The sequence below is a fragment of the Gobius niger genome (genome assembly GCF_951799975.1).
Source record: "Gobius niger genome assembly, chromosome: 9".
In the NCBI taxonomy this organism is placed as follows: Eukaryota; Metazoa; Chordata; class Actinopteri; order Gobiiformes; family Gobiidae; genus Gobius; species Gobius niger.
This window is the reverse complement of record NC_136860.1, coordinates 8600125-8722020: the sequence shown is the minus strand read 5'-3', so window position 1 is coordinate 8722020 and position 121896 is coordinate 8600125. Positions and strand designations below refer to the sequence as shown.

General features: G+C 43.3%; 1 protein-coding gene across 1 annotated transcript; it reads right to left on the bottom strand.

The window, feature by feature from the left end:
- Positions 1-2939: 2939 nt before the first annotated feature.
- Positions 2940-75713, bottom strand: LOC306968272 (matrix-remodeling-associated protein 5-like; the record flags this gene model as incomplete). The annotated part of the gene is made up of 15 exons (XM_079563614.1): positions 2940-3946; positions 4268-4664; positions 9722-9943; positions 16371-16614; positions 19951-20922; positions 26434-26569; positions 31705-31846; positions 39014-39176; positions 39322-39459; positions 39559-39611; positions 40622-42456; positions 47483-47634; positions 53633-53874; positions 68313-68442; positions 75529-75713. 15 exons carry the CDS (start codon positions 75711-75713, stop codon positions 2940-2942), a joined length of 6018 nt encoding a protein of 2005 aa, XP_079419740.1.
- Positions 75714-121896: the final 46183 nt, after the last annotated feature.

The window sequence follows — 121896 nt, the reverse complement described above, 5'->3', positions numbered from 1 at the left end:
GTGCTTGTGTATCAGTGTGACGCTCTGAGAGGGTATTGATCCCTTTCCTGTGGAAGCATAAACAGACTTGAATGGTAGGACTAGCGTAATGTCTCGAGTTCATGTCTCCGGGTCCCGCACCGATGGTAAATAAACTTCTCCTGTAGAAAACTATTCTTCATCTATCCTCTCGAAAACCAATGTCACTTCTCTAACAGATAGCTTCCCCTCTCAGGCCAAAAGGCAAAAATCCAAGCCGTTTTCTTCTTCTTATGTCAAATCCATGAGAGGTAAAACATCTAATATAAATCAATATTCCACTGTCTCTTGAATTTGGTCTCTTGAGTTTTGGTCTTAATCGCAGAAATACATTATTCCTGGAGTTTAGCAAACTCACTACACACAGCAAGGAGAAAGTAGTGGGCTTCTCGTCTGAAATGACTCAGGTGGACATTCGGACACAGCCACAAACTTTTATAGGGCAGAAAGAATGTTACCCGACAAAAAGGGAAAAATGTCTTTTCTGTAACTAAACTAGCAAAACAACGACCCATTTTCAGGCTCCTATTCGGCCCATTAGCCTGTATTAGCAACAAAAAATATAAAAATCTCAGACAAATAGGGGATCTAAGTCATTATGCAACATTCATTGCAGTTACTAGTGACAGACATTGACATTGTTGAGAATTTTATCCGCACGAAGACCTTGCCCTAGTTCACCCAGTGCGAAGTCCCCCCTCGACGCAGGAGGCCAGATTGAGTTAATATCTTTGAACATATTGCACAAATATACGAGAGCATGTGCAGAGCTTCCATATGCTGCTTATTATGGGAGCTGATCTGTACAAACAGGCGCTCTGCATCTTCACAATGTGTTTCCAATGAGCAGAAACGCACACTCTCTCCCCTTTACTGTACGCAGGGTTTCTAAAGCGCGCCTCTTTTCGACGTGCTCTGGGCCAAAACGGATTTTAAAATAACATTCTATTGTGCTCGGATGAAAAAACAAAACTGGGTCACAGGCAACGTCTTAACTAGCCTTGTGGAGGGAAAAGGAAGTTTGAGAGTTACTGACGGACAGACACGTCTGAAGAATATGACTTTTAATGCAGGATACTTCTGTGCACATAAAGGTAGGAGTGTTTGTCTTGAGGCTAATGGCTAATGCTAAACAGTATTTTAAATAACATGAAGATTTGAATGATCCACAAAAATAATTTGCATTTCGTTGTCGAATTTTTATTTAGCTAGCTTAATTAGCCATTAGCTTTGAGTTCAAATCTCTCAAAGAAATAACAAGGAGAAAGGATGTTTGTGCAGACAGTTAGCAAACCAGCTACCCCCGGCAACTTTCCAGAAATTGTTAGCCTGTTCACTATCATTTCCCTATAGCCGTTAGCACTTAGCCCGGTCACATTGTAGTTATGAATAATCCAGATGTTTCAGCTGTTATCAACCCAATTAACAACATTTTCAAAGCCGTGAGAAATCATAATGAAAGAACAGACCTTTTGAGATTTTACTCTCGATGAGACTTAGCGTGTAACAGTAGCATCTGTTTCTTTCTAGTAGAACTCCTCTTTTAATGCGTTAATGATGGGGAAACTACAGTTGTTATATAATAATTCCTCACCATACTTTAACTCAGGGACTGGATTCACCATTCATTTGTACAGAGATAGAACGTCCAAAAACACTAGCGGGCAACCAAGTCCGTGAAGCATGTTTGCTAGCCAGGGTACGCATTTGTCTCAACAGGCTCAGATGGCTAACGGCATTTCTATGGTTGCTGTGAAAACCCCTACCTTAATTAGCATTGGCCAATAGCGCTAAGATAAAAACACCTACCTCATTAGCATTAGCCATTAGCTCTAAGAAAAAACACCTACCTCATTAGCATTAGCCAATAGCGCTAAGATAAAAACACCTACCTCATTAGCATTACTCACTAGCTCTAAGATAAAACAACTTAGTGAACTTAATACCTTAATGAGCACAAAAGGTAATGTATTTAACATGTTACAATTGACTGTCCGTCAATAACTCACTGTATACCGTTGATTTTTAAAATGTCTATTTATTTGTGCGAGACATTACCAAACCCTCATAGGAAAATGACATGAGGCAACTAGCTACTATCGGAAAGTAGAGTCGGAAGTTACATGTCACGTCTGTGCATTAGCTACAGGCCATTGCGAAAACCTACAAACTATTTAGTTTAAATAAAGTCCTCTGAAGAAGAGAAAATATCTTACAAGTATTAAACTTGTAGTTTAGACCTCTACAAACTGTGCACTGTGAACAGACTGTAAAACTAATCACAATAGGCACCTTGTCAGAAAAATTGCAATTCCATATTTTTCCCAAAATACCAGACAGGCTCTATAAAATAAGATTAAATTTATAAAGGCTGTTAAGAGGAGGCTACAGTTGGCTGCACAGCTGTGCTTCAGACCACAGGCGTTGATCCCATGGGTGCCATGGGGCTGCAGCACCCATCCAAATCTTTTCGCACTCGGGCAAATTTGCCCTGATTATAAAATGATTAAAGAGATAAAACCTATGAATCACGAGCGCTCTCGCTTTTCTTCTCACATGCAGGAGTGAATCAGTCCATGACATAACTATAGGTGTGGCAGCGGCTTGACGTTCCTTACATTTAGCTCCATAAGGAGATAACACCAACTGACACTTGTCTATTTTGCCTTTGCTTCAGACTGTAAAAATACAGTATGTCCATAACAAACAGAGTTTATGACATGAACACAGTCTTTCAGAGTCAGATCTAGAAAGATCCTGATTTTGTCATGTAAAAATGTCATCATTGTATAAAAGAGAAGTTTCTGACACAGTACAGGTTCAGTAATGACAGTCTTTTCTGTTGGGGATGTGCAGTTGTCTGGGCATGAGGACAGCAGTTCATCTCATGTCTACTTGCTCATTTTAAATTAGGAAATCGCTCATATGACATGCAGGTACGTGGCCTTGTTGTCCGCCCCGATCACGTTTTTAGCCGTGCACCGGTAGAACCCTGTGTCCCTGCTGCTTGGGTTCTGGATCACCAGGGACCCCTGGGGACTCAGGTAGCGGTTGCCGTAGACACGCGCCTGTCCCAGCGCACTCAGTTGTGACATGTCGGGCATTTCCCAGGAGATGGTGGCGCGGGGCGTGGCTATGGCCAGGCAGGGCAGCTCGACGGCTACTCCGGGGCGTGTGTAGGTGACTGAGGCGGGTCCGGAAGTGATGCGCGGGGGGTAGGCGATTACTATGACGGGTACGGTGACTTCGAACACGCCAGAGGAGTCATGAGCACCAAACCTGCACGTGTAAGTCCCTCTGTCAAACACCGAAGCTTGCTGCACTGTCAGCGTCCCGTCACTCTGGACAGAATGCAGGCCATGTCGCTCATCTCTGCTCAGCTTTTTCCCGTTGGGTAAGATCCAAGAGAGCGGGCCTTGGGAGAGCCTGGGCGAGTGTGGAGCGGAACACGGCAGGCGCAAGGTTTCCCCGTTGATAATGCTAACCAGACCTGCAGTTCTTGAGCTCAACACCTTCTCAGACGAGACGACCCGCGACGGTGGGCTGAGGAGACTCGAAGTTCCTCTTGGCACGGGTCTGGGAGCGAGCTGGATTCTGTGACGCTCCAAGTTTCGACCATTTGACAGTGTCTGTGGCTCTTCCGCTATTTCCAGTTCGACTTGCAATCTCGACTCGCCCCTATCCCCCCGCACCACGCACACTAGCCTCCCCCCGTCCGCCTGGCTAACTTGCCGGATCTCCAGCGTTCCATTGCGGTGCACGGTGAATCGACTTCCGTGGTAAGGCGCGTTCAGGGCAGCGTTACCGGGCAGAAGCCAGGTCAGCCGAGACAGCGGACTCCCGAGCGCCGGACAATGTACGAACACGCTTTGCCCTTTGGTTACTCGTTGCTTCACAGTTAGCTGGATGCCTAGACTTCGGTTATTCGCTACGGTATTCCTAGTCCGTTCATAGTTTCCGATGGTACTAGAACCGCTACTAAAACCGCTTTGTAGATTGCCGTCGCTACCTCGGTTTCCGACGACAACTTCGTTATTGCTAGCTTCCCTGTTCGATACCGCATTTCGCCTGTTAGCATCCCCATTTAAAACAGCACTTTGCCTGTTAGCATCGCCATTTAAAACTGCACTTTCCCCATTAGCTAGCGCGCCACTATTAGCGCCAATGTTATTCCTCTGTATTCCCAAACTTTCTGCCCTAAAACCAACATTGCCAGCCCCACTAACACCCGCGCTAACAACGCTCCTACCTAATGGCGTGGTAATCCCCGCGATAGGCCTATTCAAAGCGCCGCTCTGCACCGTATTCCGAATAGCGTTTGGGACGTCCACTTCCAGCCGCACCACCTTGCTCCTGGTCCCGGCTGAATTGGAGGCGCGGCAGGTGTAGTCGCCGGTGTCTTGCTTTTGGGCGAGCCGGACCTCCAGCGTGCCGCCCGACACCACGACCACCCGCTCGGTGTAGAAGCCGGAGCCCGAGGACCAGGGGATGATGCGGTTCATGGGGGAGAGCCAGGTCACCGATGGGGTGGGGTCTCCGGTGGCCTGGCAGGGCAGCTTGGCGGTGGTTCCCAGTTGGACTTTGATTATTCGATAGGCAGTGTTGTCGATGAATGTAGGAGGTGAGGACATGAGCCTGACTTTGACCTGGGAAATGGAGAAACACTAATTAGTTACAATTGATACCAAGCCAGCTCCTAACACCGACCAAGCTCATTTTGCAGAACCTAATGCCTTTGGCTAGCGTTAAGAAGCCAGAAGTAAAAGTGTCAAGATCAAGAAAATATATGGCATTATACCATGGTCTGGGTGAATACTTGATTCTGATTGGCTGGTGGGCGGCTAACAAGCGTGCATTATTTTGGTATAACCGCACACGTAGTCCGGTAGTTAAATCACTGGGATATCACTCCGCTGTGGGCATCGCCATAGCAACGCATGACACAGCTGAATCAGATAAACGCGTATGAGATGGATTTTGTGTTAATTTCAACGTTTTTGGCCAAAACAAAACTTGATAAATGGGAAGTAGAGGAGAGTGAGCAGCTAGGTTAGCTACTGTTCATAAAATACAAGCTCTCCATTTCTATTGAAAACGGTTAAGGCACTATTCATAATTTTCAGGCGTACATAAAATGATCCTGCATTTAAACATATTTGTCTGGATTAGTAAAGTCAAACATAAAAGTTTCAGTTCGTGGGGCCCAGGTGTGAGCGACTCCACCGCAGCTGTTTCCATAAACAGTTGAGCTCGTTGAGCTAGCTAGCTAGCTTCAGGTTAAACAGCGTAAACGTAAAATAACTCCTGCCCACGAGTGCCACATATCGTGTTTACTTCCACGGAAAAGTGCCTGGTTAGTCCTGTTGTGTTGTGATTCTGTGCTGATGTTGTTTGGTTGAGCCTGACTGAGATCCTCGTAATAGCTGCGGAGAATGACTCGCTCTGAGACGAGCCTTCAGTGACCGGCTAATAACCCACACAAAATAGTCCCGTAGTCTGGCATATTTAGTGAGTTTAGTAAATGAAAAAAATATTTAAAATAAATGTTACGTTTGTGGGACCATGGTATATAAGAGGGATTAACAACTCGGAGCCGTGCATTAGACGGTTATAATGCACTTCGCTGAGTAACACCACTCAGCTGCACGTTGTGCATTATAACCATCTAATGCACGGCTCTGAGTTGTTTAATCCTTACTTATCTAATTGTTTGCACCAAAGATTTGAGAGTTAAGCAATTTCAGTTCTCTGTGTGGCACAAATGACACAAAAGCTTAACTTTCCCAGAATTTCCTTGATCTGAATGAAGGAAACAGTGAGTACATCCCTTCAGCCCGGACTCACCCTGCAGTTTTCCCAGTTTTGGCCCTAACACCTCTGTTCGCTCACACCGTGCGTAACCTGGTTGTTATTTTTGACAACAGTATGCATTACGAAAAGCAGTTAAGTGCAGCTGTGAAGGTGAGCTTTTACCAGCTCAGGCCCCTCAGTCAGGTAAAGCCAGCCTTGTCCTGAGCTGAACTTGAAAAGGCCGTTCATGCCTTGATCAGCTCTAGGATAGATTACTGCAATGCCCTTTACACTGGACTTAACCACCCACTCCTCACTCTTCAACTGTTTTACTGGACATTTCAGTTATGTGATTCTTGTTTTTATACTGAAAAACGCCTTGTGCTGCTTCTGGCTGTTGTTATAGTTGATTGATTGATTTATTGACTGATAATTTATTGTTGTATCAAAATATTCTAGAAAGGCTAGCTCTTTATAATGTTCTGTTCAATGTAAGGATGTCAAGATGAACCAGTTTTACAATTACAGCGGTTATAATCTTTATTTGAATTGGGACAGTGCTAGGGCTGAAACAACTAATCGATTAATCGACAACTAATCGATTACTAAAATAGTTGTCAACTATTTCAGTGATCGATTAATCGTTTTCTAGTGAACACAGACTAAAGTAGAGCAAAAAAGACATGACAGTTATGTATTTTGGATGAAAACCTACTTGTTTTTAAGTTAGGGTCTGCAGTGTTTTGTACATTATAAATTTTTATAAATATCTGTCTTTGTCTCGTCCAATCAGAAAGCAGAATTAGCACAAAGAGCCTCCTACAAACGTTTACTTTAAGTTTACTCCATCAACATGTCCACTTTAGCTTTATGTGATAAAAAAATTGAAAAAATACAATTTCCATGCACCTTTCACAGCCAAGCGATTAATCTATTAATCGCAAAAATGATCGGTAGATTAATCGATTACCAAAATAATCGTTAGTTGCAGCCCTAGACAGTGCACATTAATCAACATGTGTTTTTTCAACAAGCAAATGTGCCGGAGTTAGCCATATAGGCTAATTTTCATCCGTAGTCCCGTGGCAGGATGATGTCATGACAGATAGGACAAACAACAGGCACAAACCTACAGCAAAAACACCATCACAGAGACATAAAAAGACAGTGAATGATGAATGACAACATTAAATATGTAAAAAAAAAAAAGGTAAATTACCACAGATAAAAGATCAGAAAGGGACAATACAGTGAGGTCAGGTTCCTCAGTTCAGTTGGGATCAAGTTCCAGGAGTGAGCTGCACGTACTGAGAAGGCAGATTGTCCAAAAGAAGTCTTTCTAAGTGGGATTTCACAGTCTCCTCTGCTTGATGAGCGAGTGTTTGTATTTACATTCAGCTGTATGAACTCCTGTAATGGGGGCGGTCAAGTCCATTTAGGGTTTTATGGACCATAATTACATCTGAATACATTAACACATTTTCCCACTTTAAAAAATTATGTTTGGTAAAGACTTTGCAATAGTGATAGGAATTGTTCTTTTTGTCTAATGTTTTTACTGTCTGCTTATAAAGTCTTTCTACAGGCAACAATGTGGTCTTGTTGGCCTGAGACCAGCTCGTCAAACAGAAGCTCACTGTTGGTTAATTGTACATTTTAAGAGCCACGGTTAATCTCTATCACGTCTCCTCAGCCGCAGTGCATGGGTATCTGTGGAGGGATGGGACGATAAACAATAATATCGTTAATCGCGATAAAAATGAGGCAATTAATCGATCTCCACATTTTTTTCATGATCGTGATTATCGTGCTAGAAGATAATCGCTTAATCCATCAGACAACCAGTGCCGGTAACTTTACCGGGAGTGGGTACGTCTCCATGGAGAGGTGACTAAAGTCTGTTAGTTCTTTGATCACCCACTGCAGAAAGAGCATTTTCTGTGTGGAGCTGCTCATTAGCTGCATGTTTTGTATTGGCAGTGTATATGACAGTGTAGTCCAAAATATACTTACTTTATGTCTCACTCAATATGACATTTGCAGACAGACAATGAAGAGGAATATTTAATTATTGCCCAATCCCCATCATTTCTGCAGTTTAAAGGAATAGGCCACCGTTTTTACATACTGAGATATGTTCTTACCTTAGCTTTGACGAGTTCTTTAGGATCTGTCTGGTCTTCCCCCGTGCCTTCAATCACGTAAACACAGCGCAGACGGCGTTAGCATTTAGCCTCTCCCTCTCTCCACTATAGCTCCAAAACTGGTCAAGATAGAAGCTACCAAGCTCTTCCACATTTTCCCTATTTAAATATGGTTACGTGAAGTCTTACTACAAAGTATAATTACACAAAATAAAACAATGTGGATTTTCTAAGCGGATAAAAGGGGGAACTATATTGTAAGGCGTAATAATACCAGGAGTAGTTTGAAATCCGCGCAGTAATCTTCACTTTACTGTGCGGATGCCAAATTATTCCTGGTATTATTACGCCTTACAATATAGTTCCCCCTTTTATCCGCTTAGAAAATCCATATTGCTCAATTTTGTGTAATTATACTTTGTAGTGTAACACTTCACGTAACCATGTTTAAATAGGGAAGACGTGGAAGAGCTTGGTAGCTTCTATCTTGATCTGTTTTGGAGCTATAGAGGAGAGAGGGAGAGGCTAAATGCTAACGCCGTCTGCGCTGTGTTTACGTGACTGAAGGCACGGGTGAAGATCAGACAGGTCCTAAAGAACTCGTCAAAGCTAAGGTAAGAACATATCTCAGTATGTAAAAACGGTGGCCTATTTCTTTAAACCATAGGCAAATATCGTGATAATATCATTAATCGCGATTATATTGGCGAAGATAATCGTGACCCCATAATTTCATTATCGTCCCATCCCTCTCTGTTTGTCACTCACTGGTAAAAGCTGAAGAAACAGCGTCCAGTCACCGGCAGGTTCAGTAATCCAAAGTGCAGAGAGCAAATCTTATCCAAAGGAAGAGTCCCAAAGAACCATGTGCAGCGCATGGAAATCAGCTGGTAGGTTCATATGTTTAGAAACTCTTTTGTATTTATAGTGAATTCATGAGACACAGATCAGAGGGAATATACATTTTCCTCCTATAGATGGGGCTCATATTAATATTCTTTTGCCTGTTAATTATTCTAAAATCGTTATATAATTTATGTTCTTTTTTTGCCAGAGTAGAGGACAATGAAAGATAAACACAGGCTGAATGTTAAAAAGGTTTTCAGTGAAAACAACCATTACATAAATGTGAACATTTAGACACTTCTGGAAAGGTTTGGAGAAATTGTCTGTATTTTCTTCCTTAATTATGATAATCGTGAATAATCATAAAATCACACTATATTTACTCAAAATAATCGTGACTTAAAAATGTAGAATCATGACATCCCTATACTCCCCTCAGCCAATTCCTTCCTCTACAACGATTGTAATTTGTCATATGAGATCCATTTCTAAGCATTGTATAGTACATCTGTAAATGTGTTGAAAATGTATGTTTGTGCATCTTGGATTTTGAATTTCAGATAAAGATGTGTATTTCTGGAGGCTGCTACTGCTTACCCTAAACTATTTGTATTTATGCATCCTTGGCTGGCAGTGTTAGGTAAAAAATACACTCTTGTCTTATTGCACACCAGAGAAGATTCTGCGTTTGATTATTAGGGGAACTGACATAAACTCCTTTTCTTCCATTTTGACTGGGCTGGACTTGACAATAGACTAATATTAGTTTTCTGTGCCGTGCCTCTGCAACAAAACAATGCATGTTCGACCTGGGTGTTCTCACAATTTGATTTAATAAAAACGTAATATGATATTGTGAGACTTTTGATATTGCGCTGCCACGTTATTGCCGGCACCGTTCCATCTCTTCTAAAAATAGCTACCTTCATGGTGTCCCGGCCGGCGTTGTTCTCGGCGTAGCAGGTGTACTCGCCCTCCTCTGCCCTCCCCACCGCGGGCACCAGCAGCGTGCCATTGTCGAACACGGTCAGCCTTCTGGTGCGCCCCGCCTTATCGGCCCCCTGCAACACGCTGTTCACCATGGTTCCATCTGGAAGGCTCCAGCGCACGGAGGGGTCAGGGTGTCCCGAGGCCAGACAGTCCACCTGGTGAACAGCAGGAGGGGGGGTCAGGGTGAGAACAGCCTGCTGGAATGTTAATGCAACAACAAGTACAACAACAGGCTGAGAGGGAGAAAGAGCCGATGTCACAGAGCAGTGTAAGCGAGGGCGGAATGATAATACTGCATCAGTGTCAACTTATACAGCGCTTTACTACCTTCATTAGGCCCAAAGCACGTTACAGTGAGGAACCACTCACCCATTCACTCTCATCCATACACCGGTGTACACAGACACTGGAGGCGAGGAGGGTGAAGTGTCTTGCCCAAGGACACAACAACAGCATCTTGGATTCGAACCCCTGACCTTCCGATCATGGGACGACCTGCTTAACATCAGTGCCACTCTCGCCCATATCACATTTTTTATAATCCTCATAGACGCTTTAGACTGGGCCTATTCAACAGGCGGCCTGGGGGCAGTTCTGGCCCGCCAAACAATTATATCTGGCCCACGCCTCATTTTCCATGAAAATACTGTATATATACACAGGTAAAACTTCATTTATTTCTGTAATACAACTTAAAATGTGAAACTAATACGCGATATAGACTCATGACATGCAAAGTGACATATGTCAAGCCATTATTTGTTTTAATTTTTGAAAATTACAGCTTGTAAAAACCCCGGAGAGGAAGGTCTGGAGAGGATTGTCAGGAAAAGGCCATTCAAAAGTGTGGGGGACCTGAGGCTGGAGTCAGTACATCAAGAGCCTCCACACACAGACGGATCCTGGACAAGGGCTTCAGATGTCAGATTCCTCTGGTTGAAGCATCCTGGTCTTCTATATCACCTCAGCAAAGCCACAGGCTTAGAGCATCCATGCCACGCAACTGCATCAAGGCAGTCATTCAAGTAAAAGGTGCCCAAACCAAGTACTAAGTACATTATGCATAATTATAGTTGTTTGAGGGCCAATTTTCCATCTAAAATATTTTTTTCATTGATAGTTCATATAGTTAATATTCTATTCTAGTTTTCTGAAATTTAGATTTTGGGGATTTTACAAGCTGTAAGCCCTAATTTTCAAAATTAAAACAAGTCTATGTAATATATTAGTTTCACATTTTATTACTGTAATACAATACAGTAATAAATGAACTTTTTCCATGATATTCAAATTTTATATATATTGTGTGTCTGCGGCTCTGAGACCATCACCTGCCACAGTGGGCTCAAATGAAAACACAGCTCTATCTGACGGACTTTTAACTAAGAAAACAGGAGGTGTATCAGTGGACTGACAGACTTCACCAAGGACAGTGTGCATCGTGTTTTGGGAGTTTTGCTCGGATTATCACATGCAGAAGCAGGACTCCTTGTGGTCTGTGGCCGATGGACAGTGTGTTTTACCTGTTTTCATCGTTACAAAGAGCCTGACCAGTGACTTCCAGGTATGGAACAGGTGTGGATGTACTGGTCACACGAGTGATGAAGCTGATGGTGCGTGAGTTTTGGACAATGACAACGGTCAACACACTTGTTACACGTCGCTATCTGGGCTCTAACGTAGCCAAATCATGTCAGAGAGCCTTGAAAGTCAGCGCTACATGAGGTTAAAATCAGCAAAATCCCATTATAGTGAATAGGGCTAAAGTTCTGTTGGACCTGGAAGTAGAGCAATGACATCATCACTTAACAAACATAATAGCGTTATTCTGTAAAGCTACACCACAACTCCCGTGAGCACTGCCTGGAGAGCGCGTTGTCTGATTGGTCTTCCTTCAGAGCCCGCCGTAAAAAACCCAGAGCCCACTCGGCTGTAAACAGTTTAAGTTTTAACAAAGTTGTTATTTCTGCCCCTGCTGAGTAAACATACACGCCCCCTGACCGTCAAAACAAAGTTACTTTTGCGCCGAAGCTGCTCTTTTCTAACCTACGCTGTAAAGGGACACCACCTGATCTTGTTTTTCTTACCAATGTGAAAATGCGTGTTTGGCTGCGAGATGTACAGTTCTTTATTCAACCTTCCTAAAGAAGCGTCCACGCTCTCTCTGCCGGATTCAGCGACTATCAGACAGAATATGTTTGTCTGTGACCGTCACTTCACCGATGGCTGCTTGGTGAACCTGGGCCAGAGCCAAAGTGGACTGTCCAAGAGATTAACTCTCATAACAAGAAAAACGGCCGATGGAGAGGCCAGAGCAGTAAGTAAATCAAAACGCCTGCTAAACGGTAATGATAATGTGTGTTCGAATAGAATAGAAAAACTTTATTGTCTACCATGCACAATGATGGCAGAAATTTGCCTTTGGCTTGCTCACACATTCAAATAAAAAAAACATAATACATTAAAGTCCATTTTAAAATCAGTTCATTGCAGACACAGCAGCAGCAGATTCACTTCATCAAGAGAAAAGGAACAGAACAGACCGAGCGACATTGGAGGTTACAACTTATTCAGCTCCCTGATGGCACTGGGCACAAAAGAATTCCTCTACACATTTTTTCTTCGCACAAAGAAATCTGTTTCTCTGCCGTGATAGAAGCAGCTTGGATGGCTATCGTCATCTGTGAACTTATGGCTGAGATGCTGAGACAAATTGGTTTGTTGTTGACCTGTGGTTTAACTGCAAAGTTTATATTTGTTTTTGACAGGTATGAAGCTGAGTTTCACATGTCAACTCCTTATAACTGCATTGTGAAGTCACTTGCTGTGATATTTATATAATTCTACTACTGCTAATGTTGCATCTCAGAATAATACATAAGTTCGAAAAGGCCAGCTGTACAACAACTCGGACAGAGGGGGCGGAGTTCACTGAATCCAAGCGTCTTGTCTTCTGGGTTGGTAAAATACCCCCAGAAAATACTTAGCTACTCCATAGTGGTAGAGGTACAATATATCATATAAATGCCTATACATGTCTTTCAGTCATGTGACTTTTTTTGTTATGGTGGCCATTTTGAATACCGTAATACAATTATGCAGTACTACAACATGTAACAATATCTCTACTCAGGATATAAAAGAAAGACAACTGAATGTGGCATTTTTATGTCCCCAGAGACGAACGTTTATGTGAAGAAACCAGTGGGTCAGTGTTTAAGATGTTAGCATGCTACCGGTTAGCATTTAGCTTCAACAGCTCAGCTCTGACCTCTCCAAGAGAAAGCCCTGAACCACACTTCAAACCTTGAATACAACATGTGACAGAGGTCAGAGCTGAGCTGTTACTGTAGTATTTCTTCAGTGTTTATAGTAGATGTGAGCCACACGTGTGTTTATTGTGTTGAAGCCATTGACAGTTGATTGATGACAGTTGCTAACCGGTAGCATGCTAACGTCTTGAGCAGCTTAAACACTGACTCAGACTGAAACTCTGCTGACATGACAAACTGTAAAAATCACAGAGAAAGCTTTTCTGTTTCCTCTTTGATGTGTTCATTTAGTCTTCAGAGTGAAGCAGATTTTTAGTAAATCCTGCTGTAGCTCGACAGACAGAGCTGCTACGTCTGTGCCACATTTTCTGGTTATATCACATAAACGTGCGTCTCTGGGGACGTGTTTTTACTGTTTACTTCTTCAGCAATGACTACAAGTACACAAAAATGCCACCGTCAACCAGTTGTCTTTCATTTTCATCCTGAGCACAGATATTGTTACCTGCTGTAGCACTGCACGGTATTCAAAATGGCCGCCGGAACTAAAAAAATAGCATGATATAAGCCCTTGAAATATAAGCAGACAGAAAATACTTCACTTGTTCAAAGTTATAAATGGTTCAAATCAAAAGCTGATTACATTTGGTCTATAGTAGGATATTTTGTTATATATTGGGGTCGGTCTAATAAGTACATTTCTTCATTTCAGAGTAGGGTCGGAGTTTATTCACCTTATTCCGGAGGCTCGCGTGGGCGCCGGAATAAGGTGAATAAGCAGTGCTCTTATCCTACTCCTGTTCTTCTTATCATGGATTATTGCCACTGATGTGTTTGATGGATTGTGTTGTGGCTTTTCTTGTTGCATTAAAAGAGAACAAATAAATGAAATGAAGAAAAAAAAGTTCCAGCTCACCGTGCACGTTTTAAACACGACCAGGGGCATCAATAAAGAAGCTGCCATATTGATTGTTGCTTTTATTTTTTCCAGCATTCTTCAAAGTTATTCCAATATGAAGAGCGTATTTTTCGTCTGCCCAAAGATTTTGAAGTGAATGATTCAACGCAGAACATGACCAGAAGGCTGTGACTCAGTCTGGGCTCCGTCCAAAACAACTCTTCCTCCGAAAATAACTCTGGCTCCTTCATAGGTCATGCTTTAAAAAAAAAAAAAAAGTAGTCTTGTTCATTTCCCCTTTTTATGCTTCCGCTGCTGCCGTGTACGAAAGCACAGCACACAGACACGGCCTCTTCTGTAACGTTTTATATGCAAATGTGCGACAGTCAAAACTATTTACCGCTGCAGCTGCTTCCAACTGTTACAGGTATCGTCAATAACCCGGAAAATGCTTTTAGTATTCGCCAATTTATTTCGCCGATTCACAGAGCGCCGAGGCTAACCCCGGGCCACAGGTGTTGTGCGCTGATCAAACAATTCATATGCACAAGCGTGACATTGGAGAGGGAATGTTTCAACCTTGGAGCCGTCTGCGCCGTAATGGGCCCTCACCTGTCTGTGTGCGGGACCGTTTTTCTTCAATTGAGAAGAAACACGGAAGGACAAATTTATCAAGGCCCGGCGCCACTGTTCTGGAATCTGCTGCAATTCTCTTCTGATTTCATTGGCCAATTCAATGTAGTATTGTGGCTCCAGACCAGATATGTAAATATGTGAGACATTTTAATGCGTAAAAATGGCCAAAATTGCAGATGTTTTCAGTGACAAAATCTATATAGAAGAAGAAGGTCTTTATTTATATAGTGTATAGTCACAAAGCGCTTTACATGAGACAATTGTACATTCACTCTGACCACCACCATACACTCACTCACACACATCATTTGTACATCATTTGTACACATTTTAGCATTTTAGCAGTAGCGGACACGGTGAGGGAATCGAACCCTGAATCTCCTAGCTGTGAAGCCGCCCAATATAATGGACCGATGCAGGTTTTAATGTGTGCTCTAAAGGGTTATCAGTCACCTTGAATCTCTCTCACTAAACACCCAAAATATATTGTCTATCTATCTATCTATCTATCTATCTATCTATCTATCTATCTATCTATCTATCTATCTATCTATCTATCTATCTATCTATCTGTCTATCTGTCTGTCTGTCTGTCTGTCTGTCTGTCTGTCTGTCTGTCTGTCTGTCTGTGTCTGTCTGTCTATCTGTCATCTATCTGTCTATCTATCTATCTGTTATCTATCTATCTATCTATCTATCTATCTACTGTATCTATCTATCTATCTATCTATCTATCTACCTACATCTATCTATCTATCTATCTACAATATCTATCTATCTATCTATCTATCTATCTATCTATCTACCTACATCTATCTATCTATCTATCTACAATATCTATCTATCTATCTATCTATTTATCTATCTATCTATCTATCTATCTATCTATCTATATATCTACAATATCTATCTATCTATCTATCTATTTATCTCTATCTATCTATCTATCTATCTATCTATCTACCTACATCTATCTATCTATCTATCTATCTATCTATCTATCTATCTATCTATCTACAATATCTATCTATCTATCTATCTATCTATCTATCTATATATCTATATATCTACAATATCTATCTATCTATCTATCTATCTATCTATCTATCTATCTATCTATCTACCTACATCTATCTATCTATCTATCTATCTATCTATCTATCTATCTATCTATCTATCTATCTATCTATCTATCTATCTATCTATTTATCTCTGTCTATCTATCTATCTATCTACCAACATCTATCTATCTATCTATCTATCTATCTATCTATCTATCTATCTATCTATCTATCTATCTATCTATCTATTTATCTATCTATCTATCTATCTATCTATCTATATATCTACAATATCTATCTGTCTATCTATCTATCTATCTATCTATCTATCTATCTATCTATCTATCTATCTATCTATCTATCTATCTATCTATCTATCTATCTATCTATCTATCTATCTATCTATCTATCTATCTATCTATCTATCTATCTGTCTATCAAAGTGCTGCTTGGATTCAAACCACTGCTCTCGGGTCGAGGGCCCCTTTAGGTTGACCTAACCAGAGTCAGTGTGAACACGCCCTTAAAGTGCACTTTAATGTGAACTGTATGTTTAACTGTAGTCATTTCCCCAAACATCTTTTTAGTCTAAACCTTGAACATAACTCAGGGTTTGCACTCAGTTCCCCTCACTCTCAGTCTCCTGGTCAAAGCCCTGCCCACATTGCTTCGTGACCTTGATCCCATTAAAGAGAGTGACGATGATGACCCTCACCTGCAGCGGTTTGCCCAGGGGCACCATGTGGTTGCCGGGCTGCTTGTGCTGGATGGTGGCGGGTCGGGGGGCAGGCTTGGGGAGCTGTCGGATGGAGGGTTTTGGCAGCGCCGACACACGCACCAGCCGGTAGTCGTCAGACACCTTGTTGCGGGCGATGCACAGGTAGTCGCCTCCGTCCTTCTCTGTGACGCCCCCCACGGACAGGGTGCCGTTCGGGTGCACCCGCAAACGCCGGTCAAAGCTGAGGAGCGGACAAACCAACAGAATAAATGCAAAATACAAGCTTCAGTTTTTACTAACGGCATGAAAACAAATCAATGGCACCGTGATACATGCACAAAAACCAGTGCTGAAGTGATAAAAACTGTGGCAATAATGTTTGTTGGTTGAAATACAGATCGGAGCACTGTGGCATAAGAAGAAGAAAAACAGCACAGGATTACTAATAATTGCCTTAATGTAGGAAATACTACTTGAGATGTGGTTCTGATGAGGGAACAACATTGTCATCCGGTTTAGAAGGTTTAAAAAGTCGCTGCAATCTATCTCAAGAAACGAGATGTTGAATAAAACATTGACCTGAAGAGTTGAGGAAACAAAGACATCTTATCGATATCTTTTGGTTGATGTTGTGCCGGCACTCTTGCATGAATATCTCAAACACAAAGTTCTGTTGCAGAGTTAAGGATTCACACCAACCTGACCCTGTCGCTGTTTGGGAGGGGGGGGGCAGGGCGACTGTCTACTCAGGTCTCCTCTCGTCTGCCCCGTCTCACCTGCTCAGAGCATCTACACTGAAGCGACCTGAACCCCCAGACCGAGCCTGATAGCTGCACAGTGTGTGTGCTTAGTGTTTGTAGCTCCGTTTAGTAGCAAGTTGTAATAAAACGCCTCGGTCCTCGTTCAAACGGCGTGTGGCGGCGTCTGTGGTGAGTGAATCGTTTTCTGAGAGAGTCCTTCGCCTGTTTATTTCTGTTTATGTCACGAATCATTTAAAGAGTAAATGGGAGGAGGAACTAGGTGAACAATTTACTGATTATACCTGGCAGGCTGCAGTTACAAGTATTCATTCATCTTCCATTTGCATTCGGCACAGTCTAATACAGTTCAAAGTACTGCACAGGTTGCACTTCTCCCCAAGTAAAATTGCTAAATTGTATCCAGGTGCTGATTGGTCTTGCACAAGGTGTGGCTATGGCCCAGCTAACTTAAAGGGACTATACAGAGTTTAAAAATATTAAAACTAAGTATATTCCTCCCCCTACATGTTCCAGCAATGTCCTAATGTGTAGAATGAGCTCAGACCTGTTCACCACAACTGCCTCTAAAATTCTGCTCTGTCACTTAAAAAGGACATAAGACCTTACACATAAGACCTGAGGTGGCAGTAGTGAGCATAAAATGACAAACTTGTATATAGTCTCTTTAAGTCATATGTTTTGGGGTTGTCCCACACTTTATTCTTTTTGGGGTGGAATATTTGTAGCAATTTCATTTGTATGTAAGACAAATATTGCACCAAATTGTGTTACAGCTTTGTTTGGGGTTGTTCCACCAATTATTTTTGTAAAAGGGCATCAGGCCTGTGCAACTGCTTTTATAACATTACTGGCAAGACGCTTGATTCTACTCAATTGGGGGGAAAAAATGCTCCACCTTCTTTAAAGGGCCTAATGGAGGAAGTCACGTCTCATTTAAAACTAGAACATTTACGACATACCGTGAATGGCTCCCTCCAAACATACTACAAGATCTGGCAACCCTTCCTCAATTTTTTTTAAGTCTGATTTCAGAGTATAGCCCATATCTTTTTACTTACTTTCTGTCTACCTATTGTATCATGTATGTAACCATTTTATTTTGTTGATAACGATCATCACTAACAATATCACTTATGCTTTTAATTTAACTTTTTTTTCAATTAGATGTTTCCCTTTTGTTTCATTTGTCTTTGTCCTTATTTGTGAGCACCGGCTGCTGCTGTTTTATTGTTATTGTTATTTGTGTTTGTTGTTCTTAAATTTAAAAACAATAAAAAGATTTGAATAATAATAATTTCTGTTTATGTCACAAAGAAGTTTTGATATTTTGATAAAACACAGCATGTGTGGCAAAATTAGCGTGAGGGAGACACATTTAGAGAGTTCAATAACTCAAAATCTCAGTAGAAAAGCTCTTTTCTAATATCCAGCCGGTACCACTTGGCCAATCACAGCGCTCCTAGTGCGGTGACGAGAGATGGTATCAGCCAAAACTGGCTTCACCGACCTCTACATGACCGACGGTGCTGTTTTCACCAAACACATGTGTCCTAACGTGGGCCATAACCTGCCTGACCAGAGCCGACTACAGACCTCATGTTGGTGTGAAAGGGGTTTACAAGGCAGCACTGTTTTGAGCGGAGTCAAAATAAAACTGTTGGACTCAAGATAAGGGAGCTTGAGTCCAACAATTTTATTTTGACTCCGCAGTCTTCGCCTTCCACATTATCAACTAAACAAGACAAACATGACTGAACATTGGCTGATATGGCTTAACTTGACTGACACTGGCCCTGAAAACAAAGTCCGATAGAACAACCAATCTTTTTGTTTTAAAGGGGGTATTGTGCAAAATCAACTTTTAGACCATGTTACAAAGTTACAATATCGTTCCCTCAACAAAGACAGTTGTGTTTCAAGCTGCTTACACATCTTTATCTACTCTTTAGGCCAGATCTTCCAGCTGGCGCAACGTGGTACACGTGCGATCTTACATGTGGCGCAGGTTTTGCACTAAAGGCTGCGCCACTAGGGAGAGGGGGCGTTATTTCGGAAAAAGAGGCCGACTGAGGCGTGGTTCATTACAAGCAGCACATGGAACCGCTCTTCTGTGGCAACCTTCACATTATGTTCGTCTGTATCGTGTCAAATTGAAAACAAAAGCAAAATTACCTTGAAAAGTCTGTTTGAGCGTAGGTTACGCACAGGTTTACTTTGATACAGTAGATCAACGCGCACACCCCAAACACCAAAACAACAATAGTTTTCCATAAATAAACCACACATGCCTTCTAGTGCCACAAGAGCATCAGCGCTGGTCGTTATAATAATAATAGGCCTCATGTTTTTACATTGTTGCTCCTTGTGTACAGCTCAGTCCAAAAGAAAGAAGCACATTTCACAAACCTTTTTTTTTTCCAATTCAGCCGCTCCAAGAATCCTGCAGCTGTCGCTCAAATGTTCCAATAAGCTACAGTTTTCTTGCAACTACTACATAACTCTGCAACTCCTCCGCAGCCGATATGACAGTTTCTGATCAATTAAATCCTTTGCTAACTTGGCGCATTCTAACTCTGTCCACCCCCGTCCACCCCACTTTTTGCGCCAGGTATGACACTGAAGATTGCAAGGAGCGCCACTCGTCTGCGCACTCGTCTGCTCCACATCACCGGTGCCTATTCTTAGGATCAGGACGTGAAATAGTCAGTTTCTGATGAATATTGCATTTTCTAACAGAGAGTAAGATAGTGATAAAGTTGTGTTTGACATATTTACTAAACACCTGCGAAACTCATATGATCAACAGGAGCTCTCACCTGAAATGCACGTCCACCAGTTTGCGGTTGGGCGTCCTCCACACCACGCTGGGCGGTGGGTTCCCGGTGGCGTTGCAGTGAAGCTGCAGGAGGTCTCCGAGCTGCGCCGTGGCGACGGAGGGGGAGGTGGACACGATCCGGGATTTGCTGAACGGAGACGTGGGAGGAACCTGAGAGGAAAACTCCACTTTCCTACCGTCCTTTTTGGGCAGTGCGGTGAAAACCTTGGGAGAAGCAGTGATTGGGCCGTTGATTTTAGGCGCAGAGGTCGACTGTGGGACTGTCCTCGGCCTCTCCATTGGAAACGCCGGAGACGCTTTAGTGGAATTCATCCTGCCGACAACGCCGCTCGTGGCTCTCCCGCCGACCTCTATCCGGACGACCCGCCGGTCCGCCCCCACAGCGTTGCTCGCCGCGCACTCGTAACTTCCCGCGTCCTTGGCTCCGAAGCTACTGATGTGCAGAGTCCCGTTGGGAAGCACAAACAAGTTGCCGTGCAGAAACTGCGAAGGGCGCACGTAGATGCCGGAGGGGATTTTCCAACGCAGGGCCGGCGTGGGCGCTCCGCGGGCCGAGCAGTGGGCGTAGACCGGCATCCCCACGGGAAGAGCGACGGTCTCGTCCTTGAGCTGCTGGATCACGGGAGGCAAGGAAGACACGTGGATTCGAACGGAGGAACTGGCGGCTCCGGCGGAGTTGGAAGCCACGCAGCGGTACACCCCCCGGTCAGTGGGGAGCGCTGCGGCCAGGTGGAGGGTGCCGTTTGGGGCCATGGTGACGCGGGGGTTGGGGGGCGAGGAGGAGGGGGTGAGGACGGAGCGGTCGGGGAGGACCCAGGACAGCAGCGGGGCCGGCGTCCCCAGGGCCTGGCAGGACACGCTGAGGTTCCCGCCCTGGTGGGTGGTCAGCTCGCGGTAACCGGGCGACTGCATGCGGGGAGCGCGGGTCCAGACGTCCAGAGTGGTGAGCAGCCTGGGGGAGGACGGGAGATGCATCAGAGAACCAGAACAATGAACAACAGTGTATGAGAGGCCACATTTGTATTAGCATTAATGAGTATACGTCTAAGCTACCGTTAAACGACACCAGTCTGGAACTGGAAAAAAGGTTAAGGTTCTGCTGGTAATGAAAAAATGAAAGTATCGAAAGCTGGTACAGAAAAATAATCTTATATGTTTAGATCCAAGCTTTGTTTCTGTTGGTCCAGGGACAGCATTAAAGGAAGTGACTTGGTTGTTTCAGCTCAAATATATATACATATATATTCCCAATTTTTGCCCTTTTCCCCCCCTGTTTTACCAAATGTTTAGCCCATTTTTTTTCCGGATTTTTGTCCCAAGTTTTTCTCATTTTCCCCTTTTTTTTTACACAGTTTTTCCTTCTTTTTTTTTGCCACAATTTCTCTCAATTTCCCCCTGAAATTAATCTAAACTTTTCACAAATTTCTTGACATTGGAGATGAACCCGATATTGTAAATCTGCAGATCTTCCACACATTATTGTTTTGTTTTCTAGTTCTACATGACAAATACTTTAGTTTCGGTAAAGGAATCGGTATCGAAAACCAAGTATCGTTAAAGTACTGATATCGAAAAACATGTAATGGTACCCAGCCCTTGTGTGTCACATGTTATACCAATACTATTTTTGATTGATTGATTGTTTATTCCGAGTTCAATGTACATTTAATTCTATATTCTCTATTCTCATTCACTCAACTTAACACAGGGTTGATACAGGCAGGAGAAGTCATCTTGATGCCCAAATACTATATTTGAATGCCTCAAACGCAGAAAACAATTCTAGATGTGCAAACATTTCATAAAACAGATAACTTATAGAGAAAAACAATGTCAAACTTTTTCAAAATGCGTTTTAATTACATTTGAGGCCTTGATTTTGACACAATTGATTGAATGACTTTAAATGCTTTTAATAAGATAGTACTTTATTGATCTCACAATGCCCTGCGGTAACCGTTGAAAATAATGCTGAATTTTTGTCATCCTTTTTTCACACAGAGAATGCTAATTTTAATGAGTAGCACTATAAATCTTTTTTTTTTTTATTACGAAAATGGAGTAATTTTATTCTGTTAGGAATTGGGCTAGACACCAGGCTTTCCATCCACAGTCTGAAACACACAGAATTGTGGCTCTAAAGCAAACACCAGCAGATAACCTTGATAACTTGTCACGAACATTTCAGACGATAGCAGCAATCCAACCAGTGAACGCAGCATAACAGTTTTCTTGCAATAATGAATTTAGTCTCTGGACGAGTAATCCCAAAAGTTTGAGGGAGCGAGCAGGAGCGTGTGCCCCGCCTCGTTCCTCGCCCTCTCTGCAGCCCCATGGCTGTTGAGGCGTAGTCTGTGCATAGTAATGTGACACACTTTTGGATTACACAGGAGCACACGCTGGCACAGGCCATGTTTAAGTGAATCACAGTCTGAAAGTATCATAAAGTAGAAGTGAAAAACCTAATTGAATCAGCATAAAAGAGAAACATGGAGCTGGAGCCTGAGGAACACTCGCACAGAGAAGAGAAGAAAGAGTTATGCTTGTTTGTTGGTTAGCATAAGTCACTGTGACTGTCAGCATCGCTCTTTTAAATCACTATTGATCACACTGTATAACATTGGTTCTTTATTAGATAAACTAGCTGTGACCAGGCCAATGGCTGGGCCTCCGCTAGTCTCGACATGTGATGTTCTAAGATTATTATTACAAAAAAATGTCCACCCAAGTCCCTATAACCCGTCACTCAGTATAGCTGTAGACCCGCACTGAGTAGACCAGTGGTTCCCAACTATTTTACTTGAAGCCCCCCCTGCACTGCAAAAACTATGGTTGTTGAAAAATGTAGAAAAAAATGAATGCTAAAAATAATTTGAAAACAAACTGCAATTGGAGTTTGTTATGCACCCGTATAAAACACTCCATCAGTATAAGTCATGTTTGATGATTTTTACTCATGCCCTGACCCTTTGACAAAAGGCGTCCTGCAGGTTAGGAACCACTCTCTGCAGTGTGCAGAAAGGAGTGAGCCTGATGTCCAGAGCACCAGCAGAATGAGCGACTACATCTACAATATGTTCGCTAAACTCAGGGAATAGAGCTCTCACGGTTCGGTTCACTGTGTAGGACGTGCGGTCTGGTGCATCACGGTGCAAGTACAATATATATATTTTAAAAAGTTGGTTTGGAAATATATATAAATAGCTTAAATGTTCATCATTAGACAGTATTTATAATCTTAGAATAAAAATGGCAATGCTTTCAAAGCCGCTTTTAAATAAAAATGTACCTCACAATTGGGCTCACAATACAAAGCAAAACAGAAAACAAATTGTAGTGCACTTAACTTGAAAAAAAAAAAAAGGGGGGGGGGGGGGGGGGGGGGTGTTTCCTCTGATGGTAGCATCGCAATGCATTGTGGTCTATATTGACCCGTGGCCAATGCCGGTGGCTGGTGGGACGGTCACGTGGGGCCCCCCCGCAGAGTTCTGGGAAATAAAAATGGCGGCGCCCTATGGACCTTAAGCCCTGCCCACCCCGCGATTGCGATTTATGATATAGATAGGTTGATAAAAACACACATACTGTAGCTGCCGATTTATCTTTTTCCCTGTGGGTGCCCTGTCAGGAATATAAACATTTGTTTTAAAGGCATGTTAGAATCGATCTCACAAACTCGTGACTATGAGCCGGGCGCTTTACCTGTAGATCTAAATGAGCAGAGTTGCTCTGCTGCCGCATTGGAAACATGTAATGAAGCGACCCACGCCAGCATTAAGGGAGTGACGGCTTTCAGGATTTACAGCTTATGTATTAAATCATTTTGTAATTCAATCCAATCCACCTTTATTTGTATCACACATTTTATCGACACTAAGTCTCCACAGTGCTGCACAGAGCACAAATTAGCGCTAATTACAAAATATAATACAAGCAAATGTAATCAAATGAATGAAAGACAGTCAGGAGCACACAATCCCTATGCCGGTTAAACGCCAGCGTCAACAGAGGGCGCTGTTCTACTGTGAGGAGGAGGAGCGTTCCAAAGTCTGGGACCGCCAACTGGAAATCACCTCCACTTTCAGCCTGGCTTTGGGGACAATGAGCTGGAGCTGGTTCTCAGACCTCCGTGGGAGTGTGGGGAACAATGAGGTCCGAGATGTGCGCGTTAACACAATAAGAATACCAAAATCAACTCTAAAATGAATGGGGAGCCAGTGCAGTGAGGATAAAATAGGTGTAATGTGTTCGCTACGTCTTGTGCCAGTTAAAAGACGTAATTAAGGAGAATTGGCCGGGGTGGGTGCCCAAAGGTTTGGGTGGGTCCTGGAGTCCTGCAGCTAGTAAATACTCTCACCGAGGAGGCTCTGCTCCTGCTAAAAACATCATTTTTGCAAAGAAAGACTTACATTGGCAGTGCTTCTAAGGAACATCCTTTTGTGTTCATAAATTAAGTGTATTAAAGTAATACAATAGAACTGGGAGGGTCTTTAGACGCCACTAGGAATTAACTAACATGAATCTGTCACAGTGAGGGTTATAATAGTGAGGGTTATAATCTGCTGCTGTGGTGTTTGAAGAGGATTATTATACGGCTCTTCACAATGCAAGTAGAAGCTCCACTGATTTGAATGGGATTTTCCAACGTTCTATCGGTCATTATTTTTTGATAGAGGATCTCTGAGAAAAATAATGACCGCTGCCAATGGCAACGGAGTTCGTGCTTGAAATACAGGTCTTTCATATCACTCCGCACGTACGTAGTAGCGGACACTGTCTCTGTCCCGTCACTGTGAGAGAATTTGGGGGAATCGCTCGTGAAGTTAACGTGAGTCCGACTTTCAACTTACCCAGAGATTCACCACCATTCCTCCTCTCCAACTGCACCTTCATCTAAGTAGCTTGGCTGGCTACTAGCCTTGCTGCTACTTGCCTAGCCAAAAGTTCCAAGCAACGCGCAAACTTTTGGTAACTATTTGCCGCGGAAGTCATTAAATAAACCTTTTGGCCTTCATCAAAGTGTATGAAGTTTATGTTGTGTGTGTTCAGTTGGCAAATGGCCGTATAAAAGGCGGGATAATGTATAGAACGCTGGTCATTATCGGGAAAATAAGCTTCAGGGTACTTATTTTCCCAATAGTGACCAGCGTTTTATACATTATGTAAGGATTAAACAACTCGGAGCCGTGCATTCGATGGTTATAATGCACGACGCGGAGTCAAGAACACCACGACGCGCAGCGGAGTGGTGTTACTCCGCGAAGTGTCTCCGAGTTGTTTAATCCGCTTATACCATGGTCCCACAAACGTAACATTTATAATAAATATTTGTTTCATTTACTAAACTCACTAAATATGCCAGACCACCGGGACTATTTTCTGTTGGTTATTAGCCGGTCACTGAAGGCTGGTCTCAGAGCGAGTCTTTCTCCGCAGCTACGAGGATCTCAGTCAGACTCAACCAAACAACATAAGCACACGCTGCATCGCCAGAATCACAACACAACAGGACTAACCCGGCACTTTTCCGTGGAAGTAAACACCGATGTGCGGCACTCGTGGGCAGGAGTTATTTCACTTTTACGCTGTTTAACCTGAAGCTAGCTAGCTAGCTCAACGAGCTCAACTGTTTATGGAAACAGCTGCGGTGGAGTCGCTCACACCTGGGCCCCACGAACTGAAACTTTTATGTTTGACTTTACTAATCCAGCCAAATATGTTTAAATGCAGGATCATTTTATGTACGCCTGAAAATCATGAATAGTGCCTTAACCGTTTTCAATAGAAATGTAAAGCTCATATTTTATTAACAGTAGCTAACCTAGCTGCTCACTCGTCTACTTCCCATTTATCAAACATTTTGTTTTGGCCAAAAACGTTGAAATTAAACAAAATCCATCTCATACGTTCCTGTCAGTCGCTAATTACGCCTTTATCTGATTCAGCTGTGTCATGCGTTGCTATAGCGATGCCCACAGCGGAGTGATATCCCAGTGATTTAACTACTGGACGTGTGCGGTTATACCAAAATAATGCACCAGCCAATCAGAATCGAGTATTCACCCAGACCATGGTATAACACGTACTTAAAATACTTGTGTTTCAGTTATGTCATGTTTATAGCCTCTCTGCTGTGTTAGCTGGACTCAACATTGACCTAGAACGTGACTCGGAAGTGAGGAATTACTGGTAGTCAGTCAGTGTGAATAAAAATGTATATAATGGAAGTTCACCAGTTGAAACATTTATACATAAAGTCATAAAACTGGCCATTTCTTCAAGTTTGATTTCACCTTCTTGAAGTATTCTGTATAATTTATAGAAACTATTGACACCGTGTCTAAATGCTCCTATGGTCAAACCCTGACCTGTGTTTAAATTCTATGATTCTCTGTATGATCACGTAAACACATTTGCTTGGTGTAATAATGCTTAAACCGTCGTGTATTTCGTATTCTCTGACCTGTCCCTGCCCATGAAGCTGCTGGCGCTGCAGATGTAGGAGCCTCTGTCTTGCAGCTGGAGCCTCTGGATGACCAGGGTCCCGTTGGGCAGCACCTCCAAGCGCTGGGCCGGCGAGTGCACGGACACGGCTGCTCCTGAAGGGGGCGCACACACACACACACGCACACACACACACACACGCACACACACACACATAGAGGACGAGAACTGTTAGAAGGGGTTTGATTAAAATACATGCTTTTCTTGGACTTTATTCATCCACATGGCTGAACTTAAGCTCCTCCCTCTCCCTCGATCTCCCTCCATCTCATTGGTCAACAATATGGCACCAGGGATTCTGATTGGTGTCTGAGATTGGCAAAGGGAGGGGGTTTAGAAAAACAAAAAAACATCATTATTTATGATTAAAACTTATTATTTATTGATCATTGTTTCTTGTGTTACATCTAATTGCAGTTCCAGACGCTCAATTAAAGGCAAACTATTAAATCTACAACATTCAAATTTACAGATTATCACTTAAAGTTTTCTTTTTTCAGAGGATTTTTTTTTTACTGCTCATTTAATTGGTTTATTTTAGTCTAGTTTTAGTCGACTAAAATTGCAAGTAAATTTAGTCGACTAAATTTAAGACAAATTTAGTCTAATTTGCATTAATAATATTCATTATAATCATATTTATGATATTTATCTTGTTCCTCTGCTTCATGTTTCTGCTCCACATGAACAAAGCTCAGAGCTGATCCTTTGGCAGTGAATTTACATGATCTGAGGCTCTTTCGGTCAACAGAAGTTTGGATGATTTTAGTCTCTCCCTTTCATTTTTATTTAGTCTTATTTTAGTCGACTAAAATATCTGGACATTTTAGTCAGAGTTTTAATCTCATGAAAAACTTTTAATTTAGTTTTAGTCCAATTTTAGTCGTCAAAAATATCACTTTGACTTAAATTAAGACTAAATATTTTAGTCGACGAAATTAACATTGTGCTGGACACGTGTGGAATTCTTCTTCTTCTTTTTTTGGCTTATCCTAGTGGCTGGAGGGAGCATTCATGTTCTTTTTTTTTTTTTAAACTGCACAGGAATGGGCTAGAGCAGGGGTTTTCAACCAGGTGTGCCGCAGCAAAGTCCAGGTCTGCCATAGGGATATGTATGATTTATATGACAAATCCAAATAGGGCTAAATTATCCAAAATCACGCCATTTAATTGTTGAAATGTATCTAATCCAAGTTAAAATGGGGCAATTGGTGCTTCAACAGTCTGAGCTAAAATAAGGATCCTAGGGTGCCTCAGACATACTAAGAAAATATGAAAAATCATCTTACGGAAAAAGAGAGCCCTTTGCATTTTGAACGAGCTGTAGACAAGTCATCAATGTGTGGCCGATCCCGATACAGAGTGCATTACAATAGTCACGCCGATTAGTTTGAGAAGCTTTCGTTCAAATCTCTAAGTCATGTTGGGAGCGGACGGGGTTGACTTTGGCAGGTTGACATGACTGAAAAAAGCTTAAGTTGGACGACTGAACTCATTTGTGTGGAAGTTTTGAAGTCCCTGTCCAACCTCCCGCCCAGGTCTGTGTCGGAGTCCTGAGAGTATTGTGTCACTGTTGACAGATGTAGACTCTCAGGGGCCGCAATGACTTCATTTAAACCTGGCTCCATCAATCCTTTAGATTTCATGGCTGAAAATAAAATGTTATTTGGGCCATTTGTGTGCATAGAACGTCTTATTTCTTTATGCGAAAAGGGAAAATTTAAGCTAAAACTGCAGCTAAATTTCTATTAGTCCATCATGTTGGTGTTTTCCATGACCTTATGCAGTAAAACTTATTAAGTGATGTAACGATTTTCCACAAAATTTAGATTTACAACAATTTAACGCTTTTTAATGGTATGACATGGACAGGATTTCTAGGCACAGCCAGGGGTCAGAGGGCATCCTGTTTGGGAGCTTCAGGATCTCATCTCTGCTGTTTGCGGATGATGTTGTTCTGTTGGCTTCAGCAAACCAGGACCTTCAGCTGCTCTGGGGCGGTTTGCAGCCGAGTGTGTAGCGCCCGGGATGAGGATCAGCATCTCGAAATCTGAGGCCATGGTTCTCCACCGGAAAAAGGTGGCTTCCCCTCTACAGGTCGGTGGGGAGTCCTTGCCTCAAGTGGAGGAGTTTAAGTATCTCGGGGTCTTGTTCACGAGTGAGGGGCGGATGGAGCGTGAGATCGACAGACGAATCGGTGCGGCGTCAGCAGTGATGCGGTCGCTGTATCGGTCTGTCGTGGTGAAGAGGGAGCTGAGTCGGAGGCAAAGCTCTCGATTTACCGATTGATCTACGTTCCCACCCTCACCTATGGTCATGAGATTTGGGTCCTGACCGAAAGGACAAGATCGCGAATACAAGCGGCCAAAATGAGTTTCCTTCGCAGGGTGGCTGGGCGCACCCTCCGAGATCGGGTGAGGAGCTCAGTTACCCGGGAGGAGCTCGGAGTAGAGTCGCTGCTCCTTCACATCGAAAGGAGCAGCTGAGGTGGCTCGGGCATCTGTTCCGGATGCCTCCTGGTTGCCTCCCTCGGGAGGTGTTCCAGGCATGTCCTAATGGGACAAGGCCTCGTGGAAGGCCCAGGACACGGTGGTGGGACTATGTCTCCGAGCTGGCCTGGTGTCGCCTCGGGGTCCCCCCAGAACAGCTGGAGGAGGTGTGTGTGGATCGGGAAGTCTGGGCATCTCTGCAGAGACTGCTGCCCCCGCGACCCGGCCCCGGATAAAGCGGAAGAAAATGGATGGATGGCATTTAAGGCCTTGATTTTGGACGATTCATTGAATGACTTAAAGAGACTAGATGCAAGTTAGCCATTTTACACTCACTACTGCCACCTCAGGTCATACGTGTAACTGCACCTTCTATATTAAGCTCATGCATGACGGCACTTCAGACCCAAATTAACACCTTTTTGAGTGACAGTGCAGGATATTAGAGGCAGTTGTGGTGAACAGGTCTGAGCTCATTCTACACATTAGGACATGGAGGAACATGTAGGGGGAGGACAATACATAATTTTGGCATTTTTAAACTCTGTATAGTCCCTTTAATGTTTTTTAATTCCCTGCGGAAACCCTGACATACAACAACACCTATTTCCAGTCTTTCCTTATTTCTTATTGAGCTGATATATTGTTTTTAGCAGAAAAAATTAGCAACTTTTCATCACAACTTTTGGAATAATGGCTCGCAAAATCAGGCATTTCAACAATAATCACACAGAAATGCCCGTGAAATCCTGGAGGGAACGACTTTAGGTTCCAAACACAAAAGGCCTCTCCCAAACACGTCTCTTTCTTTCTCTCCAAATGGCAGCTCATGAAGCGAAGTCTGCAGCTCTCCGCTCTGTCCCGTGCTTACCGGGAGGACAGAGAAGGGCCATTGTGCAGGTTCCGTGGCCTTAATGGGTTCGTTCATCATCGTGGGCATTCTCTCTCACAGACACAGGGCCTGACGGGGCTGAGGCTGAGGAAACTTCTGGCAGCAGAACAGTCCACAGCAGTGACCCGCACTCTCCTGAGCGCACAGATGGATTTAGGTGTGTCATGAGAACAAGGCCAGTCTTTCACGGTGAGCGCGATGACTCAATAACGTCCAACTGCAGCGTTCGCAACAGGGATTCGTATCAAGGACTCCTTCGCTACGCTGCGAAGTCGCAAAGCCAAAGTGTCCGACTCCGTCCAAAACAGCTGCATCGCTAACAAGAGGAGGCAACGTGTCCAGGAGAAGGTGCACAGGGAGGAAGGATACATTCAGAGATATCTATTTGAAACTTTTGCTGCAGACCAGGGGTTCTCAAGCTTTGAATCAAAAGGTCAGAAGAAAAAATGACAGAAGTCGAACGTCCGCATTTAAATAGTAAAAATGTAAAATGCACTTGTAAATATAATCATAAGAGTGCATTTTAACATGGGCAAAAAAGACATAATAGTGGATTTTTTTGTACATATAAAAATATAAAGACATTCTTGCCAATTTAAAAGTTTTACCCAAACTAAGCCTCTTGCTGAGCTTTATGTCAGTAAAGCAGGATTATTTGCCCATTTCTTGTTTTACATCACCAATGTTTCAAAAGAGAGCTATTCATTTTCCATGCCGTCAACACCAGGACAAATAGTTTATCAACAGTTAGAGCTCTATGATCTGTCCAGGGCGTCGAAAGAATATCCATTTGAATACTATCTCTATTCAATGATTTTGACTCAAGTCAATAATCTCGACTGGATCTAGAGAGCTTATTATTAGCACCATTCCAACAGCCGCTTCATTTGCTGCCCCTACAGGCCAAAGCTGCAACTGCACTTATGGGAATGCAGCAAAAGCTCTGCTAACTTCTCTGGCAATCAAATTCACAGCACAGAGGCACCACCGGAGTGTGAGGAAAACATGTATTGCAAGTTCTGTCATTTTATGCCTAAATATGTTGTCTCTAAAAGATATTATATATATAATCATATCAATATTTATGGTTTTATTATATCAACATACAGATTTTGGATCTTGTTTTGTTACAGAAGAAATTATTTATGAGTGAAAATTTCTGTGAAAATTCAAATTTGTCCTGTTTTTTTTGCGGTCCAAAGCTCTATACAACAGGCAGGAATTGGATATTAAATAATCCATCTGAAGGAACTCTTGTTAAGTCCAAGCCTGTGATGTTTGGAGTCTGCAGGATCTACTTAAGTGGAGAAAAGTGGAATGAAAACCTCATTTGGAGAAAACGGCCTAAAGTTTAGTCACTTGTTGCCCTGTGTATATTTCTCCTGTCTTTAGCTGCTGCTGTCTCCCACAAAGGAAACAACTATATGTGGATCACATCATTGGTCGCCTTTCATGCTACACGCGGATACTAAACATGTCAGTACTTGAATGAATAAGCGTGGGCGCCATGTTGCAGTTACTTTTAGAAAAAGACACATCTCTGTCCATCCACAAAATTCCCTTCTTCGTACAGATCTGAAAAAGTGATGTTGACCAGGTCTTCTCTCAGAGCCCGAAGCTAAATTTCGCAAAGTGGCCCGACTGTACCAACGCCAGGGCGAATCGAGCAGTGCAGCAGTGGAACATCATGACCTCATGTTCTCTGTGAGCCGCCCGCTCAGTCTGCTCCCGTTTACAAGGACAATTTACACCTCATTATTTTGTCTACAGACTCAGTGGCCAAAGCTAAATGTCCAGCCTCAGCTAACACACCACAGAGTCCCCCAATGAAAGAAGTGTTCCCCGTTACCTGTAGAGACTTTGGTCCAGGTGATGGTGGGGCGGGGCTCCCCCTGGGCCTCACAGTGCAGCCAGGCGGTGCTCTCCGCGGGGAGCGAGAGTGTCCGGATGTGGGGGTCCGAGATGGTGGGCCGTGAGCGAGGGACAGGGATCTGACAACACAATCCAGCAACACAAAGACACGTTAGGTGTGCCATATTCCATGAGTCTCCAACACGTTCAAATCAAATATTGGTTTTGCTGAGAACAATTGCAATTTATTCACAATTACAAAATAACCCTCCTTTAAACAAGGATTTTGGAAAATAGTGGGTCATTTTCCTTACAGTGTGTTTGGTTATGTTTAAAGGGTATTTTACAATATCAGCAATCGGCCGATCTAATGCAGACAAAAGGCTGATATCTGCGGAACTGAAAGTGATAGAGACCTCCTGTTTTATACAAGAGCTCTGTCTCTTGGTGACTTTAAAATAGGCATTAAAATGCTATTTTACAAAAAATTGCTATATGATGTCTCAGTGGCCCACGGGCCTGAACATAAAACTTAAGGGCTTCAGTCAGATTCAGTCTCACCATATGAAGCCGATACCTTTAAGTGTATTGTCAGTAAATTGTTGTTGTAAAAAGTTAAGCTGGAATAGGCTAAATGGCACGAGCTCCACCTTTCACTAGAACCAGGTTGACTCGTCTCCAAAGCTGTGCATTTATAATGCATGAATCCAAATGCGCGCGGCTAATTAGCATAATTAATTTGGCGAATATAGTGTTCACAACCTGTGGCTTTTGTCTCTGTATTGACCTGATGGCTCAATTATAATAAACATGAGGAAAGAGAAACTTTAGAGGTTAAAACGAGGAGAGAAGGAGCTCTGTCTCTGACTCTGCACCATCCTCACAGGCAGAGGCAGGACTCACCTCACCTCCTGTTTAACTGTCATTTATGACAAGAAAGTTTCCTCTCAGGTCCGCTTGAACAGGCTAGTGTTAAATAAAAGCACATTAGAGCGAGGCCAGACTAATATCTGTCATAGCTCTGTGTCATTACATTACAGAGTCCACCTCATCAAAGTCACTGCTGAGCTGAAGCGCGCGGTGCTGAACACCGGTGTGTGCTGAACCATTTGGCACATTTTTAAAGGGGTGTCAGGGCCCTGAGATATTATCAATCATTATTGTTTGTGCACAATTCTGTGTAGCAACCATTGTATTTCAGCCTGATTGTTCAGTTCTTACAGCATCAATTATGAGGAAACTTAGAAAGTACAATACAGAACGCTTTTTGCAGCACTTTTGAGGGCCCTTACCCTGCTCTGGGCCCTGGGTACTCAGTACCCTTTACCCCCCCAGTCCGACGCCCCTGCCTCCAACGTCCTCGACCTCAGGGGAACTGAGGAACATTGTGGTGCAAATCGGTCACAACTTTGTTGCAGACTTTTGTCTATCATTTCTGAACTATAAGACACCACAGAGACTTAGGGCGTTTTCACACAGGCTCGAGTTCGGTCCATCTAAAGTGGCCCTCGACCCGATAGCAGCACTTTTGGGTCAGTGTGAACTCAATCGCAGTATTTTGTGTATCAGAGCGGGTGTGATGTGAATGCGGCTGAACTACTCTCGCTTTCATGCCTCTTTTTTGCGCGAAGAAAGAATGAATATACGCGCTGTGTGAGGACGTTTGGAAGGCTGCTCTGATGAGGCAAAATGGACCAATTTTAAACCATGGCTTTATATCAGGCTGTGTCTCTTCTGCCGCTCTCTCCTGTTCTGCTGCAGTGAAACTTTCCTCTCCACGATTAAGTGCAGTTCTCCTCGCTTCACCTATCAGCCTCCCTGTATTAACCACAAGAGAGGGAGGAGTGACCATAGAGTAACATCAGGAAGTGTGCACGTACGTCTTATGGACTGAAGTAACTTTGACGCAAATACAGTTGGAACTAGGGCGGTCTCGGGTCGACCGACTCGGCGCTCCAACATGTGTGAAAAACGACCTAACTCAGCCCTATGCCTCTAATGAAGCGCCCCCTGCTGTCACAGTTCAACACTGACACATTTTACAGTTTAGCGACATCACACACAGGACTATAGACCAGACATTTGGAAAAATCAGCCAATAAAAATCCCCCAAAATTTTCATCGGCCTATAGATAAAACCCACATCGGTCGACTTCGGTCTTTTAGTTTGTTTCTGTTTTTTGTTGGAAGAAAGATTAAATTGACAGAGAACATTTTGGGCATCTCGGCCCGGAAGAAAATGGATGGATGGACATTTTAAACTTAGCTGCAAATATGGACGGCTGAACTAATACAAGAATCACACAGACTTCAGCAGTGTTATTTTGACAACATATTTTATTTTAGTCTTAGTCTTATGACTAAAATGTAATTTAATTTTAGTCGAGATTTAGTAAAAAAAAAAAAGTTTCCATTTTAGTCTAGTTTTAGAAAAAATTACAAAAATTGCATGTCAATCTAAATTTAAGACTAATTTAGTCGACTTATATGTTTAATATTCATTATAATCATATTTAATCGTGGTCCTCGACTTCATGGAGCTGCTCCACATGAACAAAGCTCAGAGCTGTTCATTTGGCAGTGAATTTACATGATCTGAGGCTCTTTCAGACGGTCAACAGAAGTTTGGATGATTTTAGTCTCTCCTTTTCATTTTTATTTAGTCTTATTTTAGTCGACTAAAATATCTGGACATTTTAGTCATAGTTTTAGTCTCATGAGAAACTTTTAATTTAGTTTTAGTCCTATTTTAGTCGTCAAAAATAACACTTTGACTAAAATTAAGACTAAATATTTTAGTGGACAAAATTAACACTGGGCTTCAGGACATGTTTGTGTATTTATATGTTATTCTACTGATTGGGTGAAATGTTGCGCGGTGTAGCTTTAAGTTTGCTGCTTGGAGTGAAAAGTTTGCGACCCTGGACTTTAAAGTACAGAGTTAGCAGCTTCTACAGAGGGTCTCCATGGAGACAGAGTATCGTTGTCTGCAGAGGTCACTGTATTCCTTCAACCTTCGCAGTCTTTGCGACGTGCCAGTACTTTGTTGCCCTGTAATAAACATGTTTAGCCCCTGGGGTTCCCTCGGATGTTTCGGGTTACCACTGTGACTAATCAGCAGTAAGTGTTATTAAGTTCTGAACCAAAAAGCAAAGGAAATGCGGTGCTTGAAAGAGACGTTTTTAGTGGAGCTGATATAATTAGGCGCCGGCGTAGTTCCCTGAGCATCCGCGCAGACTAACACTTGTTAATGATTCATTTGTTAGGAGCACAGCGGTGCGCTCCACAGAGCTCTGGCAGCGCTGCACCCAGAATTAATTAAGAATTGATCATTTCAAATCCCTCTGGAGTGGGCTCTCCGAAGACACGGCGCTGATGAAACATATGCTTTACAGCTCAGGCCAAGGACGCACGGCGGTTTAAGAAGCATTTCTTTGGTTTGGCCAAAGGGTAACAGAGAGTGAGGCTATAACATTAAACACTGAATCTGCAACCAGAACAGTGGTGGTTAGCATTAGTACAGCTACAAGAAGCAAAGCGGGACTGAGAGAGCCGCAAGTTATAGTTTTATTGTGATGGAGTTTAACAGTAACGGCCATTTTCAACCCTGTTCACGGTACAAGTACAATTCCTAATAATTGAGTTAGAAAACAGTTTGTGAACCACGTAAAAGTGGAGAATGAATGGAAACTTGCTGTTTTGCTCATGTCGGGATGATATTTGGGTATTTTACAATATCGGATATCGGCCGATATCAGGGTGCGAAAAGGCAAATATCTCCGGAACTGAAACTGATAGACTTTCTGTTTTTTACATTGGAAGCAGCTCAGTCAGTGTCTTAGAATAAACACCTATTGTATATATTTTATGTTGCAGACTTTTGTTTATAATTTTGGGACCAAGAGATATAGGGCCAGATCTTGTGCCTGATGCACAGGGTGTGCAGGCGGATGCACTATGTGGCTCGGCCACTTGTGAGAGGAGGAGCCGGCTCTGATGGAGCACCACTGACATTTCCTCGTTCACATCGCACTACCTCGTCTTCTTCAGCCTGACAGGCTCTCACAGGTCAAACTAAAGTCTTTATTTACCCCATCGTGAGCTCAACGAGAAAGAGCTACAGCCTCCGCTGTGGCGTGGATCGGCCCTCGCTTGGCCGTAAACACAAAACAAATGCACATGTTTCTCAACCCTCTCCGCGGAGTCCATCTGGTTGGAGGAAACAGAGGTTCCCACTGAAGTGTGCTCTGTCTGGAGTTGTAAGATCACAAAGTGCGCTCCTACTGAGACAATGCTATTGCTCATGAAATATTTACTCAAAGTATCACTTACTTTGTCCTTAATAATAATATTAAATATAATTCTGAATAGCCCACATTTATATAATTGTCATTGACATAGTCAGTGCTTATGAGGTAAGTTCTATCTTTATCCCAAACATATCCAAAAATAAGCCTCCTTATAGGTTCTAAAAGGTCCCAACTGAGCTGCAAACGATAGTTGAAAAGCAGCACAGGCTCCCCTTCATCTCTGTGGAGCAGAGACATGTGGATGCAGACGGAGGTGAGGTGTGATCATCAGAGCGTGTAGCAGCGAGCGACCAGCGCTGCGGCTAACGCAATGCTAACAGAGAACAAAGCAACAGACCTTTGTCCACATTACAAACGCAGATACTTTCACTTTACATCCACAATCTACTGCACACCTTAACTAGACTGAGAAGTAAACGAAAGCAGATAATACAGAGCACGTCGCTAAAACTGCAAATGCAATAAATCGTTCAGCCCCAACAGTGTGAAACACGCGACATAAATGCGACACATATTTTTGGAAAGTTAGGACTGAATTTGGACAAATGGAAGTGTAGGGCCTTAAGTCATCCAGGTACATTTATAAAACAGGGCCATTTTTGATGAAGCAACTTGCCTGTGTTGATAAAAATGCAAATCTAATCGCAATTGCTACTTGGTCAGAAAAATAAATAATTCAACAAAAGCTATTAGACACTTTCCCTCATCATTATCCTCACCAAAGACAGTGCCGGGCACGCGCAGATACAGTAAGAGTGCTTTTACATAATGCTTCTCTCAGGGTTAGCGGCAGGTCATGAAAACACTGATCAAAGAGCATTCAGAGATATTGTGCGTTCTGTTTAGCTTCAGCCCAGGGCCTTTTCTGTGTGAGGAAAAGAAACTTCAGCTTCCACATAAAAATGCTAATCGACATAAGTGTGGGTATAAATAATTGATTTTATGAATAATGGAAGAGCGGGAGATTTTGGTGCAAAAGTACAAGTGAAAACCATCCCCAGAGTGTTATCCTTAGTGTGAGTGTAGAACTGTAAAAATCATTCCATATTTGGAGTAGCAGGGAAGCAGGAAGTATGTTTGTGTATGCTCTCAGTTGTCCAGGAATCTACCATTACAATAGAGGTTTTTCAGATATGGTTGACTGAATCGGTTGGTACTTTAATTAGATTAAATAAGGTGATGAAACTAAATACTATGTGAATATTAATCTGACTTTGTACTTTGTTCTACTTTTAATGGTGCTACTATAGAGGGTATTTTCTTAAAAACCTTATTCAACCAGGAATGTCCTTCAGACATTTCCGAATCTCATTTTCAGGGGAGTCCTGGCCCCAGAGGAACACCTATTGTACATGTTTTTAGTTGTAGGAGAAAACAGGAGCAAGCAGAGGAAACTTAATCAGACACGTGGAGAACATGCCAACATCCACACACAAAAGCCCGGCCCGGGAATCGAAGGGTTGGTCACAATACAACCTTAGGACAAACAGGATCGGGACATGGCTCCCCTGACCTTTGCCCTTTGCTTTGGTGTTGACATGTTGGTGTGAAAAACCTGGTTTTGTTTCATTCCTACATGTTTGCGGAGGCAGGTGGTACTCGATTACATTTATCCAAGTACAGGTACTTCAGTCACTTTTTAAACACACTTCTTAGAGTAGTTCTATCAAACTGTACTTTTTACTTGTACTTGAGTGAAAATAATTGTTACTTTTTCCACTGTGAGTAAATATTTAAGCTTCATTTTGATCTGTAAAATAGACGCAGTTCATCTCGTGCTCCTTGTGCTTTAGAATGATTTAGTTTTCTGTAATTTGTTGGAATTTTCTTGCAAATGTTGCGAATTCCACATGATTTTATGTTTTGTTTCACACAATTTAAAATCAGACTTTTTCGCTCAAAGCACTTTTTTACTTTTACTTGAGTAAGTATTTTGGTCACTACTTTTTACTTAGTTATTATTATTTTGCTTAGTAGTTATTACAAAGTGACGTTACTCTTACTTGAGCAAATATATTGGCTACTCCGCCCACATCTGCATGTTTGTGTAATCTGGCATAGTCAGGTTTTCGCGATAAATGTCATTGTCAGTTCACAAACTAGGAACTTGCTACATGACACGTAAAGTAGTGATAAAAACAATATAAGATAAAGCTATAGAGGCATGCAATGAAATAAAGATAAAACAGGTAAACATGTTGCTAAATGAATATAAAAAGTATACATGTACTGACGAAACAACAATTTTGCACACCCAACAAGTAGCGAATGATTGGAATAACCACGTAGTGCAAATACACCAATGATGGGATGCTCCTTTCACTGTATTCAGTCACTTCACTATATTGCAACTAGAACAGTCGTGGTTAGCATTAGAAATGTTACAATTAGCAAAGTGTGACTTACGAGAGCCGCAAGTTGCAGATTTATTGTGATTGAGTTCAACCGTGACCGCCATTTTGAAACCTTACCGAAGTACAATCCCTAAATATTTCTTCCATTGATTTTTTGCTAGAAAACAGTTTGTGAACCACGTAAAAGTAGAGAATGAATGGAGACTTGCCGCCCGTTTCGCTCATGCCAGGAGGATGTTTGGGTATTTTACCATCGGCCGAAATCATGTTGCTAAAAGGAGGATATCGCTGGAGCAGATATTCAGTACACTATATTCAGTCTGATCTTTTACTTAGCATCTCTTGCTATTTGAATTTAGAAAGTCGCACTGACATTTCATACGTTTTTTATGTTTTTCACTGTAGTCCCAGAAGGGGCCCTTTTGTACATGTTTTTAAGTTTACCCAGAGGAAACCTACACCGACATTTCCTTCATGGGCTTTTGTAAGAAACTATAATTACTATATTATAATTTTACTCATTTTCCAGGTATTTAACAAAACATTTCTAAGCCAATATTACCAAAAACACTAATAAATGACCCAGAATGCTACTATAAACAATAAATTAGCATTAGCAAGGACACCAGCAAACTGAACTCACCCTGGGGGAGGGTGGGAGCGGCGCGGGGGGAGCCAAGTGCGTCCTGCTGCCTTGAGAATCGGGAATCGCGTTTGCAGATCCTGGTTTCCTCCAGTCGATATGGGGTCGGCTCTGCCCAGGGGTCCCGGGAACGGCTCTCTGCCTGGGGTCCACACTTGGAATCCTGGGCCATCCCCTGGTACTTGAAGTCATCGTAGTAGCGGGTGCAGTCGCCGGGTTTGCCTTAGAAGTTTTTGTCGAAATCACTTTAGCAGTTGTAGTACCAGCAGCGGTTGTAGTAGCTCTCGTTTTGTCGGCAAATACTTTACTGGCTAAGGGAGTAGTCGTTGAGGGTGGACTCGAAGTAGAAGTTGTTGTAGTCGAGGGAGTAGTTGTTAAGGGTGGACTGGAAGTAGAAGTCGTTGAAGTTGTAGTAGTCACTGGAGTAGTCGTAGAAGTAGTAGTCGCTGGAGTAGAAGTCGTTGTACTAGTAGCAAGTGGTGTAGTAGCTGTAGTAGTAGTTGTAGTACTGGTAGCTAGTTCAGTAGTGGACGTAGTAGCTCTACGTGTAGAACTTGAAGTTGTAGTAATCGCTGGAGCAGTCGTAGAAGTCGCGGTACTGGTAGCGAGTTCAGGAGGGGAAGCAGTAGTTGTACTAGTAGCAAGTGTTGAAGGAGGTAGAGTTGTAGTAGTAGTTTTGGTACTGGGAGGAAGCAAAATAGTAGTCGTTGTAGTTCTAGTTACACGTGGGATTGCAGTCGTAGTACTAATAGAAAGTGGAGAAGCCGTAGTACTAGAAGCAAGTGAAGGAACATAATCAACCGTACTCGGAGTAACCACTATTTCACTCAAAGTAGTTGAAGTAGCAGTTGACGGAGCTCCATGGGCAGTACTCGGAAAAGTACTTTCCGCAGCGCCAGACGGGATAAATATTTCAGCCTCAGCCACCGCGGCTTTTGTTGTCACAGGACTAATTAATGCGACATTCAGAAGTGCGTCTATGCTAGCCACCTCACTAGCACTTGTACCGCTCCCAGCTAAACTCTCGGCGCGCGCCCCCGCGGGAGTGCCGGCAGTTATTTTTGCACTCGGAGTATCTGCTGCCGAGGAGACAGCGACGCTGCCAGGAGGAGGAGAAGGCGGGATAGGCAAGCCAAACAAATTCCTTTCCGTGTCCTCGCCGTGCTCGCCCGAGGCTCTGTTATCGGCGTATTTCCCCCCGGGCCCGCTTGGTGTCCTTGTATCCAGAGTGCGCCGAGCGGTTGACATTGACGGGAAAGACGAAGTAGGAACTGGGCTAGAAACTTTACTTGAAGCAAAAGCAGAAGTTCTGTAGCGGTGGGTGGGAGCGGTAGTGGTTGGCAATGCTACTTTTTTAGTATGCGTGGTTGTGGAGGTCGTCAAAAGCCGCCCCCGTGTCCGGTTAAAGAAGCGTCGTCGTTGGCCAATACGTCTCCGAGTGTTCCAAGGATTTGCAGGACGAGAGCTTGGTTTTTCTATATTGTCTGCTGCTTTTTGTGCATTTTGTTTGGGGGTTGATAGTGTTTTGGACGTTGTCGTTACGTCTTGAGTTCTTGTAGAAGTCGTTGTTGTCATTGAAGTACGGATTTGTTCAGTGGTGGTCGATACGTGCGCGAATGTGGTGAGTTTTTCCTGTGCTTCGTAAGCTGTAGTTGGGTGGGAGCTAGTAGTGGTTTCACTAACAGAGGAACTTTGGCTCTTTTGGCCAGTTTCCTCGCTTGTTTGAGATTTAGTCAGCGTATTGTCGGGGTAAACAGGCAGGGGACTTTCTTCTAACAAATTAGTGCCATCTCCAGATGACGTTTCCACATCCTGGCTAACTTTGCCTGCACTTTTCTCTGTTGGTTCAGCTGGTTGGCTACCATTTCCTGCAATAGCCTTTTCGCGTATTTTCGCCAATAGATCGGCCCACTTTTTGGGGTCAATCTGTTGCCGGCTGGTGACCCTGTGCCTGCTCCCCACTCCATTCCCCCTTTCAGCGGGTGGATTATGTCTCCCAGGCCCTCTCCTCCTTTGATTGTTTTGCCTGTTCAAGATTGGCCGTCTATTTCTGAGCGCATTCCCTTCCTCCTCCGCTCCGTCTCCTGATCCCTCGTCGAGACTTAACAGCGGCGCTCGTATCTTGGTTGACCTGCCTGCCGCGAACTGTGGCCTCCTGGGAAATGCCGTCTTGAGTGGCGGTGTTTGCCGCGGCTTTAGCTCTAGCTGGGTTGATAGCGAGTCTCCACCGTATTGGTTTACCACAATGCATTGGTAATGACCAGCGTCCCTTAGGGAAGGTCTGGAAAGGGTCAGACTCCCATTAGCTTCGAATGCAATGCCACCAGAAAGCACTGGATCTTGGCGGACTAGCTTTCCATTTGGTAAAAGCCAACTTGTAGAGGGTGGAGGTGATCCGGAAGCATTGCAAGATAGGCTGACTGATTGCCCAATAATTCCATTAATTTCTATTTGCTCTCTTGTCGTTGATGCAGCAGATTCTATCACAACTAAATACAAGGGCAAGATGTCAGTATCTTTTCCACTCGAGGCTTTGCAGTAGTACAAACCAGCATCAGAGAGCTCAAGTTTTTCTAAAGCCAACCCAGAGGACAATACTTTCCCCCTTCTATCTGAGCTTCCAGAAGATGAAATTGTTTTAGATCCATCTGGGAATATCCACTCAACTTTGTGCTCACCAGAACTAACAATCGGGCAGGGAAGCTCTATTGAACTCCCGACTAGACCCGACAGGCCTGTAACGGTGCGATTCGTCGAAATGAGCACCCATGGGCGACTGCCTGCAGGCTGTGAAGCTTGATCAGAGTGCGCGGACACTCTTGTCGACAACATGAGGCGGATTGCCTTTCTGTTGGACATGGCGCGGTTGAGCTGAATGCTAATCGCGGGCTGTAGCAGCCACTGCGGCGAGGCCCTGACGGAGGCTTTGACCGCCGTGTGATAGTAGCCCTCTGTTTCGTCGGCTTGCCTGTAGCGGTACGCGAGGTGTGGGGCTTTGCTTAGCATGAGTCCCCTTTCAAGCTGCGCTGCTGTTTCGCTGTAGTACGCCATGATCCTCCACAGTTTTTCATAGTCTTGCCTTTCCGCGTAGCACTCCAGGGAGAGGGAGAGCGCGAGAGACAGAGGAGAGGATGAAGGGAAAGTCTCAAGCTCTGATGCTATGTCCGGGGAGTTTTCCGAGTCTGTGATGTTGCAATTGACGTCCACACTAAAGCCTTGCTGGTCGGACAGAGAAAGAGAGACGGACCCGAAGGGTTCGGTGAAAGAGCGGCGCGGCTGGATGTCAGGGAGATCGGGGAGTTCCGAAGGCGGGTTTCGACCGGGAGCAGAGATCAGAGGAGGGGAGCAGGGGAGGCTGGGCTGGTCTAGAAGCCCCTGGCCTTTGAGGGAGAGAGGGGAGGCACACATGGGGCACTGGGGACCTCCTGGGCACTTCATTATACCTGTGAACACAAGCACAGATGGTAGTTAGTTATCAGCACCATTTGACATGTTCGGATTTTCAATGAATTCAAATCTAAATGGATCCTTCTACATAAGTTATCCATCCAGCATTAAAACCTGTCATATGCACTTAAAATGTTTAAGGCGAAACACTGCAGGTGAATAGGGAATAAACTTGTAGATTACCGATATTGATATGAGAAAAAGCTAAAAAAAAATCTGTCTGGGAATCGTATTAAAAATACATCTGAACAGCTTTAAAAAAAATCTTGTCTCCTTTTCTTTCTTTAGCTGCTGCTGTCCCGCAAGAAGGAAATGACCATATTTGGATTTCAGTGTCACCTCGGTCGCCATTCCTTCTACAGGCAGCAGTGTGTGTATCAGTAAATAATGAAGCATCTCCCTTACGAGCATGCACTATGGGTGTGCCGCAGGGCTCTATATTAGGGCCCTTGCTGTTTTCTCGATATATTGATGATTTTCCATCTGTATGTATTAATGCTAAAATGATCATTTACGCTGATGACACTGTGGTGTATATTTATGGTAAAACTGTTAAGGATGTTGCCCAAAAGTTAACTGAGGAAATGAAAAACATTTCCATTTGGTTGAAAAACTCTCATTTAACTTTGAATGTTGACGGTTTCTATTTTTTTACAAACCGTTTTATGTTCCCGCTATATGAAACTGGACCAAAAATCATCATTGAAGGTCAGGAAATTTCAAATGTAGACAAAATTAAATATTTAGGAGTCATACTTGACCCAAATTTAAATTTCAAAAAACATATTAAAAAATTAACCAATACTTTGAAATTTATCATAGCACATTTTATGCATGACGAGATGGTCGCAGGCATGTAAAACAGCATTAAGGCCCCTGGAATCATTGTACAAAAGTTATCTTATGGTTCATGACAAGAAATCTTGGCTTTATCACCACTGTCATGTTCTTAAAAAACATAGTATATTTTTTAAATAATAATCATATATTCAAATCTCTGTCTGTTATTCAAGATAATTAATGGTACTGCAGCTCCTCCGTTAAAAAAGTTTATTTCACTGAGCTCAGAAATTTCATCTGGAGCCACTCGGTCGACTGTTGGGGGCGAGTATAGGATTCCCCAGTGTAAAACAGCACTCGGCAGCTCAGCTTTCTGCAGTGTGATCATCAGACAGTGGAACATGTTGCCAACAGAGCTGGCCACATGTGCATTTTACCACTTTTTCAAACCAGGCCAAAACATGACTTATTTTAAAACAAACGTGTTCCCATAATGTACTATATTGGTGTGTATGCAAGAGTGTGCAAGTGAAAGCTTTGGAATGAATGAAGAGTGTGTTAATTTTAATGCTGTTTTGGGGAAATGTATTATTAACATGTGCATTTTTTTAAGACTTTGTTGGTTGACATCAGCCTGCCCAGGGCCTGCAGGTGGAAAGTAGCACAAGTGCTACAACCTGGTACAATACACCTCTCCTCTATGAGGTTAATGTATATTGTACATTGCCCCTGTTCAAATAAATGAAGTAAACTAAACTAAACACGTGGATACCAAATCAGTCAATATTTGTATTTATGAATAAGCCGAATGCCCATCTCGGGCGCCCGTTGCATTATGGGTATTGGAATTTCTTTTGGCTACCAAACAATATTGATAGTTAGCGTAAAGCAACGAAGAAACTCTGATTTGGACCGTTTTAACAGCTGCAAAGTTGATTATTTCAAGTGTTTTTGTCGTCGCCGTGGAGCTTGTTACAATGTTAGCATAAAGTCTATTTTTACACCAGGGCTGCGTACAGAGATATACAGAAACTGAACGAACTGAACGGCCGTTCATGTAGAGATGCTTCAAACGTGACGACCAGTCCTTGTTCACATAGTTGGAAAAGCTATGTGAGAAAAACATTTCTGACCCTCGAAAGCGACTGTTGGACAAAGTCCAGGGTCTGAAACTGTGGCCTCATGTGACCGACATTCAGAACATTTAAACTGGAATGAGAAATAAAAACAAAGAATCCTTCTTTTGTTTTTTGTCAATAAGGAAGTGGACAGTAAACGAAATCTTTGTTTTATTTTCCGTTATTTCCATCTTAATGAAGATGTTAAGGGAGAAAACTAGCTAACCGCACGGATAGTTTACAGATCGGACATACAGTAAACTGCCGTCCCACAGCTCACTTCCCCCCAAACTCTTATCTCCGTCACACTTGTGGGTTCTGTTTGCGAGCTGGACTTGGCCTCTCCGTTTGAACGATATGCGCGGCACATCGCAGCGGCTCACAAACACATTAGTGTAGGTTTCATCGGCCGGCGCGGATTACTGCTGGCGTATATTAGTCACGGGCCGCTCTTCCAAAGCCGACATTAGCCTCTCTATCGCATGGTAATTAGGTTACTCCATCTCCTCATCAATCACACATGTGCATAAGTTCATTATTAGCCTATATTTCAGGCCTGTGCAAACACTGGGGCTGTCATGGCGGATTAGTCGTGGTCGGTTAAGTCTGGCTGGCACATTAGAGTGAGTCGGGGTTTATAGCCCGGGCGATCACACGTGTGGGCCAACGCGAGCAGAGCCAACGGGAGGGGAGGGATGCGCAGTCGGGGTCATCACACCGGGACCGCGGCCGTGGTTTCAAATGCTTCGTCGTGATTGACTCATCTGTCCTGAAGATGGACAAGTGGATGAGCTATATCGAGAAAAGCAAACTGTGACATGGACATGAAGGTGAGACGCTGCAGGTGAATAGAAATGATAATTTAGTGATATCAATTTGAAACTTCTGCTGTTGGCTACTCATATAAATACGAGGAAAAATCTATTTTTCTTTTTTTTTTCTGTTGTTTCCGCGGGATGGGAAAGGCCACATTTGCATATCGACTCACTGATTGGTCAGATTCGTACTCAGGCCTGCATGAGGTTGAGGTTAGGGTTAGTTTGGATTAGTTAAGCTAATGTCCTGTGGAGGTGACGTCATTTCTAGGGCTGGGACAAATTATCGTATTGTATCATATCGTATCGTATCACAATATTAAGTATCAATATTTTATCAAATATTGCAATACTTTCAATACCTGTGTTTGGAGGCACCTGCACTCCTTTGTTTTCCAGGAACAGCACTTTTGGCACACTACACTTGGCGTATTTTTTTTTTTTTATGGTTTATTTGGTAGGGACAGTGCAAGTTAATGAACAAGCCACACCAGATTGTAGCCTTAGGCTAATTTTCATCCGTCGTCCCCCATGCGCACTCTCAAACACACTCTCATACATCCTGGCCTATTGTACATGTTTTTAGTGGTAGGGGAAACCGGAGTACCCGGAGGAAACCTACGCAGACACGGGGAGAACATGCAAACTCCACACAGAAATGCCCCGTCCTTGGTGGGAATCAAACCCGGACCTTCTAGCTGTGAAGCACGAGCGCCAACCGCTGTGCTACCGTGCCGCCCTGTTAATGCACTTTTCAGTCTTAACACGTCAATAATGTCAATGGCATTTGGTTCAGAAACGTTGGACATGTGACAGTTTCTTTATGCACATTTTAAGGTCAATATTTTACTTATTATAATTGCTGAGTGTATCGCAATATGCATCAGATCGGCCCTGAGTATCGTGACAAAAGTGTATCGTCCCAGACCTAGTCACTTCCTGTGGAGGTGTGGAGCTCCACTTATCATTGGCTGCTTTTATGTGTGACTTGATTGTTCAGCTGATTAACTGAATTTCCTTTGGGATTAAAAAAGTATATCGTATCGTATCATATCGTATCATATCGTATCATATCGTATCGTATCGCATCATATCGTATCGTATCGCATCATATCGTATCGTATCGCATCATATCGTATCGTATCGCATCATATCGTATCGTATCGCATCATATCGTATTGTATCGTAGCATAATGTCGATGACTGGCCAATCAGGGCGTCGATATGAAAATGTGGGAAGCTAATAATCACGGTGTGGAGTATGCATGTTCTCCCCATTGTTTCCTCCGGGTACTCCGGTTTCCTCTACCTCTAAAAACATGTACAATAGGACAGACTTAATGATGTGTGTGAGTGAGTGGTTGGTGATGGTCAGATCAGATGTGTGCAGACCATAGACAGTTAAATAGTGATGGACAGAGGCTGCCCCATAGCGTTCATTGCGGCTGACGTAGCTCAGCTGTGTTTTTGGAGCCAGCTCCACTATATAGACTTTTTTTTTTAAATAACAAAAGGAAAAATATAGGACGCTGTTGCACATGTTCAGACAAGCACGTGGAGGTCAGACTGACAAGCATGTGTGACAAGTCCATAGGAGCTGGGAATTTCCTAAACCAGCCGCCACTTCCTTGTGGTTACAGGTAGAAGTCGGCCACAATAAGTCCATTCTTAATTGTACTGTCTACGGTGCAGGCACGCTTCTGTCAGTCTGCCCCAGGGGAAACTGTGGCTACATGTGTAGCTTGCCACCACTGAGTATGTAGTGAATGAAGAACAAATCCCCTACACAACCCTTTTCCCTGTAACACCAATCATATTTTTCAAGTCAAATTTATAGATGTATTTTTTTAACATATTGAACCAAAATTGAACCACAATCTGCAATGCAAAAATATAGCAAAATTCCAATAAAACTTGATAAGTAATTATTGTGTCCAAGATAATCGTGAGATAAAATTTCAGTATCGTCCCACGGCTGGTCTACGTTACCGTGTTTTCCAACCAACAAACGGTAAGGTGGTCTGGATGTGTCAAAGGAGCCGTTAAAACTCCGGAGTAAAAGCATAATAGGTCTGCTTTAATGGAGACTTTTAATAGCCGAGCTTAAACTGTCAAATTAATGCGCAGCTAATGGATGCTACGTCATTAAAAATATTATGAGCGATAATCCTTAAGCGTGTAAATTGTCCCGCTGAGGACGTTCTCAGCAGCTCCAGATCCACATTCATGTGTTCGGCTCGTTCCACCGGCTCCAGCTCTGAAGAGGAGCTGCTCTTCCATGTGTGACCCCCCCTCTACCTCCGCCTCACCTGGATGAGCCACGGTCCACGACAGCAGCCAGTCCATGCCGCACTCGCAGCTCCACGGGTTGGCGTGCAGGGCCAGCGTCTCCAGCAGGGGCGCCGTCTCCAGGAGCTCCCCGGGGACGCGGGACAGGCTGTTGTTGGACAGGTCCAAGTGTCTGCGGGACGGAGGAAACGAGGAGTTTAAGGTGAGAGGAAAGGTCACGATTTCACATTGTTTGAGTCCCAATTATTCGGAGTGAAAATATTGCGATTTTGCTGTTATTAGCGATGATCGACCTTGTCTTTAAAGGTGCATTATGCAACTTTTGTGCGTATTTGACCTTGTATTGACCCAGCGGTTGTGTGAGTGGTCAGCATGGCAACTTTGCTTTCCATCACAGTGGTCTGGACGCTCCTGGTTCAATTGTTTTGTAGGTTTTCACAGCTGAACGAGCCTCTTATAAGAAAACCTACAAGACAATTGATCCTGGAGCGTTGTAGAGACCACTGTGATAGAAAATTAAAGGGACACTGCGTAACATTTTGGACTAGCGTGTTGACATCAATACAAAACATGCTCCTAATAACCAGCTCTACACAGAAAAGTCTATTACTGCAGTGGGTAATCAAAGGATGGATTTGGATGAGGACCTAACCTGTTCAAATCTTAGATTCTGCTGACTTTAATCAACATCGCAATGGAGACGAGCTGGAGACGCACCCACTCCCAATAAAGTTACAGTCATGTCTGAGCCGCTCACAGCAAAAGCTCATGTTTGTTTGTACATTTATGAGGTATTTTTCAATGATGAAAATATCTGTCATGAAATAAATGCTTGTACTTCTATTTTATTTTTTGGGTAAAATTCTACGCGGTGTGGCTTTAAGGTACCATGCTGACCACTCATACAGCCACTGGGTCACTACAAGGTCAAATGCGCATAAATATCTACTTTTTTCCCCTCAAAAAAAGTTGCATAATGCTTCTTTAAGGCGAGACAGTTGAATAGGGGAAAATATACATGTATAGATACCATATTGAAACTTTTGCTTAACATTATTGATATAAATATGAGAAAAAAATGTATTGTAAGTTTTCTGCCATTTTATGTTTTCATATAGAAATAAAATGAAAACATAAAAAATGGACAATATTGTCAGTGTCGAAAATGAAAAACTGGATAGGCCCAGATTTAGATTTTATTTTGTTGACATGTTAGTGAAAAGGAAATAAAAAATCTGTCAACAACAACACACGACTGAAGCCTGTGGAAAAAACAACAAAAAAAGTGACCATAAAAAACAGTGACGTAAATGTGACTGAAACACAGCACAAAGAGAAACAAAAATACGCTGGAAAAGCAACAAAAAACCCTACTAAAACACAACGAAAAAGCAATTAAAAACACAAGAAACATGCTTCCAAAATGTGACAAAAACGTGCTGGAAAAGCAACAATAACACAAGAAAAAAAGCAACAAAAACACGACTGAAGAGTGATGAAAAAAAGCAACAAAGAAACAACAAGAAAGAGCTGCAAAAAAGTGACAAAACGCTCAAAAATTTGCCAAAAGAGCGACAACAATATGACAAAAAAGTTACGATCCGTTTTGTTGGTCTTAGCTTTCAAAAGAGGTGCTACGGCCTATAGGCTGAAAGCTTTAAGATTTGAGTAAAGCAGAACTGGTGAAAATGTGGTCGGTTCAGGTGGAGGTTCAGAGGTTTAAGTCCAAGGCTCGCTTGAACAGCAGCTTTCTTTAATTTTCTCGTATCTTTGTTATGATGAAACATAAAAGAGCAAATTGTTTTTTTTATTTACATCCTGAGCCAGTCTGGACTTCTGACCATTTGGACGACTTTATTGGGAATTCTGCAATTTGTTTCCTCGACTTAGACTTTCCGAGATGTTGTTTCATATTCAATGTCATTTCTGCAATTTTCTGTGGACAAGCTTTGCATGTAGGATTTCCGTCTTTTGCTCTGTTTTTGTTGCTTTTTCATCGTTTTTTGTCGTTGCTTTGTTGTCTCTCTCTTTTGTCACTTTTTCACCCTTTTTTTTTGTCGCTCTGTTGTCACTTTTTTGTTGCATTTTCATCCTTTTTTTGTCACTATTTCTACAATCTTTTCAAGGAGCTGTTAGATTTGGGTAAAGCCAAACTGGAAAAAAATATGCCTGGTTCGGGTGGGGGTGAAGAGGTTGGTTTGGTTTATTTGGTGCATGTTGATGAACATACATCGGTCTCATGTAAACACACCACAGCAGCCTTCATTCAGCGCCTCATCAACGGCAACCTTCACTAATCATCCAATCACGGCCCCAGCTCAAGCCGCACCTTCACGTCAGCCAATCATCGCAGCTGCTCATTCCTGCTTCAGCCACTCATCGCCCTTCTTAAGCCTGCCGGTCAATCACTCGGACATTTCCCAGCCGTGCTGCGACCCTCCTCCGCCCCTCCTCAGGCTCTGCTCATCGGGTCGACCGGCCGCCCCGGGTCTCGTCCTACCGATTCTGGCCATCGATCATGTTCAATAAAACCTTTCTAACCGTCCATCCGTCGTCCCCCATGTGCACTCTCAAACACACTCTCATTCATCCTGGCCTATTGTACATGTTTTCAGTGGTAGGGGAAACCAGAGGACGCAGACACGGGGAGAACATGCAAACTCCACGCAGAAAGGCCCCGTCCAGGTGGGAATCGAACCCAGGATCATCTAGCTGTGAAGCACGAGAACTAACCACTGTACCACCGTGCCGCCCAGGTGAAACGAAGAAGTTACTTTTCATCATGTCTTTCAATAAAAGGTTTGATTCTGAAGACATTTTGCTGAATGCCAATATATCCCAGTTTAGTGGATCATTTTGGCGACACTCTCGAGGAAAGGGGTGCTTTGACTAGAAGGAAACAATCAAGGGGTACGGGAGGCAGAAAGGTTGGGACCCTCAGAGGTTAACCTTCCGTGTCCTTTTATAATCACGCTCACATATTTCAGTACGAGCCTTACAAGATGGATCTGAATGAGACAGAAAGTTCAGATCTGGTAACGATCCATCCTCCAGAAAAGAAGACGGGAAAAGTGGATGTGGCAGTGAGTCGGCCCTTTGGCACGGTGAGATATTGCACAGTGAAATTTGTTGCATCACCAGCAAAGGTCAGCCGGATAAAAGCCGCGAAAGACGAGCGACTGAGAGGAGCTAAGTGACGGGCCCGGAACGAGGAAGTCATCAATCTTCGTATTGTAAATGCCCAGACTTTCCTTCCGTCCTCGTCTCACTGAGCCGCATGACCGTTCTTTAAATGCACAGTTGGACACAAAGACTACCAAACATGTCGATATTTGTAAATGAAGACGCGTGGGAAAGACGAGGGAACTCCACCATGATATCTCCGCCATAAAATAAGGATCGTAAAGAGTGAAGTGGGTCTATCTTTCACGCAGTGGTCCAAGTGGAGATTTTTTGCTTGTTTCCTCACTTAACCCTCAGAGCCCCAACAGCCATTTTAGGTGATTTTCGCCTGGAGTAGTTGCCTTTCATACTATTAAAAACATCCCCTTTCAATGCACCCTTCAACTGTTATACTTTTTTTTTCAGGACAACCTGGACTATCATAATAAACAAGTTTTATTTTTTTTTAAGGATGTAAAAAACGTTATTAGAGAAATACATTAAAAACATTAAGGCAGATTTTTTTTATTTTTCTGTGGTCGCCTCTGCTCTCCAACAAGCTGGTCAGGAGGGCCAGCTCCGTCCTGGGCTGCCCCCTGGACTCTGTGGAGGAGGTGAGGGACAGGAGGGTGTTAGCCGAGCTCACCTCCATCATGGACAACACCTCCCACCCACTGCACGGGACTGTAGAAGAGCTGAGCAGCTCTCTCAGTGGCAGACTGAGACACCCTCAGTGCAGGACGGAGCGCTACCGCAAAGCCTTCATCCCCACTGCTGTCAGACTGTGCAATAAGACTGTGAAGTAACATGTGCAATAATCTCTGTATCAGCTGCACTTTATTAACTCTGAGTGATCTTCTTGAATGCCGACTGTAACAAGTGAATTTCTCCTTTGTGAGATCAATAAAGGATTATCTTATCTTATCTTTTACAAATTTTGATTGCTAAAAAAGGTCAAAAACATATATGACGAAATTTCTGGACATTCGAAATATGTTTCCAGGGCCCCTCTGGACCAAGGAGCACAATTATTTCACCCAGCTTTAGCACAATATTTTTATATGTAACTAACATGACTGAAATAAATAAAAAAATAAAAAATAAAAAAATATGAAATAGCGTTTGTTTACTTACAAACTCAACAAATGCCTTTAGCGCCTCAAGATGAATCATTTCCACAACACAGGAAGTTGTATGTGATGGCTTTTTCCGGTTGCATCCACGCACAAAATGGAGAGGAACTATCTTTGCAGAACACGTTGTCTTTGGGGGAGAAATCCATATAGTTCTATGCTACCGTGCGCTAGCTGCAGCTGCTACCATGTGACAGAAGGGGGCGCTACTATTGGAGAACTTCACGACATCATCACGCTGCGTAGGAGTGACATACAGGGATTTCCCGGATAGCTATGATTCTCGTCTTTCCGAAGAAAAAAACAGCTTGTTTCTATCATTTATGGATCGGAAGATAACTTTACGTCTGGCGTCATGGGGCTCTGACGGTTAAAGGGACTATACGGAGTTAAAAAGTGTTAAAATTCTGTATTTTCCTCCCACTACATGTTCCAGCCATGTCCTAATGTGTAGAATTAGCCTGCGCTGTCACTCAAAAAGCTGTTAATCATCAAGCACCGACATATAGAGGCTGCAGTTACGCATAAGACCTGAGGTGGCAGTAGTGAGTATTAAATGACCAGCTTGCATCTAGTCCCTGCATCCAACATCTTGTCAGAGTAAAACAATGACCAAACTTAACCCGTACGATGCTTATTTTAGGACGTTTAGTCAGAGAGCAGGTTTTCACTGGAGTAGCTACAACATCGCTCCTACAGACTCCACACTTGGGCCGAACAAGATTTAAAAAAAAAAAAAATTAGGGATTGTTTAGTATCTAATTTTATTTTTTTTTATTTAAAGATTTTTTATTATTATTACAAAAACTAGACAAATCCCCTCTGAAATTGTTTCGTTACTAAAATGTCAATAAAATAAAACCATAGATTAAAATTTGAGTTGATTTTGCAATACATTTTTTCCTCATATTTACATCAGTAACGTTCAGCAAAGGTTTCAAATTGATATCGCTACATTTAACCTCCTCCCTATACAACTTTATCCCTGACCTCTCTGGTGTCCTTCATGATGTTGTTTAGTGACCACAGCTCTGAGGCCCTCACAGAACAGCTGTAATTAAACTGAGAGTAGATTACACACAGGTGGCCTCTATTTAATGGTTAGGCCAAGGTGTGAACATTCTGCAGTCAAGAGGAATGTTATAAAGGCAATTTAATGCACTCAGAAAAATGCTGTATGAATACTTATGCACGCCCAACTTTTCACTTTTCTATTTTTTTAAAAATAACAGAATCATGTATCATTTTGCTTTCACTTCACAGTTGTCTGTTACTTGTGTGTGAACTTTCAGTAAGAACATTCAAAATGAAATCATTTATGGTTGTAAACACGACAAAATGTGCAAAAGTTCAAGGTGTATTAGTACTTTCGAGAGGCACTGTATATTGGGGGAGGAACCTGTACTTATGAAGTCAACCTGTACTTCTGATGGCGCGTAAAGACCAGGGTCGTTTGAAAGCTTGATTAAAAATGGGCGTTGTTGAATGGTGGGAACATGGACCTCATGGGGTTAAAAAAATACAGCGCAAGTCGGCTCCAGATGGCCCCTTAGGCTGCCACCTGGGTCGCTTATGCCCTGTGTAGGAGCTTCTTTGAGTGCAGATGCAGTTGCCTCAATGTGACAAAAACATATTCCTAAAAAATGGCCTTTGACAAAACAAGCTCCCATATAAACCTATGGAGGGACTGAATCAATGCAATAGTTGAACACTTTATTTTTGCTTTTTTTTTATTATAACTAAAATAGTCATTGATTGTGATAATTGTCATCTTAATCCCTCCACTCTCCTGGACTCTCCTGGACTGTCCTGGACTGTCCTGGACTGTCCTGGACTCTCCTGGACTGTCCTGGACTGTCCCCGTCTCGCACTGACCTGAGGGTGGAGTAGTAGTACGTGTTGAGCAGGGACACGGTGCACAGGGCCTGCGGGTGCAGCTGCAGCAGCCGGTTCCCCTGCAGCCTGAGCAGGCGCAGGCGGGGCACCTGCAGCAGAGCCCTGGGGTGGATCCAGCGCAGCAGGTTGTGGTCCAGGTACAGGCGCAGCACCGAGGTCAGCCCTGAGAAGGTGTGAGGAGACCCCAGCTCCTCCAGCTTGTTATAGCTCAGCTTCAGGATCTGCAGCAGAGGAGGCACAAGGAACCCATCAGTCCACAGAACCAGCACCGTCTACCCAGGCTAAACATTGTTCCCAGTTTTCTTTAGTTTGACCATTTCTGTGATATTTTCAGTTTCACTTCCTTATTGGACACTGACAGGAAGTGACATGCAGCTCATGAAAGCAAGCATTTTTAAACAGTGGCCGCATCGACCATGTTATGTCAATGGGAAATGAGTCAATCTAACTATATGGAACTTTACCTCTATCGATGTCACTTCCTGTCAGCAGCTTAAAAAATCAACTAAAATCTTTTCTTCCCAACACTTCTTGCTGCTTCACTAAAATCCATTTATAATTACGACTTACAACAGACATGATCCATCGAAATAAGTAATATTTCAAAGGCATTAAAACCTGTCATATGAACTTTAAGGTGAGACGCTGTAGGTGAATGTCAATTTGAAACTTTTGCTGAACATTACTGATATAATATGAGAAAAAAAAGTACTGCAAGTCAATTGGACGTTTTCTTTATATTAGGCATTTTGTGCATAGAAATGGTCAAAGTTGCCGATGTTTTCTCTGACGTTGTTTAAACAATGGATAGACCCAGGGTTTAATGTATTGTATTATTTTGTTTGCATATTAGTTACTATAATGTTTTCAGAGGATGTGTAAGGGAAAGCTGGATTTGCGAAGCGATATTGTAGTTACTTCGGAGATATCTCCCCCTCGCGAAATCGTACGGGACATGAGATGTTAAAGTGATAGTCTGGAAGTTTAAATTTTTTACACATTTTATAAAATGAGCAAAATCGTCCACCTGATCTTGCATTTTGATGTAAAGTAAGTAATAAATATATATATTATCTTTTATAACAGGGGTAGGCAACGTCAGATTTGGCCCCCGGATTTGGCCCTCCCTGTGCTGGAGGGCCAAATCCGGCCCTCACCCAAGCTGATTTTGAGAAAGATGAATATGCAAATAAGAGATCACATACCTGTTGAAGTACTCTTAAAATGCGAGAAATAGTGTCAGTGTTTTAAAAATGTCCGGTCAGAACATCCTGTTTGGTCATATATATAATGATAAACAGTGATTCTCCACTGGTGGGTCAGGAACCAAAAGTGGGTCGTGGAACCATTTTCAGTGGGTCGCAAGTCTATAGGGAACTTTTATTCAATACTTTCCATCTGAAACTGCATGGAAATTCATTTCATTCATTTCATTTATTTATTCATTTGAGCAGAAAAAGTATGCCAACATTTACAGAAAGAAAAAATACAAAACAAGACTTTGTGCTCAAAAGGAGTAGGAAGAAGTTCAAAGAACTTATAGTAAACCTACCCCTTATCTCTCATTCAAGTCATCATCACATTAATTTTCCGCTAGACTCATGCAGGAGAGTTAGAAATACTAACTGTGTCTGCTAAAATTAATGTTATTGGGTTGTTTTGATCATAATTTCAGTCTTAAAGGGACATCTACTGCTTGTTCAACAAAAACTTGCAATGAAAATGCAATATTTTATACAATAAATTACAGTTTTATTCGGGCCTTGGGTGTTTTGGCAATGATGAAAATCGGCCTCCACTACACAAACTTGCCTACCCTTGTTTTATACAGTCCCTCCTTCCTGGATCTCAGCAACTAATCAGTGTCTAGTGTCCTCCCACACTGACCAATGAGCTTTTCTTGTAAAGGTCCAATCAGGAGGGAGGGGGAGGAGCTTGATCATTTACTTTTTTGCTCTCTTCATTTTGCAAACTAAGAAGGGCTTTCTGGTTAAAGAGGGGAGGGATTTGATTGTTTACTTTCAAATTTCACCTCTGTCTCCCCTCACTTTGTAAACTTACGGTCTATCACTTTAGGGGAGAAAAAATAAAAAAAAATCTCCACATTGACCACTGAGTAAAAAAGTCTTTATTTTCATTGTCTCGCCTTTATAGTTGGTGTACGAGAGGTAACACTGGTGTTCGAGAGGATAGATGAAGAAAAGGCAGCAGCAACGACATTTTTTTCTTCCCACACACATAGGGTGACCATACGTTTCCAAAATCAAGGCCAGAGGTCTCCGCGATGGCGGCCATAACAAAACTCATGTGACTAAAAGGCAGCTGTGCCATCAAGCACTCAAGCACTCAAGCATTTCTGGTTTATATAACATATGAATGCCTACAGATGGCTACAGAATGTTATAGCTGAAAACTGTGGCTAGTAAACTATGATATAAGCTATCTATGCTGAACCTCACTTATTCTTATTAAAATGATGTTCCTTTAAATCCATGTGGGCCCCCATATTAAAACACCAGTCTTTTTATGTTTACTTCACAGATGCTGAGACGCAATTAGCTTGAATATCACCCAAAGAACTTACGCTTTTCCCTCACAAAGCAGCTAATTTGCCGATGATGCATTGTTGCTCCTTCGTTTTCTGTCGGCAATGCACTTTTATGGAGAAAAAAAAACAACAAAAAAACATGAAAACAAATTAAACTAGTTTCCCCCCGCTTCTTTAGTTTTCAGGCCAAATAACAGGAGACAAATGTTTAATTAATGCGAATTGTCTGGAAATAAAAGATACTCAGGCTTTCATTATTTAGCACGCGTTCGCCCCAGAGATTCAGCCTACTTGTTAAATGTAACCAACTGGCCTGACTGCGCAGTGTGAGGTGCAGCGAAAACGGATCAGGGAAAGAACTGCAAGAGGAGTTTTGAAGGAGTTGTTGTTGTTACGTTTGTGCAGGCGGAGAGCAAAAAACAAAACGAGAACCAGTGGTAAAACGAAGCTAAAAGGTACAGGTTTTAAAAGGTTGAGGACAGTGGTTCTCAACAGGCCCGCATGAAAAGCTTTATTCCAACCCATAAAACAGCACAAATCTGTTATACAGAACAGAATGTCTACGTTTACGTTGCTATGACCATCACATCACAAGGATGGACGTCTAAGGTTAGGGCCAGGAGGAGGGGAAACTGTTTACTTAGTTATATAATTACTTGACAGCATTAAATCAAATTATCAAATGACTATAATCCAAATATAATTCATCTTATATGAAACATAGAAGAAAAGGTGCTGTGAGCCTGTGGTTCCTGGACATTCTTGTGCACAGTTATGTAAAGTTTCTATCCGTCCGTCCATCCATCCATCCATTCTCTTTTTGGATTTATCCAGGGCTGGGGGCTCGATCCACCCATGCCTCGTCCAGCTGTTCTTGGCGGGACCATGAGGAGTCCCCATGCCAGCTAAGAGACACCTCCCTTCAGCGTGTCCTGGGCCTCCGCCCAATAGGACATGCCTGGAACACCTCCCGAGCCACTCCAGCTGGCTCCTTTCGATGTGAAGGAGCAGTGACTCTACTCCGAGCTCCTTCCGGGTAACTGAGCTCCTCACCCGATCTCGGAGGGTGCGCCCAGCCACCCTGCGAAGGAAACTCATTCCGGCCGCTTGTATCCGCGATCTTGTCCTTTCGGTCATTACCCAGATCTCATGACCATAGGTGAGGGTGGGAACGTAGGTCGACTCCCTCTTCACCACGACAGACCGATACAGCGATACTGCCGACGCCGCACCGATCCGTCTGTCGATCTCACGCTCCATCTGTTTCTCACTCATGAACAAGACCCCGAGATACTTGAACTCCACTTGAGGCGAGGACTCCCCACCGACCTGGAGAAGTTTGCAGCCTACTGAAAATGGTTCCGTGACCCACTCTTGGGGTCCAACCATAGACTTAAAGGGATATTTCAGGATTTTTGACATAGGGCCTCATTTCCTGGTTATCCAGAGTGTTGCTGATTTCTGGAGATAATTTTTTTGTGATTCAAGCAGTTCTTATATTTGAAGAGTTTTATGGCGCTAGGCTAATGCAAGGCTAGCGCATTTCTAAGGTATCAGCTAGCCTGCATTAAAAACAGTCTGACCCGCTCCACAGAGCACCTGAGGCAAGTCAATTATAACACCAGACTAGCCATATAAATGTCTATAAAGTGTCGATAGAGTAATTTTAACCATTTTGCATTTAAAATACCTTATATTTGAGCAGCATCAGCTTCGTGGTTGTATAAGCTACGCAGCGGCAGAGTGATCTGCTAGAAAATAGTCCCTCAAAATGCGATCATTCATGTGATGCAAGGTCAGTTATATTCCAAAAATGATTCTATCTACACAAACATTTATATGGTTAGTCTTAGAAATGAAGCCCTATGTCAAAAATCCCGAAATATCCCCGTTTGCCACAATAACTATGTTCGAGGGAGAAATCATGGGGGATTTACAGACTCCTCCTACCCTGATCTGACAGAGCATGTTCCTAAAAAGGGCATAAGGGCGGGATCCTCACTGTAGACTGTACGGCTTGTAGTTCGGTCGAAGTCGCGCCCGCACCATTAGCTCTAATGCTAACGGCCTGTCAATCAAAGTCTGGCCCTCATTAATATACAAGATTTCTAAAGTGTTTCTCACGAAACCAGCCTGGTCCCCTTACTCGTAACAGGCCCAGTGCTATCACAGGAGCGATATCTAGCTGTAGAAAGTTCCAAAAAATTAGAAACCAGGCTTTACAGTCGCTTAAAACGTGTGGAAAGTGCAATGCTAACTAATGGAAAACTAGCTTGCTTTGCCACCCATATATGGCGGTACTGCAGCAATGGCGGACAATGTCGACCCCGACACGTCAGTTGAGAACCACTAGTCTGTGCGACAAACAGTAATAAACCTACAGACATGGTCTCAAATGCCTGGGATTCGTGTATTAGTTCAGGAGTCCATGTTTCTGTTCTCTCAGATGTTCATTCTTTCAGTGTTCATGTGTTCACAGATAAATTGCAAATTTAGCCACAATCACAATGTCAGTTGGAAAATAATGCAGTTCTGCCAACCAACAGATTTGAGCATTTTAGTTGTGTTCTTGTCAACAGAAAGTAAGGATTGTAGCGTGTATCCAAGTTTAAGCATGCAAAACATTTTTGGAGTGCGAGAAATGACGGCACAAATGCTTGAGATACACGGAGCTACTGGTGACCACATGGCCATAAATCACATTTCTCATAAACGTTGTGATGGAATTTGTTCAGAAATGACCCGGGTGACAAACTCTCTCCAAAAGCGAAGACGACAGCAGCCAAAGTGCTAAGGAAATACTTCTGTGGTCTGCCCCGGGCCCAGAGTTAATCATGACAGAGTGACGTGGATTACGATATGGATCTTGTTTATCTTGAGTGGTTTTCATGAGACTTGAATTACATTTGGGCCCGGATTGTTGAGTCAAGATTGGTCGACCTGCTTTAAAATATGTGCGAGAAACTGCACTTGCTCCGACCCCTCTGATGAGATACTTGCTGCATCCACGAGTCAAATTAATTACATTCAAAGTGAAGAGTGCAGATAAAATGCTTTCAGTGTCATAGTCACAACTAAAAATGATCATTTAGATTCATATCAATGAATCTGAATCTTGAATTTAAAAAGAACTGTTTTCAGTCTGGATTGAAACATTGTCAGAGGTCGGGCCCATCTCACGTCTTGGGCTGTTCCTGATTTTAGATGTTTATTTAGTCCTGACTCTGGGGCCAGAGGAGACCGCTCGCTGAGGTTCAGAGCTGAGACGGTTTGTATGGCTCTAACATGTCAGTGATGTACTTTGGTGCTGGACCATGAACAAACTTCAGAGCTGTTTTAAATCCTATTCTCTGAGCGACAGGAAGACAGCATAGAGACCTGAGCACTGGACTAATATGTGCCTATTTCCCAGTTGAAATACATAACATCAGTTCAGCAGCATAGGCGTCGTCATGAAACTTTAATGCAATTTTATATGATTACCCAGATTCAACTGCTAATACACCCAACGTCTGAAGACTACAAAATATAAAGCTGTTTTTGGGCAAGGATGAACCTATGCACCTCTGCAGGGGTAGGCAACGTCAGGCCTGTGGGCCAAATGCAGGCCTGGGTGGGGCAGAGGTACAGCCGTCAGCATTCGTGCTTCAAAGTAAGAAGATTCCAGGTTAGATCCCTCTACGGACGGGGCCTATGTTCTCCCCATGTCTGCGTAGGTTTCCGCCGGGTACTCGGTTTCCTTTCTTTTATTACATTCATTCTTGATAACAAAATGAGTTTTAAGGTTCTTTTAGAAAGACACTAGGTAAAACAAACAAGTTCAAATACCTTACGAGTTTCGACGGACAAGGAATTTCTTATTGGGATGTTGTTCTTCCCAGGCGTGGCCACACTGACAAAAGCAATAAACCTGTCAGTGTGGCCACGCCTTCCGCCCCGTGGTGGTTATGGAGAAGTGCGTCCCATGCGTGCGCCAGGGTAAAGGCGCCCTCCTCTCTATTGATGGATCTTATTCCTCGCTTTCCTGATCTCTATGGCCTCCCGGATCCAGCGCCTGTACTTGTGCTCTTCCGCGCCCACGATCCGCGCCCCCTCCCAGTCCATGATATGATTTTCCCTTTTGCATTAGTCTGATATCGCAGATTTGAGGTTTTCTTGTGTGGCCTTTTGTTTTATTGCTCTGGTTAGCCACATTTATGGTCGGGTGAAAGTCGGGTGAAAGCTCTATGTATTTTTTCCGTGACTCTTCGCAGGTGCGGTAGTGTGACCATGTCTCTATTTTTTTCTCCTTCTGCTCTGGGTGGTTTTTTGTCCTTATCTTTTTTGTGTTTGTTTTTGACCTGCTGCTTCCCCTTCTCGATGGCCCACTTCGGGTATTGCCATTGTTTTAGTGCCTGTATGATCCTCTTTGAGTCTATCCTCTCCGTCTGTGATTATATTGATTCGTTTAAATAAAGTCCTGACTACCGAAAGCTTGTGCGCAACGGGGTGCTCTGATGTCCATAGTAAATATTGATCCGTGTGTGTGGGTTTTCTGTAAACTGTCGTTTTGAGACTAACTTCCTGTTTGCGGCGAATGCTGAAAATGATATTTTTCCCTCCTTCTATCATGTTTAAATGTTCCGTTTACTCCTGTGCACGTCCATGCTTTATTCATTATAAGAGACACATCATGGCGCCTCTGATGAAGACAGAAGTATAAATTCCTTGTCCGTCGAAAGGCGCAAGGTATTTCAAGGTTCAACTTAGTTTGAAACTTGGTAGCTTCTATCGTGAGCTTTTTTGGAGCTATATGACATGTGGGAGAGGCTGCGTATGTGCTCCGTTTGCGTGACAGAGCGCAAAGACCAGACGGGTGTATATTAACTCGTCTAAGGTTAGGTAAGAACATATCTCAGTATGTAAAAAACGGTGGCCTATTCCTTTAAAATGCTCCCAATGTTGAGAGATTCCCTCTATACGTAGGACACAGAGAGGAGGACTTATAACTGGCATGACCTACACTCGGCTCTAACCTTCCAAATGTTTAGGCTGAGTCTGACGTCTGTGTTACGGCGATGATATGAATGCGGCGCTATGATAAACGCTCTCCCTGGGGAATTAGGCGGCCGGGGAGCGCGGGGGAGAACGTCCCCGGCTGCTGATATGTAGCATGTGAAGTTGTCAGCGGCTGGAAATATGAACGCTATTATCAGACTAAAGCAGATACATCAGCCCGCGCCGCCGGGTGAAGGCTACAATTGCTCAGTGAGTAATAGCCCTTCCCCGCGGAGCTCCCGCTCAGCCCGCGGCGAGGTCCACAACCGCGTTTGTCTCCACTTGTGAAGAGACCGATGGCACATAAATAAATGATCGCTCGAGTGTCATTTACCAACAATCGGACGGAAATTGGATCATGCAGAAGGGCGCCGTGCGAACAATAAACAGATATGAAAACTGGGTCGGCTCGAGTGGGATGAAAAGCAACGTCTTGAGTAACCTCCATTAGGTTGGATTGATTCGGGGGAAAGACCCAACATTGGCCATTTATCTTATAAGCATCACAATCTCATTCGTGATTTATGTTTGAAGTCAAGATGAAGCTCACTGTGCACTTTTTACATCACGCCGAGCAGGGTTAATACTCGAGACAAGACGGAAATGTGGAATTCAGCACGAGTACAAGAATCCCGCGCATTTCAGAACATGTTTGTCGAGGTTTAGCAGGATTTAAACATAACAAGATGAGACCTCGTGGAGACATCATTTTGTTTTGTTTTGTTTTGAAAGCTATAAACCTAGTCCCGATCTGGAAGTGCCGCCATGTGGGAGATACAGCAAACCCCGATAAACGAGACGGGCAGCATCGATTATGGACAAAAAGATAAGAGATAAAACCACGACATCGGAGTTTAAAACTTGTACAGTAAAAAGACTGTAAGCCAAAGAAAGAGCGGGTTGTCTCATGATGTCATTGTGTCCTTGGGCCAGACACCTCACTCTCCTTGCCTCCAGTGTCTGCGCTCATTGGTGTATGAATGAGAGAGTGAATGGGTAAAGCGCTTTGAGTGCCTAATGTAGGTGGAAACATCAGTTGAGGCCATTTAGCATTACTATTCAAGTCATAAAGTTATATGTGAATGTTTAATTTGGTCATTTCAATTAAAGTGATAGTTTGGACTGTGTGAACACATTTTTCAAAATGTGCAAAATCGACCACTTACATTTTGATATAAAGTAAGTCATGAGATTTGGGTAATGACCGAAAGGACGAGATCGCGAATACAAGCGGCCGAAATGAGTTTCCTTCGCAGGGTGGCTGGGCGCACCCTCCTAGATCGGGTGAGGAGCTCAGTTACCCGGGAGGAGCTCGGAGTAGAGTCGCTGCTCCTTCAGGTCGAAAGGAGCCAGCTGAGGTGGCTCGGGCATCTGTTCCGGATGCCTCCTGGTCGCCTCCCGCGGGAGGTGTTCCAGGCATGTCCTAGTGGGACAACGCCTCGTGGAAGGCCCAGGACACGCTGGTGGGACTATGTCTCCGAGCTGGCCTGGTGTCGCCTCGGGGTCCCCCCAGAACAGCTGGAGGAGGTGTGTGTGGATCGGGAAGTCTGGGCATCTCTGCTGAGACTGCTGCCCCCGCGACCCGGCCCCGGATAAAGCGGAAGAAAATGGATGGATGGATGGATGGATGGATAAAGTAAGTCATATACTTATACTTACATATATATATTTTTTGTAAAGTCCCTTCTTCGCGGATCTCAGCAACTAATCAGAGTCTAGTATCCTCCCGTATCGGCCAATGAGACGAGCTTTTCTTGTGAACCAGTCAGGAGGTGGAGGAGCTTTGATCGTTTACTTTTGAAAATTCTGTTCCTGCTCTCCTCATTTTGCAAACTCGTGGTGTGTTCCACTTATGTCAGACGTCGGAATATCCGAGCCCCGACTTGGAAATTTCAACTGGAACGTGCACCAACTCCGTATTTCCAACTCGGAAACTCGTAACAGAATCACCTATTTCGAGAAGGAGCATTTAAAGATGGCTGCGCCCAATGTGACATGGAACAAATGTAAAGCTCCAATAAACCGCGTTGTTTGTCCAGAAAGGCGCTATATAAAACCAATGCATTATTATTATTGTTGCTCACGTCTCAATTAATGGTTAAAACAATTATAATAAATACATTATACTATTCTATAATATTACAATGAACTCTTACGGACACGTCTACCTCTGATGTTTCCGACCTGGACAACTGGAACGCTACAACTCGGAAATAATTCAATTATAACTTAATAAATTGTTAGCAAATAATTTCTAACAATTGATTACATGCAAATAGCTACATACTGGCAACATAATGAGCTGAGTAAATTTGGAAGTTATCCAGATTTTCCTTCCAAATTCAGTTTGAGGCTTGCAATTGATAATCGTCTCCTTTCTTTCTAATTCTGTCTGCTCTCCCTGATTTTGCACAGTTATAAATATGATTGTGCTGACTGTTCGGGTGAAATGGGTGAGCTGTCCTATGCACTTCAAGACCAATGATCAGGAATTGTAAAACGTTTCCCGTCAGCAGGAGAGTCGTAGGCTTTCGGTTTGAGTTTAACAGACTGTACTTCCGCAGCAGCTCAAATAAAGCAGGCAAACGCTAAAACTGAGCTGGAGTTACAGGTCCAGCGTGAGGGCACTCAGTTAGCCCTTAAACCAAGTCCAACCACAGCTGACGCAAACAGGACACTCGGGGGTTAACTGACACAGACAAGTGAAGACTCTGCGGCTCATCCAGTCTGACCACGACAAGAGAAGCAAAATCAATGTTTAATCTCAGAAGTGAACAAACTCATCTACAATCGCGACACAGAGAAAAACACAAAGGATTCGGTCTGTGTTTTTGGACTCGTCCGTTCACTGACAGCGTCACGGCTTCAGTCCTGTGAGATCTGAAGTTAAGGTGAGTCACAGCAGGTGCAAACATCGATTTTTCACACAGTGGTAATGTACACATTTTTAGCTAAACCAAAATCCAGTGTTGCTTCAGAGATCTCCAGGAAATCACTCCAACATCACAGCCCTTCCTCGTCTTTCCCACGTGTATCCATTCACAAATATCCACATGTTCACTGCAAAAAGTATTTAACTAGATCAGTATAAACATCTCAATTTGAGCACAATAATCCAAATTTTAGTTGTTTTGACTAGTTAAGAAGTTCTTGGGCATTTGTCCTAGATTATTTCACTTGTTCTGAGATGTTTCTGACTCGTTTCGATACATTTCGTCCTTATTTCAGGTCATTTTCTTTGCCAATGGGGTAAGAAAATTTGTCTTATTTCATTGGCAATTTTACTGTCTTATTTCAAGCGAGAATTACCCTAGAACTGGTGTGAAATGTCCTCAAACAAGCAAAGTAAACTTGGTCCGATCAGGAAAAGTGTCTAAATGAGTGAAAACTGCTCAAAACAAGAAACATTTCCTCAATTCAAGTCATTTAAGCCACGAGTACTGCAAAAGGCGACCGAGATGACGCTATATGTGCCTTTCAGTCATGTGACTTTTGTTGTTATGGCGGCTACTTTGAATACCGAAGTAGAATTATGCAGTACTACAACATGCAACAATATTATCTCTACTCAGGATTTAAAGAAAAAGACAACTGATTGACAGTGGCATTTGTATGCACTCGTAATCATTGCTCAAGAACATAACAGTAAAAACACGGCTCCAGAGAGGCACGTTTATGATAAGAAACCAGGGAGTCAGTGTTTAAGATGTTAGCATGCTACTGGTTAGCATTTAGCTTTAACAGCTCAGCTCTGACCTCTCCAATGGAGTTCGGGAAAGTCCATAGTTCCCATGGAGATTGGCCATCTTTGCAGCTGTTAGCATACATTTCCATTGACTAACATTAGCTTAAAACAGTATAAAAAGTGGAGAAAAAAGCCGTAGAACAGCTCCGTTAGCTGCTGAGTTACTGCTGGTAAAAACATCTAACACAATGTGGTGTCCAAGTGTTTTAATGTGAACAATAACTCCAGTGTTTTAACTTTTAAAATCTCCATTAGTTTACAATTGCTGCTAATCCCATGATGCTTAGCGATATGACATCACATTCCCGAACTCTATAGAAAGCCCTGAACCACACTCCAAGCATCTAGCCTTGGATACAACATACTGTAGTATTTCCTCACTGTCAGTGGTTGACATTTGCTAACGGGTAGCATGCTAACGTCTTGAGCAGCTTAAACACTGTCTCAGACTGACTGAATCGCTTCAGTAGATTTATTTGGATGCACATATTTACTGTGCTGGATCCATGAACATCTTTTGAAATGAGCATTTCGTTTTCGCCCAGTTCAGTTCAACACAATCTCACTCTGCGCTAGGACTGAAACTAGCATCTAATAACCACATGTGAACAATTGGGGATGTGACCAGACCAGTTATATGATAGATAGTCCTACAAAAGATGCATCCATACAAGCTGAGCACCTCCAAGTTTGAGTTGACAACTAATGTTCACTCATGCACTTTGTAAAATCCAAGACCAATGTAAGACAAGGAAGATGCAGTTGAGAGTAGGTCTTCTGTACCATTTTCAGTGTGTGAAATTAGATGTTAAGATCTCTCAGTGACACCAACTTGTGAACAAACACGGCTCTGTGAAGCCCCTGCGATCTTTAAGGAACACAAATTGCTAAATAAACTCAGCTTATTTAAACGTACCATTTGCCTGTGCTTGTTTTCCCCGGCGCGATCAGTGAGCTGGACTGATGGCTCACACAGACTCGCTCCTGTCCGTATCTCTTCCTAATTGAAAGTAAATGACGCCCCATTAGAGGTCAAATTAAAACGAGTGAAAAATAAGCTACGAGGCGTTTTGAAGATCACGTTCTCCTGGATTAAATTAAGATGTGCTTTACGGGGCTCGTATTATGCTAAATCAACTTTGATGAGCTTTTAACCATGTCAAGACTAGTATTTCAATTCATTAATGTGTGATTGAGTTGTCCGCCCTGTGCACAGAATGTATTATGCTAACTTCCTGTTGTTCAGGGTTGGGTTACGACAACTTCCTGTATATATTTTTAACGTACATTTAAAAAAATAAACAACATTAAAACACTTTATAACAACTACACATTATTTAGCCTTTACAAACGATGAGTTAACACTTCACTAGTTAAGTGTGACTTAATAACTATTTAACAAAAGAATAAGTCAAGTATGTGAAAAACTATTCATTATGAGTTAGGAATTAAATGTAGTAGTTAAGTAATTACTAAGTGTTGACTAATGAAGTGTTCATGATGAATTATGTGTAAACTCATCATTTAAGGCTAAATAAGGTGTAGTTACCTGAAAAAGTGGTGCTATTTTAACATTTGTTCATTTAGTTAGTTAGCCTTTAGCTTTAATTAAAGGCTAGCATTTCATGTGTTAGCCTTTAGCTAAAACATTTGTTCACATTTAATTAGTTAGCCTTTAGCTTTAGCTACTCATGATGTATTCACCTTATTCCGCCCCGCCCACTTCTGCCTGTTTTTGCTTTGTCTCGGCGCTTCCGTTGTATTGACACTGTGTGGTTCCATTTGGACCGGATGGCCGGAATTTCCGACTTCCGCGTGGGAAGTTTCAAATACAACTAGAACACCCACGTTGACCCACTAGGAAAATGGAACGATCCTCACAAGCCCCGAGTTAGGGAAAACAAAATGGCAACACACTGCTAGCAGTAAATAAAAACACTCTACAACTTTTATTTATTTATATTTCTTGTGTTCTTAAAGCAGTACTAAGTAACTCTTCCCCCTAGAGGCCATAAGCGCAACTGCAGGTGTCGTAGCAAGTTACGATTTTTTAACTTATTAATTGTCTTGGAGAGTAAATACTACGCCAACAGGAAAGGTGAAGGGAGAGAGGGTTACTGTGCATTCAATTATACAACGGAAATATTTTTTCTCAAACTTTGCTGTAAATACTGTTTAAAGTGACGCTAGCCCGCAGTTAGCTTTGCCCGTTAGCATGTTAGCTTCTTCTTCGTGATTTCATTAGTGTGTATTGCTTTCTCCGGACCGGTGGCAGTCAAGTTGCAAACATGGTTTTCTGGTCAGAGACACCAGGGGGAGATGAAAGACCCTCCAAGCATCCCATAAACACTTGTATTACCCCCACAGGGACTACGAAAAGGATGTATTAAGGTAAACACGTTACTTAGTACTGCTTTAAACCTTTAGTTGTCCTCTACTGTCGTTTTAAGCTCTGGCGCAGGAGTTGAGCTTCTGCAGTTATAAAATGTTTTGCTACGTTGTTGCTAACGTCCATCCAGGGCTAATGACAACAAGAGCTAACCACGCTCTATAAATGATTTGTCACATTCAAGTATGAGCTCGTAAATACGACCACACTGTCTGGGTTTATAAGTTATATAGGGCCATATTTTGTCCATATTTTTACCGGCTTCACAACTTTCTCACTTGACAACTGGAACACAGAAACTTGAAAAGAGGAGATTTCTGCACTTATAAATGTAGGTGTTTCAGTGCTGAAGCTAAAGGCTAATTTACTGCAGAGGACGCTCCATAAACTGCTATTTATATATATTCATACTTCATTTCAAGTTATAAAGCATTAAATATCAACACTGAGGGGCCCAAAAGAATGTTCACGAGCCGTAATGATTCACGATATGTCCCCTTTTAAGAGCCAGTAGTTAAAAATACATAAGAAAAAAAGTGTTTATGTCCGACTAAATGGGCCTATTACTCAGGAGTTTAACCATTGGGAGGTCACAGCACTTCCACTGTTTATGGCCATTAGCAGGCACCGTAGAAGGAGTGTCAAAGTAAACTAAGTGGGGGCCACCAGAGGCTCGCTGTTTATCTTGGCACTTTAGAAAGGATGCAGTCACGGGGAAGTCGCTGCTCGGGAAAGACCAACACAGGGCATTTTCAAAAGAGGAGATTGTTGTTAGAAGATAGGTCTGAAAACTGACCTACTGCCCCAGATTTGTGAGTATTATTCATTAAAAAAAGAACTGTTGAGAAGCTGCAGATTAGGTTTATTTGGTTACTACATTAGGTGCCGTCGCTGAATTATGGTTATCACAATATCCAGAATGGTCATGTGTGTGGCTCACCTGTAGGGACCCCATGTCCCTGAAGGCGCCCGCGGGGATCTGCTGCAGGTTGTTGCTGTGGAGCATGAGCAGCTCCACACTCTTTAACCCGGCGAAAGAGCTGTTCAGCAGTCTGTTAATGTTGTTGAACCTACGAGACAAAGGCAACAGCAGACTGTAGTGACAGGTGCAAACTTTTCACTGAAGTTACTCAGCCCCCAAGCACAACTGCCTCAGCTTTTTTGTTTTCATTGTTCCTTCCAAACACTGCAGACTACAGGCCGACCGATATGGGTTTACCTTGCCAGCAGGCTGAATTCTCACAGTATTCGTGATTTTACAAACACATGAGAATCCGTGTTGAACCGCTCCCGCCTTCGCTGTTCGAACAGAACTGTTAGAGAATTAACAATGGTGTTCGAGAGGATAGATGAAGAATAGGCAGCAGTCTGGATGTCTTATACAGATGTTTATTTACCCTCTGTGCAGGACCCGGAGACATGAACTCGAGACATTGCCCTAGTCCTTCCATTCAAGTCTGTCTCTGCTTCCACAGAAAAGTGATCAATACTCTCAGAGCGTCAGACTGATACACAAGCAAACATTCAGTGGCTGAGAGTGGCACCTGAGCACCACAGTCAAGGCTATGACAGAGATAGTACGACTGTACAGCTTAACCCAGTGTGATAAATAGCGATTTATTGTTATCCTCTAGCAAGAACCAAAATAGGTTCTCGCAAAAAAGACACCAATTAACAACACGGCGATCACAAAAAACACAAGGTGCTGCAACACAAACACATGTCAAAGGTTTGACTTTCTGTAGATCTGTGGTTTAGCCAATGATAAAACCAGTTTAAGAACATTACAATACAATTTAATGTAGGTAGTTCAAAGCACGGTTAAACCATACATTAAAAGAAGGACTAAAACATAAGGGTTAACACGGACTAAAAATAGGGAGGGTGTGTTTTAAGGTGCTATATAGACTAGTCGTCGAGTCTCCAGGAAGGGGGTCCGGTCGGTTCTGGGAGACTCCCACAGAGTCAAGGGTCCTTCTCGGGGAACGTAAAGCCCGGAGAGCCTGCTGCCGCTGCTCAATCCCGCCGCTCTTGTCCGGGGGACATCCTTGGCCTCGACGTGATGTGCCATTCCCTCAGCGCCATCGTGCAGCCCCTCCTGGTGCGCGGGGTCCATGTCCGTGCGGTTTCTCCGTCGTCTGCGCAGTCCCTTCTCGCGCCGGCAGCCAGTCCTTCCTCGTCCGTCCCTCTTCACCCCGGTCATGGGTGCGAGAGTGGTTGCATCGCATTGCGTCGTCTCGTCTGTGTCTCCGCTTCTGTCACCGGCAGCACTATCACAGCGGCCCATGCCGCCTGGCACTGGTGCAACAGGCCAGAGTATACCCCCGATTTGGACTATACCTGGGGTTAAAGGGGCCTAGGCCATATTATACCCCGGGGTTTATTATAGCCCAGGCTATTTCATACCCCCCCAGATTATACCCCCAATGAAATTGTTGTGTCAAGTGATATAGCAAGATTTATACAGTAGTTTAGTGTGATAGAGTGGATTGTCCTGTTGGCAGTTATAACCCATTCTCCTGCAGGTACAGGCTGTTGTTATGTCTTTGAGCAAGACACTTTCACTGGGCCTTGTTACAAATGTCACCTGATTGTTTTAAATAAACCGCGTCTGTTTTTGCTAAGTAATTCTTAGATTTTAAAAAAGCTTGTGTTTTACACTTAAGTCAGTCAGCTCCGTTCATCGAGGGAAGATCACGAGGTAGCATTGTCAATAAAAGAAAAAACAACAAAGCAAGAAAAAATCATTAAGCGTCATCAAACGGAGGATTTGCACTTTCATGGTTTATAGTTATTGTGGTAATTCAAGGCAAACAAAGTTGACATGTGATGCAATATTAATAGCTAGGCCTATATTATGTTATTACCAATGTTCACATTTCAAAAGTCAAATCAATGTCAAACTTTTTTTTTTATCACAAAACTTCATGCATTTTTCTTTCTTCTCCTTAATGGTTAATTAGTGAGAACCAACGAATAACAATAATCACTTTAAGAATATAAGAACAACATCCGAACATCTGTTCAGATTGTGAAAAGTTAGACAGGTATATTCTGGCCCAGGGGGGTATAGTCCAGCCTAGGCTATTTTATACCCCGGGTATAGTTTGGCCTGGGTTTAATCTGGACGGGTGTTAATTTGGCCTGTTACACCGGCACTCCTGTGCCCTCTCCTCCCTCTGTCTTTCTCCCTTTCTGTGCCATCCCACTTCTGCTTTTCTATCCCCTGCACAATCCAGGGGCAGGTGTGTCTCGTAGGCAGTTTACAGGGGCGGGGCTACCAGGGCAACGAGCTTGCTTCAGTATAAACCCAACTTTAAAAACATGCACCACAAAACACACTAAAAACTTCAAACCAGTCCGTTCACGCCCGTGACACACACAGAACTGTTCTCAAAACTAAACATTGAATGGATTTGCGATGTTCTTGATCCAATCAGAAGCAAATGCTGCTCCAAACGTACAAGCTCTCTCTGAACGATTCCAGCCGCCGCGGTCCCAGATTGACGTCAGTGTGTTATTGGCACTGTAATATCAGTCTGGCTCTTGCAGGTAAGATATGGGTTTTTCTAATGCCAATGTCGATATGCACCACCAGTATTTTATGTCTTGTCTATAATCCTGTGTATGATGCTTCTAAACTGACAAATGTCACGATCCTGTGCAGATAAATGGCAGTCGATCGAACAGGTGGAGACTTTTAAATGTTCAGGGGTCTATGTTTACAATCTTATGAAATGGAACGCTCAGGTGGGCCTGTGCTCCTAGCTCTCTCAGAGACTACACCTAGACTCAGACTGTTCAGAGTGAGCACTGAAGTCATGTCATGTTTTTACAATGCTGTGCTGGAGAGTGTCATCAGGTACACGATGGCAGTCTGGTTTCAGGCTCTCACTGTTCAGAGCAAAGGTCAAATTGAAAGACTTGTGAAAGATGCAAAGAAAATGGAAAACAGAATATCCATCTTTGAACAATATTTAAGACAGATTAGCTCTTGACAAGGCAAGTAAAATCATCATCAATCCTGTCCACTTACTGAACGGGGAATATGAGGCTCTGCCCTCCGGCAGCCGGTTCAGGCGCTTCAATACATCAATAATCGCTTCGGGCATTACTTGCTGTGAGCGACTTTCATCACGATATTTCTCAGCTCCCTGAGGCCTAGGAAGTTGTGTCAGTGCTCATTTTCAGGCTGTAACTGAGCTTTTTTAAATGCAAAAAGCGAAAAGTCTTTTTGGTCATTTTTGGTTCCAACCAAATATCGGCTATTGGACAATATCAAAATACCCAAATATCGGTCGATATCAGTCGACGTCTACTAGTTATAACACAAAAACAATTCATGTCCAAGTCCTCTCTTCCAGAGTGTAAATATGACCTGCTTTGAGACTGACGATGAGCATTATTGTGTGAGTCTTCCTGGTTTGGATATGGCAACATGTTTTGCCACCTCCCAGGTAGTCTCTCCAACCAGACTCCGCTTCTTTACAGAAGAGGGTCTGGCAACACTCCATTGCGCGCTTTCAAAGGAAGTGACGCAGCGATATGGAGCCTACCGACCAATCAGAGCAGCTCCCTGAATGGGCGTCACGTTGTTGCGCCTTTGTTTTGTAGTTTTTCAACACAAGCAACCACTTCACGTAATGCTCTGGTATGCTTGTATTCTTTAAGTTTTTCTAACATAAACGACAGAAGTCATTTACTGAACTCCGTGTGGCAGGAGCACCATTGTTAATGTCCCAATGACGACAACTTTCTTGTCGCTGTTTCTGTCGTCACATCCGCTACGTTCTCATTGGCTGCTCTGCGCTTCGGTTGTCCCACATTAGTCCCGCCTCCAGCAGTAGCTTTCTTTACGACAGGGTCGCCAGACTAGTCTCCTGTTTATTAATTAATAAACATCGGAGATTAGTCTGGATGCCAGGCTACCTCCCAGGAATGTGAACCTGAACGTCATCTGCCACGTTTCACTCTGACATTCAGGTGTTAGTGGAAAGTGAGAACGACCAGACTTATTGTATCAAATGTTAGCGGTCTGTATTTCTAAAACATCTGCATGAAGCCACTCAACTCGTGCAGTGACGCCACGCCGTTGGCAGCCACTCACCATTTCCCAATATGAGCTTGTTTTTGAATGTGGTCTGCTAAAGCTGGGGACACAACATGGAATGTTTTTTACAAAACAAAAAAACAAAGACTGCCTGCACACGTCACACGAGTCTGTCAGACTTTGAAGCTACGCAGATTCTCTCATGTTGCACCTCATGTCCGCTCTGCTTCAGTGGCTGCACCCTTTGAGATAGGGCGAGGAACTCCCTCACCCACTGGGAGAAGACTGAGGATACACTGAAGGCACTACGGCTGCATCTAAACAGTGTAAATAAGACGAGGACTCTCTTTTTTCTCGTGGACACAAACATCTCCACAGCGTTTGGTCGTGACGTATGTAATGTGCCCAAGTGAATGAAGGCAAGGCTTCCGAGCCAGAACGGATTGAAGAGCTTCCATTACTTTCGTATCCGCCGCCATTACAACAACAACCTAGCCTGGCTAACACCAGACTAAAATCACAAGTGATATTTAGTCTGGGGACCACCAATTCATTTTCTCGTAGGAGAGGTGTGGTTTACGATCGTCCATACTCGTTTATTGGGCGATACGGAAAAAAAATAAAAAAGTCTCATGCGTCTGCACGTAGCCCCAGCCAATCATATCATCGTATGAGATGACGTATGACGTACCCGCTGTAAACTTTTGAGCTAAATTATTTAGAACAAGGTCTAAAGTTGATCAAAAAATACCATCGTGTCTGCTGCTGTCACGTTGGATCCGTAAATAAACTTTTTTTTTATTATCCGTAAATAAACTACAAGCTTCCATATATCGAATAGCGCGTCATCGTCTTGCCGTCTCTCCTCGCTCTGTGATTGGTTCCCAAATCCACCGGAGATTTCGGCCATGGTCCCCAGGCTGTTGTGCAGTTCGAAATAATTCGAGCGCACACAGCAGCCTGGTGTTAGCCAGGTTAACAACAACCAGCAATTCCGCAATGCTTGACGTCACCTACAAGCCCCGCCTCCCCCGCTCGCTGAATGGTAGGTTGAAATTCAACTGATGTAACGCGGCCACTGAGATCAGACCCAGACCTAACATATAACGGGATGATAATTGCCCGTAAGGAGCTAAGAACAATCCCACAAGCCACTGCGCTGCCTCCTGAAGGCTTGAAATGGACAGTTTTGCTGCCTGACATTTAATTCAATACAAATATGAGCTATATCCTAAATGTATGGAAGTAAAAAGCGGGTCATGCCAGTCTTAAAGGCACAGCAGCATCTCAAGGTTTTAATTTAGGAAATCCATGTCTTATGAACTTTTGAAATTTTGCATTAGCTCTGCTGTAAAAGAACAGACCACGATGTGCCGCTAATGCATTGAAACAGTTTATTCATCATCATTCTGTGCAGTTTCATATGGTGTCGGCCAAGGGGCCAAACGTTTTTCATAAAGGGCTGCATTTTGAAGTGTGTACAGCATTGCATCAACTGGATGCATTTAAGAGAGGCTTTAACTGTGTCTCACAGCTTTGTTTAGACGTGGAAGCTCTGTCTCACTGGGAAAAAAGTTAAATGTTATTAAGGCTAAAATGTTGTGGCTATAATTGCGGAGAATGATTAGATTTGCAGTAAAAACTACTATCTCTGGTGATATATGCAACTTCAACAAGAAGCCTGAGGGCCACAAAAATGGGTACAACAACCCATTAGTCCGACGTCTCATTTTCCAAAAATGAGGTTCAGGCAAGAGTCCACTGACCTTAAGGTTAGGGCCAATTGTTGTATTTGGCTCTCTAATCCACTACACAACTGGGTTAAACATTTCGGACTAATGGCACCTCTGCTCAAAGGTCATTTTCGGAAAGATGAGGCGTTGCACTAATGGGCTGTCGGACCAATGACATGGCACCCACAAAAATTGGTCCGGGTCTGGCCATACACGGTAAACAAGTTGCTGATTGGCGGCTAAGGCCAAGCTGAACCAATCACGACCGTCACAGAGAAATGACAAGGTCACGTCACACGCTGCACCACTATGTTGTTAGTTCAGTTAACATTAACATGAGCCAAAACTAATCATGGGTGAAATCGTTCTCTGCGTGAGTTTATATTCAGTTCATATTTCGTGAATTGGACTGCAGCTGTTGTCACGTCCGTTAATTTGTTTATTTCACTGACAATCTGAGCGCGTTAGGCCCGCCCGTTCATACTGCTCCGATTGCTCTGTGACCAGACTAATTCCCTGCATGGAATGGACAGGGAAGAGTATGGCAGAGCCAGGCAACTTGCCTGAACCTAATTTTGGGAAGGACAATTTCAGTTTTACATATATATTTTTGGAATAATGAGACGTCAGACTAATGGGTTGTTGGACTAAAGCACGGCCTCTGAACAGGAGCAGGGCCGGCCCTGAGCAGGAGGATGCAGAGCGTATACTGTAGGCCATTGTGCTGCAGTTTTTTAGGAATCAGCTGGTAGCGACATAACTTCCCGTTGTTCCCTCCGCTGGTTTAGGAAGGTTCAGGTCGTCCTGATGGGCAGAAGGAGCAGCTGAAGCTCCTGTTCCTCACTGCTAAAGGCACAACCTCATGACGGAGACCGTTTTAGATGCAGCGTATGTCTCTGAGCTGGCCTGGGAACGCCCCAAAATCCCTCCTGAAAAGTTAGGATAAGTGTGTGTGGGTTGTCTTGTTTTCTTGGCATCTGGGCACGTCTGCGATCCAACCCCGAAGAAAGCAAAAGGAAGGAAGGAAGGAAGGGAGAGAAGGATGGATGGATCTCTCAGAATAAATCCCTTTTTGATGAGGTGACAGTGGTTCCGGGGACACCGTTGCTTGATTTTGCTACGATTTTCAGTGGTTGTTTTTCTAGACAGCGGCATTAACAGCAACACAGACCATGCCTGAACATTTCCAAAAACTAAATAAAATAAGGGCACCATAGATGTAGCACTTCTCATTAAATCAATGGAAAGCATTCAACTTGTTCTCTGAGACAACTGTGCCAACATTTATTTTGCATTCAAGAAAAGGCCAACCCTCACAGGACCTCTGTCTGAGTCGCCCGTTCCAAGTTTCCCTCAGTAAAAGTGTCTCGTACCCCAGGTTGATGCGGCGGGTGTGCGGGGGCAGCCCAGGCGGCACCCCCTGCAGGGACCTGAAGGTGCAGTGGACCTCGGAGGCCTGGTAACAGTTACAGGAGCGCGGACAGGAGTGGACCGGAGACCGACTGAGGAGGCAGAGGAGCAGGACGGGCAGCGCCACCGCCACGGCCCGGGACGTCATCCTTGGAAACACTGAGGAGACAGACAGAGGGTAAGACAGGGATGCGGACTGGACTGGAGAAAGGACAAGAAGACAAAATACAGAAAATCCAGGATAAAGGGCAGATCTTAAAGGCTCTGTACGTGATTTGGAGCTACCAGTAGCTCGCCAGTCCTTTCTAGGTAGCTCGCCAAAGACTTTCTACACCTCTATACGCATGATAACTGAACTATTAGATGCATTTTCTGTTTGTTCTGAACGTGCTGAAGACAATCCGTGAACAGCTGGGTCAATATTGTAAAGTAAGAGCACCAAACTCAAGTATTTTTCTTTGAAATTCTATCTTGGCGACTAATTCTCCAGTGTGTTTTTGAAGCACGAGCTGCTCTCCGACGTTCTGGTTGTGTAAAAGTAGCTCGCCAGGTAAAAAAGGTTGGGGACTCCTGCCCTGTGAGCATAGTTTGTGGTGGTGCTCCTCGTGTGTGAGGTGTGATTGTGTTTAAGGATGACCCCATCCTGCCTGGCCGGCCAGACACTCCTCCTTTCTGTTCAAAAGAAGAACTGTCTGGACAGCTCCTCGCAGCCTATCATTTCACGATTTTACCCACATCGGTCCAATCACGCACCGAGAGGCGGGACTTCATTCCCCCAAAGAGGCGGAAGCCGTCACCACGCTCTACCAAAACAATAGAGATAGCGTGCGCGGCGAGTGATACGATGTTTTCTTCTGCCCTTTCGTCTGTTTTCAATCACTTGAAAAAACAAAATGAATCCCTAAAACCGGAGCAAGAAACAGCGTTCGAAGCGTTCCTCGTCAATAAGGACATTTTTGGAAAGGCTTGTTGCTGCGACGTATCTAGCGTTGCTCTGATTGGTTGATGCCGTCTGTCAATCACGCCCACTGGGAAATCATTGAGATCATGCTCGCTCCCAGACTATATGTCTTTGAAATATCTGTGGAAAAAGCATGTAGTTTGTCAGGCCAGGCAAGACCCCATCCAGTGCTTTATGCTCCCTATATCATATTTGAACACTGCCGGCCGATACTGATCAGATTCACAGGCTTCGTTTGGTGGTTCGGCCCCGATGCAGTCAGTAAATTCAATCAAATCCAATGCTCTCAAAGTACATGGATCGGCGGCTGATACTGAATATCGGATCGGGACATCCCAAATTGTGCTAAGACCATTGTCTCATCAGAGCCTACAAAACGTCAAATCATAAGTTACAAAAGTGTCATGTTTACTGTGGTAACTACCTCATTAAAACTGCCCTTTTTATACATTTAGAAGTTCCATGCATTTATGATTTTAGGCTGAAAACATGTGTTGATCTCTGTCTTTGGAAGACTTTAGTGATTCTGTGATATATTGCGGCGTCTAGCGATACTACTGATATTACTGATTATTATTCACTCTTCTTTGTGCCTGCAAAGTCCTGGCATTTTGTATGTTCAGAATAGAGAAGTGAACTCCATTGAGCTCTTCTTCTTGTACGTTTAAAGGTACACTGGGTAAGATGTGGGCTGTCAAAACATGCTCCTACCAAGCAGCTCGACACAGAAAAGCCTATTTCTGCAGATGGGTAATCAAAGACCCCTCCTGGAACCGCCACCTCAACGTGGTGGAGGGGTTTGAGTGCCCGTATGATCCTAGGAGCTCTGTTGTCGGGGGCATCGTGCCACTGGTAGGGTCTCCCATGGCAAACTGGTCCTAGGTGACGGGTCAGACAAAGAGCGGTTCAGAAGCCTCTTATGAGGGACCAACAGGCCCGGTTAGAACCATGAGGCTGTCCTTCTGTGGACCCACCACCTGCAGGAGGAGCCATAAGGGGCTGGTGCAATGTGATTTGGGCAACTCGATCGGTTGCCCCCATGACCCGGCAACGGACAAGTGGAAGAAAATGGATGGATGGATGGATGGATGGATGGTAATCAAAGAATGAATTTGGATGAGGACCTCAACTATTTCAATCTCATATTTGGCTGACATTAGTCGACATCTCCACGGAGACGAGCTGGGGACGTCCCGCTCCCAATAAAGTTACAGTCAGGTCTGAGAAAAAAGGTAAATGTTTGTATTTGTCCGAGTGATTGGTCGAAATGTGACGCAGTGCGGCTGTAAAGTTGTAAATCCTTAAATACCAGGAGTGTGAAAGTAGAACTATAGCGTCTGCTCCACGAAGTTTAAAGCCAGTAACCGCACAGACTGCAGGTCCATCTGCGCTGCACTCATTATCCCTCCCAGGAGGAATAACCCACACATGTTCTTCACGCGCCTAACCAGAACCCGTTATTTCAGAGCTATTTTTACACCCCAAACTTCACACTACGGATACTACCACACACCTGACGTTTGGACCTGCTCACCCACTGCTCTCCGAAAGGCCTGGGGTCACGGACACAAACCACAGGGGAAACACCGCCCTGTAAATCACAGCGACTGCACACAGGTACATGTACTTTTATGACACAGCGCTTCTTACTTCTGCCTCTCCTGGTACAGTACTCTAAATTCAGGCGACAAAGATTGGGTTTTCCCATTTATAAGGAACAGATGACACGTCCAGAGTTGATTTCAAGTGTGATATTTGCATTTTGGATATTGTTGCTGTTAATTTTCAATATGAGATCCAAAGAGCTACCACTATCAGTGAAGCAAGCCATTATTAGGCTGAAAAATCAAAACAAACCCATCAGAGAGATCGCAAACATATTAGGCGTGGCTAAATCAACAGTTTGGAGGACCTGGAAGACCACAGATGACAAATGGTGGATGACCAGAGAATTCTTTCCCTGGTGAAGAAAATCCCTTCACAACAACAGGTCAGATCACAAACACTGTCCAGGAGGTGGTGTCTGTGAGTCAAAGTCAACAATCAAGAGAAGACTTCACCAGAGAGAATACAGACCATTAACCACGAGGTGGAAACCGCTGATTAGAGTTTACCGAAAACATCTAAAAGCCTTTCCAGTTCTGAAACAACATCCTAGGACAGATGAGACACAGATCAACTTGTACCAGAGTGATGGGAAGAGAAAAGTCTGGAGAAAGAAGGGAAACATCCACCTCCTCAGTGAAACATGGTGGTGCAGCATCATGGCCTGGGCTTGTTTGGGCCAATGGAACTGTTCCCTTGTATTTACTGATGACGTGACTGTTGACAAAAGCAGCAGGACGAATTCTGAAGTGTTTGGGGCAATATTATGAGCTCACATTCAGCTAAATGCTTGGACGCCGCTTCACAGTGCAGATGGACAATGACCCGAAGCTACTGCCAATCACATCTGCACATCTTAATTTCAAATCCATTAAATCCATTATCCATTAAAAGGAAATGAGTCGATGTCCCAATATTGACGGACCTGACTGGAAGACGCTGCTGCTCCAGAGCCATTGGTTTTGAGTTTAACTAAAGCGAAATGGTTCCATCTGGGTAATATCATGTGCAGTAAGAAGGTAGAAGCTCCCATAACTCACCTAATAATATAAATCCACTAAACCTGACTGTGACACTGACGTTACATGTGTCAGAAACAACAACATCGATACTGAACTCTCCTCATGTCGGCGTTTGGTCAGAAACAGGGCAGTGTTTCATTCACCATCATAGTAAATCTTGAATCTGAATCTGATATGTTTCTTCATGTTTCACTTTCATGGCGACCGGGAACAGTAACAGTTTTTTTGGGGTTTGTTTTGGGAGAGACATTTTCGCCTCGACGTGGTGTTTTGGTGAGTGGCGTTTGCTTAAGGGGGCGGGCTGAGTCCGTTCCACAACTTTGGACCGGAAATGCCGTCATGCACGAGCTTAATGTAGAGGCTGCAGTTACACGTTATGACCTGAGGTGGCAGAAGTGAGTATAAAATATCTAACTTGCATCTGGTCTCTTTCACTTTATATTCTTGTATTTTAGCTCATGAGTTATTTAATTGATCTAATGTTTCACAGTGTTTTGGGAAGGAAAAAAATCGTATTATTAAAGGGAGAGACACGTCTTTTTTTTTAAACTCAAGAAACAAAAGAGTAGAAGTGTTTAGAGTAGCCAAAATATTTACTCAAGTAAGAGTAAAAAGGTTCTTGGAGAATACTTTGCTTCAGTGCTGTGAGTGACTTTTACTCAAACAGTTACTCACAGTACTCAAGTAACGTTTTCAAGTACTTTTTTTACTTGAGTCATTTTTCAGGCAGAGGTGGATAGAGCATCCAAAATATTTACTCAGTAATGTTACTTTCAAATAATTATACAAGAGTAGTGACTCAAACAATTAATCAAGTAAAAGTAAAGCTGTTACTTGAGTACTGTTAAGTAACTGTTTGAGTGAAAAGGTCTGATTCATTGTCAGTGATTTTCAGCAAAACAAAAGATAAAATAATGTGGAAATCGTGACATAAGAAAATGGCAGAAAATACAGAAAAACAAAAATCATTCTAGAACGAGGAGCACGAGACGATCTGCGTTTGTTTTACAGATCAAAACGAAGCAGTGGAAAAAGTAACTATTATTTTTACTCAAGTAAGGAACAGATACTTTACTTACTCAAGTAGAAGTAAAAAGTACTGTTGGATAAAACTACTCTACAGTGTGTTCAAAAAGTTCAAAAGTACAGTGAGTAAATGTAATGTTTCTTACTTGAGCAAAAAAAAAAGAAAGTGACTTGTGACATAGTGAATAAATCTTTAAAGGTGCATTTTGCAACTTTATAATGTAAAATAAAAGTTGATATCCATGTGTATTTGACCTTGTAGTGACCCAGTGGCTGTATGAGTGGTCCGCATGGCGCCTTTACTTTCTATCACTGTGGTCTCTAAGACGCTCCAGGATCAGTGGTTTTGCAGGTTTTCTGGTGAGAGAAAACCTTCCAAACAACTGATCCTGGAGCGTCCTACAGACAGGGGCGGATCTGGAAAAAAAAGTCACAGGGTGGCAAGTAGGGTCAGGGATCATTTCTGGGGTGGCAACACATTTTACAATGTGGAATGTTTATAGTGGGGGCATGCACATGTTGCCTGATCACAAGGCATTTTTTCCATTGAAATAGTTGCACTGTCCATAATAGAGGGCTTCTTACACAGGTCAAATTTAAACTTTTGTAAAGAAAAAAGAAAAAAAATAACAATAATAAGATCTCTGGAGCCACAGGAGTTGGCACTTGGCTTCTTCTTTTTTTGTTGTTATAATTCTTTGTCCTGTCAATAAAGTACTGAGAGTGAGCCTCTGTAAGCCCCCAAGTTGCTTCTATATGAGACATGATATTGGTTATAAAGACCAAAAAAAATCAGGCTTTGAAGATCTGGGTTGAAACTAGTCCTTGAAACAATGCATTTATAGATTGCCAGGTTAATGTCTACACTAGACTTTAGACCAGGGGTGTCAAACTCAAATACACAGTGGGCCAAAATGTAAAACTTGAACAAAGTCGCGGGCCACCATTGAACAAATGAACCTTTTAATATGGACCCAAACAAGATTTGCTTTAACATTGAATATGGAACAAGCAGCACTTATTACTATACAATATATAACTTAATAGTCCAGATGTGCAAAATCTGAAAAAAAAAAAAAAAAGTATAATACCGGTGGGCCAGCTCGAGTAGTCATTTGGTATAGCCTCGCGGGCCAAGTTTAGCCCGCGGGCCAGAGTTTGACACCTATGCTTTAGACAGTTCCAGACAAGGACAAAACCAGGGTGGCAGGACCTTTACTCGGGATGACAGGTGCCACCCTGTGCCACCCCTCTAGATCCGCCCTTGCCTACAGACCACTGTGATGGAAAGTAAAGGTGCCATGCTGACCACTCATACAGCCACCGGGTCACTACAAGGTCAAATACACATAATATAAACTTTTTTTTTGCATAATGCACCTTTAAGTGACACATTTTGACGCATAAAATAAATGTATTTTGTGTTTTGTAACTTATCCTCTAAATCAACCAAGAGCATTTTTTTTTCCAGTTCGGCTTTACCCAATTTATCTTGAAGCTTCTCAATGGAGAGCAACAGTGTAAGCGCCTCATTTGAAAGCTAAGGCCTACAAAGGTTGTTTCTGTCTTGGAAAATGTGCTCGGCTCAGGTGGGGGTTAAGAGGTTTAATTCTTCATAATGATTTCTCTTTGTTTCTATGAACTTTTCTCTGTTTGGTTTTCTCATCATTTGTGTCACTGCTGGACAATAAATCAAACTTTTACTCACAGTACTCAAGTAACACGTTCTCCCAAGTACTTTTGTTTACTTGAGTAATTGTTTGGGCCGCTACTTTTTCCTTCTGCTGGAGTAAAAATGACCACCAACACTTTTCTTCTGTGTGAGCGAAAGTCATAAAGTCTAGGTCTTTATTGCACGCGCGCTAAATAAAGCAGCCCCTTATTATCCACGAAGAGAGCGCAACAACATGAGAGGAAAATGCATTATCTGATTAGAGATGATCATATCTGCCCTGGGGCTGATTCAAACTGGCTTTACCTTCAATATGAAAAATAACAAAAAACGCGCGGCGGATGGTCCTCTTTTATCTCACGGAGTCAAACATTTCCACTTCACGAGCGCGAATCATCCGGAGGGAAATTCAGCATCAAAAGTTAAACTCCATGCGGCTCCACGTGGTTTAGAATGAAAAAAAAAGAAACAAAACAAAAAAACGTGGCCCCAAAGCAAATTAGTTTGGGGAAGAAAAAAGAAAAGAAAAAGTGTCGTGGAAGTAAAGTTTCCCCAACAGGTCGCAGAGTCTCGGCACGAGTGAAGAGGGGAGAGAGAGAGACGCGCGGAGAGGAGCTGGTGCGTAAAAAGGAGGCGTGCGCTTTTGGAGAGAGGAGGCGTGTGTGTGTGCGCGTGTGTCCTGGAGAGATGGGCCACTTCGCCTCGGGCTTCCACGCGCTCTGAAAGTTTGCACCGCGCGAGCACAAACTTTTGATGAGTTTGAATCCAAAAGGAGCAGTGTACCTTGTTGTTGTTGTTTTTTTTTTTGGATAGTTTCTTCTGTTTGGATTCGGTTTGATGCGCGTTTGATGTGCCGGAACGACAACACTGTGCCACTTAAAGGCCACGCGCTTGGGCGACCCTCCGTGCGAGAGAGAGCGGGGAAGAGGAGGGGGAGAGAGAGAGAGAGCGAGAGCGAGAGAGAGAGAGAGAGCGGGGAAGAGGGAGTGAGAGAGAGAAGGGGTGAGTGAGAGAGAGAGAGAGAGAGAGAAAGGGGAAGAGGGAGGGGGGGAGAGAGAGAGAGAAAGAGAGCAGGGAAGAGGGAGGGGGAGAGAGAGAGAGAGAGCGGGGAAGAGGGAGGGGGAGAGAGAGAGAAAGGGTGAGTGAGAGAGAGAGGGGGAGAGGGAGAGAGGAAGGAGAGAGGGGAAGAAGGAGGGGGAGAGAGAGAGAGAAAGGGAGGGAGTGAGAGAGAGAGCGGGGAAGAGGGAGAGAGAGAGAGGAGGGAGAGGGAAGAGAGAGAGAGAGCGGGGAAGAGGGAGGGGGAGAGAGAGAGAAAGGGAGGGAGTGAGAGAGAGAGCGGGGAAGAGGGAGAGAGAGAGAGAGCGGGGAAGAGGGAGGGGGAGAGAGAGAGAAAGGGAGGGAGTGAGAGAGAGAGAGTGGGGAAGAGAGAGAGAGAGAGAGAGCAGGGAAGAGGGAGGGGGAGAGAGAGAGAAAGGGAGGGAGTGAGAGAGAGAAGGGGTGAGTGAGAGAGAGAGAGAGAAAGAGAGCGGGGAAGAGGGAGGGGGAGAAAGAGAGAAAGAGAGCAGGGAAGAGGAAGGGGGAGAGAGAGAGAGAGAGCAGGGAAGAGGGAGGGGGAGAGAGAGAGAGAGCGGGGAAGAGGGAGGGGGAGAGAGAGAGAGAAAGGGAGGGAGTGAGAGAGAGAAGGGGTGAGTGAGAGAGAGAGGGGGAGAGGGAGAGAGAGAGAGAGTGGGGAAGAGGGAGGGGGAGAGAGAGAGAAAGGGAGGGAGTGAGAGAGAGAAGGGGTGAGTGAGAGAGAGAGGGGGAGAGGGAGAGAGAGAGAGCAGGGAAGAAGGAGGGGGAGAGAGAGAGAAAGGGAGGGAGTGAGAGAGAGAAGGGGTGAGTGAGAGAGAGAGGGGGAGAGGGAGAGAGAGAGAGCAGGGAAGAAGGAGGGGGAGAGAGAGAGAAAGGGAGGGAGTGAGAGAGAGAAGGGGTGAGTGAGAGAGAGAGGGGGAGAGGGAGAGAGAGAGAGAGTGGGGAAGAGGGAGGGGGAGAGAGAGCGGGGAAGAGGGAGAGAGAGGGGGAGAGAGGAAGGAGAGGGGGAAGAGGGAGGGGGAAAGAGAGAGGGGGAAGAGGGAAGAGAGAGAGGGGGAGAGGGAAGAGAGAGAGGGAGAGAGAGAGAGAGAAGGGGAGCTGTGTGGGCTTGGTGAGGGATGGAGGCGTGAGAGAGTGCACAGGTGGGGGCTTCCAAGAGGGGAAGGCGTGTGTGTGCGCGAACGCGAGAGGAAAAGTTGCGAGCGACAGAGCTCTCCGGAAAAGTCTTTCAAGTCTGATGTTGGTGCAGGGTTTCAGCGGGGCATTAAAAATCATTAGAAATCATTATTTCTGATGCCATAATTAGGGCCTTTAACCTCCTGACCCCCGCTTTAACCAAGGACATTTTCTCCAGTTTAGCCTTACGCAAATCTAAAAGCTCCCTGAGAAAAGTGTCCAAATAACACGGATGAAAATGCAACAAAGATGTGATGAAAACGTGCCAGAAAAGCATTTGAAATTGTAATGAAAAAGCCACAAAAGAGCAACAAAAACGTGCCAGAAAAGTAGCAATAACACAACAAAAAAGTGACAAAAGAGCAAAAAAACACGACAAAAACGCTGAGGCATTACAATGTTGCTCTCCAGTGGAGAAGCTTTTAGATTTGGGTAAAGCTGAACTGGAGAAAATGCAGTTGGTTAAGGCGGGGTAAAGTAAGTGGACACTAGTGGCAAAACTAATTTGGGCCTATTTGGTCTAAACTATTCACCTGGAAACAAACAATTTTATTTTTAAACAAGTTTCTCCATAGATTTATTTGGGAAATTGTCATTTAAAGGACCATTTTCTCCAAAAGTATTTTTCTCCCATTGGTGCGACACCCCTCAGCCTCCCCGGTAAGGTCTACTCCAGAGTCCTGGAGAGGACGATCCGACCTATAGTCGAACCTTGGATCCAGGAGGAACAATGCGGTTCTGTCCTGGTGGTGGCACACTGGACCAGCTCTATACCCTTCATCGGGGGGGTGCTCTGGGAGTATGGGGTCTGGGGCCCTCTGCTAAGGGCTGTCCGTTCCCTGTATGATCGATGCAGGAGCTTGGTTCGCATTGCCGGCAGTAAGTCAGACCTGTTCCCGGTGTGTGTTGGTCTCCTACATGAAAACATAAACCACAGAAAACTTATGTCCGTAAAACAGCAAAGGTTTCAAATTGTTATCTCTACATTCAATAAGTTTCCCTTTTCACCTGCAGCGTCTCGCGTTAAAAGCCATTAAAAAGCATTAAATCAGATTCAAACTGGCATGGAATCTACATTTCTGAAACAGAACCCACAACAATGGCATGTTTTCACTGCATACATTTGCAAGAAAAAAAAAAAAAGCAAAGCAAATTCAGTCGCGGTTGGACTGAATTATACACGATCTTGTTCTAAAGTCGCCCGTTGTGTCCAATTTAGTTTTGAATATCAAAATTTCCCCTCATTCCCGTCTGACGGAATGTTTACAAGTCTTACGAAATGAAATATGACAAGATTTTTTGCATTTGTGGCCTTCAAACTCTAGTGGCATTAAAGAGCTGCCACCTGTAGGAAACCTGCAGCAATGAACCATGTTGAAGCATTTATATTATGATGACATCAGCGTTCACTTCACAGACTGTTAAACCATTTCAGAGATGACCTTATGAAGCTCATGGAGAAAAGGCCAAGAATACGATTTTTGCCAATGTGAATATTTGCCATTTTTCAACTGGTCTTAAACTTTTGATCTGGACTGTCTAATCCCTCATGTAATCAGTGTTAAGCAGCCTTATGCGGCTAATCGGCTTCAATATATTACGTTTGATTGAGGATTCAGAACATTAGACTGCTTTACTTTAATCTGACGCTCATCCACACGGAGTCACCCAGTTCGACCTGTTCGGATTAGCTCATGCAGATTTGATCAAGGCTGTCAGTCAATACTTAGCCGCTAACTGGATAAATCAGGAAGAAAAAAACAAAAACAAACAAACACTGTGCTAAAAAAGGCACAGGTAAAAATACTCTTCAGCTGCTGTCTTCTGAGGATGTTTCAATACAGGGATTTAGATGAGCTTTTGACTATGGAATGATATTCAGATTACAATATATTATACATTATACATACATTTTACTGATGCCATTTTAACACGGCACACTCCATTAATAAAAGGAACACGTCATTTGATTGATTTATTCATTCATTTAGACACATTTAGAGTAAACTTAAAGCCATCTTTTTTCTGAAGCGGGACATACATTTGGCAGACATCTGTGTAGCAATGAAAGGACATACCGTGTTTCCTGAGGATTGAGCCCAGGGGTACAAGCAGAAAAGAAGAGGGCCTAAAATGGACCCTTGGGGTACATGCGTGGACTCGGAGTCCGCTCGACGGACACTGAAAGTTCTGCTCAGGTTATATTCTGTTTACTCTTCCCCAAAACAATCAGCTTAATTTCTGTTGAATAAACTATTAGTTACCCATTTATTTTGTTTTCCCACCATAAAACGTGCATTTGAGTGATGTCACACCCCAGACCCATAGAAGTGTGAGGACCGTCAGGTGAGGCGGTGGGAGAAACAGCACTTTGATTTAGTTTGATCAATTCATTTGTCTCCAACTCAGATCATGACACTGACCAATAGTGTACGAGGAGTGCCTGACACATGATGGATACAAACATGGGATGAGTCGTTTCCATTTCCAAAAGCAATTTTTTTGGTATCAGCCAAACCTCCCTCTCTCCCTTAAAGGAATAGGCCACCGTTTTTACATACTGAGATATGCTCTTACCTCACTTTAGCCGAGTTAAAATATCCCCGCGCTCTGCCAGGCAAACGGAGCACATATGGAGTTACTGCGCGGACGTTTTGCTCCTCGTATCATTACGCCTCACAATATAGTCCCCCTTTTTATTTGCTTATAAAATCAACATGCTACATTTCAGTGTAAATATACTTTGCATGAAAACACTTCATGTAACTTTATTTAAATAGGGAACACGTGGAAGAGCTTGGTAGCTTCTATCGTGAGCTTTTTTGGAGCTATGTGACATGTGGGAGAGGCTGCGTATGTGCTCCGTTTGCCTGGCAGAGCGCACGGACAAAGACCAGACGGGGATATATTAACTCGGCTAAAGTGAGGTAAGAGCATATCTCAGTATGTAAAAACGGTGGCCTATTCCTTTAAACACATTCTGAATTTCGGTCGCCTCTTTAATCCAACAAAAGTCCAACAAGGAACATAATACTGAATGTGAGAAGTAGAGAGCAAGGGTGTGCACAAGAGTGACAAAACAAAAAGCTAAACAAGAACAACTCAAATCTGCCATATCAGACCATTGCAAAAGAGAAAACCACATTATGGACCGAGACAGAGCTAAAATCATCGGGATGGCGGACAACAAACACCGACATTGGATTAACGAGGCGACTTAATTTGGAAACGTGCCCCCGGGACAGTAAACCGGGCGGTATGGCCTTTTTTGCTATGCCCAATCTCTGGTCAGTACTTGGATGGGAGACCATTGGAGAACACCAGGAAGCCTGGCGAATGTAGCGAGTGAGTGGCTGGTGGTGGGAGGGGCCGATTGCGCAGACTGGTTGCCTCGCTTCCGTCAGTCTGCCCCAGTGTCCAGAAAAGCGCTATATAAAATCATTATCATTCTATTATTATCTTTTCTTTTACACACCCGGGACGCTGTACTGAAGAAGTCAGACTGAGGACGGTGCTGTTGTCCGACCTCCACCGGTAGGAAAACAGCAACAAAACCTGTGTAAATCATCCGACAAGATATAGGTCACAGTGACATGTGACCAAATCTGAGGAAGACTGTAGAAAGTGAGCCGTCGAAACTGCCAGGATTGAAAAAAGCCCGCTGGTCTGATTTAAAAGAAAACTTATATAAAAGGCATTATACCATGGTCTGGGTGAATACTCGATTCTGATTGGCTGGTGGGTGCTAACAAGCGTGCATTATTTTCGTATAACCGCACACGTAGTCCGGTAGTTAAATCACTGGGATATCACTCCGCTGTGGGCATCGCCATAGCAACGCATGACACAGCTGAATCAGATAAAGGCGTAATTAGTGACTGACAGGAACGTATGAGATGGATTTTGTTTAATTTCAACGTTTTTGGCCAAAACAAAATGTTTGATAAATGGGAAGTAGAGGAGAGTGAGCAGCTAGGTTAGCAACTGTTAATAACATATGAGATTTCCATTTCTATTGAAAACGGTTAAGGCACTATTCATGATTTTCAGGCGTACATAAAATGATCCTGCATTTAAACATATTTGGCTGGATTAGTAAAGTCAATCATAAAAGTTTCAGTTCGTGGGGCTCAGGTGTAAGCGGACTCCACCGCAGCTGTTTCCATAAACAGTTGAGCTGGTTGAGCTAGCTAGCTAGCTTCAGGTTAAACAGCGTAAAAGTGAAATAACTCCTGCCCACGAGTGCTGCACATCGGTGTTTACTTCCACGGAAAAGTGCCGGGTTAGTCCTGTTGTGTTGTGATTCTGTGCTTATGTTGTTTGGTTGAGCCTGACTGAGATCCTCGTAGCTGCGGAGAATGACTCGCTCTGAGACCAGCCTTCAGTGACCGGCTAATAACCCACAGAAAATAGTCCCGGTGGTCTGGCATATTTAGTGACTTTAGTAAATGAAACAAATATTTATTATAAATGTTACGTTTGTGGGACCATGGTATAAGCGGATTAAACAACTCGGAGCCGTGCATCAGACGGTTATAATGCACTTCGCGGAGTAACACCACTCCGCTGCACGTCGTGGTGTTCTTGACTCCGCGTCGTGCATTGTAACCGTCGAATGCACGGCTCCGAGTTGTTTAATCCTTACTTAAAAGGCTGTTCATCATTCAGTGTTATTGCTTATCTTGTGCAAACGACAATAGAAAAATGACGGACATCCTGAGGTAATTCCGATTTCCCGAGGTCCCCAGGGCACATGTGAATGGGGTTTGTGACGCTCACAAGCACTAATTGTTTTGTAGAGTTTCTGATCCAAACCCAGAAATAACTTTTGATTAACTTTGGACGAGTTTACCTCCAATCCGGGAACATGCTCGTAGGATTATTGACCAAAACTCTTCCATCCGTGACTTGGAAAGGTGACCCAATCATAGAAAGGGAAATGACAGTCTCTTTGTCCACATTGGCGCAGGTGGGATCTCAAACCGGAGCAGCAGATGTCAGGAGCTGGCCCTCAGAGGAAAAACCCCGCTTCAATAAAAGATGGGAGCATGAATATGAGATGATGTTTTTCCCCGCACAGATGACACTCAATAAATTATGGTAATGAAAAACGTTGGAAGGTAATGGCTGATTTACATTAGCCACACGACTTTGATCACTTTGGAAGCCGGGGCTTGATGAGGCGCCCAAGTGGGAGTGCGTTTGGATATGAAAACCTGGGGAAGAGATCTTTTGTAGCTTATGTGGAGTTTTCAAACCCGGCTGGAACTACAAAAAGTCTGGGAGAGTCCAGTTCAAGAGAAATGTAAACATCAAGGCAAGCCAGGAGAAGAAAATATTTAGAGGTATCAATCTGAAACTTTTGCTGAAGATTATTGTTCAAACTTTATTTCAATCAATCTTTATTTATAAAGCGCTTTTCATACCGAAAGGTATCACAAAGTGCTTTACAGATTACAACATTTAAAACAATACGCCTGGCACAACCTCCCATAAATATATGCTATATATTAGGATTAAATAAATAGATTAGTCAGATAAGCTAAAATGGTGGGTCTTGAGCCTGCTCTTAAAAACATGAACGTTCTCTGCAGCCCTGAGCTCCTCCTCAGGTCGTTCCAGAGGCGAGGGCCGTAATATTAGAAAGACGCCTCACCGTGAGTCTTTCTGTTGACTTTAGGAATAACTAGGAGACCCCTTTTAAAGTTCTTTTAATGGTTTTTAAATGTCTTAATGGTCTTGGTCCTTCTTATCTCTCAGAACTGCTTTTACCCTATGAACCTTCACGGCCCCTTCGCTCCTCCGGCAGAGGTCTCCTTGTTATTCCTAAAGTCAACAAAAAGACTTATGGCGAGGCGTCTTTCCAGTGTTGCGGCCCTCGCCTCTGGAACGACCTGCTGGAGGAGAACGTTCATGTTTTTAAGAGCAGGCTCAAGACCCTCCTTTTTAGCTTAGCTTTTAACTGATTTCTACTTACTTATTTATTCAGTTATTTTTATGTCCTGTCCTCCTGTCCACTGTCCTCTGGGTGCCCGGGTAGAGGTGTGGTGTTTCTGCTGGGTGTCCGGTGGTGGTGCCCTGTGGCTGTGGCTGATGTACCGCTCACGGTGCAGACGGCTCCTCTGATGGCATTTCCTTACCTGGTTCATCTGTACCCAGACTCAGCACTACGTCCATTATCTCATCGTGTGTGTGTGTGTGTGTGTGTATGTGTGTGTGTGTGTGTGTGTGTGTGTGTGTGTGTGTGTGTGTGTGTGTGTGTGTGTGTGTGTGTGTGTGTGTGTGTGTGTGTGTGTGTGTGTGTGTGTGTGTGTGTGTGTGTGTGTGTGCGTGTGGCTATGGGGAAGGGGGTGGGGTGAGCAGTGTTGTCTATTTGGAAGAGTGGGTGGTTGGGTGGGCGGGAACTGCTTTTAATCTGTAAAGCACTTTGTGTTACAACTTTGTATGAAAAGCGCTTTATAAATAAAGTTTTGATTGATTTTTTGATTTGATTGCCGGAGGAGCGAAGGGGCCATGAAGGTTCATAAGGTAAAAGCAGTTCTGAAAGATAAGAAGGACCAAGACCATTAAGACATTTAAAAACCATTAAAAGAACTTTAAAATCGATCCTGAAACACACAGGAGCCAATGCAGTGATTCTAAAACCGGTGTAATGTGGTCCCGCCTCCTGGTCTTCGTCAGGACACGAGCTGCTGAATTTTGTAAAAGTTGTAAACCTGAGATTTTTGGGAAGACCAGAAAGCAGGGCATTACAGTAGTTGATACGACTGGTGATAAAAGCATGCATTAGCGTCTCCGTGTTGGCCCGAGAGAGAATGGGGTGGACTCTGGCTATGTTCTTTAGATGGTAAAAACCTATCTTTGTGATATTTTTAATGTGTGGAGTAAACGCCAGCTGAGAGTCAAAGATCACGCCCAGGTTCTTCACCTGTGAGGAAGGATTAAAAGACAGTGACTGTAGTTTGGGTAAAAGTCTCTCTCTCAGGGCCGATGATTAACATTTCAGTTTTGTCCTGGTTAAGCTGGAGAAAGTTTTCTGCCATCCAGAATTTAATATCTAAAATGCAGTTAAAAAGTGCATCTATTGGCCTGGTGTCATCAGGAGACATGGAGATGTATAACTGTGTATCATCAGCATAACTGTGAAAGTTGACCCCGTGTCTCCTGATGACATCACCAAGAGGGAGCATATACAGATTAAAAAGCACTGGGCCTAAAATTGAACCCTGGGGCACACCACATGTGATTTTATGGACCTTAGAGGAGCAGGGATCCACACTTACCATGAATGTCCTGTCTGTGAGGTAGGAAGTAAACCATTTGTGTACAGCACCGGAGAGGCCGATGTGTTTTAAACGAGTTAAAAGAATAGTGTGGTCGACTGTATCAAAGGCAGCGCTCAGATCCAGGAGAACCAACACTGTGACCTCCTGTGAGTCATCATTTAATCTAAAGTCATTTAAAATCTTTAAGAGGGCAGTCTCGGTGCTGTGGTTTAACCTAAAGCCGGACTGGAATTTCTCAAGGACATTATGTGCAGTAATAAAATCATTAAGTTGGATAAAGACAACTTTTTCTAAGATTTTGCTTAAAAATGGTAAGTTGGATACCGGTCTAAAATTGTTAAAATCATTAAAATCCAAATTGCTCTTCTTCAACAGGGGCGTCACCACCGCCCCTTTAAACGCAGCAGGGAAGACCCTCGTCTGAAGAAAGCAATTCATCATGTTTAAAATCTCATCTCATCTCTAAAAGATCCATAAAATGTTTTAAAAACGGCGTTGGGGCCGGGTCTAAAAGACATGTGGTGGGCCCCACTGTGGAGAAAGCTTTATCAAGCATCTCAGCATCAACCAGGACAAAACTGTCCAGTGTTTCTTCTGGAACAAATAGACCATCAGATGTGTGTGATTGTTGCAAAATCCAAAAGCACAAGTCCTTGAAACATCATGAGATAAGCGTTGTAAAAGGGTGAGTTTGTAGGACGAGTCAAGGACTGAACCAGGACGAAAACGTTTGGTCCGAAGCTGAGGAAATAAGCAGATGCATCCTACTTAACGCTATCACTCCGAGGAATTACGAGCAAAACCGAGTGCGTATCAGTGTTTATGATTATTTCAGTGTTGCTTTATTATCTCTGGCTGGGCATGTGAGGACAGCAGAATGCCTGGCCTGGATTACTGTTTGCATTTCCAGGAGAAGACATAAACGGATTTGCTTTTGGCAGTTCAAAATCTTTGGCAGTCGTGTATCTTCCCAAATTGATTTACATTTCCAGTTGGCCCAGCATTTTTTTTTATAGATCTGAGACTAATACACAGTAACTCTTTACTACAGAAGATACTTGACCAAAGGGATATACAGAGGAGGCTGATGATGTAAACTCAAGGTGGAGCTATTGCACATCTCGCCTAAATATTTTACTATCAGATATACTTACATTTGCTGCTGCTTGTCAGATTAAAAATAAGTATTTAATCAAATACTGTCCTGGTTAAGACCAGTTGAAAAGGGGCAAAAATTCACATTTTGCATGTTTGGATCTTAACAAGGTTCCCAGTAGAACTTAAATATGCAACAAGAGGAAAAGAGAGTGAGACAAAATGTTTTGATTAAAACTTTTATTGAGAGCATCAAATGAACTGAAATAATCTGTTTTTGCAGCTGATCAAAAGTTTAGGACCACATGACTTAAAAATCTGTTAAAAATGTAGATTCAGTGTCATTTTCTGTCAGGTTTTCACTCTGTGATGGCGTCCTGATGGTAAAGGGAAAAAAAGGTCTCATTTTAAACATGACTGCAGGATCCTTGACCCTCATTAAGACGTTACTGGAGCCGACTGCAGCCCAACAGCCATCAGAGGCATCAGCGACAAAATTGGAAAAACAAAAGACTCCTTGAACATCACAGAACCGTCCGTTTGGACTTTGGAGAGACCAAACATGGGACATTGAAAGGTGGAAGAAAAGTTTATTCTCTGATGAGAAAAATGTGACCAAGATGGCCATTTTTCCACTTAAACTTTTGATCAGGACTGTATCAGCAAATACCCACAAAACTAACGTTACAGACTCAGAGCAGCATCAGACGTGACGACACAACAAGGCAAAAGTTTTTACTAAAAACCTTAGGCAAACAGCTACATAAGGGCATTTTAACAGCAGACTGATGCCTAACAATGCATCGATCTGACGCATGTAAAACATCCACTCACAACAGCCATGGACGATAAAGACGCTTCACTTGAAAAACTGGGAAATCACTTTTGCTTTACAAAATGCTCTGACGAGACAATATAAAAGACTACTGTTGTGTTCAACTCCTAAAGTCAATGTTTTATGCCTGTTTTGCTTTCCGTCTTTGCCGTGTTTATGTAGAGTTTGACTGATTTTTATTTACTGCAGAGAGTCCATAATGGTCCAGAAGAAACAAACAGCTCATGAGCTAAAGACATTTGAGACCTACAAATTTGTTCTTCTGAGACACTGAAGAGGCACCAAAAGCCCCCACACCTGCAGCACAGTGGAGGCGTCACTAGAGGAGCTACAGGAAACAAGAAAGAGACAAATGAGTAGAAGATGGTGAAAGACCTGCACAGGAGGAAGAGGAAGAAGGAGGAGGTGGAGCTGACCAGTGCAGGATACCACGCTCTGAAACAGGGACAAACCCAGGATGCGGTGCACCAGTTCAGAGGATCAGAGGGGACTGAAGGCAGCCTGGTTTCCTCTGGGAAACATGCTGGTTAGGTTGACCCACAGTGGTGGTGCGACTCAGTAACAGTGACTCAGGACTAACACCAACACTGACACAATTTTGTTTTACGGTTGTACAGTGAAAAATAAAGCACATACTTCCTTATTTTACTATAAACAATGGGCTATATCTGGAGCACTTGTGACCAATCATTCCAGAGTGAGAAGTGAAAGTATAGCGAGGTTAGGAAGCCCACAGCTGAAGCAGGCAGCTCCGCGCGCCCTGTGACCTCAGCTCTATAAGTGTCGCCTTGTAAAGACACCAGACGCACTCATTAAAGAGCGCTAACAGCTAGCGGCTCTGCTAGCAGTGACACGCGCCGCACGCGCACGCACGCGCACACACACACACACACACACGCACACACACACACACAGACAGACACACACACACTCACTCAGGCTTCGCCCTCAGCTGTCATGTCATACTGTACCTGCTGTCAGGTATCCCTTTTTTCCGAGGCCCAAACACATCATGGAACAGTTATATTAGTTTTACTGATACATCCATGGCCTACACACGTACAGTAGACATCGTCATCTTAAGATATAACTCTTTTTTTTTTTTTTTTTTCAGGTTCAAGTACATAATCTTCACAATAACATGTTTACTTATTGCACTGACTCAGTGTTTCTCCATAGGTCCTCCTGGTGGTATTTTAATTATTTATTGATTAATTGTTTGTATTGATTTCAAATTGATCATTTATGTCTTTTTTCTAATCATTTACTCAAATCATTTACTTACTAACTTAAATTTATGATGACTTTTATTTTATTGACTGGCGGAGCTACATTGAGATGTTTTTGTGTAACCTTCTTCGGTAACACTTTGGAATACAGCCCGCGGGTTTCAGGTGCAAGTACGGGTAGCAAGAAAGTGATTACACACGTAAGTACAGGTACTCTTACAACGTGTAACAAGGGGGAACAATGTGTAACAAGGCAGTACAAAGTGTTATAAGGGGAAGCATGTGTAACAAGGCAGTACAATGTGTAACAAGCAAGGCATTGCAATGTGTAACAAGGCAGTACAAAGTGTTACAAGGGGGAACAATGTGTTACAAAGCAGTAAAATGTGTAACAAGGCAGTACAATGTGTAACAAGGCATTACAATGTGTAACAAGGCAGTACAATGTGTAACAAGGGGGAACAATGTGTAACAAGGCAGTACAATGTGTAACAAGGCAGTGCAATGTGTAACAAGGCATTACAATGTGTAACAAGGCAGTACAATGTGTAACAAGGCAGTACAAAGTGTAACAAGGCATTACAATGTGTAACAAGGCAGTACAATGTGTAACAAGGCAGTACAAAGTGTAACAAGGCAGTACAATGTGTAACAAGGGGGAACAATGTGTAACAAGGCATTACAATGTGTAACAAGACAGTGCAATGTGTAACAAGGGGGAACAATGTGTAACAAGGCATTACAATGTGTAACAAGGCAGTGCAATGTGTAACAAGGGGGAACAATGTGTAACAAGGCATTACAATGTGTAACAAGGCATTACAATGTGTAACAAGGCAGTACAATGTGTAACAAGGCAGTACAAAGTGTAACAAGGCAGTACAATGTGTAACAAGGCAGTAAAATGTGTTACAAAGCAGTAAAATGTGTAACAAGGCAGTACAATGTGTAACAAGGCATTACAATGTGTAACAAGGCAGTACAATGTGTAACAAGGCAGTAAAATGTGTTACAAAGCAGTAAAATGTGTAACAAGGCAGTACAATGTGTAACAAGGCAGTACAAAGTGTAACAAGGCATTACAATGTGTAACAAGGCATTACAATGTGTAACAAGGCAGTACAATGTGTAACAAGGCATTACAATGTGTAACAAGGCAGTACAATGTGTAACAAGGCAGTACACAGTGTTACAAAGGGGAACAATGTGTAACAAGGCATTACAATGTGTAACAAGGCAGTGCAATGTGTAACAAGGCAGTACAATGTGTAACAAGGCATTACAATGTGTAACAAGGCAGTACAATGTGTAACAAGGCAGTACAAAGTGTAACAAGGCAGTACAATGTGTAACAAGGCAGTACAATGTGTAACAAGGCAGTACAAAGTGTAACAATTATTATTCCATGTAACAAGCAGAAACAAGAGTGAAAGAAACAGGTGAAAATGAATACATTTATTACACCTTGACACGTTGTTACACATTGTACTGCCGTGTTGCACTTTGTTCCCCCTTGTAACACTTTGTACTTCCCTCTTACACATTGTTCCCCCTGTTACTTGTAAGAGTACGTGTTCTTACATATGTTATTACTTTCTTGTCACCTGTACTTACACCTGGAACTCGCGGGCTGTATTCAAATTTGTTTGTGCAGCACTGTCATGTTGTTTAAGTGTGCTACAGAAACAAAGTGGTTTGAATTGGTTTATATAGAAAATTGTAGTTTCAAGATTGATTTTCTCAAAATACATTGGCATTGTACACTTTTTTTTTGCAAAAATTAGGGGGAAACAAAACATCAAAACCTTTTTTTTTCAGTACCTGCTTTTGATTTCCCGATCCTAGTCGTAGTAGATAGATAGTGGTGATAGCATTTGGAACAAATGACTTCCTCTATGTTTGTGTGGGCCAGGGGGACTCGGGTCTGTGAGGTGAGGACTGCATTAGCTGGTGGTGACAGCAGCCGTCCTGACTCCCGTCTCGGAACTGACACCTGAACTCCGGGGCCGCCGAGGTCTCTCCGGGGTCACATGGGTCGCATGGGGTCAGCGGGCCCACAGGACCCTGAGCGCTATTAATACGGCCACGGTCAGTCAGGGTCAAGTGCTGTCTACTGCTCAGAGGAGGCAGGACATTTGTCACTGACCTGCCATGGTCTTACTTTTAGTGGAGCGAATAAAAGTCAAATAGGTAACTTTGTGGAATAAATGTTGCTCAGGACATTCCGTTTCATTAAAAGACTAAATAATAAAACAGGTGCCATTTTCCAAGAGAGTTTCCAAAAACACCTCAACTTTTCATGAGTCAGACCCCGGATAGTGATCACTTTGTTTTGTTTGAAACATTAGTTTGATGCTCAACCAATTACAAGTTCTTGAAGGCCCTTTTACCTGATTTTTACTGGAAATAAAACTCAATATTTGTAGAACGAGGATCTGCAGTGCTCCTACTTGTTTACTGATGGTGAACTAGCCCCTAGTTGTTGTTGCTTCCATGGGGTGACAGTATTGTACCATGAAGGGTGTGAAACAAGCTCATCTCTGTGAAGAACTGGAATGATAAAAATGCTTTTGGAAAGTTAGGACTGAGTTGGGACCCCAATAAATAAAGTGGATGATGAAACCCACACACTTTAAAGAAGAATGATGTCATTTGTTTCCAGTCAGAATACACACTTTTCATATTCTATTCAAGGACGTGGATCTGGCATCAGGGGTGATTTCTTCAAATTCCTGATGGCCGTGATTGACAAGGATACTGACCAATCAGAGGAAAGCCGGATATGGTGCAAGCGGCCTATTGTGTAAACTAGGAAGTTAGTGGTTTTAGAATGCACTGGTCAGAGGAGCTGAGACTTAAGGACACAAGTCATAGATGTTAAAGGAACAGGCCACCAGTTTTCCATACTGAGATATGTCCTAACCTGAGCTTAGACGAGTTGATGCGTACCAGACAGGTACGCATCAACTCGTCTAAGCTCAGGTAAGAACATATCTCAGTATGGAAAAACAGTGGCCTGTTCCTTTAACATCTACACAGGTTCAGGAGAGGAAATGTCTGTGATTGGATCGATATAAAACTTTTGATTGGTTGTTAGCAAAGTTCCAGGCAAATGCATTTAAGTGCTGCTAACCCTCTAGGCCGTTTATAAAGATCACATTGTCAGTTTCCAGCCGTGTTAATTTCATCGACTAAAATATTTAGTCCTAATTTTAGTCAATGCGATGTTTTTGCTGACTAAAATTGGACTAAAACTAAATTGAAAGTTTTTCAAGAGACTAAAACTGTGACTAAAATGTTTTCGTCGACTAAAATGAAACTAAATAAAAAAATGAAAAGAAGAGACTAAACTCCTCCAAACTTCCAGTAACAGTGTGAAAGAGCCTCAAGTAATTTAAATCCTCTGCCAAAGGAACAGCTCTGAGCTTTGTTCGTGTGGGAGGAGCTTCATGAAACAGAGGACCTTGATTAAACATGATTAAAATGAATATTATAAATGTAAATTCATCTTAAATCTAGTTGACTAAATTTACAGCCGATATTAGTTTTCGACTCAAATTAAATTACATTTTTGTCATTTAAAATATGTTGTCAAAATTAACAGTGGTGTCCAGTTTTCTCTCAGTATCAGCTCTGCTCATCTGAAGGAGGTGCGCTGATTCTGGAAATAGCACCTTGACTTCAGCCGGTGGAGATGCATATGCCCCGTATGAAAGCAGGAAATTGGCAAGAGGTCTTGCGCCAAACCGGATGTGCGTCAGCGTCCACCATGATAAGAAGCCTCCAAATTGGGCTGTCAGTTAGGAAGGAGCTCGGGAAAGGAGCCTGTACGCTAACTATCATAGCCACTTTAGCATAGGGACCTCTGGCGCTAACCTACCAGTAGGAACTAAACTTTATTAAAGTGACAAAATACACATTAGAATTACCACAACACAGTCACATGTCACTTTTTTATCATCGTCTGTTTTCTGTGTGGCTTCATATCATCATTGTGGTTCATGTTTGAGTCACTAAAGTCAGTGGCCTCAGTATATTAAGTAGTCCAATATGGGTGACGTAGCTTTATGAAACAGCTGTTGAGATAAAATAAGGCTAAAGGGAATTGTGATGGATCATTTTGATTTTTCTTTTTTTTTTTTCTCCTTAAATGTCTTTATTTGGACACTATGTTATGGCATACGCAATACAGTATAGGTGGTTTTGTTTGCCTGCAGTCCGTTTTTACATACTGAGATATGTTCTTACCTTAGCTTTGACGAGTTCTTTAGGACCTGTCTGGTGTTCCCCCGTGCCTTCTATCACGTAAACACAGCGCAGACGGCATTAGCATTTAGCCTCTCCCTCTCTCCTCTATAGCTCCAAAACAGGTCAAGATAGAAGCTACCAAGCTCTTCCACGTTTTCCCTATTTAAATATGGTTACGTGAAGTGTTAAACTACAAAGTATAATTACACAAAATTAAACAATGTGGATTTTCTAAGCGGACAAAAGGGGGAACTATATTGTAAGGCGTAATAATACCAGGAGTAGTTCAAAATCCGCGCAGTAATCTTCACTTTACTACGTAGTAATCTTCACTTTACTGTGCGGATGCCAAACTACTCCTGGTATCAAAGCTAAGGTAAGAACATATCTCAGTATGTAAAAACGGTGGCCTATTCCTTTAAGAAGAAGTAAAGGAACAGCTGTTGGTGATGTCACTTCTCCTGTGTTTTCCGCCCTGGGTCAGGACGGTCGGATTGGGCAAAGGCTGCTGAAGCTCTAGTTCACTAACTGCATAGAGATCTATGAAAGGTTAAGCATTAGAACCTATGATAAGGACATAGAGGCTATAATTTGATGGTTTCAGACGCAGCCATAGTGTGAGATATACACTAGCCAGAGGTCAGAGGTCTCCAAAATGGCGGCCATAACAAAATCTAGACCCAGTGGTAAAGTGGTTTTTACCTCATTATGATGTTCCCTCATGAAAAGCAGAGCCGGAGCTGGACTCTGTTTCCTTTATTGACATGTCCATACATGCGCACATAAAGGCAGTCTCTGGTTAAGATTATCCACATAGTTATTATTGTTTGAAGGCCAATTTGAGCAACAAACCACAAGCCACATATAAAGCCCGGGTGCTTCTCTTATCTTCCTTGTTTTCTTTCCTGAAACATGGCCTGGTTATTAGTTATGGCATCAATTAGGCTGGCTCCCCAGTGCACTCATGTTTACTGTCTGTGGTGTAACCCTGGCCCAACCACAACAGTCATCTGGGAGAGTGAGGCAACAAGGAACACAAACAATTGCACTGTTTGGCTTTTGAAACAGTACTTCCATGTCACATTTAAAGCAGGGGTATCATGCTTTCTTATGTAAGTATTCACTGATCGTTTCATTTTTCAATTTGAGAGTAACAGTCTGATATACCATTCAGTCTAGAGGTCGACCCTTATGGGTTTTTCTAAGGCAGATGCAGATTTTTCCAAATGTCTGTAACCTGTAAAATGTGTCTGTGTTGAGCTGTGACTGCAGGGGGCGCTTTATTAGGGGCACAGAGCTGACTGACTAAAAGCTTTCCTGTTTAGTAGGTTCTTCTTGGTGGCACGGTAGCACAGTGGTTAGCGCTCTCGCTTCACAGCTAGAAGGTCCGGGTTCGATTCCCACCTGCACGGGGCCTTTCTGTGTGGAGTTTGCATGTTCTCCCTGTGTCTGTGTAGGTTTCCTCCGGGCACTCCGGTTTCCCCTACCACTAAAAACATGCACAATAGGCCAGGATGAATGATGTGTGTGAGTGAATGTATGGTGGTGTCAGAGGGTCCGTTGGAGCAGACGTGTGCAGTGGCGACAGCACTTCTGTCAGTCTCCCCAAGGGGAAACTGAAGCTACAAACCACCACCGAGTATGGAGTGAATGTACAATTGTCTCATGCAAAGCGCTTTGTGACCATGTCTGTGAAAGGCGCTATATAAATAAAGATTTTCCTTATTCTTCTTCTTCAGAAGTAGCTAGTTTTATAGACAAAATCAGCCGATTCCAAAACAAAAAGGGTAAGTCTCTATCTCTCATGGTTCTGAAAGTATAAGCAAAAGTCAGTAACATAAAATATATGAGCTTAACAAACTCGTAACCGATTTTCACTGCAATGTTTCTCAGCTCTCCTGAGGCCGAGGGAGTTGTTCATTTTAAAGCTCTGACTGAGCTCTTTCCAATTGCAAAAAAAAAACAGGAAGTTTCTATTACTTTTACCTCCGGAGATATCGGCTTTTATTGGCATTAGATTGGCCAATAGCCGACATTGAATACCCAAATATCGGCCTGATATATCGGTCAACCTCTAATTTTATGGTTACAAATGATGAGAAAGAAAACATGAAATTATGTAAAAGTCCTAGTATTTCCAAAGGAAATGCCAGAAAAATAAACCAAAATATGTTTAAAGAATAAAGTACAAGAAACACAAAACTTGAGTAGATGTATTCATATTTATATATTCATAGGTAATTCGGTAAGTCGCTTTTCCCAGATTTTCCAGGACGCGTGGGAACCCTGTATTTCTCCATCTGATTTGCTTTTAGCATACGAGCCCTCTCTAACCCTCTGGTCGTCAGTCTTTTAACTGCCCCACAAGTTTGAACTGAAACCCACAGCGAGGCCTCATTTAGTTTTTACAGCCCCGTCCAGGGCACCAAAATGGCACGGGTCGATCCTGTTCTCTGGCAGTGGCAACAGTGATGCTTTGTGTGCACAGAAAACAGCCTCATGCTTTCCAGACAAACGCATTATAAACATTAAAAAACAAATGGGCCGTGTTAAAGTCATAATCTCAGGTGCAGGACAGGGACCAGTACAACTCTGTGGGAGAGAAAGAGTTTTTAATCCCACAGAACAAAAAACAGTGCGGTTAAAATGATGACACCCAGCTCAGCGTTGTCACATCGGTCGTACGCACTGTGAGCCTGTGAAAGGGTGACCGGTTCCTGGATGTAAAGTGCTTTGAGCCTAAAGCAGGTAGAAAGGCGTTACTGTATATAAATGTGACTATTTACCATTTTTGGAGTCGCCCCTGGCCACCAGGGGGTGGTATTGTAGCAATGTGAGCTCCTGCCTGGTGGACCAAAAGAAGAGTTTCCTCGCCCATTGGTTAAGGTCCAAACGCCTCTTCTCTAATTTCTGTGGCGTCATAAGAACAACTTATAGCATAAAGAGCCTTACTGATCCATAATTCGGGACATCAATCATCTTAATAATATAATATCATTTGTCGCTGGATTTTGCTGTCACAGTCGGGTAATCCTGTCTGATGAGGTCATCTCCTCCAACAGACAAAAGCGCTCAGTTTCAACTCTTTACATAAGCTTCTCGGTTTATAACTGCTGCTAACAGTGGTGAAGGACTTGTGAGGATATTGCACAGTACTGTAGAGTATTTTGAAGTCACTTGTTCATGATGAGGGACTGCAGCTGTGCCATTCAGTGTGAACCTGCCCAGGTCTCATCGTGCTCTTTAAACATGGAGGCTATTATGAGACATTTGATGCGTCAAAAAGGCTTTTTTAAGTTAATGTTGTCGTTTTACCAATGTTTAAGGTTAGGAATTAAGGCTAGGTTTAGAGTTAAGGTTGGGGTTAAGGTTAGGATTAAGGTGAAGGTTAGGGTTAGGATTAAGGTTAGGGTTTGGGTTAGGGTTTGGATTAAGGTTAGGGTTAAGGTTAGGATTAGGGTGAAGGTTAGGGTTAGGATTAAGGTTAGGGTTTGGATTAAGGTTAGGGTTAGGGTTTGGATTAAGGTTAAGGTTTGGGTTAGGGTTTGGATTAAGGTTAGGGTTCGGATTAAGGTTAGGGTTTGGGTTTGGGTTTGGATTAAGGTTAGGGTTAGGGTTTGGATTAAGGTTCGGGTTTGGGTTAGGATTAAGGTTAGGATAAAGGATTTGGTTAGAGTAAGAACAATGTGGGGGGCCTAACTGGGTTGGAAAGCGGAAAGACGCTTTGGCAACCAGATTTGAAACAGGGCACTCATGAAAAAGAGAGTCTTGTACTCTCATTGGGCCTTCCCTGTATAAATAAAGATGAAATAAAAAATAAAAAAATATTTAGCGGCTTATAAAACGCTCATCCTGTTTACCTTTCGTAACCAAGAGGTGACTTTCTGACCGTATTATCTCCGGTAACGCTCATCCGTCCATCGCAAAATACCGACAGGCAAAACCATCCTTCCCCTTTGTTTACAAAACTTTAGGCCTGTTTTCTCAAAATGTGCTTTTCTTTACACTCTTGCAACACCATCTCCACTTAAGTGGCTCCTGCAGACTCCAAACTTTCCAGTCTTGGGTTTAACAAGATTTCAAAGTGTTTTTGCAGGAGGATTATTAAATATTTATTGAGCTTTGAACCCAATAAACAAGGCAGAACAGTGAAATATAATCTACAGCAAAAGTTTAAAATTATTTCTCTGAATTAAACTTTTTCCCCGTATTCACACCATTGAAAAGCGTGTTTTGACAGGTTGGTAGTACCAAGGATAGATACACACGGCAACGCGTCATACAAGGGGGCGTGGCCAAGTCGAGGGGGAAGAAACCTCCCATGGAAATCACGATATTTTACAATTTTTAGCCATTTTCTGGCGGACTGTAAACATACTGTATTTATCACACACCAATAAAGTGAAGCCAAAATCGGGTCCATATAGAAGTTTTTTCACAGCAAATTGTTCAGTAGAAGCGGAAAACAACACTCGCTGCTAATGTATGTAGCATATGTAGCATGAAGCTACTTAATAAAGATACAGACGATGCTAACCAGGAGGCTAATGTTGGCTTCATGCTACATATGCTAACTTTAATAACAAGTGCCATTTTTTTGCTTCTACTGAACAATTCATATAGACCCGATTTTGACTTGACTTTATTAGTTTGTGATAAATATGTTCAGCTAAATCAGCTAAAAAGAGGGAAAATTGTGATTTCCATACACTCCTTTGTTCAATTTAATTTTATTTATTAAGCTGGAAAGATTTAAAACTAAATCTGACCTGGATCAGTGCAAACTGATCTTCAGCTCTGCAGAAAACTCAAAACACAGCATCAACATCAGCTCAAACTCGACGCTCACAGACAAGAGGAAGAACACACTGGTGTGAGGCTATAGTGTCTGTCACTAGTGACCGCAACAATAGCCTTTGGTCAAATGTTTCACCACAGTCTTTTTTGAATATTAGGTGAAGGGGATCCCATTCCAGGCCTTGGTCAGAATGAATTTTGTCCGTATGGGTAAGATTTGGTTTGTGGTGGATCAGGTGTGATGGGCTGCCGTCTGTATCTATCGGAGACTCCACAGCCAACTGTGACAGAGCCTCCTCTCACCGCAGCTACAATCTCTCAAGACTGTGACAAATAGACAAAACACTCTGGCAAACCGCACATTCCCCCTTTTCCTCCTCTGATTGAACCACTTCTAAACAGACGTAAACACCGCTAGCGAGCGGTGATAGCTTCCACTCGACTGCCCCGACGCCGGCGTAAACATCGCTGTGGAGAGAGCCTCGTCATGCCAGGGGTCCGATCTCTGCCCCGGACAACAACAAAAAACAGTTTTACACCAGAAGCAAAGAGGATACATGAAAGACGGCTGCGAGCGGAGCCGAGTGAACTTGTCTCTTTGTTGTGTCGCGTTCCTTTGCTCCCACTGACAGCACTGACGGATGATTAGCACATAGCTCATCTTTGGGTAGGCGCGCAGACGGCTGATGTGACAAATAGAATAAGGGGATGTCGCCCGCAGCTTTAATGAGGCTGGATCATCACGGGGCACAGAAGGGACAGGCTTTGAAGTCCGTACTGTAATACTTTCAAATGACTCATCTCATGTTTGATTTTTGTTTTTGAATTGACACAAGAACGTAGGCTAGGAGTGGGCAAGTATCACAATACTTTCAATACTTGGAGGCATTTTTGTCCTGCAGTATTTGTTTTCCAGTAACAGCTACACAACACTTGTTACATTTGATGTACTTTTTGATCTTAACGCTTCATTACATGTCAAATGGCATTTGGTTTATAAACTTTGGACGCAATAATTTTTTTTTAACACATTTTAAGGTAAACACATTACTTATCATAATTGCTGTATCGCAATACATATCGGATCGGCCCCTGAGTATCGTGGTACATATCGGATCGTGACAAAAGTGTATCGTACCAGCCAAAGTAACCTGAATGTTAAAGGAACACGCGTTTTTTCCATACTGAGATATGTTCTTACCTGATCTTAGGCGAGTTGATGCAGTACCTTTGTGGTCTTTGTGTGGGCCCTCAGTCACGCAAAGATGTTGTTAGCATTTGGCCTCTCCCAGCATGTTCCTATAGCTCCAAATGGGGATGAAGTTAGAAGCGACCAAGCTCTTGCACAGGCAAAGACCAGACAGGTACATATCAACATGTCTAAGCTCAGGTAAGAACATACACAGTATGGAAAAACGGTGACCTGTTCCTTTAAAAGGCCACACAAATGATAACTGACCTAATTCTGCACAACCTTCTCCCATTGCAGTAGGCACAGAATTATAACTGGAAGTCGCATGATAGCAATTGTTAATATTGTAAAATTTTAGAAATAAAAAGGGGCGGGGACTGGGGAGACAAAATAGCATCACTGATAAAGTAATATATAGCAGACATAAGATCGCTCTTCTCTCTGCTCCTTTTCATTCAGGCGGCATAGACTTAGCAGTTTTGCTGTATATACTGTATGTTAATGTCATTTATTTTCGCTGTTTTTGGTCGTAATCTGCGTGTGCAGGTTACGGATAATATAACGTAGTCATTGTTCATGGCACTAATGACTGTGTGTGTGTTCTTCTTTCCCTCTGGTCACCTGTGTGTGTGTGTTTGGATAATGTTGCTAGTTATCATTGTGTTGCTAGTTGCTGTAGAGGTAGGCTCTATGGGAAGTGGATTTATGCAAGAGATATTTATTGATATATTGCCTGTTTTTTTCTTTGATGGCACATTTTTCTTGCTTTTTTGCCTTTTCTCCCCCCTGTGCTTTACAGCTTTACGGACGGAGCTGGTATGACTGATCTAAATGAGATGTAAATGAGCCCTATTGTCACTCCGAGCAGCAGAGAGAGCTGAGAACAGCTGGGAAAAGGGACAAAATCGGGGGGCTCATTTATTTGAGCAGACACAACCAAGTCACTTCCTTTACTGCTTTACCTGGACCAACGGCATCATTTTTTAGGGAACTGCTTTCGATGCTATTTTTATTTTTCCGACAGTACTTAAGGCGAGACACTGCAGGTGAATAGGGGGGGGAAAAATTATGTAGAGATATCAATTTGAAACTTTCTGAACATTACAGATATAAATATGAGAAAAAAATGCATTGCATTTTTTCTGTCATTTTATGTTTTCACATAAAAATAAGGCATTTTGAGCATTAAAATGGCCAAAATTGCCTATATTTTGGGCAACAAAATCAAAATGATGAATTGATTAAAATTTATGGTTTTATTTTATTAGTAACAAAGATTTTTCAGAGGGGATTTTGGATATATTGTTTAGTTTTTCAATAAACTAATCATCAGTGAAAAAATCTGCAAAAACTCAAATTCCGCCTGTTTTTTTGGTTTCAAAGTTGAATAAATCAGGCTAGGAATTAGATATTAAAAAATCCCTCTAAAAAACCTTCAAAATAGTGTTAGGTCTCAGCCTGTAAAGTTTGGAGTCTGTGGGAGCTTCTATAAGGGCTCACTCGCTGCCTGTGTGCGGCTTCTCTCATTCAGAGAAAACCAGCCCTGAAGTTTTGTAGCGAGTGCGCATGCGCGGCCCGTTCTTTGACTTTTCCGCACCAGCGTCTCGTAGGAGGAAAAATACCATATTTGGGTGAAAGCGTCATCACGGGGACCCTTCGCAGGACACGTGGATGTAAAATCTGTCAATATTTATGAATGAAAACCCGCGGGAAAGACGGACTTTCTACGCGGCGCAGCAGCTACTTCCGGGTTTCCCCCACCTCACAGACAAAACATCATAAAATAAACATCATGCGGGGTGAGTTTTGTCATTTTTATATCTGACATGAAAACTAAGATGTAAAGGGAGGAAAATAGAAATAAATCTCCACTTCGACCACTGTGAAAAATCAATACTTTCACCTGCCGTGTCTCGCCTTAAACTTTTTAATCCTATACCATGCTAGTATCATCATGAGTAATCTCCAGCAAAAAAGTTTCACCAAGATGTCACTAAATCATAATTTCCTCCCTGTTCCCCAGCCCTGTCTCTCGCCTTGAAATCAGTCACCGTTTGACTGTTTGTGGGTGTTCCCAAAGACCCCGACAGTATCTCCAGGCCCATTACCCTCCACCGCGGTTTGTTTATCTGCTTTGGAAACATTTTTCACGCCACTCTTACACGCCGCATAACTCCGATGGTGCCACTTAGTGATGGACCATATAACGCCTATTTTCAGGTCTGTGTATGGCGCTACGGTGGTGGTAACAAGCTAGCACGGGGGCCCTCCCAACGCTCCAGCTGCCGGCTCCCAAGGGCCCCATTCCACACACACACACACACACCGCCCAGGGCTCATTTACGTGAACATTCAGCAAGTCCGTGTCGGAAAAAAGCCGAGTGTCAGAGAGCGAGCAGGAAGGAGGAGCAGTAATTGGGGCACACTCAGAGAAATATGGAGGCCAGACATGAGAGCCGTGTCTGTGGAATTTTAATGAAAACAAAAAACACAAACATGGGAAGTTTGTTTACCGGACGGGGCTCCATCCAGAAGCGCATTATTCCGATTCGCATATCAAATGTCCCTTTAAGTGACAGTCAAAGTAATTGGCCCGAAATGAGGGAGAGATAGGACAAGATGGAGCGGACAAAGGAAACTGTTCCCTTTTCAAACATCATTCCTGATTAGGCGATGTCAAGGCTAAACGGTTTCACGATTGCCATGATAATCAAAAGGTCAGAACTTTAAGAAGCCACGGTTTCCCGCTGAAATCTCTCGCGTGAGGTACGGGTCTCCTCACGCCAACCGAGTGTCTCTGAATGGGAAGCTGCTCATGGACTAAATTGAGGATGACAAAAGGATGGGCTCCTCCAGGGTTGAATCCACTCCCCCCCAAAAAGCGACTGAAGTCAGCAGAATAGGACCACTTTGGGGAAACAGAAGATGACTGAGGTGTTGTTGTGGCTGATGGACGTCGTACATGAAAGTTGGTCGTTGGAAAGTCGCAGCAAAAAGTGGCAATGCATCGAATATGGCTGGCGATGTGACGTTCATGACCGAGCTGCTCTTTTGAACGGCTCTTTAAGGTGAACGGTTTGAACCGGATCTTGATTGTGAAAAGAGACGGTTAATTTTACTCAGAACTTCCCCGAACGAACACAAGAATCAGCCCGGAGGAGGCCACATATGTGAAAGCTTTTAGCACTATAGTCAAAGATAAATGCACTGAAAATCATTTGTCGGACAGTTACAGCCTCTTTGTATTTGTTCTGGCCATAGACTGTAAAAAAAAATGGACGTCTTATGCTCACTCCTCCCCGTTTACCATAATGACCACGGCCGTGGGGGAATTGATGGCTGATTTACAGACTCCCCCTCCCCAACTCTGATGAAGCATGTTCCTAAAAAGGACATACAGGCGGGATTTTCACCGTAGACTCGGCCCTTGCGTGACGTGTAGCTCGCGCTGCTCCAATGCTAACAGTCCGAGCCTCATTAAGCACGAGATTTCAAAAATTCTTTTTACGAAAACCAGCCTGGTTTCATATATTGTGACTAACCCAGCGTTATCTGAAACCAGGCGTTAAAGTTGTTTTTAAGGTGCCTAAACTCCAATGCTTTTCAATGGGGGCCTAGTGGTGATATGGAGGTACTACAGCAATGGCGGCGCAATGGCGGCCCCCAGTGTCGTGGTCATAAAGCAGAGCGGCCAGCGCCCATTGGTTCTGGCACGAGATATTACTCACAAACACGTTTTTTCATAAATATCAGTCCTATTATAGTTTTAGATTATATCAATTTAAAAGTGTCTTTCATCGAGCGTGTCTTAAATATAGTTAGTCTGGCTGGCATTATTCAAAAGTTATATTATAAAAAGGCCGTCTTTTGAATGGCTCTTTGAAAGGAACAGATCCAAAAGATTTGGGTCCCATTATTATTAAAGCCATACATCTCATCACAAAATATGACACATCTTCGAAGATAATCCTTAACTATATGTCCAGGTCAAGGTAATAAAGAGGGCAAAATTCTCAGTAAAGTTGTCCAAATGTTCAGAATTAGCCGCCACATCTGGCTCAGGATGCAAACAGCAAGCAAATACTCTCCTCTATGCTTCATCACAACTGCGGTCTATTCAAAGTGAAATGAAAAGACATGGACTCACTCTCTGGGCCTGATCTTCCACCTGGTGCAACCACAGCGTTGCTCTAGGCGAGGTTGCGATCTTGCGTTCAAACAGAACTGAGGAAAGAAAGAAAAAGGGTCGACTGATGCGTGGTGTGAAGTAGCAGCGCTGACAATGGGGCTGGGCACGTTAAACGGTGCTTACTTGGTACCGACCGAAAAGCTCCGTTCTGGGGCGGTAACGAAAAACTCTTCCGGTGCCAACTTTCGGTTCTTTTTCTCTCTGGACGTCAATATATGACCCGCAAATTGAAAAGCAGAACAGAGCAGTGACAACAAGGAAGACTTTTGACCTATAGGAGGCTGAGCTTACGTGTTGTTGTTTACAACTTTACAAGCAGCTGCAGTGAGGGGAATATCCAAGATTGCTTGTGGAACAGTGAGCGCTCACTCAGTATTAGACATTTTTGGTACAGTTTTGACCTGAGTGTTTGTTGAAGTGAGCCTTTTGCCGGTGCTTTATATGTATTTGATATTGTGAATGGACTCTGGAGTAAGAATGCTCATTGGTCACTGTATAAACCTGCTGTCACTTTGCCTCTGCCCCGGGACGATCTCACATTTGTTGTGCAATGTCCCTGTCAATTAAATAATACATAAATAAATAAAGCAAATGGTCTTGAAATATAAGAAAAAAGCAAACTTCATTCAGTATTTAGGCTTCGTCCTTTTCAAGCTGTCACAGGACAAACTACAAACTTGATTCATCCCACTGTGAGTCTGTAGGAGGAAACAGCTTGGGGAGGGACCACCGCTGTACAGAACATCGCCATGGGTGTCTGTCCAGCCCATTAATGAAGCTGTGAGCTGTTCGAGGGAGAGGCAGTGGCTCCTCTCACTCTACGTCAAGAGCAGAATGAGTGACAGACTGACTGACAGCGTGCAAATCCGAAACATGCTGGAACAAATCGTTAAGAGGATGAGTGAAGACGAAAAGGAGAGCAGAATACATTTGCAGATACTTGTCTGCTTGTGCTGGCAGTGCTGGCATTGAACTGTTGTTGTTGATACGGTTTATTCTGCAAGACACTTGGTCCATTTTCCTGTGTGATTGTGTAAGAGTGTGGTCCTACACTAAAGGTTGGGTAAAGCAGCTGAATTACAGTTGCTGTTGGCCTACAGTACTTATCTGAAGGATGTCAGGGATCAGGGAAGTTGCATTTACAATTTTGATAAGACACTGAATGGCATTTACTGCACTCAATTGACTTTTCGCAAAACCATGTCCCAAAGCAGTCATTGTCCAATCATGCCTCATCGCAACCGTTGCGACACACATTCCCTCGGATTTGCTCCCATAGAAACTAATGGCACGGGAAACATTTCCCGCTGTTTAAAGGAGATAAAATCGCTATTGAGATGTATTCATCTCAAGAACCACCGTCCCTCTGAACACAAAGAAAGCTGCAAAGACCTTCGACATCAGCGGAGAGATGGAAAAGAATCCGAACGCTGCAGCGCCTTTCAGATTAAACCCACGGAATCACTACAGTAAAGGCCACATTTATTGTTTTACACCGCGTTCTAAATTATTATGCAAATTGTATTTCAGTGTGTCTCAGGGCTCTTTGAATCACTGACATTAATCTCAGACGCCTGGGATGATTAGTTTTCAGGTTTTGTCCAGTTAAGGGAAAAACTACTAAAAAAGGACGTTCCACATTATTAAGCAGATCATCATTTTCAAGCAATATGGTAAAGAAAAAGGATCTCTCTGCTGATGAAAACGTGACATAGTTGAATGCCTTGGTCTAGGTATGAAAACCTTCGATATTTCATGAAAGATTAAGCATTATCATCGTACTGAAAAGAGATGTGTGGCTGATTCAGAGCACACACAGGTTTGTGCAGATAAAGGCACAATAAGGACGGTTTCTGCCAGACAAACACATCAGATTAAGAGAACAGATGCTACAAAGCGGTGAACAGGTACTTGAAGCTGCTGGTGCCTCTGGAGTCTCCCGAACATCAAGGTGTAGGACCCTCCAGAGGCTGCAATTGTGCCTAAACCTTCTATCCGGCCTCCTCTAAACTGTTCATTAAAGCAGAAACGGCTGCAGTGGCTCAGAAATACATGAGGACTCATTTTCAAACAGTTTTGTTCACTGATGAGGCCGTGTAACCCTGGATGGTCAGATGGATGGAGTAGTGGATGGTTGGTGAATGGACACATGTCCCAACAAGGCTGTGACGTCAGTAAGGAGGGGGCGGAGTCATGTTTTGGGCCAAAAAATAACAAATATGAAAAATATGTGGAGTTTCTGACTGACCACTGTCTTCTATGCTACAAAAAGAAGAGCCATGCTTTCCTGAACAAGATCATCCTCATACACCATGTCCTGCTGTAAAGAATACCTCTGCATCACTGGCTGCTATGGGCATAAAAGGAGAGAAACTCATGATGTGGACCCCCTCCTCCCCTGACCTCAACCCTATTGAGAACCTTTGGAGCCTCAACAAAAAAAACTTCTGAGGGTGGGAGGCAGTTTTCATCCAAACAGCAGCTCTGGGAGGATATTCTGACATCCTGCAAAGAAATCCAAGCAGAAACTCTCCAAAAACTCACAAGTTTAATGGATTTAAGAATTTTGAAGCTGCTATCACAGAAGGGCTCCTTTGGTAAAATATAACTTGACCTGTTAATATTCTTTTGATTGAAATAGCTTTTGATTTCAGTAAATATGACCTCCTGCTGCAAATTCAACAAATGACCATTTTCAGTTAATTACAAGCTTTAAAATGAATGAGTTGCATAATTAAATACATGTAAATAACATAACAGTGGATTTTGAGGTTTTTACTATATTTATTTTTGAAAAAGATATTTTCAACCACATTTAAATGATCCTCTACCAGTTAAGGACTTGAAAATGATGCTGAAGAAAAATGTCACTTGCGTAATAATTTGGAACGCAGTGTATTTACAAAAAGAAACAAAATAATCTTCTCAAAAATCAAGATCGGTCAATATGAGGAGAAACAGACCAGGGAAAAGGTATTGAGAAATTGCTTTGGAAAGTGCCACTGATCATCGCAGCGCAGCCAGCAGTATTTCCCAGGCTCCTGTGGACAGTGTGTAAAAAAATAAAGAGCAGAAATAACAGGTCTGTCACACCCAGAGGCGTCTGGAGGTCCCGGCCAGCGCTCCCAGACTCACACCCACGAGGAGGGCTTCCTGTTCGGGCGGCGCACATCAGCTTTTCCCCCTCTCACACCCTCACACTCTGGGAACATTACGGACAGGGACGAAGTGCAAACATGGAGGAGATAAGACGGCTCTGCGAGGGGGGAAACAGTCACACGGAGGAGAGTAAAAATAAGCAGGAGAAGGGAAGTTAGATTCAAATTTGTTCATCTATTATGGGTGTTTTTTTTGGCACAGCAGGTCAATAAGATTTTTAAAAAGTCACGGGATATCAATTTGGAACTTTTGCTGTATAATACTGAGGGAAAAAAGTTATTTCAAGATAGATGGATTTCATGGAAGGATAAGGCCTCACCGTCATGGACTCCTTCTGTTTCCTGTTTTTCCATCACTCAGGACCTCAAATGGGAGCCAACCATCAGCTCCCTCATCACGAAGGCCCAGCAGAGGATGTTCTCCTGCAGCAGCTGGGGAAACTTAACTTGGTGCAGTTCTACATGGCCCATCCTCACCTCCTCCATCACCGTGTGGTTCCCCAGCGCTACAGACCTGGACAAGCATCGACTGTGCGTGCTCCTGAGAAGATTATTGGCTGTGATCTCCCATTTCTTGAGGACCTGCACACCTCCAGGACCCGGAGGCATGTGGGTCAGATCACAGCGGACCCCGGACTATTATCCCTCTCCCCTCAGGCAAAGAAAAGCTCCCCTCTGCCATCAGACTAAATGAACACTAAAAAAGTACCCAATAACATGAACGTAGCAACCTGTTCCAGACATTTGCACAGTTCTATTGCACTATGTGGTATGTCTGCACTTAGATCCGCTATTACTTAATACACCTGCACATCTATAAAAACACGCCATTGTTCTGTGTTAAGTTGTTGTTTTATCATATTTTATTTAAACTATTTTTATACATGTCCTAATATTTTTATCGTTTCAAAGTCTTTATAGTTCACTATGTATTTCTCTACCAGGTTTTATGTTTCATGGTGCACGTTTGCGCCGAAGAAAATTCCTAGTTTGTGAACCTGTTCACTGGCAATGGCAATAACTCTATTTTGATTGTGAGTGTAAAAATTTGTACAAAATATCCAAAAATGTCAATGTTTTGGTCATCCATCCATCCATCCATTTTCTTTTGCTTTATCTGGGACCGGGTCTTGAAGGCAGCAGTCTCAGAAAAGATGCCCAGACTTCCCGATCCACGCTCCTCCTGCTGTTTTCGGGGGACCCCGAGGCGACACCAGGCCAGCTCGGAGACATAGTCCCACCAGCGTGTCCTGGGCCTTCCACAAGGCCTCTTCCCACTAGGACATGCCCGGAACACCTCCCGAGGGAGGCAACCAGGAGGCATCCGAAACAGATGCCCTAGCCACCTCAGCTGCTCCTTTCGACGTGAAGGAGCAGCGACTCTACTCCGAGCTCCTCCCGGGTAACTGAGCTCCTCACCCCATCTCGAAGGGTGCGCCCAGCCACCCTGTGAAGGAAACTCAATTCGGCCGCTTGTATCCGCGATCTTGTCCTTTCGGTCATTACCCAAATCTCATGACCATAGGTGAGGGTGGGAACGTAGATCGATCAGTAAATCGAGAGCTTTGCCACGACTCAGCTCCCTCTTCACCAACAGTCCGATACACCGACCGCATAACTGCTGACGCCGCACCGATTCGTCTATCGATCTCACGCTCCATCCGTCTCTCACTCGTGAACCTAAGAAAGACCCCAAGATACTTGAACTCCTCCACTTGAGGCAAGGACTCCCCACCAACCTTAAGAGGGGAAGCCTCCTTTTTCCGGTGGAGAACCGATCCAAAGTCGAGGAGGACTATGGATCGGTGGATGGCTTCTCTGAACTCTGTTTATGGATATTATGATGTTGCTTGAATGATAAACTCAGATTCAGTGTTGTAATCCTTTGGTAAATGTTGTTTCTTGATGCCGTTTTGAAGATTTTCCTCAGATGGAAAATGTAACTATTATTTTTATTCACGCAAAAGTACAGTTAAAAGTTAAAAGTACTGTATGGATAAAATACGCTAAGGAGTACAATTACTTCAAAAAGTTACTCAAGTTCATGTACTTGAGTAACTGAAATTGATTACTAATTCAGTACTGATCGAATTTCTGAATTATTATTTTGGATACAGACGGATTGTGCAGGATCACCGGGAAATGTAAATGTTTATTACATTGATTACGGGGTCGGCGTATATAAGCTTCTAGCTTCAGCCGACTCCTTTCATTTTTAGCTCCTGTAAAAGAATGTTGTAAAAAATGTGAAATGTAAACTGCTCAAAATAAATAAATAAATAAAAACAAAAAAAAATGTCCAACCTCCCTCGGAATCTGGGTGAAGCGCTTCCAGAGGTGGGAGTTAAACACCCTACTGACAGGCACAAAGTTCAATAACAGAACACCACTCGGGTTCAGATCGGAGAGGTTGTTGCCGTCCAGGGCTCACTGTCGTTACCCCCATGGGTGTTGAAGTCCCCCAGTAGATCAATGGAGTCCCCAGTCTGAGCACCATCTAGCACCCCTCCCAGGGACTCCAAGAAGGCCAGGCCCTCTGCACTGATGTTGGGCCCGTAGGCCGAGACAACGGTGAGATACCTGTCCCGCGACCCTCTCGTTCACCGGGGTCAACGCGTGGCGGCTGAGCTGGGGGGCCATGAGCAAACCCACCTCCCTCTCTCCCCGCGGGCAACTCCAGAAAAATGGAGAGTCCAGCCTCTCTCCAGGAGTTGGGATCCAGAACCCAAGCTGTGCGTGGAGGTGAGCCCGACTTTATCTAGCCGGTATCTCTCAACCTCCCGCACAAGCTCAGGCTCCTTCCCCCCAGCGAAGTGACGTTCCATGTCCCGAACGTCAGAAGCTGTGCACGCAGACCAGGTTGTCGACACACCTGCCCTCGACTGCCACCCAGTCCTCTCTGCACCCTGCACCCGACCCCTAGGGATCCCTCTGCGGGTGGTGGGTCCACAGGAGGGCGAGCCCACGTCGTCCTTTCAGGCTGAGGTCTTCTGAACTGCTCTTCGTCTGACCCATCACCTAAGACCTGTTTGCCATGGAAGACCCCATGACTTTTTAATATATACATTTTTATTAATATATTAATTCTAGTCGTATACAGTGCCTCTCGAAAGTATTCATAAACCTTGAACTTTTGCACATTTTGTCATGTTTACAACCGTAAACATAAATATTTTATTTTTATTTTTTTACTGAACGTTCACACACAAGTAACCGACAACTGTGAAGTGAAAGCAAAATGATACATGATTCTGTTATTAGTCAAAAAATAGAAAAGTGAAAAGTGGGGCGTGCATAAGTATTCATACAGCATTTTTCTGAGTGCATTAAATTGCCTTTATAACATTCCTAATGACGGCAGAATGTTCACACCTTGGCCTAACGGTTAAATAGAGGCCACCTGTGTGTAATCTACTCTCAGTATAATTTCAGCTGTTATTTTAGGCCCTCAGAGCTGTGGTCGGAGTGTATTGGTCACTAAACAACATCATGAAGGTCAAGGAGCACCAGAGAGGTCAGGGATAAAGCTGTGGAGACGTTTAAAGCAGCGTTAAGTTATACAAAGATTTACCAAGATTTAAACATCTCCCGGGGCAACTGTTCAATCCATCATTCAGAAATGGAAAGAGTAAAGCACCACTGCCAACTTACCAAGACACGGCTGTTCAACAAACAACAAACTGAACAAGGAGAGCACTGGTCAGAAATACAACCAAGTGCCCCAAGATAACTCTGGAGGAGCTGTGAAGTCCTGCCGCTGAGCTGGGGGAATCTGGACATGGGACAACTATAAGTTGTATCTACACAAATCTGGCCTTCATGTACGAGTGGAAGAAGAAAGCCATTATTGAAAGGAGGCCATAAGAAATCCCGTTTGAAGTTTGCTAGAAGTCATATGGAGGACACAGCTCCATGTGGAAGAAGGAGCTTTGGTCAGATGAGACAAAAATTGAACTTTTTGGCCCAAATGCAAAACGTTATGTCTGGAGCAAACCTGACACTGCTCATCGTCCTGAGTGCACCATCCCCAGTGTCAAATATACGGGGGGGGGCATCATGTTGTGGGGCTGCTTTTCCTCAGCGGGGACTGGGGAGATTGTAAGAATAGTTGTGAAGATGGATGGAGCCAAATACAGGGACATTTTGGAGGAAAGCCTGCTGGAGTCAGCAAGAGAACTGAGGCTGGGGCGGAGATTCACCTTCAGCAGGACAATGACCCTAAACACAAAGATAAATTTTCAATGGAATGGTTCAATAAAAACATATTAAAGTGTTAGAATGGCCCAGTCAAAGTCCTGACCTAAATCCTATTGAAAATCTGTGGAATAATCTGAAAACTGCTGTTCACAAACGCTCTCCTAAAATGTCAGTCTCTACATGTGCTAATCTTGTAGAGTCAAACCCCAAAAGACTGTTATTGCAGTAAAAGGGGGTTCACAAAGTATTCATTCATGCTGTATGAATACTTATGCACGTCCCACTTTTCGGTTTTCTATTTTTTGAAAAATAACAGAATCATGTATCATTTTGCTTTCACTTCACAGTTGTCTGTTACTTGTGTGTGAACGTTCAGTAAAAAAAATCAAAATAAAATATTTATGTTTAGGGTTGTAAACATGACAAAATGTGCAAAAGTTCAAGGTGTATGAATACTTTTGAGAGGCACTGTACATATATATATATATATGTATATATATAATGTGTATATTTTTTCATTCATTCATTCATTCATTCATTCATTCATACGGACGGACTAGAGAAGTGTGGTCGGATGGTGACTAAGAGAGGGAAGGTAGTCCACACAGAAGGGGTCTCACTCCCAGAAGGAACAATAGCAGACATTGAGGACAGTAACAAGTACCTCGGAATCCCACAAGCAAATGGCAACCTCGAAGAGGTGACAAGGAAAGCGGCCACGGCCAAATACCTCCAACGAGTAAGGCAGGTCCTAAGAAGCAGCTCAATGGCAAGAACAAGTCCCGGGCAATAAACAGCTACGCCCTGCCAGTAATCAGATACCCTGCAGGAATAATAAGCTGCCAAAGGATGAAATACAGACCACAGATGTTAAGACGCGAAAGCTCCTAACCATGCACGGAGGGTTCCACCCCAAATCCAGCACTCTGAGACTGTACGCTAGCCGTAAGGAAGGAGGCCGAGGACTAGTGAGTGTGAGAGCCACTATTCAGGATGAAACATCAGAGATCCATAAGTACATCAAGGACAAGGCTCCAACAGATGACGTGCTCAGTAGGGATGCACCGATACCAGTATCGGGCATCAGGCCGATACCACATGCTTGTACTCATACTCGTACTCATTCATGAGGTCCCGATACCATAAACCGATACCATTTGACGCCAGCGCACCTACGAGGCGCAGCTCTCAGCTGAAGAGAGAAAATAGCAACAAACTGGAGAATTCTTTAGTGCAAATACAATAAACCACATAGAGCTGACTTTATTACAGACTGCGCTCTCTAATCAGAGTCTGTGCTGGATTTAACCAGAGCTTAATGTTGATAGTGCTGCAGTGTGGAGTCTGCAGTGTTTACAACATACAGGCTAACTCGCGGCTAGCAGTTTTGGCCATTCTTACGCCATTTTATGCCCAGGGGTTTATTCATCTGAAAAACTAACCCAGCGACTAAAAAGTCCTTCATCCAAATTAAAGACATACAGCATGTCCATGTTGAGTGAAAATGAGCTGCAGCAGAACAATGAAAACGTTGTAGCTACTCGCTAAGTCGTTACAAAACACACGAGAAAATCTACACAAAGCTGAAGTAAAGACGAAAAGAGACCATTTAAGTAACATCTCAATACTATTGTTAAATAAAAATACATAAATGAATAAAGCACAGGTATTGGGAGCTTTTGGACATGGGCTTTTCTGTCTATGATGGACAGTGCAATAAAAATTAAAAATGATATTGAATGAAAATAAAAACAAATAAATAAATGGCATCAGCACAATTCTAATATAACTGCTCTTAAATGAGTCGCCTACGTTACTTGAGGAAATGTAAATGAGTGAATTTACTAATTACAAACCAATCTGCTGTGAAAAAAGTAAGAATGTTGAAGAAAATGCCTTGTACTCGTATCGGTATTCGGTATCGGAGAGTACTTAAATCCAAGTATTCGTACTTGTATCGGTTTTACAAAAAGTGGTATCGGTGCATCCCTAGTGCTCAGTGAATGCCTCAGACAATGGGGAACAGAAGATGAGGTGCTGGAGGTCCCGTCATGGAAGGACAAGCCCCTACACAGGATGTTCCACCGAAACATAACTGAAGTGGCAGATATCAAGAAATCCTACCAATGGCTTGACAGAGCCGGACTAAAGGACATCACAGAGGCTCATCATGGCTGCACAGGAGCAGGCCTTGAGCACCAGAGCAATAGAGGCCCAGATCTACCACACCAGACAAGACCCCAGGTGTAGACTGTGCAAAGAGGCCAATGAGACAATCCAGCACATAACTGCAGGGTGTGAGATGCTGGCAGGGAAAGCTTACATGGAGCGCCATAACCAAGTGGCTGGTATAGTGTACAGGAACATCTATACAGAGTGGGAAAACGTGGGAAACACCTCCAAAGGTGGTAGAGAATGACCGAGCCAAGATCCTGTGGGACTTCCAGATACAGACGGACAGAGTGGTAATGATCCTTTGGAGGTGTTTCCCACTTTGACACGTTTTCCCACTCTGCACAGATGTTCCTGTACACTATACCAGCCACTTGGTTATGGCGTTCCATGTAAGCTTTCCCTGCCAGCATCTTGCACCCTGCAGTTATGTGCTGGATTGTCTCATTGGCCTCTTTGCACAGTCTACACCTGGGGTCTTGTCTGGTGTGGTGGATCTGGGCCTTTATTGATCTCCTGTGCAGCCATGATGAGCCTCTGTGATGTCCTTTAGTCCGGCTCTGTCAAGCCATTGGTAGGATTCTTGATATCCGCCACTTCAGTTATGTTTCGGTGGTACATCCCGTGTAGGGGCTTGTCCTCCCATGACGGGGCCTCCAGCACCTCATCTTCTGTTCCCCATTGTCTGAGGACAGACAGACAGACAGACAGACAGAAATCTGAGAATTATGTTTGGACTTGCGAGTGCTCAGTTCATCCAGGGGTGGTCTTTGAGCTTTTCGATGGATATGCGGGTCTCATCATTTTTGTCGATCATTTTTCTTATGAAGTGCCTGCAATCATCACTAAGGTCAGCACTGATCGGAGGCTGATAAGACGTGCAGATGCTTTCCACTGAAGCAAAGGCTCGTCGACAGTTCAGCATGCAGTAGAGGACTAATCCCAGCTGCCACACCGTTGTGGAGTCTGGCGAGTATCTGTTTTTCAAGAAAAACTCTGGAGGGAAGTAAACCGCTGTTCCTTTACCCTGCCTTAAGATTTGATATGGGCGACATGCTATTCCACAGCCAAAATCAATGAAGCGAGCCCGCGGTGTAGAGTGGCCAGTCTCGATCAGGATATTTTCCGGTTTGATGTCCCTGTGGAAAACACAACAATCCCTCATATGCAAAGCAGCGTCCACCAGCTGTCTGAAGATCAGCTTAGCTTCATTCTCAGTCATGAATTCATCCATACTGTTGACATAGGCAATCAGATCCATGCAAGGGTCTGGCCTCTCAAGAACAATGATAATCTGATCGCCCACTTCGTACCAGTCGATCATTTCTGGAGTCACAATATTGTCCGCAGAGCCTGCTCCTACTTTGATCAACAGCCCAACCTCCAGGGGAATATTTTTCACGATTATAGGCAGAGGCATGTCTATTCTTCTAGCCGTGTGTGATTCGATTTGTTTTATGGCAACAGGGAAATCGTCCGCTCTCCGAAAGCCACTGTAGACAGTCCCAAAGCCTCCTTTGCCCAGGGGAACTGTGACCTGGTACAATTCATGGAATCTATCGGCTTCCTTTTTACTATTTTCATCCAGTTCATCCCACTGTAATGAATTAAAGAGGCAACTTCTTTCTGAAGTCTGATCGGACTCCTCGTTGGGACTATTATTTGGTGGTTTATGCTCTGTGCCGCTAGACTCAGTATCGTCATTAGGTAGTTTTGGCTTGAAAGGCTTCGAGACCTGAGATCCCGACCTGTTTCTGGTGGACGTGCTTGGCCCTGCCTCTGAGCACTCATTGGAATCAGTCCTTTGCCTCTTGATGGCCCCGTCTTCAGGGTTATCCCAACTTTGCTTTCTCTTTGTACTCGGGACACGTTCATTGCTGTCTGTGGCCTTCACACTAGCAACAGGTGCGTTTGAGGGGCCTCCATTCGTCCCAGAGCTCGTACTTGCATGGACATCCTCTTGTGGGTTATGTACAGGGTCAGAGCTTCGGAGCTGGTTGATGCCGACAACAGACCTGTGACCCTGGTACACGATTCTTCGTGTCCGCAAAAGCCTCCTCCTCCTGACCCGGGGCACAGTTCCTCTGCCAAGTTTAGTCCCTGGCAGTGCAGACCTTTTCTTGCCAATTTTTTTCGGCATGATAATCAAGGTAATCTACCTACGACCAACAACACTACAAACAACTTTAGTTTAGTGTTCCCTAAAACTAGGAAAACTAACCTAACCCTTTCAAACGCTAGCTAAACTGAACAAAGTAGCAACAAGGAACGTACAGAGATATTAAATTGCTTTGAAAAGCGAATGAAAGCTGGTTAGCAACCCTGAAATGCTAAAAATCTAATCTCTTACTACTTTAAGCTGTCCTGCAATGACAAAGCAGCATGATTTCACAGTAGCGTGAATGAAAGTAGGTTAACCGTCTTTAAAGCAACGTAAACTTCCAAAAACACTAAATATACTTTAAATGAAGTGACTGGCAAATCGATTGAAGCAACAATGACGAACGTGGGCGTCAAGTTAACAGATAAACTGTAAGCCAAATGATCGGAGTGAGTTAGCTGTGAGTGCCTCCTCTGTGCGCGGCCTTTGAATGCTAATGTGGGCAAACATGCTACAGTAACCATGACGACAGATGGAATCTACGACAACATTCTGACATCACGTTCTAGAATGTGATGTCATTGCTTTTCAAGTCATAGAAATGGCTTTAGCTATAAATACAGATAGATACAGAGGGCGTCTGTGGAATCGCCCATATATGGTCATGTTTGAAAACAGTTGAGGGGGAAAACAATTTGGAGAAAAATCTTAACTTTCTCTAATTATTCAAAAACAACTTTAACAAAATCAGAATTACGAATATAGTTTTCTACTAAATAAAGATACAAAGACATGGGGAGGAGCAAAGTGGTTCAACAGCCCATAAATACATAAATAACAGAGAATGCTAAAATGATGCTACATGTTAGCATCATGATTTTGCTAACGCTAGCTAGCGCTAGCTACGACTGCCAGTTTTTTGCTTTTACTGAACAATTTGCTGTGAATAAACATCCATATGGACCCGATTCAGACATTACTTTATTTGTATGTGATAAATAAGTTAATATTCCACCAGAAAATGGCTAAAAACTGTGAAAAACTGTGTTTCTCTAAAGATTCTATTTTCCCCCTGGGCGAGACCACGGCCCCTTCTATGACGCAGAGCTGAGCTTGTTCCTAAATGTGCACATTTGTTTGCCATAGAATCCCAGACCTGATTTTAAGTGAAGTTATACTTTATTAATCTCTGTAGAGAAATGTGTTTTTTGACCCATTCTCAATGTCGCTGGGTGACCTATAGGAGCTGCCAGCATGGGCTGCCGCTCGGGGACCCATCTCCATGATGTGGAGACAGGC